Source organism: Oratosquilla oratoria, chromosome 7 (genome assembly GCF_046742065.1).
Source record: "Oratosquilla oratoria isolate Oo_2021 chromosome 7, ASM4674206v1, whole genome shotgun sequence".
Taxonomy (NCBI): domain Eukaryota; kingdom Metazoa; phylum Arthropoda; class Malacostraca; order Stomatopoda; family Squillidae; genus Oratosquilla; species Oratosquilla oratoria.
This window is the reverse complement of record NC_134783.1, coordinates 7,211,149-7,355,327: the sequence shown is the minus strand read 5'-3', so window position 1 is coordinate 7,355,327 and position 144,179 is coordinate 7,211,149. Positions and strand designations below refer to the sequence as shown.

Sequence of the window (144,179 nt, the reverse complement as noted above, 5' to 3'; positions counted from 1 at the left end):
TCCCACTTCCTACTCCATTCTTGTACTTTATTTAGATCTCTCTGTAGTGATTCACAATCTTCTTCAGTTTTCACTCTTTTCAGTAATTTTGCATCATCTGAAAAGAAGCTCATATAGCTTTCAATTCCTTCATCCATATCATTAATATATATAGCAAACATTATTGGGGCCAGAACTGTTCCCTGCGGGACACCGCTTATTACTTCATTCCATTTTGAGTGCTGATCTCTTATCACTACTCTCATTTTTCTTTCTTGCAAAAAGTCTTCAATCCAATTTAGCAATTTACCTTGTATTCCTCCTTCATATTCTAATTTCTTAAGCAACTTCTTATGTGGTACTTTGTCAAAAGCTTTTTTTAGGTCTAGAAATGCACAATCAGCCCATCCATCTCTTTCTTGTATTATATCTATTAGCCTTGAATAGAAACATATTAAATTGGTGACGCATGATCGTCCTTGTCTGAATCCAAATTGCCTTGGATTTAGTACGTTGTTTTTTTCCAAGTATTTTACCCATCTACTTTTGATAATTCTTTCACATATTTTTGCTATTGTACTTGTTAGAGAGACTGGTCTATAGTTGGTAGGTTCTTCTTTATTTCCTCCTTTATATATAGGTACTATATTTGCTTTTTTCCAATCTTCTGGAACTTTTCCTTCTTTTAAGGAACTGCTTATTATGCTATGTATTTTGTCTGCCAGTTCATTCCTGCATTCTTTCAGAATCCAGTTTGCTATTTCATCTGGCCCATGCGATTTTCTGACATCAAAATTACCCAAGTGTGTCAATATTTCATTCTTTGTTACTTCTATTTCTTCCATAGGGGGGACTTTTTCCTTCCACTCAATCTCTTCAGGTTGTATATTTTCCCTTGTAAACACTGATTTAAAATGTTTGTTCATAATTTCTGCCATTTCCATTTCCTCAGTGTATTCAACTCCTCCTTGTCTTAATTTCTCTAAGTCTTGTTTGTTTTTCAGTTTATTGTTTACAAATCTGTAGAATAGTTTTGGTTGATCTTTACACTTTTCTATAACATCTTTTTCATATTTTCTTTTTTCCTCTCTGCACTTTTGTACATATTCATTTCTATAACCAGTATATATTTTCCATTTTTCAGGTCTTCTGTATTTTTTCCATCTGTTCCAGGCTTTGTCTCTTTTGTCCTTTAACTCCCTACAACTTTTGTTGTACCAGCATTTTACATATTCTTTTTCTTGTTTTTGTCTTGGGACATACTTTTCCACTCCTTTTTTGTAAATTTTTGTCAAAATATTCCATTTCTCTTCCACTGTTGTTTCTTCTTTGTATATTTCTTCCCAGTTTTCTTGTTGGAAGAATTCTCTTATTTTATCAAAGTTTGTTTTTTCATACATCATTCTTCCTTTTCTATATTGTTCATTTCTTTTGATATATTTTTCTTCATTAAGTTCCAGTTCAATCAATATGTGGTCACTTTTACCTATTGGTGTTTTATATTCAATCTTGTCCACTATTCTAGGTTCAGATGTAATTATTAAGTCTAGCCTCGATGGTTCTTCTTCATTTCTATACCTAGTGTTCTCTTGTATCCATTGTGTCATTGAATGGTCAGTAATCATCTCAAGTAGAGCATTTCCCCATGAGTCATCACCACTCTTTACTGTCATTTCTTCCCAGGATTTCTTTGCAATTAAAGTCGCCCATCATAACTATTCTTCCTCCGTCTTCCATTATTTTAGTTAATGCTATCTTTGTGTCCTCTAACATACTTTTATGTTCACTCTCCTCCCATGAGGCTGTTTTCGGAGGCACATAATTGATCACAAATTTTCTGCTCTTCTTATCTCGGTCTTCCACTTCTATCATAATCATCTCTACTGTATTCTTTCCATATATGACACCTTTCACGTTTATATCCTTCTTAGTCAGGAACATAACTCCACCCCCTTGTTTTTTCTCTCTGTTTCTAATCCAATAATTGTATGTATCATGTCCTACACTGTTGGGTGGTAGTGGGCCTTTTAATTTTGTTTCTACAATTCCCATTATGTCCGGTTCTTTTTCTTTCAAATAATCATTCAGTTCATTCAATCCTGTTATCAATCCATCTATATTTGTGTAAGACACTCTTAGTTTTCTGCTACTTCCATTGTATTCTCTGTTTCCCTTATGTTTTTCTTTAGTATGTCGAACTGCTTTATTTTCATGTTCACTACTCTCCAATAGAATCTCTCTTTCTCTGACTCCGTTCTTTCCTCGTTTTTTGCCTTAGCTTCAATTCTTTTCTGCTTTTCTGCCTCTCTTTCTTCCTTATTCATTTCTCTTTTTATCCATACCTTTTTATATTGATCATTTGTTGCTAGTTTCCCTGTCTTGGATAGAATTTTCTCTGCTGTTGTTTGTGACCTGAATTTAATCTTAATTGGTCTGGTCTTATCTGTACTATATTTTCCGAGTCTGAATTTTTCCTCAATTTCCTTTATAATTTCTGGTTCATCTTCCTGGACTAATTTTAATAAACTGCTTACTCTTTCATTTTCCTCCTTGATTCTTGCGGTTCTATCTGGGTTATGTTTCTCTTCCATTCCTAATATAATTATACATTTCTTTTTGTCAGCTAATTCTCTTACTATATTTTCCTTCTGTCTCATCACTTTAATAACTGAGTCTTCATTATGTTCTTTCAATTGCTGTTTGACTATGTCAGTGAATGAAACCTTATTCCCTTCTTGAGTTATTCTCCAATTTTTAGCTTCTGTAGCTATTTTCTCTCTGTTTTCATTACTATTCTTCTTCAATTTCTCATTCTCCTCCTTTACATTTCCTAACTGTCTTTTTAGGTCCTCTATTTCTTCAGTTAAGTTTCTGTTAGCCTTCTCTAGTTGTTCCAACCTTTCAATTCTTTGGAAAATGGAGTCTACGTTACCTAACTTACGCTCCAAGTCCTCGATCACCTTATCAACTCTCTCCTCTAGTCTTATCAGTCGGGGGGGGGGGGTTGTGTCCCCCCCACCCTCTTTAAATCCCTGGAACATATTCTCGTCACTTTCTTCTGTATTGCTCCTCTCTATACTTCTAATCTTTACATTTTTATTAGACATTTGATCCTCGCTAAGTCTTTTGTTTACCTTCCGCTTGTCTGGCTGGGCAAAGTCTACTCCCTCCTCATTTCCTTCCATTTCCCTCAGTAATCCCTCCCCTTTTCCTCTTTCCCTACGTTCCCACTACTCCACGAGCAATTTCCCCCCCACCCTGCAAAAACACTAGGCACTTCTCTTTGCGTTGGGATCCACAGACTTCACTTTTCTTCAGAACGTCTTCTAAGCCGTCCATTCGTTGAAGTGTGTGTGTGTGTGTGTGTGTGTGTGTGTGTGTGTGTGTGTGTGTGTGTGTGTGTAAACACTAAGTATCCTTATGGGCCACTAAACTTATTGAAGGCTTCCAACACCTTATGGGCTACCATTCCTCCCCTGTAATGTACCCTAATTTCTGCCATACATAAGAACATAAGAATAAAGGAGACTGCAAGAGAACATAAGGCCTACACTAGGCAGTTCCATGTCCATTACCACCTGTCTAACCGTTTCTTAAAACAACCGATAGTTTCAGCGCTCACTACATGGTTACAAAGTCTATTCCATTTGCTGACCACTAATGGTAAACCAATTCTTGCCTATTTCCTTCTTAGATCTCAATTTGCCCAATTTAAATCCATTACTGCGAGTCCTACCTGTTGTCTTAATATGATGACCTTGTTTTCGTCACCCTTATTAAAGCTTTTGAAAACCTCTATTAGATCACCCCGTACTCTACGTCTTTCCAGAGAGTGAAAGTTAAGGTGCCTAAGCCTCTCTTCGTAAGGTAAATTTCTGAGCCCATGTGTCATTTTGGTCATTCTCCTCTGTACTGATTCTAGTGAATTGATGTCCATTCTATAGGATGGAGACCAAAAATGTACCACATAGTCAAGGATGGGTCTAACACCAGATAGAGTTTGATAATTACCTCTGCACTTCTATTCGTAGCCATCCTAGCAATGAAACATAATGCTTTGTTAGTTTTATTCCTGGTGCTAATGTACTGTTTCTTGGATTAAGGTCAGGACTCATTAGAACTCCCAAGTCTCTCTCGCACTCAGTTTTCTCTAAAAACGTGTTATCTAAGTTATATCTGTTTTCGGGGTTGTGTAGCCCTACGTTTAACACGCTGTACTTTGAGATATTCAGGTCCATTTGCCATTTCACCGACCATGTGAACAATTTGTCAAGATCATCCTGCAGAATCTCAGCGTCGTCTCCTGACCTAATTAGGCGTCCTATTTTAGTGTCGTTCGCAAACTTACTAACATCACTATTAATCCATTCTCCAAGTTGTTTATGTACATAATGAACAATAAGGGACACAAAACCGAGCCCTGGGGGACTCCACAAGAAACACTCCCCCATTCGGATTTTACACCGTTTATGGTGACCCGCTGTTTTCTTTCACTGATCCAAGTTCTAACCCATTCTAACACTTTTCTTCCTATCCCATGGGCTTTGATTTTATTTAGTAGTCACTTGGACAAAATGTAGTAGCACATTTGTAAAAATATAATCACGAAGAACCCACAGTCGGAATAAAAGGAAACTTAAAAGAAAGTATAACTTCTATATTTCGGCTAATAGTTATAGCTCTCTTTTTCTGAAGAGGGCTATAGCTATTAGCTGAAATATAGATGTTATACTTTCTTCTAATTTTCCTTTTAGTCCGACTCTGGGTTCTTCGTGATTATATTATTTAGTAGTCTCTGGTGGGGCACCTTGTCGAACACATCGTAAATATCTTTGTTATCTGACGCCTTATATACTTTAGTGTAAAAGGATACACATGACTTACCCTTGGAGAAACCATGTTGTGAGTCACGAATCAAATTATGTCTCTCGATGTGATCTCTGAGTCTATTAACTATTATTGATTCAAACATTTTACCTATAACTGATGTCAAACTGATTGGCATGTAGCTATATATAGACGATTTATCTCTCTTTTTGAAAACAGGAACAACGTTTACCTGTCCCCCAAACGATAGGTACAAAACTAGTGCCTACCAACTTATTAAATATTTCTGTTAACTGGTCGCATATTTCAAATTTACACTCCTTAAGTATTCTCGGAAAATTTTCGTCTGGACCCGGGGATTTTGTAGCTTTAAGTCTTTCAATCTGCTTGACTACTTCTACTTTACTAATGCTGATATTAGACTACTTTCTTCATCCCCACTGAAAATCTGATCGCATTCAGGTACCTTATCCAATCTCACATTAGTAAACACCGAGAGAAAATATTTGTTAAACTCCTCATTCATTTTTTCTCCGATTCTATCATGACATTTTCATCGTTTTTAATTGGGCCTATTCTTTCTTTATTTTTTGTTCTATAGAGATGAAAGAAACCCTTAGGGTTGGATCTTGCTTGACTGGCAACCTTAATTTCATAATTACGTTTCGCTGTACGTGTATTCTTTTTAACCAGCTTTGCCATTTTGTTATATCTTGATCTAAGATATGCTTCCCCGTGTTTTTTATTTTTACGTAAAGTCCTCTTTTCATTCCGATCTCATGTTTCAGTCTGTCCGACATCCATTTGGGAGTATTACTATTCTTCCGTATTGACTTTAGGGGGATAAATGTATTTTGTGCATTAATAATTAAATCAGTTAGATTGCTATACATTTCATCCAAATCGCTGACCTGTCTGTTGAGCCCCCACCCCCAAGTGACCTGACCCAAGGTATGCATATTACCCTCAGTGACCCGACCCCTGGTCATGACCTGACCCCTGGTCATGTCCCGACACCTGACTGTGTCGACAATGTCCGAAACGTCCGTATGACATTTCATATTCAATTTCAAATAGGTTTTTATATTGTCAAAGTTATTCGTACTTTTTAATTTTTCCCAAATGATATCAAATCTTATTTCTTGATGATCGCTAGAGCCTAAACTATCCCCCACTTTTACGTTACTCATTAGGTGCTCATTATTAGTTAAAGGTAAGTCCAGAGTATTTTCTCCCCTCGTAGGATCGGTAATCCTTTGTTTTAGGAAATTATCCTGTACCACATCTAAGAATTGTTTCGCTTCCTGATCTCCTACTAAAATTTCCCAGTCAGTGTTTCTATAATTAAAATATCCCATGATCACAACGTTTTCGTACTGGAACACTGCGAATTTCATGAATCAAGGGATCAGTCTGCTCAATGCTGAGGTTAGGAGGTCTATACAGGACACCAATAATAATTTTCTTATTCTTGCCTATAATTTCTACCCAAATAAATTCCGTACTGTCCTCTTCCTTAATAGAATTGTTGATAATACAGTTTATTGTATGTTTAACGAAAAGTGCTACACCTCCCCCACTGCTACCAACCCTGTCCTTGTGAAAAAGCTTATATCCTTCTATTTCGATTTCTGGAAGGAAATCTTTATCAGCCATGTTTATCCATGATTCAGTAATAGCTATAATATCAAAATTCTCTACGCATGCTTTCCCTCGCAGCAAATGAATTTTGTTAATTTCGCTTCTGCTGTTTGTAAACTTTAAGTTTATCTTCCCTCCACCTGCTTTGGTGATTCTTTTCACAGTCCCTCTCTAAATTGTTTCTATTGCCTAAACTATATTCTGATCCCCCCCCCCACTCCCACGTAATCTACCCGAAAAAAACTGTAGGATGCCTACTTCTCGCTCAAGGGATTCAGCAAGGAGCCAAAATCCTTTGGGTGAAAAGTGCACACCGTCCCTTGTATATAGATGGTTCTTAACGTAAAAGCTATCCCAGTTGTCGACAAATGCCCACCCATAAGCCTTACAATGTTTTGCCAGCCTGTAGTTCATTGCAATAACCCTGGAATGCCACATGCCTCCAATTCTGTGCCTTTTGAACCCCCTAAAGTCTAAATCCTTCATATTTTGACCTTTTAGCCCCTTTCATATTGAATGCAATTCCTTCCCTGAAGTTAATCTTGAGACACAAGCCAAACATTAACCCGGAATTAACCAGCACTAATAATAACAGCTGCTGCCACAAGCCTCACTATGGAGAAAATCCACAGCCCCATAGTGGCTGGTCCCAGTTGTCGACAAATGCCCATCCATAAGCCTTACAATGTTTTGCCAGCCTGCAATTCATTGCAATAACCCTGGAATGCCACATGCCTCTAGTTCTACGCCTTTTGAAACCCCTAAATTCTAAATTCTTCATATCTTGACCCTTTAGCCCCTTCATATTGAATGCAATTCCTCATCTAAAATTAATCTTTAGACACAAGCCCGCACTAATAATTAACCCGCACTAAAAATAACAGCTGCTGCCACAAGCCTCACGATGGAGAAAATCCACAGCCCCACAGTGGCTGGTCCCAGTTGTCGACAAATGCTCATCCATAAGCCTTACAATGTTTTGCCAGCCTGCAATTCATTGCAATAACCCTGGAAAACCACATGCCTCCAACTCTACGCCTTTTGAAACTGTCGACCCCATCACTTCATTTCAGTTCACTTCGTCTCTATATGAAATTAAATGGTTTAATTCTGTTTACTGTTCCCTTAAATTGTTGTGAATTTCTTCCTTCACTTTCACTTTCTTTTCATCCTTGTCTTAATGTAATTAATGTTTCTTGACGGGGTGAATAAAAAACTGAGGTAAAGTTTTTCTTCTTTTCTTCAATACTTCTCTACAACCTTTTGATCTTAGGTACATGAGAGGACTCCCATCTGGGATTCCCAATCCACTCACTAAGCCATCTCTGTTCCGACCTCACTACTTAATTCATCCAATAATTTTGACCGTTACAAATAAGTGCCCTACCTTAAGGCGTGACTTCTCACCCAATGTACCAATAAATTGTTCTCCTTCTCCACCCTTCTCCAATCAGAAAGACTGTTACACCGTCTCAAGCAATACTGCTTACACAAGCAATCTTGAGCTCGAAGCGGAATGGCTTAATGTTTACATTTCGTCACATCAGCGCAAATATCGGTACCCTAGCTTTTATTTACAAACTTTAGACGCTGAGCGAGATTATGCAACTCCGCAACTCCTTCGCAACTATTGTTTTCAAAACATTTAATTCGTAAAAAAAAAAAATCGCCACCTACCCCTCTATCTACCTACTTCTCTACCTTCATCTACCAGCCTCATTCAATTCATTACAATAACCCTGGAATACCACATGCCTCCAAATCCACCTTTTGAATCCCCTAAAGTCTAAATTCTTTATATCTTGACCTTTTAGCCCCTTTCGTACTGAAAGCAATTCCTCACCTGAAGTTAATCTTTAGACACAAGCCAAACATTAACCCGGAATTAACCCGCACTAATAATAACAGCGGTTGCCACAAGCCTGACTATGGAGAAAATCCACAGCCCCACAGTGGGTGGCAATGGGCTGCTCCCCTCCCCCTACTACTTTCAACAGATGACACAAACAACCGCCCCATACTAAAATAGCACAGAAAACAGCCCTTTTTTTTCAGAGAGGTCTGTGAGAGGGCCTGATGACTACTACCACCCAGTGTGGGGTTGCAGATCAGTTAATCTGTGAAACCCAATGCAACAATTATTATTTTCATTTTAGAGAGAGAAAAAAGGGAGTGAAAGAGGGAGGAAGAGAGAGAAAGCAAGAGAGAGATAGAGATTTCTGACTCTAGTACTTCATATCTCTGCTCTACACAGTGCCTTGTGTACAATCTCTGTAAAAAAAAAATCTCAAAAAATGGCCAAATATAGACTTTAAAATATTCTTAATATATATACTTAGTAAAAGCAGAGTAAATACTGTACCTTTGAAGAGGTGGGACTTTGATTTGTACATAATGCTGCTCCTAATAACTTCAAGTATAGAACATTTGTCGACCTGCACGACCTTAGGTTTCCTCCCCCTTTTGTATACCATCGAGGTTTCGGATGTCTCCTGCTTCTACTGGCCACTTCGGTTCCTGCTAACAAATGGAGGTATTTAGCTGAGGGTGGTAGAGAGGCCTTATTCATGGCAGGAGGAACTGCAATCAAGTTTCAACCTCAATGAAATATTTTCTTTCACATTTATCTCAAGAGCAAAGGAGTCTAGAACTCTAGTCCTGGGGATACAAAATGCCAGAGTCAGAAGAGAAACCGAAAAGAGAACCCTAGAAAAAACACAGCATTATAAGAAACCCATTGTCAATTACCAGAAAGAGGAAGAGGAGCTTATAGTATATATTTCTACCCAGCATTCATAATCTACTAGTTGCCATGCCTAGTAACAATAAAACAGTGAGATATTGATATCTAACATAATTTTGAAAAGAGAATGAGAATCGTTAATACATAATCCCTCTTAGAATAAATGGAAAATAAGTGAATAAGGAGTTTAGGAGATTAGGTAATAAAAAAGAAGTGGGAAACTGATAGGAAATAGAAGATAGGTGATGTAGGAACTGTAACTATGGGATGGGGGAAAGTTTCTGTATCTTATTTTATTTTACTTAATTTTTTATTATTTTCATTTATTTATTTTTTATTTATTTAATTTATTAATTCATTTATTTACTTTATTTGTTTATTTTATATATCTATTTTATTTATTTATTTATTTATTTATTTATTTATTTATTTATTTATTTAATTTATTTATTTATTTATCTATTATTTTATTTTTTTCCCTAAAGGTGGAGAAACAAGGACTTGGACAAACTGAAAAGAATGGGAGGACCATTCACCTCAGCTGCTGCAGTAAATGAGTATGTGGCAGACACTGACAACAACATGTACACAAAGGTAGAACGCCTGTACCTGGAGGTTCGCCATGCTCAAGGCACGTCGCTTTCCCTGCCGAAATCAAGAGACCTATTTCGCCTCATAAAAGGCCACAAAAAGCTTCCAATCAACATCTATGCAGTGAACCTGAAACTGTACCTGAAGAACATTACCTCCAACGCAGAGGTGACAATGGAAGAATTTAATGAGCCCATGGACATAATCCTAGGTCACTGACTGTCTGTTGACAGTATTGGTAAACAATTATACCATCTGGACACCCAAACTGAACACTACGGACACACATTCTGGTCTTGCTGTGCTTGATGTACATTATTATTTGTCTCTAGTAAATCTAATGTCAATAAAACTTTCCTTGATGTATTCCAGGTTTATGATTTGTATTTTCTCGTTCATACTGACCATTTCCATAAGTTAAGGGGGGTATATAAAAAAGTTTATACTAACATCACCCCCTAAGTTCTAAGGCACTGCATATGTGGGACAATTATGAAATGGGAGTTGAAATGTGTGTGGTGAAATTCTGTTGTAAAGCTTTAAACAATGGGGGAAGAGGGGGAGATTTGGACTCTGGGAGGGATATAGCTACATATTCTTCCCCACAGAATGCCTGATGTCTGTGTTGATATGGATAGCCTTAAGGAGGTACAGTGATGGTGGACTGGCTGGTGAGGTTATTTGATTAAGGAGGGTAGAGTGCCGGAGGACTGGAGGTGTGCCTGTTTATTTAAGCTTTACAAGGGGAAAGGGGACAAATATGAGTGTACAGTAGTAGTAGTTTCAGAGGGATTAGTTTGTTGAGTGTAGTTGGGAAAGCTTATGGAAGGGTTTTGACCGAGGATTTGGAGAGGAACGGAGAGAGTAATTGGTGAGGAACAGAGTGGGTTTAAGTAAGGTAGAGGTTGTGTGGATCAGATTTTTGTGGTAAGACATATGTGAGAAAGATTTAGCAAATAGTATGGATGTTTTTGGGGGCATATATGGATCTAAATAAGGCTTATGGCAGGGTAGACAGGAAGGCACTGTGGGAGCTTTTGAAGATATAGGGGATTGGAGGAAAGATGTTAAGCGCAGTCAAGAGTTTTTACGATAGTAGAGCCTATGTTAGAATTAGAAATGGAAGGAGCATGTGGTTTGAGGTAAAGGTGGGGATTCGCCAGGGATGTGTCATGTCGCCATGGTTGTTCAATGTGTACATTCATGGGGTGGTGCGAGAGGTAAATGCAAGGGTTATGGGCCAGGAATTGGAGATGGTCAAAGAAAATGAAGAAAGGTGGGAGGTAAGCCAGTTGTTGTTTGCTGACGACGCTGTGCTTGTAGCAGGATCAGAGGAGTGATTAAGAAAGTTAGTGACGGAGTTTGGGAAGGTGTGCAAGGGGAGAAAGCTGAAGGTAAATGCGGGTGAAAGTAAGGGGATGAGATGCACAAAGGGAGGGAATGGCAGCAATTTAGAAGTGAGTGTTAAAGGAGAGAGACTGGAGGAAGTGGATAGCTTTAGATACTTGAGGTCGCATGTAGCGGAGAAGGTAGTAGTGGATTTGGAGTTAGATTGTAGATTGAGAGAAGCAAGTAAATGCCTTGAGGTATTAAAAAGTGTAATGAGAAATGACATTTGGGGGTGGATACTAAGAGGAGATTGTATGAGGGGTGATTGTGCTGACAGCACTGTATGGGGCAGAAATATGGAATATAAGAGGGAGAGAAGAAGAGTTTAAATGTGTTTGAGATTCCATGTTTAAGAAGTATGGTAGGGGTTACAAAGTTGGACAGCGTGAGGAGCGAGAAGGGCAGGGGTGGAAAAGGGGTTGGGAGATAGGGTTGATGAAAGAGTATTGGGATGGTTTGGACACATAGAATAAATGAGTGAAGAAATATTAGTAAAAGAAGTGTGAAAGGTAAAGGTGGATGGAAAGAACATGAGATGGCGACGAGGATGAGATGGATGGATGGGGTGAAGGGGGCGTTGAGCAAGAGGGGGATGCCTGTTGAAGAAGGAAGGGAGAAGGAAGAAGATAGGGGTGAATGGAGAATGGTTGTGTATGGATGATGCCGTGATGCATGAAAGGGAGTGGGTTTAGGATGGGGTAGGGGTTAGGGAGTCAGTTAATTATATTTTGACGCAGCCCGAAGGGATTTCTCCCCGTCTTCAATGTTTCTGGGTGAGGGGATGGAGAGGAGGGATCACAGATTAAATGAAGCGGCCCTGCTGTGGATGTGCTTTGTTTTGCTGCGTTGCCTCTGACCTAGGTGGAACCAAGATAATAAGGAGGGAGGGGTGGTGAATGGGAGTGGAATGGGTAGGGATGAAATGGGTGGGACTGGATTTATGCCTTTTAACTTTGGCTACCTCCCTTGTAAGGGGAAAAACCCCTTGGTATATGTATGTATGTATGTATGTATGTATGTATGTATGTATGTATGTATGTATGTATGTATGTATGTATGTATGTATGTATGTATGTATACTGCCTTAAGTTTTACTAAATGAAAACCCAAATCTCCAGACCTTAGGTCCTCGCACAGTCCTCTCTTGGAAGTACTGTTGCCTGTTGTATCAGTGTGAATATGTTCTATATTAACGAGGAATAAAAGGAGGAGGAACAAGAGAGAGAGGAAGAAGACAGAGGAGAAAGAGAGTGAAGAGGGGAGAGAAAAGGGGAAATGGGAGGAATGGAAGAAGAAGAGAGGAAGAAGGAAATTATAAAACAAATAAATGAAAGTAAAAGGAGGGTCAACCAAAATGGTTCCAAGCCTAGTAGTGAGATCATGCAAATTAGTGTTGATAAAACTGGCCCTGTCCTCATTGGATAAGCGAGGAATAAGAGGCGACATTCTTGCCGTGTGCAGGACCATGAAAGGAATGGACATCATCATTGACAAGATCTCCCCAAAGAGAGAATTCTGCCACAGTAACGTGCACAGACATTGCAAGAGGCAGGTGCTTTGGGCTGTATTATTCGTGTGTGTATTTACCTAGTTGTATTTACCTAGTTGTATTTTACGGGAAGGGGAGCTATGCTCGTGGTGTCCCGTCTTCATATCTCATTTTATCTAAACTATTTTTAAATTCATGTATTGTTTTTGCACACACCACTTTCTCATCTAACTTGTTCCAACTGTCTATTACTCTGTGAGGAAAGCTGTTCTTTTTCAAATCTCTTCTATAGCTGTCTTTTTTTATTTTCTTTCCGTGTCCTCTTGTATTTCTGTCATCCCATTTTATCAGATTCTCTCTATCAGTAATTTCTATGCCTTTCATGATTCTGTAAATAGCTATCAAATCTCCTCTCTCTCTTCTTTGCTCTAGTGTCTGTAGTTCAAGTTTTGCTAGTCTCTCTTCATATGATAGTTTTGAGAGTGTTGGTGCCAATTTTGTAATTGCTCTTTGTATTCTTTCAAGTTTTTTTTATACATTTTTTTGCACTTGGTGACCATATCGTTGCTGCATATTCCAATCTTGGTCTTATCAGGGTGATTAGAATTTTCTTCACCATTTCTTCATCCAGGTATGTAAATGCAACTTTGATTGTTCTTATTAAATTATAAGTTTCTCCAAAAATCTTATTTATATGTTTCTCAGGTGACATATTATTCATAACAATGACTCCCAGGTCCTTCTCATTTTCTACTTTTTTATTCCTTCTTCTCCCAATTTTATGATCCTGTTATTCTTTTTTTGCTTTTTTCAAATTCCATTATACTACACTTTTTTGTATTGAACTCCATCTCCCACTTCCTACTCCATTCCTGTACTTTATTTAGATCACTCTGTAGTGATTCACAATCTTCTTCCGTGTTCAGTCTTTTCAGTAGTTTTGCATCATCTGAAAAGAAGCTCATATAGCTTTCAATTCCTTCATCCATATCATTAATATATATAGCAAACATTATTGGGGCCAGAACTGTTCCTTGCGGAACACCGCTTATTACTTCATCCCATTTTGAGTGTTTGTCTCTTATCACTACTCTCATTTTCCTTTCTTGCAAAAAGTCTTCAATCCAATTAAGCAGTTTGCCCTGTATTCCTCCTTCAGTTTCTAATTTCTTAAGCAACTTTTTATGTGGTACTATGTCAAAAGCTTTTTTTAGGTCTAGAAATGCACAATCAGCCCATCCATCTCTTTCTTGTATTATATATATTAGTCTTGAATAGAAACATATTAAATTGGTGACGCATGATCGCCCTTGTCTGAATCCAAATTGCCTTGGATTTAACACGTTTTTTTTTTTTCTTCTAAATATTTTACCCATCTACTTTTGACAATTCTTTCACAAATTTTTGCTATTGTACTTGTTAGAGAGACTGGTCTATGGTTGGTAGGGTCTTCTTTATTTCCTCCTTTATATATAGGTACTATATTTGCTTTTTTCCAATCTTCTGGAACTTTTCCTTCTTTCAAAGAACTGTTTAGTATGCTATGTATTTTGTCTGCCAGTTCATTCCTGCATTCTTTCAAAATCCAGTTTGCTATTTCATCTGGTCCATACGATTTTCTGACATCAAGATTACTCAAGTCTTTCAATATTTCGTTCTTTGTTACTTCTATTTCTTTCATGGGAGGGACTTTCTCTTTCCATTCGATCTCTTCAGGTTGTATGTTCTCCCTTGTAAACACTGATTTAAAATGTTTGTTCATAATTTCCACCATTTCAATTTCCTCTGTGTATTCAACTCCTCCTTGTCTTAATTTCTCCAAGTCTTGTTTGTTTTTCAATTTGTTGTTTACAAATCTGTAAAATAGATTTGGTTGATCTTTACACTTTTCTATGACATCTTTTTCATATTTTCTCTTTTCCTCTCTGCACGTTTGTACATATTCATTTCTATAACAAGTATATATATTCCATTTTTCAGGCCTTCTGTCTTTTTTCCATCTGGTCCATGCTTTGTCTCTTTTGTCTTTTAACTCCCTAGAACTTTTATTGTACCAGCATTTTACATATTCTTTTTCTTGTTTTTTTTCTTGGGACATACTTTTCCACTCCTTTTTTGTAAATTTTTGTCAAAATATTCCATTTCTCTTCCACTGTTGTTTCTTCTTTGTATATTTCTTCCCAGTTTTCATTTTGAAAGAATTCTCTTATTTTATCAAAGTTTGTTTTTTCATACATCATTCTTCCTTTTCTATATTGTTCATTTCTTTTCATGTATTTTTCTTCATTTAGTTCCAGTTCAATCAATATGTGGTCACTTTTACTTATCGGTGTTTTATATTCAATCTTGTCCACTATTCTAGGTTCAGATGTAATTATTAGGTCTAGTCTCGATGGTTCTTCCTCATTTCTATACCTAGTGTTCTCCTGTATCCACTGTGTCATTGTATTGTCAGTAATCATCTCAAATAGAGCGTTTCCCCATGAGCCGTCTCCACCCTTCACTGTCATCTCTTCCCAGCAGATTTCTTTGCAATTAAAGTCGCCCATCATAACTATTCTTCCTCCATCTTCCATTATCTTTGTGTCCTCTAACATACTTTTATGTTCACTCTCTTCCCACGAGGCTGTTTTTGGAGGCACATAATTTATCACAAACTTTCTGCTCTTCTTATCTCTGTCTTCCACTTCGATCATAATCATCTCTACTGTATTCTTTCCATATGTAACACACCTCACGTTTATATCCTTCTTAGTCAGGAACATAACTCCACTCCCCTTGCTTTGTCTCTCTGTTTCTAATCCAATAATTATATGCATCATGTCCTACACTGTTGGGTGGTAGTGGACCTTTTAATTTTGTTTCTACAATTCCCATTATGTCCGGTTCTTTTTCCTTCAAATAATCATTCAATCCTGTTATTAATCCATCTATATTTGTGTAAGACACTCTTAGTTTTCTGCCACTTCCATTGTGTTCTCTGTTTCCCTTTTGTTTTTCTCTTGTATGTCGAATTGCCTTAGTTTCATATTCACTACTCTCCAATAGAATCTCTCTTTTTCTGACTCCGTTCTGTTCTCGTTTTTTTCCTTAGCTTCAAATCTTTTCTTTTTTTCTTCCTCTCTTTCCTCTTTATTCATTTCCCTTTTTATCCATACCTTTTTATATTGTTCATTTGTTGCTAGTTTCCCTGTTTTGGATAAGATATTCTCTGCCGTCGTTTGTGACCTGAATTTAATCTTAATTGGTCTGGTCTTATCTGTACTATACTTTCCGAATCTGAACTTCTCTTCGATTTGTTTCATTATTTCTGGTTCATCTTTCTGAACTAATTGTAGTAAACTGCTTACTTTTTCATTTTTCTCCTTGATTCTTGAGGTTCTATCTGGGTTATGTTTCTCTTCCATTCCTAATATAATTATACATTTCTTTTTGTCTGCTAAGTCTCTTACAATATTCTCCTTCTGTCTCATCACTTTGATAACTGAGTTTTCAGTTTGTTCTTTCATTTGCTGTTTAATTATATCAGTAAATGCAACTTTACTATTTTCCTGTATCTTCCTCCACCCCTGTGCCTCTTTTGCTGTTGTTTCTTTATTGTCTTTATTGTTCCTTTTTAATTCTTTATTCTCCTCTTTTACTTCTCTTAACTGTCTTTTTAGTTCTTCTATTTCATCAGTTAAGTTTTTGTTCGCCTTCTCTAGTTCTTCCAATCTTTCAACTTTTTCTGCAAATTTGACATTTTATCGAACCTAATCTCCCAATGTTCAGTCATTTGTTCAAGCCTTTCCTCCAGTTTTGCTAGTCGGGGGAGGTTGGCATCCGCCTCCCCATCTTTAAATCCTTGGAAATTATTATCCTCACCTTCCATTGAATTGTTCTTATCTATGTTTATAATCTTTACATTTTAGACATTTCGTCATCACTAAATTGGTCGGGACCTCTTTTGTTTACATGGCGTCTGCCTGCCTGGGCCAAGTCCTCTCCTTCCTCATTTCCTTCCATTTGCCTCAGTAATCCCTCCCCTTCTCCTTTTTCCTCACCTTCCCACTACACCACGAGCAATTTCCCCCCACCCTGTAAATACAATAGGTACTTCCTTTGCTTTGGGATCCACGAAAATTTCACTTTTTCTTCAGATCGTCCTCTACGCCGTCCGTTCGGTGGAGTGTGTGTATTCACTTGGTCTTTGGATCACGTGTTGGACTCGTGATCGACAGCTATTTCCCTCCTGGAAGAGAGCTCAGAGCTCGTAGGTCCGATCTATGGGTAATGCTATGACCTTGCACACACACACACCTCCAACTCCCCGCCCACGATAGTCAGAGTAACGACCCGAAGCGCAGCGGTACCGAAATAATTTCGGCCCTGGGCAGGATTCGAACCATGAGCTGCGGGCCACTATTGTGGCAGCTCAGTGCTCTACCAAGTACGTGTGTGTGTGTGTGTGTGTGTGTGTGTGTGTGTGTGTGTGTGTGTGTGTGTGTGTGTGTGTGTGTGTGTGTGTGTATGTGTATTCACCTCGGATCTGCTGCAGCCTCTTTTCGAGACAGCCAGACACCACCCTACGGCAGTGAGCTCAGAGCTCATTATTAGCAGATCTCTGGGTAGGTCTGAGACCACTCACACAAAGGATTACAAAGGATTACAAAGGCGGAGCATGCCGACAGGAGACCTTTTGATCCATATCTAGGTCGGATGCAAAAAAAAAAAAAAAAACATATATATACAAGGTCACAACTCCTTGACTAACGTCCCGTACCTACTCGCTGCTAGGTGAACAGGGGCTACACGTGAAAGGAGACAAACCCAACTTATCTCCGCCCGGCCGGGGAATCGAACCCCGGTTCTCCGGCTTGTGAGGCCAGTGCCTTACCAATCCGCCACCGGGCCGTGGTGTGTGTGTGTGTGTGTGTGTGTGTGTGTGTGTGTGTGTGTGTGTGTGTGTGTGTGTGTGTGTGTGTGTGTGTGTGTGTGTGTGTGTGTGTGTGTGTATTTACCTAGTTGTATTTACCTAGTTGTATTTTACGGGAAGGGGAGCTATGCTCGTGGGGTCCCGTCTTCATATCTCATTTTATCTAAACAATTTTTAAATTCATGTATTGTTTTTGCACACACCACTTTCTCATCTAACTTGTTCCAACTGTCTATTACTCTGTGAGGAAAGCTGTTCTTTTTCAAATCTCTTCTATAGCTGTCTTTTTTTATTTTCTTTCCGTGTCCTCTTGTATTTCTGTCATCCCATTTTATCAGATTCTCTCTATCAGTAATTTCTATGCCTTTCATGATTCTGTAAATAGCTATCAAATCTCCTCTCTCTCTTCTTTGCTCTAGTGTCTGTAGTTCAAGTTTTGCTAGTCTCTCTTCATATGATAGTTTTGAGAGTGTTGGTGCCAATTTTGTAATTGCTCTTTGTATTCTTTCAAGTTTTTTTTATACATTTTTTTGCACTTGGTGACCATATCGTTGCTGCATATTCCAATCTTGGTCTTATCAGGGTGATTAGAATTTTCTTCACCATTTCTTCATCCAGGTATGTAAATGCAACTTTGATTGTTCTTATTAAATTATAAGTTTCTCCAAAAATCTTATTTATATGTTTCTCAGGTGACATATTATTCATAACAATGACTCCCAGGTCCTTCTCATTTTCTACTTTTTTTATTCCTTCTTCTCCCAATTTATATGATCCTGTTATTCTGTTTTTGCTTTTTTCAAATTCCATTATACTACACTTTTTTGTATTGAACTCCATCTCCCACTTCCTACTCCATTCCTGTACTTTATTTAGATCACTCTGTAGTGATTCACAATCTTCTTCCGTGTTCAGTCTTTTCAGTAGTTTTGCATCATCTGAAAAGAAGCTCATATAGCTTTCAATTCCTTCATCCATATCATTAATATATATAGCAAACATTATTGGGGCCAGAACTGTTCCTTGCGGAACACCGCTTATTACTTCATCCCATTTTGAGTGTTTGTCTCTTATCACTACTCTCATTTTCCTTTCTTGCAAAAAGTCTTCAATCCAATTAAGCAGTTTGCCCTGTATTCCTCCTTCAGTTTCTAATTTCTTAAGCAACTTTTTATGTGGTACTATGTCAAAAGCTTTTTTTAGGTCTAGAAATGCACAATCAGCCCATCCATCTCTTTCTTGTATTATATATATTAGTCTTGAATAGAAACATATTAAATTGGTGACGCATGATCGCCCTTGTCTGAATCCAAATTGCCTTGGATTTAACACGTTTTTTTTTTTTTTCTTCTAAATATTTTACCCATCTACTTTTGACAATTCTTTCACAAATTTTTGCTATTGTACTTGTTAGAGAGACTGGTCTATGGTTGGTAGGGTCTTCTTTATTTCCTCCTTTATATATAGGTACTATATTTGCTTTTTTCCAATCTTCTGGAACTTTTCCTTCTTTCAAAGAACTGTTTAGTATGCTATGTATTTTGTCTGCCAGTTCATTCCTGCATTCTTTCAAAATCCAGTTTGCTATTTCATCTGGTCCATACGATTTTCTGACATCAAGATTACTCAAGTCTTTCAATATTTCGTTCTTTGTTACTTCTATTTCTTTCATGGGAGGGACTTTCTCTTTCCATTCGATCTCTTCAGGTTGTATGTTCTCCCTTGTAAACACTGATTTAAAATGTTTGTTCATAATTTCCACCATTTCAATTTCCTCTGTGTATTCAACTCCTCCTTGTCTTAATTTCTCCAAGTCTTGTTTGTTTTTCAATTTGTTGTTTACAAATCTGTAAAATAGTTTTGGTTGATCTTTACACTTTTCTATGACATCTTTTTCATATTTTCTCTTTTCCTCTCTGCACGTTTGTACATATTCATTTCTATAACAAGTATATATTTTCCATTTTTCAGGCCTTCTGTCTTTTTTCCATCTGGTCCATGCTTTGTCTCTTTTGTCTTTTAACTCCCTAGAACTTTTATTGTACCAGCATTTTACATATTCTTTTTCTTGTTTTTTTCTTGGGACATACTTTTCCACTCCTTTTTTGTAAATTTTTGTCAAAATATTCCATTTCTCTTCCACTGTTGTTTCTTCTTTGTATATTTCTTCCCAGTTTTCATTTTGAAAGAATTCTCTTATTTTATCAAAGTTTGTTTTTTCATACATCATTCTTCCTTTTCTATATTGTTCATTTCTTTTCATGTATTTTTCTTCATTTAGTCCCAGTTCAATCAATATGTGGTCACTTTTACTTATCGGTGTTTTATATTCAATCTTGTCCACTATTCTAGGTTCAGATGTAATTATTAGGTCTAGTCTCGATGGTTCTTCCTCATTTCTATACCTAGTGTTCTCCTGAATCCACTGTGTCATTGTATTGTCAGTAATCATCTCAAATAGAGCGTTTCCCCATGAGCCGTCTCCACCCTTTACTGTCATCTCTTCCCAGCAGATTTCTTTGCAATTAAAGTCGCCCATCATAACTATTCTTCCTCCATCTTCCATTATCTTTGTGTCCTCTAACATACTTTTATGTTCACTCTCTTCCCACGAGGCTGTTTTTGGAGGCACATAATTTATCACAAACTTTCTGCTCTTCTTATCTCTGTCTTCCACTTCGATCATAATCATCTCTACTGTATTCTTTCCATATGTAACACACCTCACGTTTATATCCTTCTTAGTCAGGAACATAACTCCACTCCCCTTGCTTTGTCTCTCTGTTTCTAATCCAATAATTATATGCATCATGTCCTACACTGTTGGGTGGTAGTGGACCTTTTAATTTTGTTTCTACAATTCCCATTATGTCCGGTTCTTTTTCCTTCAAATAATCATTCAATCCTGTTATTAATCCATCTATATTTGTGTAAGACACTCTTAGTTTTCTGCCACTTCCATTGTGTTCTCTGTTTCCCTTTTGTTTTTCTCTTGTATGTCGAATTGCCTTAGTTTCATATTCACTACTCTCCAATAGAATCTCTTTTTCTGACTCCGTTCTGTTCTCGTTTTTTTCCTTAGCTTCAAGTCTTTTCTTTTTTTCTTCCTCTCTTTCCTCTTTATTCATTTCCCTTTTTATCCATACCTTTTTATATTGTTCATTTGTTGCTAGTTTCCCTGTTTTGGATAAGATATTCTCTGCCGTCGTTTGTGACCTGAATTTAATCTTAATTGGTCTGGTCTTATCTGTACTATACTTTCCGAATCTGAACTTCTCTTCGATTTGTTTCATTATTTCTGGTTCATCTTTCTGAACTAATTGTAGTAAACTGCTTACTTTTTCATTTTTCTCCTTGATTCTTGAGGTTCTATCTGGGTTATGTTTCTCTTCCATTCCTAATATAATTATACATTTCTTTTTGTCTGCTAAGTCTCTTACAATATTCTCCTTCTGTCTCATCACTTTGATAACTGAGTTTTCAGTTTGTTCTTTCATTTGCTGTTTAATTATATCAGTAAATGCAACTTTACTATTTTCCTGTATCTTCCTCCACCCCTGTGCCTCTTTTGCTGTTGTTTCTTTATTGTCTTTATTGTTCCTTTTTAATTCTTTATTCTCCTCTTTTACTTCTCTTAACTGTCTTTTTTAGTTCTTCTATTTCATCAGTTAAGTTTTTGTTCGCCTTCTCTAGTTCTTCCAATCTTTCAACTTTTTCTGCAAATTTGACATTTTACTGAACCTAATCTCCCAATGTTCAGTCATTTGTTCAAGCCTTTCCTCCAGTTTTGCTAGTCGGGGGAGGTTGGTGTCCGCCTCCCCATCTTTAAATCCTTGGAAATTATTATCCTCACCTTCCATTGAATTGTTCTTATCTATGTTTATAATCTTTACATTTTAGACATTTCGTCATCACTAAATTGGTCGGGACCTCTTTTGTTTACATGGCGTCTGCCTGCCTGGGCCAAGTCCTCTCCTTCCTCATTTCCTTCCATTTGCCTCAGTAATCCCTCCCCTTCTCCTTTTTCCTCACCTTCCCACTACACCACGAGCAATTTCCCCCCACCCTGTAAATACAATAGGTACTTCCTTTGCTTTGGGATCCACGAAAATTTCACTTTTTCTTCAGATCGTCCTCTACGCCGTCCGTTCGGTGGAGTGTGTGTATTCACTTGGTCTTTGGATCACGTGTTAGACTCGTGATCGACAGCTATTTCCCTCCTGGAAGAGAGCTCAGAGCTTGTAGGTCCGATCTATGGGTAATGCTATGACCTTGCACACACACACACCTCCAACTCCCCGCCCACGAGAGTCAGAGTAACGACCCGAAGCGCAGCGGTACCGAAATAATTTCGGCCCTGGGCAGGATTCGAACCATGAGCTGCGGGCCACTATTGTGGCAGCTCAGTGCTCTACCAAGTACGTGTGTGTGTGTGTGTGTGTGTGTGTGTGTGTGTGTGTGTGTGTGTGTGTGTGTGTGTGTGTGTGTGTGTGTAAACTCTATGCAACACCATTTTCCGCATTATAATTTCTGAATGGTAAGAAAATGGAAAAAGCCTGTGAGAAATAATTTTTTATTCATTTATCTTTATATATTTTTGGGAAGGGCACTTTTGGGGCACAGGGCAAAGGGACAGGTGCTCGGGCACCCCAACAACCCCGTCTGTACGGGCCTTTTCTACCACAACCGCCACCCCGGGCTGCAAACCCTCGTCCATTTTAATTCAACTTCACTTTTAAGTGTACCTCGCCGATATAATTAAGGTAATTTCATCCAATTGTGTGGGAATCCAGTATTCAAACATACAAACATACAGGACTTCTCTCCTGCACAGGATCGACACATTAGTTCCATATTCATCCCATCTGTTTATTATTTGCTTGATTTTCATTTATTATCATTCATCTGTCAATTTATTATTATTTACTATTTACCTGTTTGTTTATCATTTAACTATACCTGTGCATTTATTTTATTTATTATTATTTATATTATAATTTTATTATCTTTTTTTTATTTATTTATCATTATTATATATTATTTCGCATCCGACCTAGTTATGGACCAAAAGGTCTCCTGTCGGCATGCTCCGCCTTTGTCATCTTTTGTAATCTTTTTTGCAAATTATTATTGCCAACGTGTTTCTAATTGATAATTTCCTTCCAACGGAATTTCCATACCTTCGTTTCATGTTATTTTTTCAGTTGATCGATCGCAATGACTTTATTTTTTGCATAAATGATCGTTGGTGCATGCAACCTCTATTATCCTTCCATTATTTTCCCCTAGTACCGCCTACTTCCGAGTGATAGTCAAGTGAAACATGACGTCACAGTTAATGCGCATGGCCACGCTCGACATCCGGGTTCTGCTTGAGGCCATATAGAAGTGGCATGCCAGTCAAGAAGGAAGATGGTCGATGGTTAGGAATTCAGTCATAATGGTCCACTGCAAGGCAGTCCTCTCCTTTACGAAGTGGGTACCACAAGGGAAAACAAAGGGTCTGTGGCTGGCGATTGCGGATTTAATCAGAAATCAAATCCGTGAGAAATAAATCTCTCCATAATTTCTTCTATGTTATCAAATTTTACCCTCCTGAAGAGGTCCTCTCGTCGTTACAAGGTTAAACTACACCAGCTTTGCTCTCAAAAGATAAACAAAGCAATAAATAAAAGTAAATAAAAAAAGAATACCGAATTAAAATTAAACCTGATTCCACTCGGTTTGAAAATATACTACGCGGTTGGCCTTCAATAATATAGCAGTTACATACTTCGTGGTTAGACTTTGATAATATTGCAGTTACATCGAAATTTACGACTAAAAATCAAGGAAACCTACTCTCCCAGAAATTGCAAAACATTAAAACATGAAAAAGTACATTTCAAACTGCTGTAGCTATGCTTAACATGGATACGCCTTACTTGTTCACAATTTCTGTCACTTTCCTTGGCAGTCCAAGCACACAGGTTACAGGTGACGTGACACTCCTAGTCGCAGCTTAGCACCCTCTGGCGTAACATTATCACTTGTGACGGAATTAACAAAATGTAAAATAGATAAATAAATAAATAAATAAAACACTGGCAACAATTGAGTAAACACTTTGAAATCTGCGACCAGTTAACTGAAATATTTAATAAATCAGTAGACACTAGTTTTGTGCCTACTCCTTGGAGGCAAGCAAACGTTGTTCCTGGTTTTAAGAAGAGAGATAGGTCGTCTAAATGCATCTACAGGCCAATCAGTTTGACATCGGTTATAGGAAAAATGCATGAATCAGTAATAGTAAATAGACTCAAGAGAACACATCGAAAGACAATTTAATTCGTGATTCACAGCGTGGTTTTTCCAAGGGTAAGTCATGTGTGACTAATCTTCTATCCTTTTACACTAAAGTATATAAGGCACCAGTGACTACTAAATAAAATCAAAGCCCATGGCATAGGAAGAAAAGTGTTAGAATGGATTAGAGCTTGGATTAGTAACAGAAAACAGCGGGTCACCATAACTGGAGTAAAATCTAGGAGGAGCAATATTACTAGTGGGGTCCCCCAGGGCTCGGTTTTGGGTCCCTTGTTGTTCATTATGTACATAAACGACTTAGACGACGTGATAAATAGTGATGTTAGTAAGTTTGCGAACGACACTAAAATAGGACGCCTAATTAGGGCAGGAGACGACGCCCAGATTCTGCAGGATGATCTTAACAAATTATTCACATGGTCGGTGAAATGGCAAATGAACTTCAATATCTCTAAGTGTAGCGTGTTAAATGTAGGGCTACACAACCCAAAAATAGATACAGCTTAGATAACACGCTTTTAGAGAAAACTGAGTGCGAGAGAGACTTGGGAGTTCTAGTGAGTCCGGACCTTAAAACCAGGAAACAGTGCATTAGCGCCAGGAATAAAGCTAACAGAGCATTAGGTTTCATTGCTAGGACGGTAACGAATAGAAGTGCAGAGGTAATTATTAAACTCTATCTAGCGATAGTTAGACCCATCCTTGACTATGCGGTACAGTTTTGGTCTACGTCCTACAGAATGGACATCAATTCACTAGAATCAGTACAGAGAAGAATAACCAAAATGATACATGGACTCAGAAATTTGCCTTACAAAGAGAGGCTTAGGCACCTTAACTTACACTCTCTGGAAAGACGCAGAGTGCGGGGTGATCTAATAGAGGTGTTCAAATGGATCAAAGGCTTTAACAAGGGTGATGCAAACAAGGTCATCATATCAAAACAACAGGGCAGGACTCGCAGTAATGGGTATAAACTGGACAAATTTAGATTTAAAAAGGAAATAGGCAAGAATTGGTTTACTAATAGGGTGGTCGACGAATGGAATAAACTTAGGAACCATGTAGTAAGCGCTGAAACTATCAGTTGTTTTAGGAAACGATTAGACAACTTTATGGATGGGGACGACAGGTGGTGATGGATACGGAGCTGCCTAGTGTAGGCTTTATGGTCTCTTGCAGTCTCCTTCATTCTTATGTTCTTATGTTTGTGACACACACACGCAACTGTCCTGCAGGCAGAAGTCAAAGTATGTAGGCAAAAACAAAGAGTGAGTAAAGATGATGTAAAAACATTACGACTAGAACTGCGAAGAAAGGGAAGTCTACCGTTGGTGTGTATTGGTCCAGCTCCCTTGTGTTTTGATGGAGTAGAGGTTTCAGGGTTGGGGGAACACAATTTAGTTTCTTCTTTGCCCGGTGGCAGAGAAGATGAGGAGCCTACGCCATTACAGAGTTCGAATCCCGTCCAGGGCTGAAATAATTTCAGTATCGCTGCGCTGCGAGTCGTCACTCCAACTCTCGTAGGCGGGGAGTTGTGTGTGTGTGTGTGTGTGTGTGTGTGTGTGTGTGTGTGTGTGTGTGTGTGTGTGTGTGTGTGTGTGTGTGCGTGTGTGCGCGCGTGTAAGGTCACAGCATTGCCCATAGATCGGTCATATATGGGCGCTGAGCTCTCTTCCGGGAGGGTAATAGCTGTCGATCACGAGTCCAACACGTGACTCAAGACTATGGTTAGTCACACACCATACACACACAAGAGTCAGGACCTCGAATAGATATAATAGCTTTCTTTCCGAAGAGACTCTCTGCGGGCATTTGATCGATCTTTCCGTAACGCCCGCTCTTTGAAATATCCGATTAAACTAATGAAACATCCCCATACCATGGTAAATAAGTTCTCGATATATTAAGTATTACTACTGCATACTCGTATACAGCAAGGGTAGTAGCAACCTTAGGAGTTGAAAGTTTTAGGGTTAAATAAAATTAGATAATATGATTCCTTCATGTGAGCATGCTCAGAGTTGACATTTACTATCCTGTTCAGTCGATATGACGTCACCCAATGGCCAATGAATCTGCGTCGTAAGCTCAAACAGTAAAAACTGAAACACACTAAACTGTAAGCACGCATACCAGTTCGATTACACTTCAAGCAGGGTGCACAAATCATGAAACCTATGAGGCGACTGAGGTGCGAGTTTTTGAAGAACAAAGTCAGCCATTCCAGAGCCATGACAGACTGCTCTCTCTCGCTTCCGCTTGTGACTCATTGGCTGTTCCTTGATGCATCCGCACGGGAGCGTTCAACTACGCGATGAAAAAGCTGTCCGTGCAACATGTGGGAGGGTGTGGCGATGTGGAAAATAAAGAAGGACCTACCCGGAAAATTCAGATTGAGTCAGACAGCAACGCGAGCCTCGATTTAACATCACAGTATTGTTCAAGAGTCGCAGTTTCGCGCCGAACTCGGCGGTGTTGTACAGTATTTCTATGTCTTCTCAATGGTATCTGTTTATACACAAGCTCTGGCTGTTCCCAGAAAGACCCCCCAACCCCACACGTACACACATATTACATTTATTCATGACTATGATTTTGTTGGGAAATGTATGCCAAACTTAGTTTGCACGAGACATAATATTATCGTTGAGACATTGTAAACACTCTCCGTACCGGGTGTGCACTATTGTTCCTTTAAACCGAGTGGTTTCCTTCATCTCCGTGGAACATACACTCCCCCTCCGGAACCCAAATGGTGTTTAACAATGTCATGACAAATTGGACGCTTTGAACGAAGCCGGAACCTGAGATTACAGGATTCAGCGTTTAAGAGAACTGTACCCTGTTTCGGATACCCCGGATATAACAGACCCTCGCAACGGAAGAGACTAGAGAAATATAACTATCATTGAAATGGGGCACATTTCCCGTTCACACGGCTGCCATTCGCCAGATCATTTCCTTCATCTGCGAAGGGGATGTGGCCCGTCTCGGTTTAGAATTTCCCCTTGCTGCCATGGTCATCCTCTTTAAACGCCGCTCTACACGGGGGTCCCGTGGAGGAAGCCAGGAACAGAACCACCAAGCAACAACACCTACGCTTGCGAGTGCACCACGGAGATAAATAAAATACCCTCCCGACCGTAAAGATATAAATAAAAAGTACCACGCGGTAGGGAAAGGACAGAGAAGCATATTGCTCGAGAAATGGTTTTGTTATCCATCCTCCACCTATAAGTGTTTACGATTCTACTTCACACACCCACCCCGAGCCGAATAATATCGCCAGACGGCAGCCAGAAAAAAAAATATACAGAAAACATTGCTTTCGGCCACGGGTTATTCTAATGATACCTTTCCGGGACCGATAGCCTCAACTTTTGACGGTAGGGGAGAGGAGGAGGGGGTGCTTACCTGAATTGTTATCTGGAGACACCTATAGGAATGAAACATGGCCAATCACCGTTGTAATGGTTACGCAATGTTATGCAAATATGTACATGTGTATATACATTACATTTACACACACACACACACACACACACACACACACACACACACACACACACACACATATATATATATATATATATATATATATATATATATATATATATATATATATATATATATATATATTGCTGAAAAACACAAGGGAAATTATGAACTCTAGGCCGTACGCTTTCGTCTAAATGAGACATCTTCAGGCTACACAGGCATGAGAAACAAGATTACATGTACACAGAGTTGATAGGTGAAAGAACTGATGACAATATGCTCGGACGTTCCTTTCTGGATCTAAGGATTGCGTGATGTCATAGGAGCTTACTGTTGACCTCTGAGAATGCATTTGCAAAGATCAGATTACAGCCTATTACAAGGATGGAAAAGTGCGCTGTCCACACACACACACACACACACGCACACACACACACACACACACACACACACACACAAACACACACATTACACACACACACTACACACATACGCACGCATACACACACAAACACACACATTACACACACACACGCACACTACACACACACGCACACTACACACACGCACACTACATACACACGCACACTACACACACACGTACACTACATACACACGCATACTACACACACATTACACACACACGCGCACACTACACACACACGCACACTACACACACGCACACTACATACACACGCACACTACACACACACGCACACTACATACACACGCACACACACGCACACTACACACACACACTATATACACGCACACTACGCACACACACACACTATACACACACACACACACACACACACACACACACACACACACACACACACACACACACACACCCCGGAGAACCGGGGTTCGATTCCCCGGCCGGGCGGAGACAAGTTGGGTTTGTCTCCTTTCACGTGTAGCCCCTGTTCACCTAGCAGCGAGTGTGTGAATGGTCTCAGACCTACCCAGAGATCGGCTAATAAGGAGCTCTGAGCTCACTGCCGTAGGGTGGTGTCTGGCTGTCTCGAAAAGAGGCTGCAGCAGATCCGAGGTGAATACACACACACACACACACACACACACACGCACGCACGCATACACACCAAAAATATGACAGCTTTATGTTGGCGGGTAGGTTCGAGTATATCAACGACTTCGACTGACTTTGTCAGTTAAAATGGGCATCTCTGCAGGACCACCCATATCTCCCTTCGTCTTTAGCGCATTTTTCCGGGCCGTCTTGTTCACTTCCGTGGCATTCCCGCGGTAGCGACGGGACCTCCTCTTTAAAACGAAATAACCTGTTCCTTCATCCTGGCTAACGCCATGTAATTTTATTTAGCCATGTTATCCCCTTGGTAGAGAAGGGGTTTACATATGCAAAAGTGTTGAGGGAAAGAGACAGGAGGACAGAAATGAGGGAGGGAGGGAGGGAGGGCGTATGTACGCGCATTTATCTGTTGAATTTCAAAGGACGGAGATAAAACTGGCTGTCCTCCCCCATCCCGCAGGTAATTTATTCATAGCCTGAGGTGTGGGTGGCACTCTTCGACCCCAAGACACATGCACACTGACCACACACCACTTCCGCCTGAATATCATTCCACTTAACCTTCTTGTTTCGAGGGGCTCCATTTTACGCATATGAACACAAAAATTGAAAAGACTGCAAGAGACCATAAGGCTTAGAATGGGTAGTTCCATGTCCATTACCACCTATCATCCCTATCCATAAATTTATCTAATCTCTTGAAACAACCAATAATTTCAGCGTCCACTACGTGGTTGCTAAGTCTATTCCTTTCGTTAACCACAATCATTCACTCGTTATCTAGTTTCCTTTTGAGATAGACAGTGATGACCTGTATGAAGCTTATCTTGCATTTGGGGGGCTTCTTTTGTGTTGTTTCCTGACAGCACATTAAATACCTTCTCACTGACAACCAGTGAGTGTCCCCTGTACTTTGAATACGGACAAAAATCTCATTAGGCTTCGTCATTCGTGTTAACGCGATGTGACCTGTACCATTTAAAATATACCTTAATAACACCAATCTATGGTACAAACACCCTAGTCGCCATGGAAATGAAGCTGAAACGGTAGACCATCTCAGCTGTCGGGCTTTGCTGTGATGTGCTGCGTCTTGCTGCATTGTTTCTGACCCAGGCAAAGGGTGGAAAACAAGGATAGTCCTTCATCCACAAAGAGTTTTTTTTTTAATAGGAAACAAATGGAAATTGATGGGTTTGGGATGGGTGCAGGGCGGGTGCATGTCTTGACTGGCTACCTCCCTTATGAGGGTGAAAAAGCCTTTTAATAGATAAACACCCTTTAACTCTTTTTGGAGCAAAGGAACACATTTTCACTCTTTTTGGAGCATTGCAACACCCTTTCACTCCTGGAGCATCAGCTCAATTTTTTGCACGTGAAGTGCCAGCACGCACCAGCCGACTTCATTCGACTTGAAGGGAAACCTCGGGTCTAAGCGAGATTGACATTGACCACGACAGCGTCTCCCTTCTTTCGCCCAGAATCGTCAACCTCTTCATTACAACTCCATGAGATCCGGAACCCTCCGGTAAGGATTCTGGTACCCTCCTGACATGCTCAGTACGTGGTGCGTGATTGCGGTCAAGGACAACATATACAAATTCATACAAGAAATACAAAATTGTGCTAGGGTGTAAAGAACACAATGATAAGTAAACTAAAACGTGGGCAGACGCTATGATTTGCTTTCGACTACGACTACTCCCTCCCATCCACCCCACCCCCCCTAGTAGGGGAGTTGTTGTCGTCACCCAGCCCTTGTCACCTGAGAGAAGTATTTGATATCCTAATCAGACCTGGATGTTCCATAACACATCTTCGGATCTCATCCAAGAACCATGAAAGTACCTGTTAATGACCAGAATAAAATCGCGAGGTGCGTTAGGCAGTTCGCACACCAACGCAACCAGTTGCATGAAATCGATCGCAATAATTCATGAACTGTGAAAGCAGTATTCCCTATGCTGTTTGGACATGAACATATAAACTTCTTTTGTTATTTCAGAAATGCATGACATAATTGCTTTGGGCAAACGTGCAGGGGATACTGCTTTAACAGAGTGCAGGCATCAGTTGCGATCGGTTTCATGCAACTGGTTGCGTCGGTGTTCGGCCTGTCTTACAGGGGTGAGGGGGCCAAACGCGCTACGGAGAATCTGACAAAGACATCTAACGGGAGCATCTCTCCTCTCTCCCCCACGTGACCCGGGGCTTTGTCCACTACAGCGTAGGCTATGTACATTCCGTCATCTTTCCAATGGCTAAACGCCTTTCCAAAACCCGCAACCTGGCACGATTGCAATTTTATTTTAACACTGCGCTGCGCACCTACATTACTCTTCAGCATAATTAACACTAACTTGCTACATACTAATTCTTGGCCATTCTGTTCGTTTTCGCATTTGATGTATCGCATTACACTTCCGATCACCACCACGATTCAAACTAATTTGCTTACGTAGGTAAACAACTGTTTTATCACTGCGGGGTGTGCGTGCGTGCGTGCATGCGTGAAATAACACAAATATACAGTTACATACACACAACTTGGTGGCGCTGTTGGTAAAGTCTCCGACTGTCACAATGGCGGGACGTATTCGAACCCTGCCCTGGGTTGAAATAAATTCAAAATCGCGGCGCTTCGAGGCGTTACTCCAACTCTCGTGGGCGGGGAGTTGCGTGTGTGTGTGCGTGTAGGTCACAGCATTACCCATAGATCAGTCATGCAAGTTATGAGCTCTCTTCCGAGAGGGAAATAGCTGTCGATCACGAGTCCAACACGTGATCCAAAACATCATGGTGAATATACACACACATACACAGCGAGGGAGGTGAGGGAGAAACCTGCGAGATTAATCCTCTTAACCCTCCCACATTCTTCACTGTCCTGTCGCCAGGCGATTTTAATCCGTCTAGAGAAACCAATGCGCGTCAAAAACGTGACCTCCGATATGTTTTAAATCCACTCAAGGCGTAGGTGTAGACACACTTTCCTTTGTCATTATACACATTTTCTACAGCATTGGTTCGAATAATTAGTGTTAAGTTTATCAGCCTCGTATTCTAAGTATAAAAAACGCACCTATTTCTTCAGTTGGAAGTACCCTGGCAATGATGATTTATGGAAAAAGCTAATACCAACTTTCTTTTTATCTGCATCTGTTGTCTAAAACCCATGGCAGAACGTGTCAATTTATACTTTACCATTTGACCGTTAACTATTCCATAAATTATCTAAATATCATAAAGATACACACGAGACTAACTTAGAAAAATTATAAACATGACGAAAAGAAATTAAATTCCGCCCGAGTTGGCAACTAATAATGACGTCATACTCCGTGGACCAATCAGAGGAGAGATACGGAGTAACAACACGACGATTCCTCAAACTGAATAGATGACATCATCACTGTGTAGGAGTAGGAGCGAGTCCACAGCACAATAGTTAGTGTGCGTGCTGCAACGAAAGTAAATACATGAAGTAATCCTCCACAAAATCCCTCAGTGCACCAAGTAAGTTCAATAATTACGTTCAGAATAGAAAACCTGTCTTTAGCATGGAAACCTCCTATCACTACAGAATAGCAAGCTTATATGTTTACACATACTAAAACATCCATTTCCATCAAAGACCAAAGTGAATAGAAGTCCACTTTGAAATCATGTTTTCTCAACTCCATTTTTGTTTGTTTTATGCGTGTGACTTTTTATATGTATGTGTGTGTGTGCGCGCGACGTTCGTTTTTGTGCGTGCAACTTTCGTGTCTTATTACCTAGTTCGCGTGTGTGTGTTTAGTGCATGTGGGATCTTGGCTACTCTCACCATGCCTAGTTTCAATATCATGCATTGTTCCAACTTGGTATACATCCTTATTCTCTGATAGTCATACTCAGATTTGTGTGATTCACCTTGGTCTTGGATCACGTGTTGGACTCGTGATCGACAGCTATTTCCTTCCCGGAAGAGCTCAGAGCTCATATATGACCGATCTATGGGTAATGGGTGTGTGTGTGTATGTATGTATGTAATTCACCATGGTCTTGGATCAGTGTTGGACTCGTGATCGACAGCTATTTCCTTTCCAGAAGTGTGTGTGTTTGTTTGTTTGTTTGTTTGTTATGGATCATCCAGGAAAGACCACCCGCTCGCACAGGATCGGTGTGTGTGTGGGAAGGGAAGAGATGTTTGTAAGAAAGTAAAAAGATAGTAATGTATAAAAATCGGCTATTGCCAATAAGTCGTGAGTGTGTGTTGACACTAATGTGATCTTGCTCGGGAGCAAGGGCGAGCAGCAGAGCATGTAGGTCTTTGGGACAGCAAATCAAGACGCAATACCGGACAATTTTTATCTAATCATTCCCGTTGTCCAAATGTCCAAAGAAACGTGCTATGATCACAGTTCTCTCTCACTAGCCAGTGGAACGAATAAATAAATAGATAAATTAATAATAATGATAATAATAATAACAGTAATATAAACACTGAATTACGAGAACCACTTCTTCATACTGCAGTAACTTTCCCAAAGGTGTTTTTGTCTCATTTACTGAAAAAAAATATATATATTCTCAACAGAACTGTCTCTGTCTCGAACACTGAAACCCGCGCCACTTCATCTTTTTGCTCAGCATCGGATAGAGTCCTTATCAGTCTCGCATCCACCGGGACAGAATTTACGATTACCACTGACCGTTATGAACAACAACCCCGAAACTTCATCCTCGTGTTTACAAGCTTCGACAGCCGGATGTCGAACAGGGGCAGCTTGTACTTATTACTGATAACTTGTGATAACACAAAAGTGGCTGTATGTAAATGCCAACATTCCCTTATTTGAATACAACATTGATTCATGACTCGTGCTTGCTCAAATGTGTGTGGCGTTTGTGTTTTTTACGTACGCGTGAGTACATGCGCGCGCGCGTGTGTGTGTGTGTGTTTCACCATGGTCTTGGATCGCGTGTTGGACTCGTGAGCGACAGCTATTTCCCTCCCGGAAGAGAGCTCGTATATGACCGATCTATGAGTAATGCTGTGACCTTACACGCACACATACACACCTAACTCCCCACCCATGAGAGTTGGAGTGACGACCCGCAGCGCGGCGATACTGAAATTATTTCAGCCCTGGGCGGGATTCGAACCCGGACCTCCGTAGTGGCAGCCGGGAAATCTATCAACTGAGCCACGAGTCGCGCGCGCGCGCGCGTGTGTGTGTGTGTGTGTGTGTGTGTGTGTTTGTTTTACGTGTCTTCACATGTTCATAATTTCAATCTACTAGTATATGAACATCTCCGTAGTGCGTTCCACCTTTCATCTGAAGAAGCTTCGCGTCCAACTAGTCACTTCTACTCTTCGTTGGATGTAACTATCTTTGACAATTAATTCCTTTAAACATTAGTGAGATACTTGAGCCGGGAGGCGCTTAGCTATGACCGACTTGTTATTACGTTTGTACTCCTCGGGCAAGTGTCACAGGTTGATCAAATCACCATGTCTACTATCTTTCAAGGATGGGATTTCCAACCTTTCTTTAGAAGACAGACCTAGAACTGTCCTGGGGAACAAGTTCCCTGACACTTTCAGGTGTAATTTTGGTACCTGGTAAATGTACGTTTTGCTCGGTGTAATTATCGATCAACGATGATCGTTCATGGGTCTGTGATAACCGTCAAACTATTGTCTAGAGCACAAAGGATTACAAAGGCGGAGCATGCCGACAGGAGACCTTTTGGTCCATATGTAGGTCGGATGCGAAAAAATCATAATAATAATAAATTAATAAATGAAAACTATAATAATGTAAATAACAAATAAAATACATAAATAAACAATAAACAAACAGGCAAACAGTAAATAATAATAAATTGACATATAGCTAATAATAAATGAGAATCAAACAGACAAATGATAACAAAACAAAAACAAATTATATAAAATAAATTATAATCATTACAGCATCTTGCTTAGGTGTTTATCTAAATGATTTTTAAAGCTTCGAACTGAACTACATTGCACTGCCTGTGCAGGAAGTTTATTCCATTCATTAACTGCACGGTTGGCAAAGCTGTTTCTACCCACTTCCAAATTGAATCTATTTCCGGACAGTTTGAGACCATTGTCTCTTGTCGGATTCTCATTCAATGTGAACATTTTGTCACTTTTGATGTTGTCAATTCCCTTTAGAATTTTAAAGACCTGTATCGAGTCACCTCTGAGTCTACGCTTTTTTTTTAGGGGAAAAAGATTAATATGTTTTAGTCGATTTTCGTATGATTTATTTTTGATATTTGGAATCAGTTTTGTGGCTCGCCGTTGTACTTTTTCCAGTCTGTCAATGTCTTTAATGAGATTCGGTGACCATACGGAAACAGCATATTCCAAATGTGGACGAACTAACGATTTATATAGCTTGTTAATGAGTGATGGACTTTTGAAGTCAAAAGATCTCGTAATCAGTCCTAGAATCTTATTTGCTTTCTCAGAGGCTGAAATACTCTGCTTGGATGATTTGAGATCGTTACTGATAATAACGCTATTTACTTTTGTTAACGAATTACCAAATAACTTGTAATCGTACTTACTGTTATTTTTACCCATGTGCATTACCTTACATTTACTTGTGTTAAATTTTATTAGCCACTTTTCAGACCATTTCTGTGATTAACTAAATCTTCTTGAATATCTAATTGGTTTAAGTGATCATTTGCCATTCCGCACAGTTTTGTATCATCAGCAAATTTGGAAACAGTAGATTTTAGTCCATGGTCTATATCATTTATATATATTATGGATAGAAGTGGCCCAAGAACGGAACCCTGAAGAACTCCAATTGTAACGTTTTTCCATGTAGAAGTTTTTCCATTTAAAACTCTGTTTTCGATCATTCAACCAATTACTAGTCCAACTTAATTACCACTTATTCCGTGTAAAGCTAATTTAGTAAGTAGTCTTTCGTGTGGGACGGTATCAAAAGCTTTTGCAAAGTCTAGATATATTAAATCTATATTGTTTCTTTTGTCATAATTCGAGATAACTGTGTTGTAGAATTCGAGGAAGTTAGACACGCAAGAACGTTTCCGTCTGAAACCATGCTGGCTATTATTTATCAAATGGTTACTTTCTAAATGATGTTCGATATGATAGTTTCCATTATTTTTCCTACGATTGAAGTCAAACTTATAGGCCTATAGTTATTTGGTTTCTTTTTGTCACCTTTTTTGAATATGGGAGTAACGTTAGTTAGCTTCCATTCTCTTGGGACATCTCCGGATATGATGGATTTCTTGAAAATAATTTCTAATGGAACAACAATCTCATTTTTCATTTCCTTTAAGATTCTTGAATGCCAACCATCAGGCCCTGGTGTTTTATCAACTTTGAGTTTCTCTATACACCTTTTATTTTATTTTTTTTACCGTAGTAAGTTTACCCTAGACTTTTCACAGGTTTCAGTTTGGAATTCACTTTGAGGTGTTTCGTTTACGAATACCGAGCTAAAATAATTGTTTAAAATATTACACATTCCTTCATTTGAATATTCAAGTTGACCGTCAGCAGATAATAGTGGACCAATGTGATTCCTAACAACCTTTTTATCTCTAATGTAACAATAGAATTCTTTGGGATTCTCTTTGGATTTATCAGCGATATTCATTTCGTATTGTCGTTTTCTTCTTTTTTTTTCTTTTTTAAATCTCTCTGTATTGATACATAACTTTCATAGTTATTAGCACTCATTCTTTGTTTTTGAATGATGGAGTTGTTTCGCTTTGAGCTGCAAAGTACGAGGCTCATTATTTAAACCGAACTTACCTAAGCATTTACCTAGATATGATGCCAGGAGGTATGATGTTCATCACTCACCGTAGGCAAAACATAATCGTACCGAGCAAAGTGTTCCTCTTAACTAGAACCTAGTATTGTCGAAGAAATTCATTACGAATAAGCAGTCTTCTTCTGGTACCAAGACAACCACTAACAGACGCTTTTTCAATCATATGCGAGTTTTTATTGCTAATACTTGCTGGTAAAACATTTTTTTTCTTAACTGTATTCCAGGAACCATCAGTTTAGTAAATAGAAACGTGCGAATTCCTTCCCCGCGTACATAAAAAAAATACAATCGGTGCATAACCCCAACAATGATCGACGGATGTGAAATTTTATTGATTTCAGGAATTCGTCCAGTGAGGGACTTTTGGACGCTCGAGTTTCCAAGCATCATATTACTAGATCCCGGTTGTTGCCTGTTCATATTTTAATCTCACTTTAACATCTTGAGAGCCTTTATCATGTTGCTGATGGTGGCTGTTATCACACTTGCCCTCATTACGTATACGTTTTTACTCTGTTGTTTATGTGGTCTACAGGTTCTAGCCTTCAGTTTATTCCTATGCCCTTTTCCTTCATGGTATGTACTTTGACGTGGCCACTCCCATTGAGGATCTGCATCCTGTGCCTGTACAAAAAACATACACACATCTACTTTCTTGTTTTGTTTTTCAAAAATGTACGTTCGTCTTGGTCTAGTTTAACTGCAACAGTTTCTATCGAATTTACTTCCATAATTTCATGAGGTGGGCGACCCTGCTTATACTTTATTCTTCTTCTTTTATTTATTTATTTTTATTTATTTATTTTCCTGTCGTCGATAAACACAGCTTAGGGACAATATCGCTCCAAAGAGGTCGATTCACTGAGGTGGTACGAAACAGGGCAGTAGAGAGGAGGAATAGAAATTAGTGATCACCATTCACTCTCAAGTGGAAATTAGTTTCCAATTATATCAATAAAAATTGCTTTGCAACTCTGGTCCGCGGGGATGTTACTAAAATCCAGAAGATATTGATTGCATAGAATCTAAACAACCCTTACGGGATTATACGGCCCATGTATTGGTTCTCCTTACAAGAAAAGGTGAAGTTAATAGAGATCTTGGGGCCAGTTCTGAGACAGCGTCAGCCCTTCGGGAAGGCACCTGATAAGAGGTACGGAAGTTGACAGGGATGGGTATGGGTGGGGGCAGGAGGGGGGAGATAAAGGTGAGGGACATTGAGAAGGATAAGGGCAGAGGAGGAGGAGGAGGAGAAGGGGGGACTGGTAGGCAGGAAGGAAAGAGTGGGGAAAGGTGTGATAGCGAGGGGAAGGCGTGGTGGGGGCTAGAAGACTCGGAGCGGAAGAGAACACCACAGACTGTAAGAAATTTATTTTGGAATTGAGATGATAAAACAGATTACCTCTATGGTTTTAACGGATATCTTCACGAATTGCATGGGAACCAATATTCTTTGAAAAAGTTTGCGTGCGTGTATTTACCTAGCTGTATCCTACGGGAAGGGGAGCTACGCTCGTGATGTCCCGCCTCTGTATCTCGCCATATCTAATTTGCTCTTAAATTCTTGTATTGTTTTTGGACACACTATTGTTTCGTCTAGTATGTTCCAGACACCCACCACTCTGTGTGGATAGCTGTTCTTTTTCAGGTCTCTTCTATAACTGTCCTTTTTGAGCTTCTTTCCATGTCCTGTTTGTGTTTCTCTAATCTCAATTTAGTAAGTCTTCGCTATCAAGGACTTCTGTACCTCTCATGATTCTGTAGATGGTCAACAAGTCACCTCTTTCTTTTCTTTGTTCCAGAGTCGGTAAATCAAGTTTTGGCCATCTGTCTTCATATGACAGTTTAGTGTTGGGACCGTCTTCGTAGTTGCTCTCTGGATTCTCTCAATTTTCCTTATATTCATTTTAGTACTGGGTGACCATAGTGTCGCTGCGTACTCCAATTTTGGCCTTATCAGTGTGACTAGTATTTTCTTTGCCATTACTTCATCCAAATAAGTGAAAGCTTAACTCGTAGTTTACAGGAAAGGAGCAGCGCTCGTTGGGTCCCGTTACCTACTCTCCAATTACACCTAACCTCAAATTCATGTACGGTGTGTGTGTTAGGCAGCTATTGCCCACCTGGATGATAGTTCAGATCTTGTAAAGTATGTAGCCCGATGTATAGGTAAAGCTATGATTTCTCTCTCTCTCTTTCTCTCTCTCTCTCTCTCTCTCTCACACACACACACACACACACACACACATACACACACACACACACACACACAGAGACAAGAACTCAAATTGGGAAGATATGATAAGTGGAGCCCCACAGGGCTCTGTATTGGCTCCGATAATGTTTGCTATTTATATAAATGATATGGATGGTGTGGAATGTTATATGAACTTTTTTGCAGATGATCCGAAACTACTCAAGAGAGTAAGTATAGAGGAAGACTGCAAATATTTTCAAGAAGGACCTGGACAAAGTCTGGAAATGGAGTCAGAAGTGTGAAGTGAACTTCAATATTAAAAAATGTAGCATAATGGAATTTGGAAAAAGCAAAAATAGAATATCGTGTCAATATAAAATTGGTAAAAAAAAAGAAGTAAAAAAAGAAAATTCGGAAAGGGACCTAGGAGTAACTATCTCAAATGACATGACACCAGACAAACATGTCAACAAATTAGTCGGAGAATCTTTTAACTTTTAAGATCAATAAAAGTAGCCTTTGACTACATGGATGAAAAAATTGTAAAGAAAATACTAGTTACACTGATAAGACCGAAATTAACTAGAAAGAATTCAAAGAGCAACGACAAAGATGGCACCAACACACTCCAATTTGATATACGAACAGAGATTGGATAAACTAAATCTACCAACCCTGGAACAAAGAAGAGAAAGGGGTGATTTGCTAACAATTATGAAAGGGATGGAAATTCTTGATAGAGATGACTTACTAAAGTGGGACAGAAGAAAAACAAGAGGACACGAGAAGAAACTTAGAAGGACAGTTACAGAAGAGATCTGAAAAAGAATAGCTTCCCACACAGTGATTATCTGGAACAAACTGAACGAGGAAACAGTGAGTTCTAAAACAATTCATGACTTTAAGAACAAACTGGATGCGGAAAGATAGCTCTCTTCCCGTAGAATACAACTAGGTAGGTAGATACACGCGCGCGCGCGTGTGGAGTTCCACAAAGTTCAGTGCTTGCACCAATAATGATTCTTGTCCATGTTAATGACATGATGGAACAGCAAGCTATGCCAACATATTTGCAGATGATGCAAAAATCATAAGAGGGAAAAGGAGGAAGACGGTAGAATATTAAAAATATATATATTTAGATACTATTTTTGCATGGAACCAAGAATGGGAAATGAAGTTCAGTACCCAAAAAATGCAAAGTACTGAAAATGGGCAATAGCGGCAAAAGGCAATGCTCAAACTATTCCTTGGGAAGCGAACGTATTACAAAAGTAAAAGAAGAGAAAGACTTGGGTGTGTTGATAAAAGACAACCTGTCATCTGGCAGATATATCAGCTGGATTGTGGGAGAGACATGTGGACTATTGCAGAAGATTAAAGTGACATTCCATTATATGTATGAAGAGATAATAATAATAAAAAAAACTCATCGAAACCCTGATGTAATCAAGACTGGAATATGCATACGTAGTCCCCACACAGTGAAGGATGTAAGCAATATTGAGAGAATACAAAGGGCAGCAATCAAACTGGTCCCCAGTCTGGCAGATAAACCATACGAGGAAAGACTAAAGTACTGGGTCTACCAACTTTGAAAGATCGAAGAGAAAGAGGTGACATGATTACATTGTTCAGGTTACTAAAGAGGATAGATTGCATAGGTAGAAGAGATCTGATTAAAGATGGGAGGGCTTTAAGAGGTCATAGAATTAAATTAAGAAGGACCACATGTCGAAAGAATGTGATTATACAGTTTTCAATATTGATGTATATGTTGAATAACTTTGATATAGCCCAAGGGCAAACACTATATGAGTTCAAACCTAAATACAATAATTGGACATCAAAGATATAGATTAAGTTGGAACCGAACATGAATTTGAGTCAAGGTATGTGAGAGAATTAGAGAATAGAAGACGGGATCCAACGAGCGTAGCTCCTTTCCTGTATACTACAATTAAGTAAATATACACACAAACTTCCTGTCCAGCAGAGCTGGGGGCTGACTTGCATTGTTGTGAAAATTTCAACTTTGGGCAGTGACTCCAACTCATACACCTCGGTCTGCTTCCCAGTGCCGTACCAGAATACCAGCAAACTGGTGTGTGGGCATGCCTACATACAATATACTTAACTGTACTTAAATCATAATATATATTATGTAGACTTGTGTTGTTCAACATTAGTTTGAAGGCGTTGAGATAAAGGCGTCGCTTGGGTTCTCTTTATTAGTAAGTCTTGACAGTAGCGTAGTCAAGCTTCGTTCTGAATTCTGAATTCCTAGGAAAGACCACCCGCTTGCGCGGGATCGGTTTTTGTGGGAGGGGAAGAATGTCTGTAAGAAAATGAAAAGATAGTAGTGTATAAAAGAGGGCTATTGCCACCGGGCGAATTAGCGAGCGATTTGGGGCCGCTGGTTGTCGTGAATCGGGAGAAATGGACTGGGAGCTTGGACGGCGGCGCCGACGCCGGGATTAGGATCACCAACAAAAATTTAGAAAATGGTAGGAGGCGTAGTAGTAGAGAAAGGTGGAAAAACGGGAAAATCTTTAGTGGGAGGTAAACTGAAATGAGATGTAGTGTAAGAGAAACTTAGAAAGGAAGCGAATTTTAGTCGAAGAAAAAGTAAGTGTAGATGTTTGTGCATGTGTCGTGGCTATGTTCGTGAGAGGTGTGTGTGTGTGTATCTTACGGGAAGTGAGTAGAGTTCACTTCCCGCGTGTAGAGCGCGTTCCTGATAAGCCACAGGTGGGGCCTGAGTAGCCTGCTTTTCCCCAGGTTGGGTTTGAGATCCTGTAGAGTTGATTCAGTGGCGGTGCGAGGGGGGGCAGGCGGGCGGTGTAAACCCGCCTGCCGACGTCAACGAAGAGGTCGGCCTGTGCCAGACCGGCAGCAGCAAAGGAGATATATCTCCTCGCCACCACCGGCGAGCGTGTAGAGCGCGTTCCTGATAAGCCACAGGTGGGGTCTGAGTAGCCTGCTTTTCCCTAGGTTGGGTTTGAGATCCTGTAGAGTTGATTGAATGGCGGTGCGAGGGGGGCAGGCGGGCGGGTGTTGTATTATCTCTCTCCTTCCAATCACAACTCTGAAAGCAGAGAATTACGTGATTGGGAATTGTGTGTAAAATGTCAGAATGTAAACTCGCTCGCCAGCGTCAGCGAAGAGGCCAGCGTTAGGTTGCGGAGCGGTTGGACAGAGAGGCGTCCCAATTCCTCTCCGTCGACCAGCCCGCGAGCAGATTAGGGCTCTGTGTGAGAGTTGGGTTGGGCCTCTGCTAAGCCAGCGAGCAAGTGTGCGTGTGCCTCTTTTCTTCCAAGCACTACTCTGAAAACAGAGAATTACGTGACTTGGGAAATGTGTGTATTTGTCTTGGTGTAAACCCGCCTGCCGACGTCAACGAAGAGGTCGGCCTATGCCTGACCGGCAGCAGCAAAGGAGATATATCTCCTCGCCACCACCGGCCGGCTAAGATTCCTGGACGTTTGTTGAGAGAGCTGGAGGGGAGAGACGTCCGACCTCTAGGAGCGCTGAGTTGATTCTCTCGACGCGTATGGCGCGACGAAGAAAATGCGTGACGGTTGCCAACACGGTTATAATTACATAAATCTATTTTTTTTATGATTAAATTTATGTACAGTATAGAAATGTGTGAGCACCCAGTATAATTTGTCGATGCTCATATATACAGAAAAATTATCATATCGACGCTATTAATAAATTGTCTTATGGTAACATTGTATGGCCGACTCCCTGGTCGTGATGAGGTGGCCTTGGTTGAAATCTGAGGTCACGCCAAAGTGACCGATGGTTGGATCAGACAATGGATGGTTCGTTGAAGCTTGCTGATACCAAGATCTGACGTCATGTAGCTAATACATCCTCGTGTGATGAAGCGGAGTGAATTTGAAGAGAGTTCAAGCAACTGACGAGGGGTCATGGTCTGTCGGTGCCTGTTTGGCCACGTGAATGTGATTTACGTTATGATGAGTTGCTGATGGCAATGCAGGGATGAAATAGTTTGCATAAATTATACCATTTTGAGCAGGGTAAATGACTGTTATGTTGCTTCATCAGTTGTAAAACTATGAGGATATCAGCAGAAAAATGAACATCAGCTACGTAGGGAGTAAGTGGAATGGATTGGCACTGATCTTTGAAGCTAATGTCTAGAGAGAATTTACCAACGATCGGGAATGGTACACCATCTACATTGCAAAGGCTGACGTCTGGGGTTTCCAAAATGGTGACACGTTTTCTTGCAGTGCGGAATTTATGGAAACTCTGAATTGACATCATATTGACTGGTGAACCCGTATCGAGAAAGATATTCACTTTGGTGTTAATAGAAGTTGCATCGAATGTTAAGGAATGGGATTATATGTCTGAGATATCCGGGGTATGAACAAGAACATAAGAATAAAGGAGACTGGAAGAGACCATAAGGCCTACACTAGGCAGCTCCGTATCCATCACCACCTGTCATCCCGGGTATGGAGTGACTGGTCTTGATGTGCTATGAATCTTGGTGTTCGTTAGTCATAAAGGAGATGTGTTACGTGAATGTCTTGCAGGAGAGTGATCTGGGGAGTTTGGTCTGTGTTGCCTCCGTGCTAACAGCACACGGCAACGATCACTCGTGTGGAAACATTTTCCATGATAATCATAGTGGCAGTTTGGATGTGAAGGTTGTCTGATAACATGTGTTCGCAAGGTGTCCTGGTTTGTGATAGTATGTACAAACCAGTTGTGTTCTTGATGGAGAGCGTTGGCGTGAACAATGTCGAGTGCGAGATGTATGCCTTGACCCCTTGTTATATGGTGTGGACCGTGTGACCTGGGTTATTGTGTTGATGGGTGCAATGGGTACTGACTGGCTTTGGATATGGGTGATTCCTTTGTCAGTGTCAGAGAATTTCCTCAAGAATTCGCCTAGTGTGATACCTGGTGTGAATGGAATAGTACCAGCTTTCTGGAGTGTGCCTGGATGTAATTGGTATAGTAGTCGAAAATACGCCACGAGTGAGACGTGTTCCAATGAAACTTTGTCGTCTGAGATCCAGATATTATTATTATTATTATTATTATTATTATTATTTCATTTATTTTCATGCTCTCGGTTCGCCTTAAAATGTTGGAGTAAATTTCACAGCTTTCTCTTTGGCGTGGTTTGGACCATGATTGTAAGTCATAGCCAATGAATATAGGGTGGAAAGTGAGCTAAGTTGCTCAAATTATGCAAAGGACTTCTTAAAATGCTCTACGAAACCATGATAAGGCTTAGTTTCAACCAAAAGATCAGACTGAATAACATCGCCAGCTAATGTGTTATTTTTGTCTATTATGGATGTTAGAATGGATATCTTACCTTTGTTGTCTGTGATGTTTCTACGTGTTATTTCTGATTCAACCCCAGAGAGGAAATTGTGTGCAAGAATGTTTTTGTTAAACTAGCTAATGTTGTTTCATCCTTGACAACAGTGATAAGATTCTGTGTTGTCATGGTGTTTTGTGTCGCAGGTGAATTATCCGAAGAGCTGTTAGCAGAAAGGGGGAACAAGTCTGATATTTTGCCATTCAGAGTAGAGCGGCTGCGTGTACAAGGTTCGTATGTCGTGTCAGAAAGAGGTTTGGAAAAAAAAAGTTGCCTCATAAATATGATGCTTGACGCAGCTCAGCGTAGAGTTGGGAAGTGGCTATGTTTGACCGGAGTGTAGATCTCTGATGTATCTTTTCAGTACGTGGAATTCACTTGGGTGCCTCGTAGGAATGTAGTGTTGAAGTTCGAGTACATAACTGCTCCCGCCAGAATGTAGATTTGTGTTGTTCTACATTAGTTTGTAGGCTCTGAGGTAAAGGCGTCCCTTGGGTTCTCTTTATTGGTAAGTCTTGACAGTAGCATAGTCAAGCTTCATCTATGGACTATGGACTACCTAGGAAAGACCACCCGCTCGCGCGGGATCGGTATGTGTGGGAGGGGAAGAGATGTCTGTAAGAAAATGAAAAGATAGTAGTATATAAAAGTCGGCTATTGCCAGTAAGCACAACATCAGATCGATTCACTAAGGGGCGATAATGATCGTGGCGCGTGAGGAATGGGCAGGGAACTTGGACGGCGACGCCGACGCATACATCTAGATACACCAAAAGCTAAGAAAATGGTAGGTGTAGTGGTAGAGGAAGGTTGAAAAACGAAAAAAAAAACTTTAGTTGGAGATAAACTGAATTAGATGTATGAAAGTTAGAAAGGAAGCTAATTTTAGTCGAAGAAAAAGTACATGTAGATGTTTGTGCGTGGGGCATGGTTATGTTCGTGAGGGGTGTGTGTATGTATCATATGAAAAGTGAACAGGATTCGCTTCCCGTTTGTGCTCCCGAAGGAAATTGGCCCCTACCGGAGCTGGGCAGTGATGATTGGCCCCAAGCGAGGCAGAGCGGTGCTGACTGGCCCCAAGCGAGGCAGAGTGGTGCTGATTGATCCCAAGTGAGGCCGAGCAGTGCTGATTGGCCCCAAGCGAGGCAGAACAGTGCTGATTAGCCCCAAACGAGGCAGAGCGGTGCTGATTGGCGCCAAACGAAGCAGATCGGTGCTGGACGATGCTGACGAGTCAGCAACGGGCGGTTGGCATCTAGCGAGGCAACGGGCAATAACTGGAGTGATGTCTAAAGAGTAGATCCGATAGGCAGTGTGATGGGCAAGCGGACGAGTGTAGATTTGTCTCTTTTCTTCCGACCACGACTCTGAAAATAGAGAATTGCGTGACTTGGGAAACGTGTGTATTTGTCTAAAATGTTAGCCCGCTTGCCAGCGTCAACGAAGAGGTCAGGCGTGTGCCGGACCGGTAAGCAGCAGAGGAGAAAAATCTCCTCTGCCACGACCGGCCGGTGAAGAGCGGTGGGTGATGAATGCGAGATTGGAGCTAGGAGCGATGTCTGACCTCTGCAAAGGGCACGATGAAGAAAATGTGTGTCGGTTGCCAACACGGTTATAATTGCATAAATCTATTTTCCTTATGACTAAATTCATGTACAGTATAGAACTGAGTGTGAGCACCCAGTATTATTTATCGATACACATATATACAGAAAGAAACGTTATCCTGTCGATGTAATTAATAACTTGTCTTAAGGTAGCATTGTATGGCCGACTACCTGGTCGTGATGCAGGTGGCCTTGATAGTCGGAATCTGAGGTCACGCCAAAGTGACCGCGGGTCGTGTCAGACAATGGATGGTTCGTTGAAGTTTGCTGATACCACCAAAATCTGACGTCGTGTAGCTAACGCATGCATATGCGCACGTTAGTATAGAATGAATCAATGACACTCAATCTACAGGCATTTCTTGCAACATTGTGTATCAGTCCATTGCCCTAAGTCATGAAGGAGACCCACAGATCCTTGGTAACTGACAACAGCCACAGGACTGGCCCATAAGTCACTCAAGGAAGAAACATTGTCTTGGTGTCTGATTATAGTTAGGGTGGAGCAGTGTAAAACAAGGTGTTTGGTGTCCTCTGTGAGACCGTTGCATCTAATGCAGTTTGTTTTTGTAATCAAGCTTATCCTGTGTTGGTAATATCTCTATGTTGGATGGTGATTACAAAGGATTACAAAGGCGGAGCATGCCGACAGGAGACCTTTTTATTCATATCTAGGTCGGATGCAAAAAAAAATATATATATATATATATATATATATATATATATATATATATATATATATATATATATCATATTACTAATACAATAATAAATAAAAACTATAATAATGTAAATAACAAATAAAATACATAAATAAATGCATAGGTATAGTTAAAATGATGAACAAACAGGTAAATAGTAAATAATAAATTAACATATAACTAATAATAAATTAAAATCAGACAGACAAATGATAACAAAACAAAAACAAATAATATAAGATAAATTATAATCATTACAGCATCTTACTTAAGTATTTATCTAAATGATTCTTAAAGCTTTGAACTGAACTACATTGCACTACCTGTGCAGGAAGTTTATTCCATTCATTAACTACACGGTTGGCAAAGTTGTTTCTACCTACTTCCAAATTGAATCTATTTCCGGACAGTTTGAGACCATTGTTTCTTGTCTGATTCTCATTCAATGTGAACATTTTGTCACTTTTGATGTTGTCAATTCCCTTTAAAATCTTAAAGACCTGTATCAAGTCACCTCTGAGTCTACGCTTTTTTAGGGAAAACAGATTCATGTGCTTTAGTCGATTTTCGTATGATTTATTTTTGATATTTGGAATCAGTTTTGTGGCTCGCCGTTGTACTTTTTCCAGTCTGTCAATGTCTTTAATGAGATTTGGTGACCATACGGAAACAGCATATTCCAAATGTGGACGAACTAACGATTTATATAGCTTGTTAATGAGTGATGGACTTTTGAAATCAAAAGATCGCGCAATCAGTCCTAGAATCTTATTTGCTTTCTCAGAGGCTGAAATACATTGCTTGGATGATTTGAGGTCGTTACTGATAATTACGCCGAGATCTTTTTCACTATCCACTTTTGTTAACGAATTTCCAAATAACTTGTAATCGTACTTACTGTTATTTTTACCTATGTGCATTACCTTGCATTTACTTGTGTTATATTTCATTAGCCACTTTTCAGACCATTGCTGTAATTTATCTAAATCTTCTTGAATATCTAATTGGTTTAAGTGATCATTTGCAAAGCTAGTTTAGTAAGTAGTCTTTCGTGTGGGACGGAATCAAAAGCTTTTGCAAAGTCTAGATATATTAAATCTATATTGTTTCTTTTGTCATAATTCGAGATAACTGTTGTAGAATTCGAGTAAGTTAGTCACGCAAGAACGTTTCCGTCTGAAACCATGCTGGCTATCATTTATCAAACGATTACTTTCTAAATGATGTTCGATAGCATCTCTGATGATAGTTTCCATTATTTTTCCTACGATTGAAGTCAAACTTATAGGCCTATAGTTATTTGGTTTCTTTTTGTCACCTTTTTTGAATATGGGAGTAACGTTAGCTAGCTTCCATTCTCTTGGGACATCTCTGAATGCAAGTGTGCCAGTGTGGTTCTTGCTTCTCTTGGAAAGGATTTTTTTGTTGGGTTGAGTCTTAGGAGGATTACATATACATGTATGTATGTATGAATTTATGTATGTATAAACAAGTGGCCGGACCCAGAATGAATAAAAGAGTAACTGTCAGGAGATAGAAAGTTTGTTGATAACCCCTTTGAATAAGTCTGCTCCTTTGTACATGTGAGTAGTATGGAATAATATGCAATTCTAATTTACATATACATACATCTAGTAATAATAAACTTTTTTTCAGATTTTTGAATATTAGGACCCATGCTGTGCAGAGAAGGAAAGCACTGAAGCTTTACATAATGCATGTGTTTATGAAAGTTTCCATCATTCTTGTCCTTTTCTGCTCATCATGTACATGTGAGCAATCTGAAGATCTTGAATTGGAAGTTGATACTGCTCTTATTGATAGCATTGGTAAGTCCTCATCTCTATTGCCTATTACATATTTCTGTTGACATACCAGAAGTACAGAATCAAGCTGTTGCCTCTAATCTCTCTTGCATAAGACCTGTGACCTTCAGGTAACCAGCAACAACCTCCATCCAGGACCACAAGTCACTTAGGGGTGATGTATTGTGTTGTCTAGAGATTGTTAGTGTGGGTCATTGCAGTATGGGGTGTTCTGTGACATCTGTGTGGTAGTTGCATTTGGGGAAGTTTGAGCATTTGGCCAGGCCTATTTTGTGTTGGCACTGTTGGATGGTGTTCTGAGTGGAGGCATGCCAGTGTGGGAGGACTTTTTTGTGGGGTTCATGTCTGGGGGTCATTGTTGGAGTATTGAGTTTGGCAGTCTGTCTTGAAGGGATTGTTAGTGATCCAGTTGTGTCAAGTACATGAGGTACAATACAAAGCCTTATACATAATAAATTATGGCCCTGAGTTCTACATACATACATACATATACCAAGGCTTTTTCCCCCTTACTAGGGAGGTAGCCAAAAAGGAAAAGGCATAAAATCATTCCCACCCATTTCATCCCTGAAAACACTCCACACCCCTCCACCCTCCCTCCCATCTTAGCACCTCCTAGATGACGGGTCATCCCTGCACCCTGTCCACTGCCCTGGGTCAGAAGCAGTGTCGCAAGACACAGCACATCCACAGCAAGGCCGCTTCATTAAATCGGCGACCCCCCCTCTCCGTCCCCCCCATATAAAGGAGAGGACGGGGAGAAATCCCTTCAGGCTGCGTCAAAATTTTGCTCACACGCACTACCTCAACCCCCATCCCCCCATCCCCCCATCCATTCCACCTCATGCATCACAACATCTTCCATATACAACCATTCTCCATTCACCCCTGTCTTCTGTCCTCTCCCGTCCTTCCTCAACAGACATTCCCCTCTTCCCCAAAGCCCCCTTCACCCCATCCATCCATCTCATCCTAGGACATCCCCTCATGTTCACTCCCTCCACATCTGCCTTCCATACCTCCTTTACTAGTCTTTCTTCACTCATTCTTTCCATGTGTCCAAACCATCCTAATACACTTTCATCAACCCTATCTCCCAACTCCCTTTCCACCCCTGTTCTCCTCCTCACCTCCTCATTTCTCACTCTATCTAGCCTAGTAACCCTGAGTTCTACCAAAGGAAAACCCAGAGCCCTAAAATTGCTAGTTCCTATCCTTAGACCCTTACAGATCTCTCCCAAAAGAAACACTGGACTTCTGTCTATTTTATTTGAGTGGGTCTGTTTGTATTGAACTGGATGGTAGGGGGAAGAGAAAGTGAGCAGTAACCATTAGTCAGTTCTAATGTAACAACGCAGAGGAAAAATAGTCAAAACTAGTAGATTTCTTTGGCCCAATAATCCAACCACTCAAAGCAGACAGATTAAATAAACAAACAGTTGGGGGGAGGAGATTCTCTACTGAACATCTTGCAGGACCACCATGTGCAGGCTACACCAGAGCACCATTGGTTCCCCTATGAATTATAACAGGCTACACCAGAGCACCAGTAAAACATGAACATTCAAAAACCAAACTTACCACCGAAAAGCACATGGTACACAATTATATGCATTGTCCTTGAATCCAAACACATCATACAGGCCGCCCCCCCCCAAAAAAAAATGTAGCTTACTACTTGCCAATTTTCTCAAATATTCCCCAAGCATGCACTCACTGCTCACACTGTACATACACACACACACACACACTTCAGCGAATGGACGGCTTGGATGACGTTCTGAAGAAAACTGAAGTCTGTGGATCCCAACGCAAAGAGAAGTGCCTAGTGTTTTTGCAGGGTGGGGGGGAAATTGCTCGTGGAGTAGTGGGAACGTAGGGAAAGAGGAAAAGGGGAGGGATTACTGAGGGAAATGGAAGGAAATGAGGAGGGAGTAGACTTTGCCCAGCCAGACAAGCGAAAGGTAAACAAAAGACTGAGTGAGGACGACATGTCTAATAAAAATGTAAAGATTAGAAGTATAGAGAGGAGCAATACAGAAGAAAGTGACGAGAATATGTTCCAGGGATTTAAAGCGGGTGGGGGGGACACAACCCCCCCCCCCCCGACTGATAAGACTAGAGGAGAGAGTTGATAAGGTGATCGAGGACTTGGAACGTAAGTTAGGTAATGTAGACTCCATTTTCCAGAGAATTGAAAGGTTGGAACAACTAGAGAAGGCTAACAGAAACTTAACTGAAGAAATAGAGGACCTAAAAAGACAGTTAGGAAATGTAAAGGAGGAGAATGAGAAATTGAAGAAGAATAGTAATGAAAACAGAGAGAAAATAGCTACAGAAGCTAAAAATTGGAGAATAACTCAGGAAGGGAATAAGGTTTCATTCACTGACATAGTCAAACAGCAATTGAAAGAACATAATGAAGACTCAGTTATTAAAGTGATGAGACAGAAGGAGAATATAGTAAGAGAATTAGCTGACAAAAAGAAATGTATAATTATATTAGGAATGGAAGAGAAACATAACCCAGATAGAACCGCAAGAATCAAGGAGGAAAATGAAAGAGTAAGCAGTTTATTAAAATTAGTCCAGGAAGATGAACCAGAAATTATAAAGGAAATTGAGGAAAAATTCAGACTCGGAAAATATAGTACAGATAAGACCAGACCAATTAAGATTAAATTCAGGTCACAAACAACGGCAGAGAAAATTCTATCCAAGACAGGGAAACTAGCAACAAATGATCAATATAAAAAGGTATGGATAAAAAGAGAAATGAATAAGGAGGAAAGAGAGGCAGAAAAGCAGAAAAGAATTGAAGCTAAGGCAAAAAACGAGGAAAGAACGGAGTCAGAGAAAGAGAGATTCTATTGGAGAGTAGTGAACATGAAAATAAAGCAGTTCGACATACTAAAGAAAAACATAAGGGAAACAGAGAACACAATGGAAGTGGCAGAAAACTAAGAGTGTCTTACACAAATATAGATGGATTGATAACAGGATTGAATGAACTGAATGATTATTTGAAAGAAAAAGAACCGGACATAATGGGAATTGTAGAAACAAAATTAAAAGGCCCACTACCACCCAACAGTGTAGGACATGATACATACAATTATTGGATTAGAAACAGAGAGAAAAAACAAGGGGGTGGAGTTATGTTCCTGACTAAGAAGGATATAAACGTGAAAGGTGTCATATATGGAAAGAATACAGTAGAGATGATTATGATAGAAGTGGAAGACCGAGATAAGAAGAGCAGAAAATTTGTGATCAATTATGTGCCTCCGAAAACAGCCTCATGGGAGGAGAGTGAACATAAAAGTATGTTAGAGGACACAAAGATAGCATTAACTAAAATAATGGAAGACGGAGGAAGAATAGTTATGATGGGCGACTTTAATTGCAAAGAAATCTGCTGGGAAGAAATGACAGTAAAGAGTGGTGATGACTCATGGGGAAATGCTCTACTTGAGATGATTACTGACCATTCAATGACACAATGGATACAAGAGAACACTAGGTATAGAAATGAAGAAGAACCATCGAGGCTAGACTTAATAATTACATCTGAACCTAGAATAGTGGACAAGATTGAATATAAAACACCAATAGGTAAAAGTGACCACATATTGATTGAACTGGAACTTAATGAAGAAAAATATATCAAAAGAAATGAACAATATAGAAAAGGAAGAATGATGTATGAAAAAACAAACTTTGATAAAATAAGAGAATTCTTCCAACAAGAAAACTGGGAAGAAATATACAAAGAAGAAACATCAGTGGAAGAGAAATGGAATATTTTGACAAAAATTTACAAAAAGGGAGTGGAAAAGTATGTCCCAAGACAAAAACAAGAAAAAGAATATGTAAAATGCTGGTACAACAAAAGTTGTAGGGAGTTAAAAGACAAAAGAGACAAAGCCTGGACCAGATGGAAAAAAGACAGAAGACCTGAAAAATGGAAAATATATACTGGTTATAGAAATGAATATGTACAAAAGTGCAGAGAGGAAAAAAGAAAATATGAAAAAGATGTTATAGAAAAGTGTAAAGATCAACCAAAACTATTCTACAGATTTGTAAACAATAAACTGAAAAACAAACAAGACTTGGAGAAATTAAGACAAGGAGGAGTTGAATACACTGAGGAAATGGAAATGGCAGAAATTATGAACAAACATTTTAAATCAGTGTTTACAAGGGAAAATATACAACCTGAAGAGATTGAGTGGAAGGAAAAAGTCCCCCTATGGAAGAAATAGAAGTAACAAAGAATGAAATATTGACACACTTGGGTAATTTTGATGTCAGAAAATCGCATGGGCCAGATGAAATAGCAAACTGGATTCTGAAAGAATGCAGGAATGAACTGGCAGACAAAATACATAGCATAATAAGCAGTTCCTTAAAAGAAGGAAAAGTTCCAGAAGATTGGAAAAAAGCAAATATAGTACCTATATATAAAGGAGGAAATAAAGAAGAACCTACCAACTATAGACCAGTCTCTCTAACAAGTACAATAGCAAAAATATGTGAAAGAATTATCAAGAGTAGATGGGTAAAATATTTGGAAAAAAACAACGTACTAAATCCAAGGCAATTTGGATTCAGACAAGGACGATCATGCGTCACCAATTTAATATGTTTCTATTCAAGGCTAATAGATATAATACAAGAAAGAGATGGATGGGCTGATTGTGCATTTCTAGACCTAAAAAAAAGCTTTTGACAAAGTACCACATAAGAAGTTGCTTAAGAAATTAGAATATGAAGGAGGAATACAAGGTAAATTGCTAAATTGGATGGAAGACTTTTTGCAAGAAAGAAAAATGAGAGTAGTGATAAGAGATCAGCACTCAAAATGGAATGAAGTAATAAGCGGTGTCCCGCAGGGAACAGTTCTGGCCCCAATAATGTTTGCTATATATATTAATGATATGGATGAAGGAATTGAAAACTATATGAGCTTCTTTGCAGATGATGCAAAATTACTGAAAAGAGTGAAAACTGAAGAAGATTGTGAATCACTACAGAGAGATCTAAATAAAGTACAAGAATGGAGTAGGAAGTGGGAGATGGAGTTCAATACAAAAAAGTGTAGTATAATGGAATTTGGAAAAAGCAAAAACAGAATAACAGGATCATATAATTTGGGAGAAGAAGGAATAAAAAAAGTAGAAAATGAGAAGGACCTGGGAGTCATTGTTATGAATAATATGTCACCTGAGAAACATATAAATAAGATTTTTGGAGAAACTTATAATTTAATAAGAACAATCAAAGTGGCATTTACATACCTGGATGAAGAAATGGTGAGGAAAATCCTAATCACCCTGATAAGACCAAGATTGGAATATGCAGCAACGATATGGTCACCAAGTACAAAAAAATGTATAAAAAAAACTTGAAAGAATACAAAGAGCAATTACAAAATTGGCAACAACACTCTCAAAACTATCATATGAAGAGAGACTACAAAAACTTAAACTACAGACACTAGAGCAAAGAAGAGAGAGAGGAGATTTGATAGCTATTTACAGAATCATGAAAGGCATAGAAATTACTGATAGAGAGAATCTGATAAAATGGGATGACAGAAATACAAGAGGACACGGAAAGAAAATAAAAAAAGACAGCTATAGAAGAGATTTGAAAAAGAACAGCTTTCCTCACAGAGCAATAGACAGTTGGAACAAGTTAGATGAGAAAGTGGTGTGTGCAAAAACAATACATGAATTTAAAAATAGTTTAGATAAAATGAGATATGAAGACGGGACCCCACGAGCATAGCTCCCCTTCCCGTAAAATACAACTAGGTAAATACAACTAGGTAAATACATAGGGGGTTGAGGGGACCAGAGACACTCATGAGTAATACCAGTCAGTACACATATGACACATAAACATTGTTATAGTTGTGCTAATATTACTGAAATGTTTGTACACATAGGAACATTGAGTCCAAATATTTGAGCACCATCCAAAAGGAACATTGCATTAAGCAAAGGAACAACAAAATAATGTTAAACTGTAACAAAACAGTATGAGTGAGTACTATATCGGAGTAGTACCACTAATAATATACTGCATATTTCTACATCTGTATCAACATGTATGAGTGAGTACTATATCAGAGTAGGACCATTAATGATATACTACAATATTCTACATCTGTAACAACATGTAGTTATAGCGAATCCTACACTGCAGCTAGGGTCACCTATTAATTAAATCTAACATTTTACCTGAATCTCAGGACAGAGTGGGCAATTACTATGAGTAGTACATTATAACCTGAAGCACCAGAGGTAGGGTACAGGGGACCAGTACTCGAATGAGTAAAACAACAAGGAGAATGAGGAAAAAGGTCAGATCATAACTGTTCTCGGAACCTACCTGAGACATATGCCATATTATGACTGGCAAAACAAAGGTGGAAACCAATTTGTAAACATCAATCATTGTTATGCTGAACTAAACTTCTGAAAAAAGGGGGGAGGGGAGGTCAGAAACAGTTATGAGTGAACACAGATATGGATGGTATTACTCATGGAATCAGGTATCCCTCACTAAGCTAGTAGTATACAAAATCAAGGCTGTTCTCTGTCCATAGCTGAGACATATAGTAACCCTTGACTTTTTTCTTGAAGGTAACCTTGCTATTTGTCTTCTTAATGGACACAGGTAGTGAGTTCCATAGTTGAGCACCTGTGAAGTGAAAACTGTTTTTGGTGAAGGGACCTGCATGAGGTACAATAAGAGACTCTTGACTGTTCCGGGTTCGGTTCTCAGCCAATAATGTAAAATTACAGCTCACATATGAGGGAGCAGAATTATGAATGACATTGTAAACCTGGTTTAGTTTCAGCTGCTAGACACGATATTTTACAGGTAACATTCCTACCTTGCTAAATTCTTCAATACCAATATGACTACGTTGAGGTAGGTTTAGTATGAATCTAATTATCTTATTCTGTTAAACAGCGACTTAATATACTAAAGGTAGTGTCTTGCTTCAACTGGGGGGCAGATCATATAACTCTAATAAGGCTTTACCAAACATTGTGCCTTAAAAAAATCGATTATGGATGTCAAATTTATGGATCGGCACATAAAACTTTATTAAAGAAGCTTGATATAGTCCACAATATGGCTTTGCAGATCTGTTCAGGAGCTTATAGAACATCTCCAGTGGATAGCTTGTATGTGGATGCAGGAATTCCTCCCCTCTATATTTGCAGGGAGGAATTAAGCCTTAGATATATATCTCGTGTCTTGACATCAAAACAAAATCCAAACTTCAAATATGTAAAGCAGCCGGTAGACAGAGTTCCAAGAAAAAGTACTCTGCCAAAACCTTTAGAAGTGAGATGTGAAGTTGGGGCAGAGGAGGTAGGACTTGTTCCTATTACAATTGCTGTGATCACGCCTCCCAAATTCCCTCCTTGGAACTGATGCCCCACTGTAATTTGTCCTCTTCAAAACAAGAAAAATAGAACTGCTGTAGAGCTAAAAAGTTAATTTTTAGAACATATATTAGTACATGCTGATTCAGTTTTAAGTTATACAGATGGATCAAAATCCCAAGATGGTGTTGGTTGTGCTGGTGTATCTGATAGCACAGTTTTAAAGAGAAAGTTGCCTCATTTTAGCTCTGTTTTTACTGCTGAACTGCTGGCAGTCAGCAACGCCCTCAAATTTGTTTTTAATTCTGTTCCATCTAATAAGAACGTTGTTATTTTTACAGACTCCATGAGCATTCTATCCTCTCTAAATACATTATTGCCTCTTCACTTTTTAGTCCAAGAAATAGACTGGTCGATTCTTATTAACAACCGAAAGAAAAGAAAAGTAAACTTTTGCTGGGTGCCGTCCCATGTGGTATCAATGGAAATGAACAGGCCGATGCTGCAGCCAAAGCCGCTACTAGGCTCAGCCATATAACAGACCAAAAAATCCCACATACAGACTTCAAACTAGTAATTCATTGTTATGCAATGGAGAAGTGGCAAGAACAATGGACAAGGCTGGACGGTAGTTACAAGTTAAAAGAGAGTCACCCCTTGGTGAACCCTTGGAAGTGTCATTCTATGGACAGTTCAAGTATTGTTTTAACAAGATTAAGAATTGGCCATTCCTACATTACCCATATATTTTTGATGACAAGTGGAGCAGAAAGGCTGGCCCCCCAATGCCCCACTTGCCAAGTAGTTTTTACAATAAAACACATTTTAATTCAGTGCCCTGCATTTTCTAATAAGTGCAGGGCAAACTTTTTAACAAATTTATCTTTAAAAGAAATTTTATGGGAGGAAGCTCATGTGAAGAATGTTATAAAGTTTTTAGAAGACGTCAATTTATTTTATGAAATTTAAAATTTTGTATATGATTGCTTGTGAGTATCTTTTTCTGATGTGTTTTTGTGAGTGCTTATTGTTTTTACTGTTTTACTTGAATTTTTATCTATTTATATAATATGAATATGCACTGAATGGCCTACTGGCTCCAGTGCTTGGCCTTCAAGCCAAAAATTTCATAAATCAACCAAATAGACATTTTGAATTCCAACTGACCGCATGGACATGGAAGATTTTCCCATGAAGCATTTTGACTATTCCCTATACTTGTTTTGTGCCCTCATTTGTTTATGATCCATTTTGCAGGAACTAATGTAAAAAACATATTTGACCCAAGCTACTCGAATGGAATTGACAACATCATCAACATTGTTAAAATTGGTTTAGGCCTTGCTGAGGTGGTTGGCGATATATGGAATCAGGTAGGTCCAAATGAAATGGCACAGCTGTAATGTAAATTTGGTGAAACATGGTCTCTTGTTTGACTTCACATTCCTCTAATATTGAAAAAGAAAGAATTTATGGTATAGCTTTATGTATCTTTGGTGAAATATGTAATCTTATTTAATTTCACATTTCTCTAATACTGAAGAATGTGAAAAAATACAAACTTATTAAGAATACTGTAACAAACTACTTCCCATTCCCAGGTTTTTAAAGGTTCTGAAGTTGAATTGAATTTTGGGTCTTATCATCCTAGTGCAGACAGGCAAGTCCTTGCCCTTTTTGAGGTCGTAACCAATCGTCTGGATCGACTGGAGTATGGGGCAAGTATAAAGTTCAACATCAGGGGCTCTGTCAGATTAACAAGTGCCTAACATCCTCATTTCTCAGATTTTGCTGAAATTTGGTTTATAGGTAGTTTTAGGGCTCTAAACACATTTCTGAAAATTTAAGGTCAATCTAAACAACCGTTCAGAAGATATGACTTCAGATATTTTGAGGTCATATGAGAGAGAACTAAACATTTGGCAACCAATAACTAGGGTAATGAAAGTCATAGTTATATAAATGTATTGGGAAAGAGGGGAATGTCTGTTGAGGAAGGATGGGAGAGACAGAAGATAGGGGTGAATGGAGAAGGGTTGTGTATGGATTATGCTGTGATGCATGAGGGGGAGTGGGTGGGGGATGGTGAGTGAGGGAGTATGTATGAGAAATAAATTGACACAGACTGAAGGTATTTCTCCCCGTCTTCTCATTTTCTACATGAGGGGAGGGAGAGGGGGTGGGGGGTCCACCAAATTAATGAAGTGGCCTTGCTGTGTCTTGCGACATTGTTTCTGACCCAGGGCAGTGGACAGGAGGCAGGGATGACCCATCATCCAGGAGGTGCCAAGATAAGAGTAAGGGAAGAGGGTCGAGGGGAGTGGAGTGTGATTGGGATGGAAGGGGTGGGAGTGGTTTTTTGGCTACCTCCCATGTAAGGGGGAAGAAAGCCTTTGGTATATGTATATATATTTAGAATAAAAAAAAAAGACAAGGAATCCAAATATCAGAGTTTTAGAACTCTAGATTGAAAAATAAAAAATCCCACTTTAGCAAAAATTTGAGATCAAGATTTGACCTCTAGGGTATCAAAATTGAATTTTTTTTTTTATAGAAAATAAAAATATAGGCATAAGTTTTGGCTATTAGAATCTGTAAAAAAAAGTTTATGCTAGTATTTTTCATATAATTAACACATAAGTGAGTGCCATATTTATATGTTGTCTGTCATCAGTACATATTTTTCACACTTAAGCTCCAAATCTAATTATCTTTATTTTAATCAAAAGTAAATAAAAACACATCTCTAGGCTATTATAAACAATCATATTAAGGTTGTTAATCTTGGTATTTTTCATGTAATTAACTTATAAGTGAACACCATGTACTTACAAACTGTCAGTTCATTAATGTTTGTAGATGTTTCTCAGATTGTGATTCAGGTTGTGAAGCCTCACTTTTCACCTTGCTATTAATATGAACACCATAACTGACCTCTAGGCTCTCCATCAAAACATTTTTGGCATCAGATAGCTCTTCACAAGTTTTGCGGTTCTTCTGGCTCAGTGACAACCCTTCTGAAAAGAAATAGAAATTTCATATATTTACATTAACCTCTTCACTCCAGGGCACATTGCATGTCTGGTAGCATTAGCTGCCCGACGTGCGATGTTGCGTCATAATAATTGCATTATAAAAAGTAAAGTCAGTGCTCAATCATTTGTTCTCTTTCACCCGTGAATTTTGATAACCATAAAAAATATGATGAAGCCAGTTTAGAGAGAATGGAGGCATAGGTATGACTACAATAAATATAATCAAGACGCCGACGTCGGCATCATCGCGTACCCACTTGCTCCTCATGACGCCTACGTAGGCATCACCGTATGGAAGTGGTTAATATACAGAGTAAAATTTGATAGAAAAAATTATGTCATAGTTATCATTACAATATATAATTTAATTGTTTAGCATTTATAAAAATGAATGGATAACTCGTGAGGAATATCTATTTCCTCCCTCTTGCGCTCACTCTCTCTCTCTCAATATATGTATATATATATATACAGGTAAACGTCGACTTACGATGGCCGCGACTTACGATTGTTCGACTTTACGATGACGACGACGACGACGATATGATAATTTAACCCCTTCCATACGGTGCCGCACACGTAGGCGTCATGAGGAGCAAGTGGATTCGCGACGCTGCCATATCGGCGTCTTGATTATATTTATTGTAGTCGCCCCTGTGTTTTTACATTCTCTCAAATGTGCCCTAAATCCCATTCTCTGTGGTTTTCAAAATTCGCGGGTGAAAGAGAGAACGATCGATATAAGCGGTGACTATATTTTATGATGCGAGTATTATTACGTCACGTCGTACGGCTGGCATTGGCTGCTGCCCGCGAGATTTAAGTTCCGTACTGAAAATACATATTATAGTGTTTGAATATGGTAAAAAGGATAAAAATAATTAAATAAACTACTGTACATGTTTAATAGGCTATATTCAGTATCTCTGGTGGTTAATATACAGGTAGGCTAGGTACAGTGACCACGGAACAGTGATACACAAATTGGGGATCGACTTACGATGAAATCGTCTTACGATGGCTCTATCGAAACCTAATGCCATCGTAAGTCGACGTTTACCTGTATATATATATACATATATGTATTTAACTAATTGTATTTTACGGGAAGGGGAGCTATGCTTGTGGTGTCCCGTCTTCATATCTCATTTTATCTAGACTTTTTAAATTGATGTATTGTTTTTGCACACACCACTTCTTCATCTAACTTGTTCCAAATATCTATTACTCTGTGGGGAAAGCTGTTCTTTTTCAGATCTCTTCTGTAACTGTCTTTCTTGATTTTCTTTCTGTGTCCTCTTGTATTTCTACTATCCCTTTTTATTAAATCCTCTCCATCAATAGTTTCTATGCCTTTCATTATTCTAAAGTTATCAAATCTCCTCTCTCTCTTCTTTGCTCTAATGTCTGTAGCTCAAGTTTTGCTAGTCTCTCTTCATATGATAGTTCTGAGAGTGTTGGTGCCAATTTTATAATTGCTTTTTGTATTCTTTCAAGTTTTGTTATACATTTTTTTGTATTTGGTGACCACATCGTCGCTGCATATTCCAATCTTGGTCTTATCAAAGTGACTAGTATTTTCTTCACCATTTCTTCATCCAGGTATGTAAATGCCACTTTGATTGTTCTTATTAAATTATAAGTTTCTCAAAAAATTTTATTTACGTTTCTCAGGTGACATATTATTCATAATAATAACTCCCAGGTCCTTCTCCTTTTCTACTTTTCTTAATTTCTTCTCCCAATTTATATGATCCCACTATTCTTTTTTTGCTTCTTCCAAATTCCATTATACTACACTTCTTAACCCCTTCGATATGATGACGCCTACGTAGGCATCATGAGGAGCAAGTGGGTATGCGAGGATGCCGATATCGGTGTCTTGATTATATATATTGTAGTTGTACCTGCGTGACTCCATAATCTGTAAACTGGCTTCATCATATTTTTTATGGTTATCAAAACTCACGGGTGAAAGAGAATGAGCAATACAACGGTAACTTTATTTTTTATAATGCAAGTATTATGGCGCAACATTGCACATCTTGCAGCTAATGCTGCCCGCAAGATTTTGGCCCATATTGAAGGGGTTAATATTGAATTCCATCTCCCGCTTCCTACTCCATTCCCATACTTTATTTAGATTACTCTGTAGCGACTCACAATCTTCTTCAGTGTTCACTTTTTTCAACAATTTTGCATCATCCGCAAAGAAACTGATATAACTTTCAATTTCTTTATCCATATCATTAATATTTATAGCAAACATTATTGGGGCCAAAACTGTTCCTTGTGGAACACCACTTATCACTTCATCCCAATTACAGTGTTTGTCTCTTATCACTACTCTCATTTTTCTTTCATGCAAGAAGTCTTCCATCCACTTCAGCAGTTTGTCCTGTATTCCTCCTGCAGTTTCTAATTTCTTAAGCAACTTCTTATGTGGCACCTTATCAAAAGCTTTTTTTAGGTCTAGAAATGCACAATCAGCTCATCCATCTCTTTCTTGTATTACATCTATTAGCCTTGAATAGAAACACATTAACTTTGTAACACATGAGCGTCCTTGTCTAAATCCAAATTGCCTTGGATTTAGTACATTGTGTTTTTCAAAATTCCTTACCCATCTACTTTTGATAATTCTTTCACAAATTTTTGCTATCGTACTTGTTAGAGAGACTGGTCTATAGTTAGTAAGGTCTTCCTTGTTTCCGCCTTTATATATTGGTACTATATTTGCTCTTTTCCAATCTTTTGGAACTTTTCCTTCTTTCAATCAGCTGTTTATTAGGCTATGTATTTTGTCTGTTAGTTCATTCCTGCATTCTCTCAAAATCCAGTTTGCTATTTCACCTGGTCCATGTGATTTTCTGACATCGAGATTACTAAAGTGTTTTATTATTTCATTCCTTGATACTTCTATCTCTTTCTCCTCCCATTCTATACCTTTAGGTTGCATGTTCTCCCTTGTAAACACCGATTTAAAATGCTTGTTCATAATTTCTGCCATTTCTATTTCCTCTGTGTATTCAACTCCTCCTTGCCGTAGTTTTTCTAATTCTTGTTTGTTTTTCAATTTGTTGTTTACATATCTGTAAAATAGTTTTGGTTGATCTTTACATTTTTCTATGACATCTTTTTCATATTTTCTCTTTTCTTCTCTGCACACTTGCACATATTCATTTCTATAATTAGTATATATTTTCCATTTTTCAGGTCTTTTGTCTTTTTTCCATTGTCTTTTTTCCAAGCTTTATCTCGTTTGTCTTTTAACTCCCTACATCTTTTGTTGTACCAGCACTTTACATATTCTTTTTCTTGCTTTTGTCTTGGGACATACTTTTCCACTCCTTTATAAATTTTTGTCAAAATATTCCATTTCTCTTCTACTGTTGTTTCCTCCTTGTGTATCCTTTCCCAGTCTGCTTTTTGAAATAATTTTTTTAATTTATAAAAAAAAAAAAAAAAAATCATACATCAATCTTCCCTTTCTATATTGTTCATTTTTTTCCATGTATTTTTCCTCATTTAGTTCCAGTTCAACTATATGGTCACTTTTACTTATTGGTGTCTTATATTCAATCTTGTCCACTATTTCAGGTTCTGATGTGATTATTAGGTCCAGTCTCAATGGTTCTTCCTCATTTCTATACCTAGTATTCTCTTGAATCCATTGTGTCATCACATGTTCTATAATCATATCAAGTACATTTGCCCATAGGTCGTCTCCACCCTTTACTGTCATCTCTTTCCAGCAGATTTCTTTACAATCAATGTCACCCATTATAACTATTCTTCCTCCATCTTCCATTATCTCATGTAGTGTTATCCTTGTGTCTTCTAACATACTTTTCTGTTCTCTCTCTTTCCATGAGGCCATTTTAGAAGGCACATAATTTACTACAAACTTTCTGCTCTTCCCATCCCTGTCCTCTGCTTCCATCATAATCATCTCTACTCTATTCTTTCCATGTGTGACATTCCTCACATTTATATCCTTCTTAGTCAGGAACATAACTCCACCCCCTTGTTTTGTCTCTCTGTTTCTAATCCAATAATTATATGCATCATGACCTACACTGTTGGGTGGTAATGGACCTTTGAATTTTGTCTCTACAATTCCCATTATGTCCGGTTCTTTTTCCTTCAGATAATCATTCAGTTCATTCAAGCCTGTTATTAAGCCACCTATATTCGTGTAAGACACTTTTAATTCTCTGTTTCTTTCATTGTGTTTTCTGTTTCCCTTCTGTTTACTCTGCTATGAACCATTTCCTCACTTTCATATTCACTCTCCAATAGAATTTCTCTTTTTCTGTCTCTGTTCTTTTCTCGTCTTTTTCTTTAGCTTCTAGTCTTTTTTTTCTTCTCCTCTCTTTCCTCTTTATTCATTTCTCTTTTTATCCATATCTTTTTATATCGTTCACTGTCTGCTAGTTTCCCTGTTTTTGCTAAGATATTCTCTGCTGTTGTTTGTGACCCGAATTTAAACTTAATTGGTCTAGTCTTATCTGTACTGTATATCCCAACCCTATACATTTCCTCTATTTGTTTCCCTATTTCTGGTTTCCTCTTGAACTACTTCTAATATCTTATTTACTTTTTCCTTTTCCTCCTTTATTCTTGTAGTCCTATTTAGATTATACTTCTCTTCCATCCCTAATATAATTATACATTTCTTTTTATCTGCTAAGTCTCTTACTATATTCTCCTTCTCCCACATCACTTTAATAACTGTGTTTTCAGTTTGTTCTTTTATCTGCTGTTTCACTATACCTCTAAATTCAATTTTATTGTTCTCTTGTACTTTCTTCCAACCACTTACCTCTTTTGCTATGGACTCTTTATTACTCCTCTTTAATTCCTCATTCTCTTCCTTTTCTTCTCTTAACTGTCTTTTTAATTCTACTGTTTCTTTAGTGGGGTTTTGATTCTCCTTCTTTAATTCTTCCATCTTATCAACTCTTTGAGTGATTAACTTTTTTGGGTTGAACTTAGCTTCCCAATTTTCATTCATTTCTTTTAGTTTCTCCTCAAAATTTACTAGTCAGGGGAGGTTGTCATTTCCTCCCTCCTTAAATCCATGGAAATAGTTATCTTCACCTTCCATTGCACTGCTCTTATCAATATTTCTAATCTTTACATTTTTGCTAATCCCTTCGTCTTCATTATCATTCGGCCTCCGTTTGTTGACATGGCGTCAGATATCCTGGACCCAGTCTTCTCCTTCCACATTTCCATCCATTTTCCTCAGTAATCCCTCCCCTTTTCCTTTTTCATCACCTTCCCACTACACCATGAGCTTTCCCCTTTCCTATAAATACAACAAAGATACTTCCTTATCGTTGTGATCCTCAAAATTCTTGGATAACTCCGGAGTCCAAACTTCGCTGCCACTCCGACCGACGTGTATTTACCTAGTTGTATTTTACGGGAAGGGAAGCTATGCTCGTGGTGTCCCGTCTTTATATCTCATTTTATCTAGACTACTTTTAAATTCATGTATTATTTTTGCACACACCACTTTCTCATCTAACTTGTTCCAAATGTCTATCACTCTGTGAGGAAAGTTATTCTTTTTCAGATCTCTTCTATAGCTGTCTTTCTTGATTTTCTTTCCGTGTCCTCTTGTATTTCTTTCATCCCATTTTATTAGATCGTCTCTATCAATAATTTCTATGCCTTTCATGATTCTGTAAATAGTTATCAAATCTCCTCTCTCTCTCTTCTCTGATCTAGTGTCTGTAGCCCAAGTTTTGCTAGTCTCTCATCATATGATAGTTTTGAGAGTGTTGGTGCCAATTTTGTAATTGCTCTTTGTATTCTTTCAAGTTTTGTTATACATTTTTTTTGTATTTGGTGACCACATCGTTGCTGCATATTCCAATCTTGGTCTTATCAAAGTGATTGATATGTTCTTCACCATTTCTTCATCCAGGTATGTAAATGCCACTTTGATTGTTCTTATTAAATTATAAGTTTCTCCAAAAATCTTATCTATATGTTACTCAGGTGACATATTATTCATAATAATGACTCCCAGGTCCTTCTCATTTTCTACTTTTTTTTATTTCTTCTTCTCCCAATTTATATGATCCTTATATTCTTTTTTTACTTTTTCTAAATTCCATTATACTACACTTTTTGGTATTGAACTCCATCTCCCACTTCCTACTCCATTCCTATATTTTATTTAGATCACTCTGTAGTGACTCACAATCTTCTTCCGTGTTCACTTTTTTTAACAGTTTTGCGTCATCTGCAAAGAAGCTCATGTAACTTTCAATTTCTTTATCCATATCATTAACATATATAGCAAACATTATTGGGGCCAAAACTGTTCCTTGTGGAACACCGCTTATTACTTCATCCCAGTTAGATTGTTTGTCTCTTATCACTACTCTCATTTTTCTTTCTTGCAAAAAGTCTTCCATCCATTTAAGCAGTTTGCCCTGTATTCCTCCTTCAGTTTCTAATTTCTTAAGCAACTTCTTATGTGGTACTTTGTCAAAAGCTTTTTTTAGGTCTAGAAATGCACAATCAGCCCATCCATCTCTTTCTTGTATTATATCTATTAGCCTTGAATAGAAACGTATTATATTGGTGACACATGATCGTCCTTGTCTGAATCCAAACTGCCTTGGATTTAGTACATTGTTTTTTCTAAATACTTTACCCATCTACTTTTGATCATTCTTTCACAGATTTTTGCTATTGTACTTGTTAGAGAGACTGGTGTATAGTTTGTAGGGTCCTCTTTATTTCCTCCTTTGTATATAGGTACTATATTTGCTCTTTTCCAATCTTTTGGAACTTTTCCTTCTCTCAAGGAACTGTTTATTATGTTTTATATTTTGTCTGCCAGTTCATTCCTGCATTCTTTCAAAATCCAGTTTGCTATTTCATCTGGTCCATGTGATTTTCTGACATCAAGATTACTCAAGTATTTCATTATTTTGTTGGTTGTTACTTCTATTTCTTTCGTAGGGGGGACTTTCTCTTCCCATTCGATCTCTCCAGGTTGTATGTTCTCCCTTGTAAACACCGATTTAAAATGCTTGTTCATAATTTCAGCCATTTCTATTTCCTCTGTGTATTCAACTCCTCCTTGTCGTAATTTCTCTAAATCTTCTTTGTTTTTCAGTTTGTTGTTTTCATATCTGTAAAATAGTTTTGGTTGATCTTTACATTTTTCTATGACATCTTTTTCATATTTTTTTCACCTCTGCACACTTGTACATATTCATTTCTATAACAAGTATATATTTTCCATTTTTCAGGTCTTTTGTCTTTCTTCCATTTAGTCCAAGCTTTATCTCTTTTGTCTTTCAACTCCTTACAACTTTTGTTGTACCAGCACTTTACATATTCTTTTTCTTGTTTTTGTCATGGGACATACTTTTCCACTCCTTTTTTTTTTTTTTTTTTATAAATTTTTGTCAAAATATTCCATTTTTCTTCTACTGTTGTATCTTCTTTGTGTATTCTTTCCCAGTTTTCATTTTGAAAGAATTCTCTTATTTTATCAAACTTTGTTTTTTCATACATCAATCTTCCTTTTCTATATTGTTCATTTCTGTTCATGTATTTTTCCTCATTTAGTTCTAGTTCTATCTATATGTGGTCACTTTTACTTATTGGTGCCTGGTATTCTATCTTTTCCACTATTTCATGTTCTGATGTGATTATTAGGTCTAGTCTTGATGGTTCTTCTTCATTTCTATACCTAGTGTTCTCTTGAATCCACTGTGTCATTGTGTGGTCAATAATCATCTCAAGTAGAACATTTCCCCATGAGTCTTCTCCACCCTTTACTGTCATCTCTTCCCAGCAGACTTCTTTGCAATTAAAGTCGCCCATCATAACTATTCTCCCTCCATCTTCCATTATCTTGTTTAATGTTATTCTTGTGTCTTCTAACATACTTTTATGTTCACTCTCTTCCCACGAGGCTGTTTTTGGGGGCACGTAGTTTATTAAAAAATTTCTGCTCTTCTTATCTCTGTCTTCTACTTCTATCATAATCATCTCTTCTCTATTCATTCCATATGTGACACTCTTCACGTTTATATCCTTCTTAGTCAGGAACATAACTCCACCCCCTTGTTTTATCTCTGTTTCTAATCCAATAATTATATGCATTGTGTCCTATGCTGTTGGGTGGTAGTGGACCTTTTAATTTTGTCTCTACAATTCCCATTATGTCTGGTTCTTTTTCCTTCAGATACTCGTTTAGTTCATTCAGTCCTCTTATTAATCCATCTATATTTGTGTAGGACACTCTTAACTTTCTGTTATTTCCATTGTATTCTCTGTTTCTTTTTTGTTTCTCTCTGTTATGGTCCATATCCTCACTTTCATATTCACTACTCTCCAGTAGAATTCTTCTTTTTCTGACTCCGTTCTGTTCTCGTTTTTGTCTTTAGCTTCTTTCCTTTTCATTTTTTCTTCCTCTCTTTCCTCTTTATTCATTTCTCTTTTTATCCATACCTTTTTATATTGTTCACTTGCTGCTAGCTTCCCTGTTTTTGCTAAGATATTCTCTGCTGTTGTTTGTGACCTGAATTTAATCTTAATTGGTCTGGTCTTATCTGTAATATATTTTCCGAGCCTAAACATCTCTTCGATTTGTTTCATTTTTTCAGGTTCATCTTCCTGAACTAATTCTAGTAAGCTGCTTACTTTTTCTTTTTCCTCACTGATTCTTGAAGTTCTATCTAGGTTATGTTTCTCTTCCATTCCCAATATAATTATACATTTCTTTTTATCTGCTAAGTCTCTTACTATATTCTCCTTCTGTCTCATCACTTTGATAACTGAGTCTTCAGTTTGTTCTTTCATTTGCTGTTTAATTATGTCAGTAAATACAACTTTACTGTTTTCCTGAATTTTTTTCCAACCGTGTGCTTCTTTTGCTATGGCCTCTTTATTGTCTTTATTATTCCTCTTTAATTCTTCATTCTCCACTTTTACTTCTTTTAACTGTCTTTTTAATTCTTCTATTTCATTAGTTTTTATTTTTGTTCGCCTTCTCTAGTTCTTCCAACTTTTCAACTCTCTGCCCAATTTTGGTTACATCACCGAACCTGTTTTCCCAATGTTCGATCATCTTATCAAGTTTCTCCTCTAGTCTTGTCAATTGGGGGAGGTTGGTATCCCCTCCCACCCTCATTAAATCCCTGGAAATTATTATCCTCACCTTTCATTGTGCTGCTCTTATCTATATTTCTAATGTTTACAATTTTGTTAATACCATCACCAGAATCATTGGTCCTTCGTTTGTTTACAAGACGTCTGGCCTCTTGGACCAAATCCTCCCCTTCCTCATTTCCTTCCCTTTCCCTCAGTAATACCTCCCCTTCTCCTTTTTCCTCACTTTCCCATGACACCACGAGATTATCCCCTTCCCTGTAGATACAATAGGTACTTCCTTTGCATTGAGGTCCACAAAAATTTCACTTTTTCTTCAGAACTCTAATCCTCGCCGTCCATCCGACAAAACTGTGTGTGTGTATATTATATGTATATATGTATATGTATATATGTATATGTATATATATATGTGTGTGTGTATATGTATATGTATTTACCTAGTTGTACCTAGTTGTATTTTACGGGAAGGGGAGCTATGCTCGTGAGGTCCCGTCTTCATATCTCATTTTATCTAAACTATTTTTAAATTCATGTATTGTTTTTGCACACACCACTTTCTCATCTAACTTGTTCCAAATGTCTATTGCTCTGTGAGGAAAGCTGTTCTTTTTCAAATCTCTTCTATAGTTGTCTTTTTTTATTTTCTTTCCGTGTCCTCTTGTATTTCTGTCATCCCATTTTATCAGATTCTCTCTATCAGTAATTTCTATGCCTTTCATGATTCTGTAAATAGCTATCAAATCTCCTCTCTCTCTTCTTTGCTCTAGTGTCTGTAGTTTAAGTTTTTGTAGTCTCTCTTCATATGATAGTTTTGAGAGTGTTGGTGCCAGTTTTGTAATTGCTCTTTGTATTCTTTCAAGTTTTTTTATACATTTTTTTGTACTTGGTGACCATATCGTTGCTGCATATTCCAATCTTGGTCTTATCAGGGTGATTAGGATTTTCCTCACCATTTCTTCATCCAGGTATGTAAATGCCACTTTGATTGTTCTTATTAAATTATAAGTTTCTCCAAAAATCTTATTTATATGTTTCTCAGGTGACATATTATTCATAACAATGACTCCCAGGTCCCTCTCATTTTCTACTTTTTTTATTCCTTCTTCTCCCAAATTATATGATCCTGTTATTCTGTTTTTGCTTTTTCCAAATTCCATTATACTACACTTTTTTGTATTGAACTCCATCTCCCACTTCCTACTCCATTCTTGTACTTTATTTAGATCTCTCTGTAGTGATTCACAATCTTCTTCAGTTTTCACTCTTTTCAGTAATTTTGCATCATCTGCAAAGAAGCTCATATAGCTTTCAATTCCTTCATCCATATCATTAATATATATAGCAAACATTATTGGGGCCAGAACTGTTCCCTGCGGGACACCGCTTATTACTTCATTCCATTTTGAGTGCTGATCTCTTATCACTACTCTCATTTTTCTTTCTTGCAAAAAGTCTTCCATCCAATTTAGCAATTTACCTTGTATTCCTCCTTCATATTCTAATTTCTTAAGCAACTTCTTATGTGGTACTTTGTCAAAAGCTTTTTTTAGGTCTAGAAATGCACAATCAGCCCATCCATCTCTTTCTTGTATTATATCTATTAGCCTTGAATAGAAACATATTAAATTGGTGACGCATGATCGTCCTTGTCTGAATCCAAATTGCCTTGGATTTAGTACGTTGTTTTTTTCCAAATATTTTACCCATCTACTCTTGATAATTCTTTCACATATTTTTGCTATTGTACTTGTTAGAGAGACTGGTCTATAGTTGGTAGGTTCTTCTTTATTTCCTCCTTTATATATAGGTACTATATTTGCTTTTTTCCAATCTTCTGGAACTTTTCCTTCTTTTAAGGAACTGCTTATTATGCTATGTATTTTGTCTGCCAGTTCATTCCTGCATTCTTTCAGAATCCAGTTTGCTATTTCATCTGGCCCATGCGATTTTCTGACATCAAAATTACCCAAGTGTGTCAATATTTCATTCTTTGTTACTTCTATTTTTTCTATAGGGGGGACTTTTTCCTTCCACTCAATCTCTTCAGGTTGTATATTTTCCCTTGTAAACACTGATTTAAAATGTTTGTTCATAATTTCTGCCATTTCCATTTCCTCAGTGTATTCAACTCCTCCTTGTCTTAATTTCTCCAAGTCTTGTTTGTTTTTCAGTTTATTGTTTACAAATCTGTAGAATAGTTTTGGTTGATCTTTACACTTTTCTATAACATCTTTTTCATATTTTCTTTTTTCCTCTCTGCACTTTTGTACATATTCATTTCTATAACCAGTATATATTTTCCATTTTTCAGGTCTTCTGTCTTTTTTCCATCCGGTCCAGGCTTTGTCTCTTTTGTCTTTTAACTCCCTACAACTTTTGTTGTACCAGCATTTTACATATTCTTTTTCTTGTTTTTGTCTTGGGACATACTTTTCCACTCCTTCTTTGTAAATTTTTGTCAAAATATTCCATTTCTCTTCCACTGATGTTTCTTCTTTGTATATTTCTTCCCAGTTTTCTTGTTGGAAGAATTCTCTTATTTTATCAAAGTTTGTTTTTTCATACATCATTCTTCCTTTTCTATATTGTTCATTTCTTTTCATATATTTTTCTTCATTAAGTTCCAGTTCAATCAATATGTGGTCACTTTTACCTATTGGTGTTTTATATTCAATCTTGTCCACTATTCTAGGTTCAGATGTAATTATTAAGTCTAGCCTCGATGGTTCTTCTTCATTTCTATACCTAGTGTTCTCCTGTATCCATTGTGTCATTGTGTGGTCAATAATCATCTCAAGTAGAGCATTTCCCCATGAGTCATCACCACTCTTTACTGTCATTTCTTCCCAGCAGATTTCTTTGCAATTAAAGTCGCCCATCATAACTATTCTTCCTCCGTCTTCCATTATTTTAGTTAATGCTATCTTTGTGTCCTCTAACATACTTTTATGTTCACTCTCCTCCCATGAGGCTGTTTTCGGAGGCACATAATTGATCACAAATTTTCTGCTCTTCTTATCTCTGTCTTCCACTTCTATCATAATCATCTCTACTGTATTCTTTCCATATATGACACCTTTCACGTTTATATCCTTCTTAGTCAGGAACATAACTCCACCCCCTTGTTTTTTCTCTCTGTTTCTAATCCAATAATTGTATGTATCATGTCCTACACTGTTGGGTGGTAGTGGGCCTTTTAATTTTGTTTCTACAATTCCCATTATGTCCGGTTCTTTTTCTTTCAAATAATCATTCAGTTCATTCAATCCTGTTATCAATCCATCTATATTTGTGTAAGACACTCTTAGTTTTCTGCCACTTCCATTGTGTTCTCTGTTTCCCTTATGTTTTTCTTTAGTATGTCGAACTGCTTTATTTTCATGTTCACTACTCTCCAATAGAATCTCTCTTTCTCTGACTCCGTTCTGTCCTCGTTTTTTGCCTTAGCTTCAATTCTTTTCTGCTTTTCTGCCTCTCTTTCCTCCTTATTCATTTCTCTTTTTATCCATACCTTTTTATATTGATCATTTGTTGCTAGTTTCCCTGTCTTGGATAGAATTTTCTCTGCCGTTGTTTGTGACCTGAATTTAATCTTAATTGGTCTGGTCTTATCTGTACTATATTTTCCGAGTCTGAATTTTTCCTCAATTTCCTTTATAATTTCTGGTTCATCTTCCTGGACTAATTTTAATAAACTGCTTACCCTTTCATTTTCCTCCTTGATTCTTGCGGTTCTATCTGGGTTATGTTTCTCTTCCATTCCTAATATAATTATACATTTCTTTTTGTCAGCTAATTCTCTTACTATATTCTCCTTCTGTCTCATCACTTTAATAACTGAGTCTTCATTATGTTCTTTCAATTGCTGTTTGACTATGTCAGTGAATGAAACCTTATTCCCTTCTTGAGTTATTCTCCAATTTTTAACTTCTGTAGCTATTTTCTCACTGTTTTCATTACTATTCTTCTTCAATTTCTCATTCTCCTCCTTTACATTTCCTAACTGTCTTTTTAGGTCCTCTATTTCTTCAGTTAAGTTTCTGTTAGCCTTCTCTAGTTGTTCCAACCTTTCAATTCTCTGGAAAATGGAGTCTACATTACCTAACTTACGTTCCAAGTCCTCGATCATCTTATCAACTCTCTTCTAGTCTTATCAGTCGGGGGGGGGGGGTTGTGTCCCCCCCACCCTCTTTAAATCCCTGGAAAATATTCTCATCACTTTCTTCTGTATTGCTCCTCTCTATACTTCTAATCTTTACATTTTTATTAGACATTTGATCCTCGCTAAGTCTTTTGTTTACCTTCCGCTTGTCTGGCTGGGCAAAGTCTACTCCCTCCTCATTTCCTTCCATTTCCCTCAGTAATCCCTCCCCTTTTCCTCTTTCCCTTACGTTCCCACTACTCCACGAGCAATTTCCCCCCCACCCTGCAAAAACACTAGGCACTTCTCTTTGCGTTGGGATCCACAGACTTCACTTTTCTTCAGAACGTCTTCTAAGCCGTCCATTCGTTGAAGTGTGTGTGTGTGTGTGTGTACATATATATATATATATGTATATATATATATCTATATGTATATATATATGTATTTACCTAGTTGTATTTACCTAGTTGTATTTTACGGGAAGGGGAGCTATGCTCGTGGGGTCCCGTCTTCATATCTCATTTTATCTAAACTATTTTTAAATTCATGTATTGATTTTGCACACACCACTTTCTCATCTAACTTGTTCCAACTGTCTACTCTGTGAGGAAAGCTGTTCATTTTCAAATCTCTTCTATAGCTGCCTTTTTTTATTTTCTTTCCGTGTCCTCTTGTATTTCTGTCATCCCATTTTATCAGATTCTCTCTATCAGTAATTTCTATGCCTTTCATGATTCTGTAAATAGCTATCAAATCTCCTCTCTCTCTTCTTTGCTCTAGTGTCTGTAGTTCAAGTTTTTCTAGTCTCTCTTCATATGATAGTTTTGAGAGTGTTGGTGCCAGTTTTGTAATTGCTCTTTGTATTCTTTCAAGTTTTTTTATACATTTTTTTGTACTTGGTGACCATATCGTTGCTGCATATTCCAATCTTGGTCTTATCAGGATGATTAGGATTTTCTTCACCATTTCTTCATCCAGGTATGTAAATGCAACTTTGATCGTTCTTATTAGATTATAAGTCTCTCCGAAAATCTTATTTATATGTTTCTCAGGTGACATATTATTCATAACAATGACTCCCAGGTCCTTCTCATTTTCTACTTTTTTTATTCCTTCTTCTCCCAATTTATATGCTCCTGTTATTCTGTTTTTGCTTTTTCCAAATTCCATTATACTACACTTTTTTGTATTGAACTCCATCTCCCATTTCCTACTCCATTCTTGTACTTTATTTAGATCTCTCTGTAGTGATTCACAATCCTCTTCAGTTTTCACTCTTTTCAGTAGTTTTGCATCATCTGCAAAGAAGCTCATATAGCTTTCTATTCCTTCATCCATATCATTAATATATATAGCAAACATTATTGGGGCCAGAACTGTTCCCTGCGGAACACCGCTTATTACTTCATCCCATTTTGAGTGCTGGTTTCTTATCACTACTCTCATTTTTCTTTCTTGCAAAAAGTCCTCCATCCAATTTAGTAGCTTGCCCTGTATTCCTCCTTCAGTTTCTAATTTCTTAAGCAACTTCTTATGTGGTACTTTGTCAAAAGCTTTCTTTAGATCTAAAAATGCACAGTCCGCCCATCCATCTCTTTCCTGTATTATATCTATTAGTCTTGAATAGAAACATATTAAATTGGTGACGCATGATCGTCCTTGTCTGAATCCAAATTGCCTTGGATTTAAAACTTTGTTTTTTTCTAAATATTTTACCCATCTACTTTTGATAATTCTTTCACAAAGTTTTGCTATTGTACTTGTTAGAGAGACTGGTCTATAGTTGGTAGGTTCTTCTTTATTTCCTCCTTTGTATATAGGTACTATGTTTGCTTTTTTCCAATCTTCTGGAACTTTTCCTTCTTTCAAGGAACTATTTAGTATGCTATGTATTTTGTCTGCCAGTTCATTCCTGCATTCTTTTAGTATCCAGTTTGCTATTTCATCTGGTCCATGCGATTTTCTGACATCAAGATTACTCAAGTGTGTTAATATTTCATTCTTTGTTACTTTTATTTCTTCCATAGGGGGGACTTTCTCTTTCCATTCGTTCTCTTCAGGTTGTATGTTCTCCCTTGTAAACACTGATTTAAAATGTTTGTTCATAATTTCCGCCATTTCCATTTCCTCAGTGTATTCAACTCCCTCCTGTCTTAATTTCTCCAAGTCTTGTTTGTTTTTCAGTTTATTGTTTACAAATCTGTAGAATAGTTTTGGTTGATCTTTACACTTTTCTATGATATCTTTTTCATATTTTCTCTTTTCTTCTCTGCACATTTGTACATATTCATTTCTATAGCAGGTATATATTTTCCATTTTTCAGGTCTTCTGTATTTTTTCCATCTGGTCCAGGCTTTGTCTCTTTTGTCTTTTAACTCCCTACAGCTTTTGTTGTACCAGCATTTTACATATTCTTTTTCTTGTTTTTGTCTTGGGACATACTTTTCCACTCCTTTTTTGTAAATTTTTGTCAAAATATTCCATTTCTCTTCTACTGTTGTTTCTTCTTTGTATATTTCTTCCCAGTTTTCTTGTTGAAAGAATTCTCTTATTTTATCAAAGTTTGTTTTTTCATACATCATTCTTCCTTTTCTGTATTGTTCGTTTCTTTTCATATATTTTTCTTCATTAAGTTCCAGTTCAATCAATACGTGGTCACTTTTACTTATTGGTGTTTTATATTCAATTTTGTCCACTATTCTAGGTTCGGATGTAATTACTAGGTCTAGTTTCGATGGCTCTTCTTCATTTCTATACCTAGTGTTCTCCTGTATCCATTGTGTCATTGTATGGTCAGTAACCATCTCGAGTAGAGCGTTTCCCCATGAGCCGTCTCCACCCTTTACTGTCATTTCTTCCCAGCAGATTTCTTTGCAATTAAAGTCGCCCATCATAACTATTTTTCCTCCCTCTTCCATTATCTTGTTTAATGTTATCTTTGTGTCCTCTAACATACTTTTATGTTCACTCTCTTCCCATGAGGCTGTTTTTGGGGGCACATAATTTATCACAAACTTTCTGCTCTTCTTATCTCTGTCTTCTACTTCCATCATTATCATTTCTACTGTATTCTTTCCATATGTGACACCCTTCACGTTTATATCCTTCTTAGTCAGGAACATAACTCCACCCCCTTCCTTTTTCACTCTGTTTCTAATCCAATAATTATATGCATCATGTCCTACACTGTTGGGTGGTAGTGGACCTTTTAATTTTGTTTCTACAATTCCCATTATGTCTGGTTCTTTTTCTTTCAAATAATCATTCAGTTCATTCAATCCTGTTATTAATCCATCTATATTTGTGTAAGACACTCTTAGTTTTCTGTCACTTCCATTGTGTTATCTGTTTCCCTTTTGTTTTTCTCTTGTATATCGACTTTCTTCAGTTTCATATTCACTACTCTCCAATAGAATCTCTCTTTTTCTGACTCCGTTCTTATCTCGTTTTTTTCCTTTGCTTCAAGTCTTTTCTGTTTTTCTTCCTCTCTTTCCTCTTTATTCATTTCCCTTTTTATCCATACCTTTTTATATTGTTCACTTGTTGCTAGTTTTCCTGTTTTGGATAAGATATTCTCAGCCGTAGTTTGTGACCTGAATTTAATCTTGATTGGTCTGGTCTTGTCTGTACTATATTTCCCTAGCCTGAATTTCTCTTCGATTTGTTTCATTATTTCTGGTTCATCTTCCTGAACTAATTCTAGTAAATTTCTTACTTTTTCATTTTCCTCTTTGATTCTTGTGGTTCTATCTGGGTTATGTTTCTCTTCCATTCCTAATATAATTATACATTTCTTTTTGTCTGCTAAGTCTCTTACTATATTCTCCTTCTGTCTCATCACTTTAATAACTGAGTTTTCAGTTTGTTCATTCATTTGCTGTCTGATTATGTCAGTGAATGCAACCTTGCTATTTTCATGAATTTTTTTTCCAACCCTCCTTGTTCTCCATATTATTCTCCTTTAAGACTTTATTCTCATCTTTTACTTCTTTTAACTGTTGTTTTAATTCTTCAATTTCCTTAGTTAAGTTTTTGTTCGCCCTCTCTAGTTCTTCCAATTTTTCAATTCTTCGTATCATACTGTCAACATTACCTAACTTACGTTCCAAGTCCTCGATCACCTTATCAACTCTCTCCTCTAGTCTTATCAGTCGGGGGGGTGGGGGGGTGGGGGGGGGTTGTGTCCCCCCACCCTCTTTAAATCCCTGGAACATATTCTCGTCACTTTCTACTGTATTGCTCCTCTCTATACTTCTAATCTTTACATTTTTATTAGACATTTCATCCTCACTCAGTCTTTTGTTTACCTTTCGCTTGTCTGGCTGGGCCAAGTCTACTCCCTCCTCATTTCCTTCCATTTCCCTCAGTAATCCCTCCCCTTTTCCTCTTTCCCTACTTTCCCACTACTCCACGAGCAATTTCCCCCCCACCCTGTAAAAACACTAGGCACTTCTCTTTGCGTTGGGATCCACAGACTTCAGTTTTCTTCAGAACGTCATCCAAGCCGTCCATTCGCTGAAGTGTGTGTGTGTGTATATATATGTATATATATATACAGGGTGGGTCGCGGAAACTTCCCGATTTGGGGATTGAATTATAAAGTGTTTACACTTCACAATTCTTTATTCTACTTTTATGTCTGTCACACAACATGGGAGATTTACTTTTACACAGTTCTAAAAACAATATCTTTTAAATGTCCACTTCCATTGTCAATACACTGATTCAGATGATTTCGGAAGCTTTGGTCTACTCTCTCTAGCATGGTGAGCGGTATATTGGCTATTTGAGTGCGGATGGCATTCTGTAGGTCTTCCAGGGTCTATGGACGGTCGTTATAAACCATGGATTTGAAATAACCCCACAGGAAATAATCATAGGGGCCTAAATCAGGCGAGCACGCTGATTTCCCTGAGAGGCGATTTAAACTAGCCAGCGCGCTCGCCTGATTTAGCCCCCTGTGATTATTTCCTGTGGGATTATATCAAATCCCTGATTTATAACGACCGTCCATAGACCCTGGAAGACCTACATAAGTACTTTTCTAATATAAATCTATCTCCAATGAAAATATAGATAATGGCTGTGGTTAGTACTTTTCTTAAACTGTTGTGTTTCCTAGTTTTTGACAATATTAGGTTTGTATCACTGGATTCAGAAGCATTTTGCAAAGTAAATAATAAGTCACTAGCGGCTGTCCATAACCACAACCTAGGAACACTCGCAAATATCACTCAGCGCACTCTTAACACTGCTGCTAGGTAAGAGATAATTTCTGCTGTCCACCCTAGATCAGAACCAAGTCAGGGCCCAATTTAGAGTTAAAGCTGCCACTGCTGCTACTGCCACTGCTGCGAGTTTGCAACCGAAGTGCAAACTGGCTCACAGGGGACGGTGCACTTGCTTTTATTAGGTCCCATCGCCTCGAGACGATGGTCCTCGTGAAGGGAATTCCTACACACGTGTCCTTAGTGACAGATCTATTGATGTACAAAACACTGTTCAAATTGCAATTTCACAATCAAATACATTTTTTATGTAAATATTATGAATTATCTGAATTAAATATTTGTTTAACAAATTAATCATTGCAATCTAGACATTTTCTGCCCCCTCCCCTTTCCAAAAAGGGGGCCCCAGAAAAGGTCTCGCACCAGCACATTTTTTTCCTCTCAGGGGCCCTGCTTCGGGCTGAACCTGTACTAACTTGTAGATCTAAACTACAACTTTCTGTGCTGATTCTGTACAAGTAGCAACATGTTGTAAAAATTGCCAGATCATTCAGCACTCATATGAATTGACAATTTGTAAATACATGGTGTTCACTTACAACTTAATTGCATGAAAATTACCAAGATAAACAACCTTTATATGATTGTTTATAATAGCCTAGAGATGTGTTTTCGTTTTTTATTAAAACAAAGGTAATTGATTTAATTAGGAGCTTAACCACTTCAGTACGAGTCAAATTCTCATGCACAGCATTGGCTGCCATATGTACTACTTGTCCCAGAATCCCTAGACAGTGGAAGAAGCAAAGGTGTATACCAGTTTGAGAATTTCTCACACATAGGAAATTAGAGAAAGGAGATAGCTACAGTTGGGAACTAAAGTCTTGGAAACTTTGGGGACAAGCCGGGACCATTGAACACCCCTTCAATATGAACATGTAATTTCAAAGGACCAGAGAAGTAATATTTCTCAAAGAGGGAGGGATGTACAGGTAGTTGTCGACTTACAACCGGGTTAGGTTCTGATTGACCAGTCATAAGTCGATTTGGTTGTAAGTCAGTCTTTGTTCTAAATACAGTATATGGGTTGAAATGTTACAATTATCCATCATGCCCCAGAGAAGAACCCCTCACCATAATTCAAGGCATTCATATCCCAGTTGCTGGGATACATAGAGTACAGCTACTTTGGCTTATTTCATTTTAAGGGTCTAAACGACCTCATCTACAGCTTTGACTTCCATTGGGGCATGTAAGGCAGTTATCCTTTACTCATTGCGCTGCAGTTCAATGGCTCCCATTCAGCCAATTGACATGCACAACGCGAGCTCAGCCAGGATGAGCTAGGCTGCTTACCTGAAAGTAGCAACCATGAGTTATGGGTCAGAGCAACAACAACAACAACAACCAATGCACAGGATGCGAGCTGGCTTGGCTGTCTTGAGCCATCTCACTGGTAAGGCCCAACAAAACCTGTCAAAAGCACAGGTCGCCTCGGAACCCAACGAACATCATCACTTCCAGAAGCCGTGTCCCTCGCTACCCACAAAGCCACAGTCATTATCTTAGAACCTCTCCTAGCTGCCCGGTGCATGGGCAGTGACCTCAATCATCGTCTATCTTTGTGCACATGGAGCCAGAACTCACTCCCCACCCGGCGCCAAACACCTTACGAATCGCTACAGTCAAGCCATGGTCCCGTGGGCCGTGCCTTGAGAAAGAAATAAAGTGAAACCCCACTCTTCCCTGTAGATAAAACACACGATCTTCCAATGTCTACCCTCTGGACAGCCCATACCCAGCATCCATCGATCCTGACAAAGACTGATTTGGTGCGCCACATGAGTGTGGGGTCGTAATTAGTGGTGGGAAACATTTTTTTTTTGTGAGTGGTATTATGCCATGCCATTGGAACTAGTTCATTTTTTTAAGTGCATGATAACAACTCGGACAAACTGGTTGTAAATCGATGACTATCTGTACATGTTGAGCAACCATGATGACATTACACAACCCTAGTGCAGCCCCACCTTCATTTCAAACTTCCTTTCCTACCCTAATACAAGACCACCCTGAACAGCCTCCCCCCCTATTCCATACATGTACATACATAAACTAGAGGTGATACAGAGGAAAACTATGCTGATTCCTTGCATGAGAAATTGATTTTTGAAGAAAGACTAAACAAAATTAATCTGACCACACTGGAAGAGAGATGGGTGTGTGGGAGATTTGATCATGATGTACATATAAGTGAGGAGTTTCATAAGAAAAATATCTTACCAAGGGATGAGAGACATGGTTACAAAATAAAGGAGACAACATGTAACTGAGAGAAATAAAGTTTTCAGTGTAGGTGTATGGAGCCTTGGAATGGCTTGTGATAAAACTATGTTCAACAAAACTAAGTACAGTATACTTTTTTACAGTTTGGCAAGCGAGAGTAATGCCTGCTGACCAGATGGTCATAAAGTTGATCAGTCATAAGTCACATAGGTCATAAGTCAACTACTACCTGTACTATGTAAAACATGAAATGAAAAAGTGTAAATATCTGTGTGAATTGTTCACAATGTGAAGCACAGACCCTAACTTAATTTTTGGACCTTAAATGAGCAGAGCTCACAATACACATAGAAGTATTATACAGTATTTGAGATTTTTTTTTTTTTTGTAGAAAGAAAGTCAACAAATATTTGAAATGCTTTCAAACATTTATTGTAATTGAGGTGTCTCCACAAATGAAATATTGAAGTAACATGATCAATTGGGAAAATTTTCCCACAAGCACTTGTTGTCTTAATAAATTGGCAATAATTTCTAAACCCATGATGATATACATATACATAATTGGAGACATCCGTCCTAAACTGACCCTGCACACTCTAATACCGTATTTTCCGGCTTAAAATGCACATCGGGTTATAATGCGCACCCATGCACTTCGTTATCTCAGTACACAGATAGCGCGCACCGACGTATAACGCGCATGCCCGATCGCATTTGTCTATAACGCAGTTTTACCTCGGTATTTATATCATGTGAATGAGGTTACATGGAGAAGTATTTTTCATTGGCTAGAGCCACCGCTGGGAAATCTGTTGATTTGTCACTAAATTAAGTGTCAGTTTAGGCATCAATCAGGACACAACTAAGAAAAAGTCGGAACTACATGTACCGGTATATGACTCATGTTGTGCGTTGGTCCCTTATTACTTTGTAGCTTAAATAGTTTGTTGGACATATGATCTAAAAAAGTTTATTGAAAGTAAAATATACAGAAAAAATTTGGGATTTTTACAGAAAATTTTCATTTTATATCTTGAGGAAATAATTCGTCTTTACCATTTTTTTTTATTTAATACTGAAACAAACTACAGACTGTTTCGTTTTAGCTTTGAACCTGCAACGACAGTGGTGTAATAGGACAGTCTCTCATCGAGGTGCCGTTTAGTTAATATAACTCCCGAAAGAGGGTGTTGTAGTCAGGTGTTTGACACGAGTTTATGAACGGCTGCAACGGAATTTGTACCATACCTAAAGTGAAGCAACAAAGCCAACATAAAAATTCAAACTAAGATGTTGTGAACATGGGCAAATATCATGAATATTGATCATGTTTCATGGTGTTTAGGCCTATTTAAACATGAAAAATAAGATTCGATAGATACCTACCTATACCAAATATTTATATACGGTAGCCCATGCTGGCGTATTCTTTCATGTCACCATGGCTGTTCTTCTTGTTCTCACTGAACGTCACGGAGAAATGTGCCTCCCGACTTTGTGACGGCCAACATCGTCACGTTGTGAAAAAAATTACACAGCCGCAGAATTTTTATCGTAGGCCGTAGATAATGCGCACCCCCCATTTTTAGGCCCTTCCAACGGAAAAAAGTCGCGCACTATACGCCGGAAAATACAATCCCTAAAACTAGAATGATACATCTACTTCATCAACATTTCTTTATTCCTCCTGGTGATGTCGCACTGGTTTGGTAGAATCTTCTGAACTGGATGCTGTTAACATTCATGGATTTGAAGACTGCTTCATCTAGGGTGGAGGGACCCAAGCTATAACCCTCAGGTACTACATTGAAATTCAGGCAGGGTTTTTGGAGATCATCATTTCACTCATTCAACAGTTTATCCATATATTGTGTACACTTTTTAGAAGCAAATTTCCTGGGCACACGGGCCCCACTACACTGAGTCACTGGTGTATGATTAACAATGGCCAGTGACTAGATCCTCATGTTAGTCTCTTAGATAATTCACGGAGTTCACATTATATCAACAGGTAGATCCTCAGGGGATGTGTCTCGCTTGAAGGTTAAGTGGCTACTAACTGATGCAATGATGGGCATAGTGCCACCACAGCGTGATGTGGTGTTTTTTCATGTGCAAATTCTCCCATTGTTAATTTGCTTGAGGAATGTAATATGATATCGGGGCAGGAGTCGATACATTTTAGGAGTCTTGTGAGATAATTACTATTTATAAGAAAGGGACAGATGACCCTAAATAACCTAATTTGAGTTAGATAAAAATAAGAAGTGGCAAGTGCACAGGTGTATAAAATGTAGCAGGCTCTCCAACAAGAACAATAAAGATTAAAACATATAGTGATACATAGGCAAAAAAGCATTAAATGTAAAACAGAAAATGTAAAGACACAATAATAATAACATAGTGAATAAACTGAAGTCAATAAATTGAGACCTTTTAAAACCATAGGACTTGATGACTCTCAGTACAAGTGGCTTGCAAAGACAAAACTTCAAGTATGAGTGGTTGTTTGTGAAGACAAACTTTGTATGACAAGGTGAGAGGATTCCTGACTGAAATCAAGGATACTTAGACTCAGTAAGACACTGTCGACCAATTGGCACAAAATTCTGAAAACAAAATGCTGTGGGGAATGGGACTCATGAACTTTTAACTTGCTTAAGAAGGGAACAAAAGTATAAGGAAGTAATCACTGGATGCTTTAAGACTTCCAATGAGAGAAGGAAAAAGTGATAGCTGAAGGGCCACCTTCAGGGCCAAAAAGAAAGGGGTGCTTACTAGACTGCATATGAAGGAGAGGTCAAAGCCCTAAAAGAAAATGGGAAAACACTAGGTAGTGTGTCATAACACTGAAGTTTTAACACTCCTCGCATTATAAAATATAAAATCACTTCTGTATTACTTGTTCTCTTTTACTCTGAGTAATAATAAACACATAAAATGTGATCAAACCAGTTCACAGAATCTGGGGGTAACTCGTGTACAACTACAAAAAATATATATAATCAAGACATTGATGCCAGCATCCTTATGTACCCACTCACACCTCATGATACCTATGTAGGTGTCATTGTACCGAAGTGGTTAAGCATAAAAAATGTGTGCAGTTGACGGATATATAAATATGGCACTCATGTGTTATTTATATGAAAAATACAAGCATAAGCAAATTTTTTTTACTGATTCAAATAGCCAAAGCCTGTGCTTTCATTTGTCTCATCTATTTATATATATATATATATATATATATATATATTATATATATATATATATTTTACTTTTTTTTTTTTTACTTTTTTATTATTATTATTATTATTAATATTATTATTATTATTATTATTATTATTATTACTATTATTATCATTATTATTATTTATGTCCCAGGGGTCTAATCTTGATCTCAAATGTTTACTAAAGTGGGATTTTTTTGTTTTGTTTTTTAACCTAGAGTTCTAAAATTCTGATATTTGGGTTCCTTGTCTTTTTCTGATTTTAAATATATATATATTTATAAAACTATGACTTTTATCACCCTAGTTATTGGTGGCCAAATGCTAGTCACCTCTATTTTTGAAGTCATATCTCCTAAATGGTTGTTTGGATTGACCTTAAAATCTAAGGAATATGTTTAAGGCCCTAAAACTACCTATAAACCAAATTTCAGCAAAATCAGAGAGATAAGGGTATTGATTTGAATTTTTTGTGATGCCAAGTACTTCTGATCTGTATCATCAATAAATGAACACTTTTTAAATATGAAAATTAAAATTTCAGATACATGGCCTTGAGTCATCCTTTAAGCAGATGAGCCAAGTTCTTCCTGCTGTGGTGCGCTGGGAAATTGCATTAGATACACTGGAGCAGTATATGCAACCGATCCATACACTCTACCACCGTTTGAAGATTTACCAAGAGAGAAGGGATGAGGTAATTTTACTTTAATTCTTTTTATCGAATCAACTCCTAAAGGTTCTGGAAAACATATTAAAGACTCATTGACAGGTTAACTCAAATAATGTGGTAATTATCTTTTTTTTCTGGTAACTTAGTAATTTTATTCAAATAAGTAAGTCCTGCATTTTTTTAACCTCTTCAATATGAGTCAAATATTTGTGTACACATCAGGTTGCCTGATGTATGATGATGCATCACAATATGTGCATTACATGATATGAAGTTACTACTGTTATACTCATTCTCTTTCACCCTGAATAAATATAACATCACAGAAAATATGATCAACCCTATTCACAGAATATGGGAGTCACTCAGTTACAACTATAAAATAAATATAATCAAGAAGCCAATGCCAGCACCTCTGTATACTCCACTCACAGCTCATAACACATACCGTATTTTTCGGACCATAAGGCGCGGGCAAAATCCTTAAAATCGGCCAAAATCGGGTGGTGCGCCTTATCGTGCGGTGCGCCTTATGTGTGGCTTCAGTGCAAAAAAAAAAATGCCTCGGATAGTGACGTACTATTTTGACACGTTTCGTAGCTAGCCTGACGACGGCGACAGTGCATAGGCTTAACAAAAGTTACAACCAAGTTATAACCAAGGTGCATGTATCTTGACAAGAAAATTGCAAAAACTTCGACAGTTTTCGGGTCCATGCCACCGCATTCATTCACGCTCTCATGGCTATGACATGATAGCGTCCACAACACAGACAGCCATTTTGCATTGGTCTAGTCTCACTTCACTCAGACTGTAGTCATTTGGGTATTTTTATAGTTTCGATCATGGGCGCAATATAGCAATATAAGATTAATTATTAATTTTGTAAATTAAAATGTATCAACGTAATATGCTAATGAAAGAAGTCGGTAGCATAGGATCGGGACGCCAACGTCGCTCACGACGACGTCAACGAGGACGAGCCGGATGACATTTAATTTGCAGGTAATTATTTATTAAACACAGGTTAGATTAGGTTAGACGAATTTATCACCCTTTCATTTCTTCGACGTCGGCATCTATCATAACAAACATGGCGTACCATTCGTCCGACACGACTTCGTTACTTACGGAATCCGTTTCAGCATTTTTTTTTTATTATTATTTCCGCTCACAAAATTGCATATTACGTTCATACATTATAATTTACAAAATTAATAATTAATTTTCTATTGCTATATTGCGCCCATGGTCGAAACTAAAAATTTACCTTCATTTGTAATCTTGTGTTTTTAAGTGAATAGAGAATTCCAGGAATAAACTGCTACTGTTGGTTTTATTCCCCACAATTCCCGTAACATGTTTGTTGTTTTATAGGGGTATTGGCAGGGCAGACCGTCCATGGAGGTGGTCTGATTTCACTGACCAAAATAAAAAAATATATCATTTATTTTTGTAATTTTGCTAAATCCCAACCGATTTTTCTCATTCAACAACGAAAATGTTCAGTTCTGAATGCACTCACATTTGCATGATTATCCGATGACGAGACAAGGTTAGCTAGGTCAACATGAAAATGGAATTCCTGATATTTGAGCTGAAGTAGTTCTCATGGGATGCAGGAAGTCGCTATGAGTACAATGGAATTTGAATTATCCATCTAGCTGTCCTAGTTCTCTAGATATTGCATTTTGAAGGGAAAATCGGGCCGAAACGTGCGGACTGACTAATCGCCGATCAAACGTAAACAATGACGGTTTTTACCGACAGGCACAATTTTATATAAGAATTTAGCATATGGTTGCATTATTTGACCTATTTTCTTTAGAATGTGTTTTTTCCATGTAATTTAATCAAAGAATTACGTTTTTATCCTATGTAAAATTACCCACCACAGCTACGAATACCGTCAAATTACATGAAAATCACACAATTTAAAGAAAATAGTTTGAATAATTCAACTATATGCAATCTATTACACTAGTAACACAACAGTAACAAACTTAATAGTGTAGCTTGATCCATACCACCAATGATCATAGATAGCGGGCAGGACGAATCGTAGCTGTGGTCCGTAATATTACGGAGGATAAAAACGTAACTTCTCTTTGATCATATTACATGAAAATCACACATTTTAAAGAAAATAGTTCAAATAATTCAACTATAAGTCTATTACACTAATAACATAATAGTAAGAAACTTAATAGAGTGCAGTTTGATTCATACCACCAGTGATCATAGATAAGATGGCGGGATGGACGTTGATGTTGTTGTTATCCGATAATCCGACCCGATAGAAAAAAAAAATAATAATAATAATAATAATTAGTACCACCGATTTCTCAGCTCTTCCGTAACACGCTGCCTTTATTTTGGTATTAGAATAATCCGCGAGACTAGTAGTTTTCGTTCATTTTGGTCAGTTGCCAATACACTGAATTTATTTAGCTCATTTTTTACACTGAAACATAAACCAATTTTCGATTTACTGCTGAATGCAAGCCGCCATGTTTAACTTATGTTTTTATGTACCGACATGTAACTGATGATGTAATTGTTTGAAATTTACTACGATCGTAGTAAATACATTCGCATAACATTTGCATGAATGAAATTTCCCGCGGTATTTAAATTTGGCCGTTTGCATGGCTTGCGCATAAAATGACGCGCTATTGTGCTCGTCATCGACGGTGGCGCCTCTGGTGGTGTTTGACCTACCTAACCAGGTGCGCCTTATGGTCAGGTGCGCCTTATGTAAGGACGGGGAATAGCAAATTACAGGTGTGCCTTATGGTACGAAGCGCCTTATAGTCCGAAAAATACGGTACATAGGTGTCATCATATTCAAGAGGTTAATGGTCAAAAGTCACCTAATTTAACCCGCAATTTCATTCACTGGCAGCAAATATTTTCTTTAACACTAAACAAACCATCAAACATCTAGATACATGCAACATTTCATAACACTTCCCTCAACTCTAGTCACACCTTGTTACATTATATGAGCACAACCCACTGAAAAAACAACATACTACTCATAATCAAACCTACCACCTTCATTATAATATGTACACATAAAAACGTCCATACCTAATCACATGACAAGTTCTTCAAGACAAACCATCAAACTCAATACTCCATAAATACCCCCTATCAGTCCCACATAAAAAAAATCCTAAACAGAAAGAACCACACTGGCATGATTGTATTCAGTATTAGCAAAGAATAGGCCTCACCAATGAACCAAACTGCCTTAAATCCAAAGATCACTGCCCCACACTATCCCAAGACAACATTATTTCTTCCTTGAATAACCTATGGGCCTGTCCTATGGCCATTCCCAGTTACCTTGTAGTCATGCATTTACCTAATTGTAGTATACAGGAAAAGGAGCAATGCTCATTGGGTCCCATCTCCAGTTCTCTAATTATTTATCCTACCTAGCCTCAAGTTCATGTATGGCTCTAGCCTTGATTTCCAATTATATTTAGATTGCATGTGTCCCCATGCAGGAGAGACTTGGGGTAATATTGATTGATGAATATTTGTTTAACAAACAAATACATACATACATACATACATATACCAAGGTTTTTTTCCCCCTTACAAGGGAGGTAGCCAAAAAGAAAAAGGCATAAAATCATTCCCAACCATTCCATCCCTAAATACACTCCACTCCCCTCCACCCTCCCTCTTATCTTAGCACCTCCTTCATATACAAGAACTTCTTATAAATACGTACTAAGTAATAATATGGTATATTGTTTATGAGAGTCAGTTGCTCAAAGGATAGTATGGAAAAATTAATGCACCCTGCCTCTTCTGACAAGATGCACATACATATAGGCCACAACTCTTACAAGGGGTGGCCATATCAAAGCACACATCTCCACCCAAAGACACTCACTCATCATTTCCCCATAGCCATACAATAGCCAGCAACAGTTTTCATGCCCTTCCAGTGATCTCTCTGGGAGGGCATGTTACAATAGTGGTCCATTTCTGTGTCACTGGATAGGTGGAAGGGAGCAGTCACTAGTTGTCAACTCTTACATGAAGAAGTACGTACAGACATATACCAAAGGTTTTTTCCCTTACAAGGGAGGAAGCCAAAGTCAAAGGCATAAATCCACTCCCACCCATTTCATCACCACATACTCCACTCCAATTCACTACCCCTCCCTCCCTCTTTTCTTGGCTCCTCCTGGATAACAGGTCATCCCTGCATCTCACCACAGCAAGGCCACTTCATTTGATCAGCAACCCCCCTCTCCATCCCCTCATGAAGAAAAAGAGAAGATGGGGAGAAATTCCTTTGGGCTGCATCAAAATATTATTCACACAAACTCCTTAACCCTCCCCATCCCTGACCCACTCCTTTCCATGCATCACAGCATCATCCATACACAACCACCCTCCACTCACCTCTATCTTCTGTCTTCTCCTTTCCTTCCTCAACAGACATCCCCCTCTTTCCCAATGCCCCTTTTACCCCATCCATCCATCTCAGCCTTGGTCACCCCCTCATGTTCACTCCTTCCAACTTTGCCTTTCACACTTCTTTTATTATTCTGTCTTCACTTATTCTTTCCATGTGTCCAAACCATCCCAATACTCTTTCATCAAGTTCAAGTTGATTATAGGTATCCATCTGTTACTTCTTGTTACCTCCTGCAGGAGACCCATATCCCCCAGGAAACTAGACATGGCCACTTGTACAGTCCATTAGCCATTCAATAAATAGATTCTGAACTGATGTTTGGAGTGAGTGAGTGATAGGTAATGTAGTATTAGGTGCTATGTTCATTCAGCATGGTAGTTTTATCTAAAGGTAGTAATAGAAAGGGATTAGTTACCAGTTGTCAGCCCTCATTGTGATTAAGGTGTAGGAAAAATTGTCAAAGCTGACAGTGATCTTGAGCCCAGTACTAAGACAGAGTATCAACCACTCAGAGTTGCACCTCCTAATTGAAGTGAAGATGAGCAGTAGGGAAAACTTTGGTACCCATCTTGCTAGACCAACTCGTGCATGAATCCATCATCACTATTCCTACACTATAATCTGAAATGACAAGTTAAATTTTCATTATTCCTACATATTGCACAAATAGCTCATATACCAACAACAATCACAACTTACCTATGATTTAAATGTCAAGATACTGTATGCAAAAAAAGTAATTATAATAGTATTTAATTTTCCTTCTTTATTTTCTACTGCAGGTTGAAGATCATACATTAATGGATTTTGCAGAAAACATTGTTTCTCATAATCCAGACTCAATACAATCTCTTATGGCCAAAATACATCATATGGTCACACCTCAATCTATATTCCAATTGCATGTACCAGTAAGTATTTTGGTTGGTAATACAATTAAATATTTTATTAGTATGTATGTGTGTATGTATTTTGTGTGAATGCATGTGTATTTACCCCCGTCTGAGGTATTGGCTGCATGTTATTGTGGCAAAGTAGCATGCAGTTGATACTTTAGGGTCTATATGGGGTGCCCCTACATACCAGAGCCACATCATTTCATCTATGATAGAGGACTCTGTTCACAGAGAAATGATGACACTTTTATTATACTGCAACTGTCCCTCCATTATGCTGCCCCCAACCCCTTGTTACTGTCCTGTACCATTTCTCTGAATATTTATTTCCTTTTTTTTGCCTACCCTCTGGTGGGGGGGGATACAATGCTGCCACCAAGTCTTCCCACTTGAATCATAAGAGGTGAGAAAAACGGAACGGGGATTAGGACTAGGCATCCTTCTCCCTGTAGCCCCACAGGGGACATTCCTAAAAAAAAAAAACCTAAAGGCATAAGAGGGTCTAGGAGTTTTCCAACCAGTACCCTAAGGTTTGGGTCTTTTAATCTGCGTGGATGTAGTACAGATGATAGTAAAAGGGAAGAGATAGGTAGTATGTTTGTGAGAAGAAAGATGGATGTGTTGGCTTTGAGTGAAACTAAGTTGAGAGAGAGGGGTGAGTGTGAGTGTGGGAGTATAGTTGGGAGGTACTCAGGAGTGAAGAGATGGTGAGGGAGAGAAGGGGTGGCTATACTAGTAAGTGAAGAAATAGGTAAGCATGTATTGGAGTGGAAAGAGGTTTCTTCAAGGTTAATGTGGATGAAGGTGAAGCTGGGAAAGGAGATGTGGGTTTTTGTAAGTGCATATGGGCCTGGTAGTGAGAAGAGTGTAGAAGAAAGGAAGGCTTTTTGGATAGATTTAAATGAGTGCATAGAGGGATTAGGGAGAAATGTCAATGTAATACTATTGAAAGACCTTAATGCTAGGGTAGGAAATGAACCAATAAACGGAGTGGTTGGGAGATGTGGAGTTCCAGGAAAGAATTGTAGTGGGGAATTGATAATGGAAATGTGTCTAGAGAGTTGATGATAGCAAATACAGTGTTTAGGAAGAAAGTCAAGTATAAGTACACATGGGAGAGGGTGGTGGATGGAAGGGTGGTAGATAGAACATTAATGGACTATGTAGTGGTAGATAGGAGTATAATAGGAAGAGTTAAGGATGTACATGTTCTAAGGGGAGAGAATGGGGGAATATCAGATCATTTTCTGGTGGAAGGTAAGTTGAGAGTGGAGGATAGATGGAGAAAGAGGAAAAATACAAAAGGTAGGGAGGTGCTTAGAGTGAACTGCTTAAATGAGAAAGAAAAGGAGAAGGAGTACAAGAAGCTGAGTGAGTGACTCATCTTTATATCTCTCAGCATCTAGTTTGTTCTTAAATTCTTGTATGGTTTTTGCACATACTATTTTTTCATCCAATTTGTTCCAGACATCTATCACTCTGTGTAAAAAATACTCTTTTTCAGATCTCTTCTATAACTATCTTTTTTGAGTTTCTTTTGATGTCCTCTTGTTTTTCTTCTGTCCCACTTTAATAAATCTTCTCTGTCAAGGACTTCCATACCTTAAATTATTCTGTAAATGACCAGTAGATCTCCTCTTTCTCTTTGTTCCAGGGTTCTTAGTTCCAATTTGGAAATCTTTGTTTGTATGTCAATTTTGAAAGTGTTAGTGCCATCTTTGTCATTGCTCTTTGGATTCTTTGTACATACATATACCAGAGACCCTTTCCCCCTTACATGGGAGGTAGCCAAAAAACAAAGGCATAGAAACCACTCCCATCCATTCCATCCCTTACATACTCCACTCCCCTCTACCCTCTTCCCTCCCTCTTATCTTGGCACCTCCTGGATGATGAGTTATCCCTGCATCTTCTCCACTGCCCTGGGTCAGAAGCAGTGTCACAAGACACAGCTTCATTAAATCGGCGACCCCCCTCTCCATCCCCTCATGCAGAAAAGATGATGGAGAGAAATCCCTTCGGCCTGCATCAATTTATTTCTCACACATACTCCCTCACCCCCCATCCCCCACCCACTCCCCCTCATGCATTACAGCATCATCCATACACAACCATTCTCCATTCACCCCTATCTTCTGTCTCTCCCATCCTTCCTCAACAGACATTCCACTCTTTCCCAAAGCCCCTTTTACCCCATCCATCCATCTCACCCTAGGTCAACCCCTCATGTTCACTTCTTCCACCTCTGCCTCCATACCTCTTTTACTAATCTTTCTTCACTCATTATTTCCATGTGTCCAAACCATCCCAATACTCTTTCATCAACCCTATCTCCCAACTTCCTTTCCACCCCAGTTCTCCTCCTCACCTCCTCATTTCTCCCCTATCATACTTGTCAGGCATTTCATCTCAAACACATTCAAACTTCTCTTCCTTTCTTATGTTCCATGTTTCTGTCTCATACAGTGATGTCAGCACAATCACTCATACAATCTCATCTTAGCATTCATTCCCAAATATCTATTTCTCGTTACACTTTTTAATCCACCAAGGCATTTACTCACTTCTCTCAATCTACATTCTACCTCCACCCCCACTCCTCCCTTTCCTGCCACATTCACACCCAAATATCTAAAACTATCCATTTCCTCCAGTCTCTCTCCCTTAATACTCACTTTCAATCTTCTGCCAATTTCTCCCCTTGTACATCTCATCACCTTACTTTTACCCACATTTATCTTCAACTTCCTTCTTTCACACACCTTCCCAAATTCTGCCACTAACTTCCTCAATCCCTCCTCTGATCCTGCTACAATTGCAGTGTCATCAGCAAACAACAACTGGCTTATCTCCCACTTTTCTCCATTTTCTTTAACCATCTCCAATCCCTGACCCACTACCCTTGCATTCACCTCTTGCACCACCCCATCCATGTATAAATTGAACAGCCAGGGTGACATAACACATCCCTGATGAAGTCCCACCTTTATCTCAAACCACTCACTCTCTCCATTTCAAGCTCTACTACTCTCGTAAAAACTCATGATTGCTCCTAACAGCTTTCCTCCTATCCCATATATCTACAATACCTCCCACAATGCCTTCCTGTCTTCCCCGTCATAAGCCTTTTCCAAATCTATAAAAGCCCAAAAAATCCTTACCTTTTCCTATACCTTTTTCCCATATTTCTTACCACAAAAATTTGATCTCCAGAAACCTACCTGTCCTAAACCCACACTCTTCCTCACCAATTACTCCTTCTGTTCCTCTCCAAATCCTCTTAATCAAGACCCTCCCATAAGCTTTCCCAACTACACTTAACAAGCTGATCCCTCTGAAACTACTACACTCACACTTGACCCCTTTTCCCTTGTAAAGTGGAACTATACAGGCACTCCTCCAGTCCTCTGGCACTTTACCCTCTCTTAAACAAACATTAAATAACCTCACTAGCCAGTCCACCATCCAACCCAGTTGCCTTACCTGCTCTCATCATCTTAACAACTGCCTTCAATTCATCCTTCCTTATTTCTCCTCCATTTTCCTCACTGCTCATGGTCATTTTCTTAGCATTTCCCACTGCAACTACCTTTCCCTCCCTATCCTCCTTCACATTTAGCAACTCCCTAAAATATTCTGCCCACTTTCCTCTCACTGCCTTCTCTTCCATTATCATCTCTCCATCTGCACCTTTTACCATTTCTTCTCTACTTGATTCGTCTCCTCTTCCTCTCTTAATTTCTTTCCAAACATCTTTTTATTACTTTCAAAATCTTCTGTCATACTCTTACCCCATTTCTCATCTGCTCTCCTCTTTGCCTCCTTTATCTTATGCTTTACTTCTCTTCTCTTTACTTTGTACCTCTCATATGATTCCCTTGTCCTAATTTTTAACCAATCTTTGAAAGCCTGCTTCTTCTCTTCTATCCCCTTCTTTGCTTCCTCATCCCACCACTCACTACCCTTCCTTCTATTTCCTTCCATCCTCCTTGTTGCATACACCATCTTTGCACACGTTATGACTCCTTCCTTGAACCATCCCCATTCCTCCTCTACTCCTAGTTCTACTCTATCCTTCAATCCCTCCCACTCCTCTCTCAGCTTCTTCTTATGCTCCTCCTTTTCTTTCTCATTTAAGCAGTTCATTCTAAGTACCTCCCTACCTTCTGCCCTTTTCCTCTTTCTCCATCTATCCTCTACTCTCAACTTACCTTCCACCAGAAAATGATCTGATATTCCCCCACTCTCTCTCCTTAGAACAGCATTTCTTAACCTGGGGTGCTAGCACCCCCAGGGGGTGCTGAAATCAATTTCAGAGGGTGCTGGGGAAGGTCACATACATCTTTACTCTATCTTTATAGTAACCAGGTGTTAGCCAATGGTAGGGGGTGCTGGACTGTTTAGGCCTGACCAAAAGGGGTGCTGAGGTCAAAAAAGTTTAAGAAATGCTGCCTTAGAACATGTACATCTTTAACTTTTCCTACCATAATCCAGGTTACCACTATATAATCCATTAATGTTCTATCTATCACCCTTCCATCCACCACCCTCTCCCATGTGTACTTATGTTTAACTTTCTTCCTGAACACTGTATTTGCTATCATCAATTCTCTTTCAAGACACAATTTCACCATGAACTCTCCACTTTAATTTTTTCCTGGCACCCCATACTTCCCAATCACTCCATCTATTGGTTCATTTTCTCTCCTAGCATTAACCACTTCCATACGGTGATGCCTACGTAGGTGGCATGAGGAGCAAGTGGGTACTCGATGATGCCGACGTCGCCATCTTGATTATATTTATTGTAGTCGTACCTACGTAATTTTCATTCTCTCTAAACTGGCTTCATCAATTTTCTATGGTTATCAAAATACACGGGTGAAAGAGAACGGAAAATTGAGCACTGACTTTATTTTTTATAATGCAATTATTATGACGCAACATTGCACGTCGGGCAGCTAATGCTGCCAGACATGCGATGTGCCCCGGAGTGAGGAGGTTAAGGTCCCCCAATACAACTACATTGACATTTCTCCCTAATCCCTCTATGCACTCAATTAAATCCAACCAAAAAAGCATACCTTTCTTCTACACTCTTCTCACTACCAGGCCCATATGCACTTACAAAAACCCATATCTTCCTTCCCAGCTTCACCTTCATCCACATTAACCCTGAAGAAACCTCCTTCCACTCCACTACACACTTACCTATCTCTTCACGCCTGAGAACCTCCCAACTACACTCCCAAACTCACACTCGCCCCCTCCCTTTCAACTTAGTTTCACTCAAAGCCAACACATCCATCTTTCTTCTCACAAACATACTACCTATCTTTTCCCATTTACTCTCATCTGTACCACATCCACACACATTAAAAGACCCAAACCTTAGGGTGCTGGTTGGAAAACTAAACCCTCTTATGCCTTTACTTTTTGTAGGAATGTCCCTTATGGAGCTACAGGTAGCAGGATTTTTAGTCCTATCCTTGTCCCATTTTTTGTCACCTCATACAACTCAAGTGGGAATACTTGGTAGCAGCATTCTTTTCCCCCACCACAAGGTTAGGCAAAAAAAGGAAATGAATATCAGAGAAATGGTACAGGACAGTAACAAGGGGTCAGGGGACAGCATAATGGAGGGACAGTCGCAATATAATAAAAGTGTCATCATTTCTCCGTGAAAAGAGACTTCCACTATTACAGACAAAATGATGTGTGGCTCTGGTCTGTAGGGGCACCCCATATAGACCATAAAGTATCAACTGCATGCTACTTTGCCACAATAACATGCAGCCAATACCCCAGATGGGATTCTTTCTAATTTCTTTATATTCTTTTTTGTGTTGGGTGCCCATAGTGTTGCAGCACACTCCAGTCTTGGTTTTAGTGTGACTAATATTTTCATTACCATTTCCCCATCCATATAGTTAAAGGCCACCTTTATTATTCTTAGTAAATTGTAGGTTTCTCTGATTATATTGTTTATATGCTTGTCTGGTGACATGTCTTTGCTAATAATTACTCCTAGGTCCTATACCGAGCTAACTTTTTTTACTTCTTTAGTATCAACCTTATATTGCCCTAATATTTTATTTTTACTTTTTCCAAACTCCATTATACTACATTTCTTGATATTGAAGTTCACTTCCCACTTCTGGCTCCATTTCCAGATTTTGTCAAGATCTCTCTGAAGTGCTTCACAGTCTTTCTCTGTACTTATTTTCTTTAGTAGTTTGGCATCATCTGCAAAGAAGTTTATATAACATTCAACACCTTCATCCATGTCATTTATATATATGGCAAACATTATCGGAGCTAGTACAGAACGTTGCGGGACTCCACTTATCATTTCTTCCCAGGTTGAGTTTTACTACCCTTATTTTTCTCTCATTCAAGAAATCTTCCATCCATTTCATTAATTTTCCTTGTACACCTCCTGTTGTTTCAAGTTTTCGTATTAGTATTTTGTGTGGTACTTAATCAAATGCCTTTTGTAAATCTAGAAAAGCACAATCCACCCATCCATCCCTTTCTTGTATTATGTCTATTAGCCTTGAATAAAAACAAACCAAGTCGGTGGCACAAGATCTTTCTTGTCTAAAGCCAAATTGTTTTGGCTTCAGTATCTTATTTTCTTTCAGATGTTTAATCAATCTACTTTTGATAACTTTTTGATATATTTTAGCTATTGTGCTTGTAAGGGAGACTGACCTATAGTTTGTTGGGTGTTCCGTATCTCCTCCTTTATATATTGGTATAATATTGGCATTTCTCCAATCTTGCAATACTCTTCCTTCCTTGAGTGAGCAAACTATTATTTTATATATCTTATCCTCTAGCTCATCTATAGATTCTTTTAGTATCCAAGTTGCAATTGTGTCCAGACCATATTATTTTCTGACATCAAGATTTATTATTTGGTCCCTTATTTCTTTTTGTGTTACATTTATTTCTTTCATGGGGGGGATCTTTCTACCTTTTCTTTTTCCCAGTTATGTATTTACCCAGTTGTATTTACTTAGTTGTATTATACAGGAAGGGAGCTATGCTCGTGGTAACCCATCTTTGTATCTCTCAGCATCAAGTTTTTTCTTAAAATCTTGAATAGTGTTTGCACACACTGTCTCTTTGTCCAATTTGTTCTAAGTATCTATCACTCCATATGGGAAGCTATTTTTTTTCAGATCTCTTCTGTAATTATCTTTTTTTTTGTGTGTGTCCTCTTGTTTTTCCATTGGCCCATTTCAATAAGTCATTCTTATCTAAGATTTCCATTCCCTTCATAATTCTATAGATAGTAAATCTCCTCTTTCCCTTCTTTGTTACAGAGTTGGTATTTGGACACTCTTTGTTCATATGTCATTTTGGAAAGAGTTGGTGCCAGCTTTGTTGTTGCTCTTTCTATTCTTTCTACATACATATACCAAGGCTTTTTCCCCCTTACAAGGGAGGTAGCCAAAAAGGAAAAGGCATAAAATCATTCCCACCCATTACATCCCTGAATACACTCCACACCCCTCCACCCTCCCTCACCTCCTGGATGACGGGTCATCCCTGCACCTTGTCCACTGCCCTGGGTCAGAAGCACCATCACAAGACACAGCACATCCACAGCAAGGCCGCTTCATTAAATTGGCGACCCCCCCTCTCCGTCCCCCCATGCATAAAAGGAGAAGACATGGAGAAATCCCTTCAGGCTGCGTCAAATTTTGCTCACACATACTACCTCACCCCCCATCCCCCCACCCATTCCACCTCATGCATCACAACAACATCCATATACAATCATTCTCCATTCACCCCTGTCTTCTGTCCTCTCCCATACTTCCTCAACAGACATTCCCTTCTTCCCCAACGCCCCCTTCACCCCATCCATCCACCTCATCCTAGGACGTCCCCTCATGTTCACTCCCTCCACGTCTGCCTTCCATACCTCTTTTACTAATCTTTCTTCACTCATTCTTTCCATGTGTCCAAACCATCCTAATACTCTTACATCAACCCTATCTCCCAACTCCCTTTCCACCCCCATTCTTCTCCTCACCTCCTCATTTCTCACTCTATCTAGCATAGTAACCCCCATCATACTTCTCAGACACCTCATCTCAAACACATTCAAACTCCTTCTCTCTTCCTCTCTTATGTTCCATGTTTCTGCCCCATACAGTGCTGTTGGCACAATCACTCCTTCATACAGTCTCCTCTTAACATCCATTCCCAAATGTCTATTCCTCATTACACTCTTCAATCCACCAAGGCATTTACTCGCTTCTCTCAATCTACATTCTACCTCCACCTTCACTCCACCTTTTCCTACCACATTTGCACCCAAGTATCTAAAACTATCCACTTCCTCCAGTCGCTCTCCCTTAATGCTCACTTCCAGTCTACTGCCACTTTCACCCCTTGTACATCTCATCACCTTACTTTTACCCATATTTATCTTTAGCTTTCTTCTATCACATACTCTCCCAAACTCTGTCACCAACTTCCTCAATCCCTCCTCCAATCCTGCCACAAGCGCAGTGTCGTCCACAAACAACAGCTGGCTCACCTCCCACTTTTCTCCATTTTCTTTAACCATCTCCAATCCCTGACCCACTACCCTTGCATTTACCTCTCGCACTACCCCATCCATGTATAAGTTGAACAGCCAGGGCGACATAACGCATCCTTGACGAAGTCCCACCTTTACCTCGAACCACTCACTCTCTCCATTTCTAATCCTGACACAAGCTCTACTACTCTCATAAAAACTCTTGACAGCTCCTAGAAGCTTTCCTCCTATCCCATATATCTGCATAACCTCCCACAGTGCCTTTCTGTCTACCCTATTATAAGCCTTTTCCAGATCCATAAAAACCTCCTTGGGGATCGGTGCCATCTGCGTAGAGCTGATGGCCAGGGGTGGTTGCTGCTGATTGGCCCCCAACTCTTGGGGTTGGGGGGTGTAACACTTCACCCCATACCATACAACACATAATGGAAGACTGCATTATACACAATCATGCACGCAAACAACACAACATACACTCTATAAAGGATTTGTGGGAAAACACAGTTTCGGCTGTGGCCTTCCTTGGGGAGACGGGACTGCTCGGACAGACAGTCTAGGGAACGACAACAACAACAACAATCCATAAAAACCCAAAAAACATCCTTCCCCTTTCCTATAGCTTTCTCACATATTTGTCTTACCACAAAGGTCTGATCTACACAACCTCTACCCATCCTAAAACCACACTGTTCCCCACCAATTACTCCCTCTGTTCCTCTCCTAATCCTCTCAATCAAGATCCTCCCATAAGCCTTCCCAACTACACTTAACAAGCTAATCCCTCTGAAACTACTACATTCACACTTGTCCTCTTTTCCCTTGTAAAGTGGAACTATACAGGCACTCCTCCAGTCCTCCGGCACTCTACCCTCTCTCCAGCAAACATTAAATATCCTCACCAGCCAGTCCACCATCACTGTACCTCCTTTTTTTAGACATTCTGCATGGCATCCATCCAGACCAGGTACCTTACCTGCTTTCATCATCTTAACAACTGCCTTCACTTCATCCTTCCTTATTTCTCCTCCATTTTCCTCACTCATCACTGTCATTTTCTTAGCATTTCCCACTGCAACTATCTTTCCCTCCCTATCCTCCTTCACATCTAGCAACTCCCTAAAATATTCTGCCCATCTTCCCCTTACTGCCTTCTCTTCCATTATCATCTCTCCATCTGCACCTTATATCTTTTCTTCTCTACTTGATTCACCTCCTCTTCCTCTCTTAATTTCTTTCTAAAACATCTTTTTATTACTTTCAAAATTTTCTGTCATACTTCTTTATATTCTTTTTGGTACTGGGTGTCCATAGTGTTGCTGTGTACTCGAGTTTTGGTCATTTTCTATTATGAATACAGACTTAAAATGTTCATAACCTCTACCATTTCTACATCTTCTATATATTCCTTATTTCCTTGATGCAGTTTTACTATTTCTTGTTTATTTTTCAATTTACCATTCACATACCTATAGAATAATCTAGGTTGATCCTTACATTTATCTATTATGTCTTTTTCATAGTTTTGTTTTTCTTCCCTGCGTATTTTCACATATTCATCTCTGAATTTGTTATATATTTGCCACTTACCCATTTTTTTTTCTTTTTTCATCTTTTCCAAGCTTTCTTCTATCTTTCGCGTCACTACATTTTTTTTATACCAGCACTTAATGTATATCCTTTCCTGCTTCTGCTTTGGTATGTATTTATCTATTCCTTCTTTATAAATTTCTTTAAATATATTCCATTTCTCTTCCATCTTTGTTTCTTCATTAAAGAAGTTTTCCCATTTCACTTTATGAAAGAATTTTCTGAGTTTCTCAAAATCCATTTTGTTGTATATTACTTTACCTTTTCTGTGTTTCTCATTTCTTCTCAAATCAGTTTCCTCTTTTAGTTCAAACTCAATATATATGTGGTAACTCCTCCCAATTGGTGTCTTGTATTCCATTTTATCCACAACTTCAGGCTCTGTTGTAAATATTAAGTCCAGTCTCGATGGTTCTTCATTGTTTCTATATCTGGTATTCTCCTTTAGCCACTGAGTCATTGTATATTCAATGGTCATATCCAGTAGTATATTTCCCCAAAAGTCCTCTCCACATTTCACTGTCATCTCTTTCCAACATATTTCTTTTGAGTTAAAGTCACCCATGATTACTATGTTTCCTCCTTTTAGTATTTCATTTTACCTAGTTGTATTTACCTAGTTGTAATATACGGAAGGGGAGCTATGCTCATGGTGACCCATCTTTGTATCTCTCCGCATCAAGTTTTATCTTAAAATCTTGTATAGTGTTTGCACATACTGTTTTGTTGTCTAATTTGTTCCATGTATTTATCGCTCTGTGTGGGAAACTGTTCCTTTTCAAGTTTTTTCTATAACTATCTTTTTTCAGTTTTTTTCCATGTCCTCTCGTTTTACCGTTGTCCCACACTACCAGGTCGTTCCTGTCTAAAACTTCCATTCCTTTCATTATTCTGTAGATAGTCAGCAAATCTCCTCTTTCTCTTCTTTGTTCCAGAGTTGGTAGGTTTAATTTGGATAGTCTTTGCTCATATGTTAGTTCAGCGAGAGTCGGTGCTAGTTTGGTTGTCGCTCTTTGTAATCTTTCTAGTTTCTTAATATTCTTTTTGGTACTGGGTGTCCAAGGTGATGCTGCGTACTCAAGTTTTGCATGCTTTGTGTCTTCCAGCATTTTGAAGGGGTCACCCTCAGTCCATATATTACTGCAAATTTTCTACTTTTCATGTCACTGTTTTCAACCTTTATCATAATCAATTCCACATTATTATCTCCTGTTATCTTTGTCACCTTTAAACCTTTTTTAGTCAAAAACATGACTCCTTCACCCCGTATCTCCTTTCTAATTTTTATCTAGTAATTATATAGACCTTGTCCCACAGTATTAGGTGGTAGTGGACCTTTTAATTTTGTCTCTACAATTCCCATTATATGCAGTTTCTCTTCTTCCAGATAGTCATTTAATTAATTTAATTCTGAAATCATGCCATCTGTGTTAGTGTATGTTATTTTTAAATTTTTCCTTTCATTTTTTTTATTTTTTATTTTTATATATACCATTTTCTCAGCCTTAGGTCCAGTACTCTCTCCCAAGAACTGTTCTTTTCTCTCTCTCTTTTTATTTATTATTTTTTTTTTTTTGCCTCGGTGTCTTTTCCTTCTCTTTTTCCTCATCATTCATTTTTCTTTATCCATACATTTTTTTGTAATTTTCACTTTTTCCCAATTTTGCTGTTTTAGATAGTACTGCTATCATTTGAGATCTTAGTTTAATTTTTAGTGTTTTAATGAATATGTATGCAAATGGTAAGTAGCCAGAGTACTGCAATTTATTTTTAGTTTCCAACAGTTTTGGCCTTTAGTCAACCAAGATTCTTGTTCTTCTATCCAAGAAGGATTTGCATGGACCATGATAACTTTTTCTGCATGAAATTCAGCTCGTCCTTCATTCTCACTACCAAAAACTTTCAGCATTGCTGCATGTCAATGTCTTCAAAAGAATTTCCATTTCAATACTTACAACTGATGATGCCTCAAAAATTCATTGCAATCCCTAGTACAATTCTAAGACTAACATACAATATATCCTACATTTCATTCCATCTATGCTAAAAAATATTACTGATAAAAATTCTAAAAACATTAATTTTAAGTAAAGTGCTCTTTCTTTTATCATTATATCCACACTGACTTTCAAAAGTAAAAGCAAGGGAAGGGACCAATTACACATAACCACATTAGGGAATAGTTTCCTTGCTGCCTATCTTCAAAACCTGTCAGTAGACTCACATCTATATGGAGGTACAACCCTGAGGGCCTAACACTATCTCCAGACTAGCCCCAAGATCTATATCAATTTCAACTGTACTTACTCCACTTTTTCACACAAGCAAAGATGATAATCAGCAACTGCTCTCTTCCCACTACTATTAAATAATGACTTTTGAAAGTCTCACAAACAAGAGTCCATTTCTTATCAGAGATATCTATAGGAGGGTTTTGAGACCACTGGCAGCCACTGTGAGGCTGGAGGTTTCCAGTTAGTCAAACTCTAGAACAATTAAAAGAAGAGTACTGTGCTAAGTTTATCACAAATCTTAATTACTGCACCCTACAGTTGTTGTTGTTGTTGTTGTCGTTCCCTAGACTGTCTGTCCGAGCAGTCCCGTCTCCCCAAGGAAGGCCACAGCCGAAACTGGGTTTTCCCACAAATCCATTATAGAGTGTATGTTGTGTTGTTTGCGTGCATGAATGTGTATAATGCAGTCTTCCATTATGTGTTGTATGGTATGGGGTGAAGTGTTACATCCTGGGCAGCTGTTCACAACACGGTCGTCCAGCCTCTTCTGGTAGCTTAGAAGTGCTGGGTGGTGACCGCATCGCAGTCTGGCCAAGTGGACTCTGTCCTTTCGTGGGAGAGAGGATTCAGAAGGGTGGATATCAGGGGGTCTGGCATGCAGCAGTGTGTTGTCTTTCAGTGTGTTAATGGAGCGGTGAGTGATATGATTATGAATATGTTTCCGGAGGCTGGTATTTGGTGGTTGTGGAGGAAGAGAAGAGAGTATCTGTGCGTAATAAAGGTCTTTGGGTGTAGTTTTAATGTTTCTTGGTGTGTGTGGGTGTTCTGCTATGTAGTGTAGCGGGTGTGATGTGTTTGTGGTGGCTGCAGCAAGTGTTTGTGTGCCTCTCATGTCGAGGTGGTCCTTGACTTTGAGGACTTTTGTTTCATGGTGTAAATGGTCTGTAGGTGATGTATTTGTGCAGCCTGTAATTGTTTTTAGGGCTTTGTTTTGTATGATTTGAAGGGTGTTGTGGTGTGTCTCACTGAGATTAGGAGCCCATGCAGGACTCGCATAATTCATCACTGAGCGTATGCATTGTTTGTATATTGTTATATTAGTTTCTTTGTTTTGTCCAAATGTTGTTCCAGTGATTGACTTAAGTGCGTTAAGTCTAGGTGTGCATTTGTTTTTTATGTTTGTGATGAGTTGTTTGAAAGACATGGATGTATCGTATGTTACACCAAGAATTTTCGGTGTGTTTGTGTGTGGTATTAGAGTGTTGTTGATGTAGAGATGAGGTATGTACTTGTGTTCTTTTGTCCAGTTGGTGAGAAGTGTTGCTGTAGATTTGGTTGGAGCTATTTTGAGTCTGTTTGTGATGAACCATGTGTTGAGTGTGTCAAGGTAAGGCTGGATTATTTCTGCAGCTTTGTCTGTGTTACGATGTGTGCATGTGATTGTTATGTCGTCTGCGTAGGAAGAGATTTGTATTTCTGAGGTGTCTGGCGTGGGTAAGTCATGCATGTATAGATTAAATAATGTGGGGGATAGAACTGAGCCCTGTGGTACTCCGTTCTTAATGTTTCTGATGTGCGATGATTGGCCATTATATGACACATGAGCATTCCTGCCTGCCAGATAATTGGCCAGCCATCTTTTGGTGTTATTGTGCATGTCTGTGTTATATATTTTATTTGTTAGGTTGTGGCGGGGGATAGCATCAAAAGCTTTACTAATGTCCAATGTTATAAGAAGTGTTCTGTGGTGGGGCCTATCTGAATTGATGCCATCTAAAATTCTTTGTGTGAGGTTTGTCAGAAGAGTGTTTGTGGAGTGTAGTGGCCTAAAACCGTGTTGTGAGTCAGCAAGGGGAATATATGGTGTGACAAGTTTAAGTATTAGGCGTTCAATGACTTTAGAGGGGGTGCAGAGAAGTGTGATTGGGCGGTGCGATGTTGGGATTGTTGGGTCTTTGTTCGGTTTTGGAATGGTGATTATTTTACCATGCTTCCAGATGTCGGGTATAGTGTTGTGTGAATAGCTGTAGTTTGCAATGTTTGTGAGTGCATGTATACCTTGTGGTCCAATGTGTTTTAGGTGGATGTTGCTTATGTTATCAGGGCCACAGGCAGATGAGTGCTTGAGATTATGCATTATGAGTTTTGTCTGACTGTCTATGAAGGGTGTATAGTCTGAGTCTGTGGGGAAGTCTTTCTTACGTCGAATGGTGCGTCGGTCGTCAGGGTGAGATGTAAGATGGCTCGTCTGTGCAAAATGACGTATGAGTGCGTTTGCTTGTTGTCTGTTTGAGGGTAGATTATCTGTTGTTGTGATTATTGCTGCGTGAGAGCGTGTAGTGTTAGTGTTGGATAGTGTGATGCTGTTGAGTGTTTTGTACAATTTGCTGGTGTTTGTTTTGTGATCAAGTGTATTGATAAAGTTTTGCCAATTTTGTGTTTTTTGTTCATGTATTTTATTGGCAATCACAGTGTTTAGTGTTTGTATTTGGTCTGCTATGTTTTGAGGGATAGGTGTGGGGGTATCGTGTTTAAGTGTGTCACGTTGTCTGATGAGGCCTTGGATTTCTGGTGTGAAGTTGGGGTTGTGTGATTTTCTGTTGCCTCTAGGGATGTGTCTCTTGTCTGCGTTTTGTATGATTGTATTAAAAGCGTGCACAGCATTGTTTATGTTTGTGATTGGTGTACTGTTAAGTGTTTCAAAATGTTGTTCTGTCTCTTCAGTAAAGGCTTCCCAGTTAGCTCTCTTGTAATTGGTGTAAGTGTGTCTGTGGCCAGCTGGGGTGCATCTTGTTTTGGTGGTGATGATGATTGGAAGGTGGTCAGAGCCAAGGGCTCCGACCACTCTCCATGATGTTGTTGGGGTTAGGCAGGGGGAGCAAAAGGTGATATCAGGAGAGGAGGGAGTGTAGAGGGCTTGGTATGGGATATGTGTATGATTATGTGTGTTGTTCATGATAGTCAATGAGTCGAATTGAGTCTGTATATCAAGCCCTCTGTCTGTGTCAGGGTTGTCGACAAACCAGGCAGACGACTTGGCGTTGAAGTCACCACCCATGATCAGGTTGGGGATTGAGGTTAGTTGGCTGAGTTGAGGTCTGAAGGTGTTTGGAACTGTGGGGGATGATTGGGGGGGAATGTACATGTTAACTATTGCTAGTGTTGAATTGTTGCCTGTGCGGATACGAATGGATTGGGTTTCTGTTGTGTTATCTGTGGTAGGGAGGAGAATTTTGGTTGTGGCACTTGTGTCCACAAAACAGATGGAATGGTGGATCAGGGTGATGAGTCCACCGCCATTGCCGTCAGTCCGGTCTTGTCTGATGGTGGTGTAATTATGAAATGATGGTGTTTTGTGTGAGTGTCTTAATTTTGTTTCTTGTAAAATTGCAATGTGTATGTTGCGTTGTTTAAGAAAGTGTTCAAGTTCATGTTTTTTAGTGTTAATACCGTCAATGTTGTGTTGTAATATGTTGATGTTGTGTGTTTTGTATGTGTTGTATGTTGCCGTTTGGGGTTGAGGTTGGGGTGGTAGTGGGGAAGGTGTAGGATCTGGGTCAGAGGGGGGGAAAGGAGAGATCGGGGACAAAGGAAGGGGAGTACTAATCGGGGATAAGGGCAAAGGGAAATTGGGAGTGGGTAAGGGTGTTGGCTGTGGTTGGGGAGGTGGGATTGGGGTTACTGGAGGGCAGGTAGAACATGTCCAAGTGTTTGTGTATTGGTTTGTGTCAGCAAGTGTTGTACAAGTGAGGTGGGCCCAGTTTTTGCACATATTGCACTGAACTGAGCCCTTTGTCTGTCTGCTCGAAGTAATGGGTTTAGAGCATGTTGGGCATGTGTATTTTGTGGTGGGCCCAGGATTGCTCTCTACATCTCCGGCTAAAAGTAGAAGAAGAGGGGTGATCGCCGGAAAATGACCCCTCAGTGCAGAAAAAACGTAACATTGTGTGTTGGAAAAAAAGGATTGTGGTACTCCCCCAGGTAGGCGTAGCTCCTCCTTGGGGATCGGTGCCATCTGCGTAGAGCTGATGGCCAGGGGTGGTTGCTGCTGATTGGCCCCCAACTCTTGGCGTTGGGGGGTGGTCCCACGACGTAGACGTTGCAGCTCCAGGACCGTAGACGTTGCAGCTACAGTTGTCTACAACCATTTACTTGGGAGTCACCCCCTCCCATTCTCTTCATCAATTATTCCACTCTTTTACTCTGAAGTCTGAATACATTTACTTTTTGCCAAACACACAGTCACTATGCATCTATTTGTCCAGTATATTTCCCATCCATTTTCTTATGATTTCAGCTCTCACACTTTTCACTCATTCCATCCTCTCTTTTTACTTAAACTCTCAATATACCCATTTCATCTTTCTACCCTTACTAGCCTTCAACAGTGTCCTTTAATTCTATCATTTGCTTTAACAATTTTCCATCATCCACAAAAACTGTTCAGTATCTCTTCTTTCATTTTATTTTCCATCCATATATAAATGACCAACTCCACAAATTTTTCTAGTGACTAAGCTTTTGCTTGCAACAATGCTTCATCCCCAACTTCAAATCCTTCTTAAAGACCTTACTATCATTTTTTATTATGCTAATCAAATTACTTTTTGTATATGATCCTATTTACAAAATAATGAATGTACGCTTCCTCAAATAGACCTTTCCTAATTTATTATTCACACTCTTCCTTAGTCTAAATAAACAAATTTCACTTCTTGACACCCATCTTTCTCTCCCAACCCTTTTCAACAACAACTGCCATCCCTGTTCTCTGCCTCACCTTCACACTTCCCACCACAATCTTACTATTCCCCACATTTCTCAACTTTCTCCTCTAACACACACTTTCCATCCGTGGCATCTGAATACACTTTTCGTAATTAAAGCTTACTTTGTAAATACTTATCCTTTAAAGAAACCTCCCATCATTTCTAAATTTCTACTAAGTAGAGTGCCGAGTACAATTTAAACTTTAATGACTGTTCATGAATGGCTTGTAAACAAATGTTTAAGTAAAATGTTTTTCTTAAAGACTTTTGGTTGACAAGGCTCCAATGATCAATTTTAAAATATTGTAGCTTCTTAACACTATATTAAACTTCTAAAAGGTGCTTCTGTTGTTAGGGAAGCACATGGAACAATTATGGCAACAATTATGATGCCCTAAAATCCAAAAGCGGACGCTACTACAGCAGAATTCACCCAAATTTGCCTTTCCAGCAAGAAAAACGTGACGACAATGAAGAACAATATACGGAAAAACTTTCTTTCCGACCTAGTATCTTTGAACTGCTCTACAAAGTTACCAAGGTAAGGATGGTGTACATTTTCAGTGGATAATAACAAATAAAAATATTACATCACCAAAAACAACATATATCATGCTTTCAGGTATATGATCATTGTGAAATGCATCAGTCACCCCAGCAGTTGGTTCATGGCCTCTACTCAATGATTGCACTTACTGAAGCCCAAGGATATGCAATGCTCAATTTTGCATGGATTCTACTACGGATTTATAATGAAGGTCTGTCAATCTCCTGTATTAGGTCTAGGATTTCAGTGTACTTTGTTAGGAAAAGTTTCCAAATTTTCTAAAGTTTTTAACTTCAGAAACTTTTCCTAACAAGTACATTAACCTAACAATTCACTTGCAAATTCACAAGGCATATCAGTCAGTCTGTTGACCTGGTTCTCTCTTGCAGGAGCCCTACAGCCTTCAGGAAACTGACTGTAGTCACCAGTTTATCCCATAAATCAATTAAGAGATTTTGTGATACTGTCTAGACCCTTCATCCAGTGCAGTAGCATACACATCTGACAGCCACTGAGGGAGGTCAAACATGAGGGTTTGAATCCTAGTCATGGTTAGGAAGGGTATGATCCACTCAGAGTAATGATCTCTAATTACCTGAACCAAAATCCTTTTGTCAGGCATCATCTTAGTTCTGAATGAGGGGGTTCATAGTGGATGCATAATTTAGTTTTTGAGTTATTTATATACTTATCCTTTTCTGCTATTCAATTCATGTGCCTGATACAGTTCTCAACATGTTCAGTTTCTAATATATGTTCACTGAAATATTTTGTATGTGGAATGGTAATATGTGTATCAAATGTGAAAAAGTATTTCAGGGTTATTGTCAAGTGGGAAAAATTTACCAATTAATCTGACTACAGACTACTTCTTGGGACCATAGTTGTCTGAGTAAACAACATCAATCTTTTGTGGAGATGTAATCTTCTGTTGTGTCAGCCATAGTTTCAACTTATTCTGTGATGTCCTACCCAAAAGCTTTCTATTCTATTCATAGAGCTAGTCATATCTCATAAAGCTTGACATCTGCAATTGCAAATAAACTTCTATAAGGTAAAATATAAAAGTATAGCGAATCAATTTCAATAATGACATTTATCTTACAATACCAATTCAAATATTTAGATTATTTCAACTCTACTGTAGTTTCCTGGCAACAGAAATCAACTATTGTATCAATGAATATGGTTCTCATCAACAAGCAATTATTTCAGCATAATTATACCCACATATACATATACCAAAGCTTTTTCCCCCTTATAAGGGAGGTAGCCAAATTCAAAGGCATAAATGAACTTCCACCCATTTCATCCCCACATACTCCACTCCCATTCACCACCTCTCCCTCCCTTTTTTCTTGGATCTTCATGAATGACAGGTCATCCTTTCATCTTGCCCACTGCCCTGGGTCAAAAGCAATGCAGAAAGACATAGTACATCCATAGCAAGGCTGCTTCATTTAATCAATGATAACCCCCTCCATCCCCTCAAGCAGAAAAAGAGAGGATGGGGAGGGGGGGGATCCCTTCGGGCTGTGTCAAAATATCATTCACACATACTCCCTCACCCCCCATCCCCCACCTACTCCCTTCCATGCATCACATCATCATCCATACACAACCCTTCTCCATTCACCTCTATCTTCTGTCTTCTCCCTTCCTTCCTCAATAGACCTTCCCTTCTTTCCCAATGCCCCTTTTACCCTATCCATCTATCTCATCCTTGGTTGCCCCCTTATGTTCACTTCTCCCACCTCTGCCTTCCACACCTCTTTTACCAATCTTTCTTCACTCATTATTTCCATGTGTCCAAACCATCCCAATACTCTTTCATCAACTCTATATCCCAACTCACTTTCCACCCCCACTCTCCTCCTCACCTCATTTCTCACTTTATCCAGCCTAGTAAACCCTACCGAACTTCTCAGGCATTTCATCTCACATTTAAACTCTTACTCTCTTTCATATGTTCCATGTTTCTGTCAGCACAATCACCCCTTCATATTACCACAATCTGGAATGGACATCTAGAATGAACACTGGAGTGCAGTGCTTTTTCGATAAGTTGAAGGAAACACTTAGTTGGCATCGTATTGGGATAGGGAAGCTTTGTTTATCAAGTGACCGAAATGATAAAATAGAGTAAATTCACTTACTGGTTAAAATATAAAATGGAGGGTGATGAAGAAGATAGACAAAAATATAGTGAACCAATTAAGAGAAGGATAGATGTAAGCAGGGTTGAATTACTTTTAGGTGTCATCCCAAAAAAGATTTGCAACATGGAAATGCCAAAGAGGAATCAAAGTATGAAAATATAGCATTTTCAGGGTTTGCAAAAGGAAGTGGAATACTATGTAGAGCTATAGATTTGGAAAGGACAAGGTATAAAAATATTCTCTAAGAAATCAGGAGATTAGAACTAATAAATAAAATTATAGACCTGAAAGCTAAATACAGGGCAATGTATGAAGAAGTAAATGAGTTGAAAAAACGAAATGCTAAAACAAACAGGGAGTTTAATTATCTAAAAAAGGAATTAAACATAGTTAAAATTGAGAATGAAAGAATGGAAAATGAAGATACTAATAAAAATAAAGTCAAAATTGAGAATGAAAGAATGAAAAATGAAGATACTAATAAAAATGAGGCTTTGAAAAAAAAAGTGAAAGAATAAATACAAGCGGTGACTGAGAAAGTTGGAGAAACCATAAAAGAGATAGATCTTCAAGAAATAAAAAATCAATGGAGAGTGGAATAAGAAAACTAAAAATAACTTTTAAAGAAATTGTACAACAAATGGAAGAAAATGCAAAATAGTCATTAAAGTAATTAAAGAGAAAGACCACTAGGTCAGAGACACAGTTGATAAAAGTGTATAGTTTATGGTATTAAAGAAAAAGAATGTAACTAGAGGAAAAAGAAATAGCAAAAGAAATTCTGAAAGAGATACAAGAGGCGCAAGAAATTGGAAAAAAAAATAGAGGAAGTGCATAGGATGGGACTGTACTCAAAAAAAAAAAAAAAAAAAAAAAAAAAAAAAAAAAAAAATAGACCACTAAAATTAAACTAAGGTCTCAAATGATAGCAGAGTGGTAGATATCTGGAAGAAATTGAATGAGGAAACAGTGAGTGCAAAAACTATACAAGAATTTAAGATCAAACTGGATGCTGAAACAACCTCACCAGCCAGTCCACCATCACTGTACCTCCCTTTTTTAGACATTCCATATGACAACCATCTAACCCAGGTGCCTTGCCTGCTCTCATAATTTTAAGAATTGCTTTCACCTCATCTTTTCTTATTTCTCCTCCATTTTCTTCACTCATCACTGTCATTTTCTTAGTGCTTCTCACTGCAACTACATTTCCCTCCCTATCCTTCACATTTAGCAACTCCCTAAAATACTCATCCATCTTCCTCTTCCTGCCATCTCTTCCATTATCATCTCTCCATTTGCATCATTTACCTTTTCCTCTCAACTTGATTTACCTCCTCCCTTAATTTCTTTCCAATATATATATATATATATATATATATATACATATATATATGTATACATATATACATATATACATATATATATATATATATATACAGTATATATATATATGTATATGTATATATATATATATGTATATATATATGTTTGCATGTATATATATATATATATATATATATATATATATGTATGTATGTGTATATATATATATATACATATATATATACATATATATATACATATATATATATATACATATATATATATATATACATATATATATATACAGTGGCCGCGAAAAGTTTGGGCGCAAAATTATAGGCAGCCAAACTTTCCGCTAAACTCAAAACATGCAAAAAATACAACTTTCCGCCCAAACTTTTCGCTATTTTTCAATGCTAGCGTTTGTACCCGTATTTAGCCGAGACAATACGCACTACTTGGCAACTCTGTTTAGGCGCACTCGATGTCACATGGAGTCAGTTTCTAAACATCTCTCACGGGGAGTAGTCTTTTTTTTGCGGTGGTCTCTGTTTTTGTGCCTTGATATCTCCGTAATGGGAAGTGGTAAAGAGTTGGAAAGAGACACAGTTGTTACAATCATAACCCTCTATAAGGAGGGTTATAAGTGTAAAGATATTGCTACTCGTGTGGGAATTGGAGTGCGTCAAGTGCAAAAGTGGACCAAGAAATTTCGAGACGGAGGAAGTGACATCATTCCTACTCCAAAGCATCGCTCTGGTCGGCCAAGGAAGATATCAAATCGTACTTCTACGGTTATTAGGAGGCAGTTAGATAAAGATCCAACGCTCACAGCTCAAAAACTGAAAGAAAATAACCCTGCACTGCTGCATGATGTGTCTGTAAGATGTATTTCTGATCATTTAGCCAAAGATTTACAATACCGTAGTCGCTGTGTTAAAGTTCTTCCCCTCCTAAGTGCAAAAAACATACGTGATCGCATAGCATTTTGCAAGAAATATAAGGACTGGTTCTTAGAAGACTGGGAACAAGTATTGTGGAGTGATGAGTCAACGTTTGTGGTGTCGTCGGGCTGCAGGTCGAAGCGTGTGAGGCGCCCCTGGGGGTCTGACCCTAATGACCCTCGCTATACAGCTAAAGTGGTGAAACATGCTGCAAGTGTTATGGTGTGGGGATGCTTTGCATTTGGTGGAGTTGGCAATTTAGTGTTTCTTGCACAAAATGAGAGTGTAAATCAGCACACTTATTTCGAGTTATTGTGTGATAACCTGCCTGAAAGTTTTGAAAAGTGCAATGCTAGTTGGTTTATGCAGGACGGAGCTCCTGCTCACACAGCTCGGTCTGTTACCCAATGGTTAGAAGACTGTGGTGTTGATTACTTCAAAAAATGGCCTGGAAATTATCCAGACCTAAATCCCATTGAGCACGTATGGCATATAATTAAAAAACAGCTTCAAGATCGTGACGTCTCCACTGTAGCTAAGCTAAAAACAGAAATACAGGATATTTGGGATAATATTATTCCTCAACACGTACAAAACCTGGCAAGATGCATCCCGGCACGTTTGGAGAAGGTCATAAAGCTTAAAGGAAAATTGCTTGGTAAATAAGATATGTAATAAGCCATTTATAGGTCTTTAAATGATTATTTAAATGTCACAAGTGTTTATATTTGTGTCTCATTAATTACGCGGCCAAACTTTTCGCGGCCACTGTATATATATATATATATATATATATATATATATATATATATATATATATATATATATATATATATATATATATATATATTTTTTTTTCTTCAAATTTTTCTGTCATATCCTTACCCCATTTCACATCTGCTCTCCTCTTAGCCTCTTTTATCTAATGCTTTACTTCTCTTTTCTTTGTATCTCTCCTATGATTCTCTCATCCTATTTTACAATCAAACTGTGAATGCTCATTTTTTTCTCTTCTACAACCTGGCTGAGCGGGTTAGGGCATAGTTACTTGCGGCGAAGGTCGAGGGGATGGCGGTTCGAATCCTGCCACTAGCTAAGTTGAACCAAGGGCATGGTTCATTAAATTCCACGCTACAAAGCCCTCTGTGAGGGGCACCGTCCTAGTCTTCCGATAGGGGGGAGTTTGTGACGTTAAACCATATCATCATCATCACAACCTTCTTTGCTTCATCATTCCACCACTCACTACCCTTCCATTTCCTCCCATCCTCCTTGTTTCACACACCATCTTTGCACACCTTGTGACTCTCTCCTTGAAACATCCCCATTCCTCCACTCCTAGTTCTACTCTATCCTTCACTCCCTTCCACTCCCACTCTTCTTTCAGCTTCTTATACTTCCTTTTCTTTCTCATTTAAGCAGTTCAGTCTAAGTACCTCCATACCTTCTGTTCTTTTCCTCTTTCTTCATCTATCCTCCACTTTCAACATTCCAAAAGTGATCTGATATTCCCTCACTCTCTCCCCTAAGAACATGTACATCCAAAATTCTTCCTACTCTTCTCCTGGTTACCACTGTATAGTCCATTAAAGTCCTATCTACCACCCTTCCATCCACCACCCTCTTCCCTGTGTACTTATGCTTGACTTTCCTCCTAAACACTGTTTGCTATAATCAACTCTCTAGATATTGCTCCATCAGTAACTCTCCACTACAACTTTTTTCCTGGAACTCCACACTTCCCAACCATTCCATCAATTGGATCATCTCCTATCCTAGCATCTCCTAATACAACTACATTGACATTTCTCCCTAAACCCTCTGTACACATCTAAATCTCTCCAAAAAGCCTCCCTCTCCTTTCCACTTTTCTCACTACCAGGCCCATATGCACTTACAAAGACCCACATCTCCCTTCCCAGTTTCACCTTCATCCACATTAACATTGAAGAAACCTCCTTCCACTCCACATGCTTACCTGTCTCTTCACTTACTGCTATAACCACCCCTTCACTCCTGACACCCTCCTAACTACACTCCCAGACTCAAACTCACCTCTTCCTTTCAACTTAGTTTCACTCAATGCCAACACATCCATCTTTCTTCCCTTTTATTCTCATCTGTACCACATCCACACACATTGAGAGACCCAAACGTTAGGGTTCTGGTTGGAAAACTCCCCCTAGACCCTGTTATACTTTTTTTTTTTTTTTACTTTTCTTTTCTTTTTAAGTAATGTCCCCTTTGGGGCTACAGAGAGTAGAATGCCTAGTCCTATCCCTGTCCATTTTGTTGTTGTCTTTTATGACTCAAGTGGGAACACTTGGTGGTAATATTCTTTCTCCCCTACTGATCTGGTGAAAAAGGAAATATATATTCAGAGAAGTGGTATAGGACATTATTAAAAGTGGGGGACAGCATAACAGAGGGACAGTCGCACTATAGTATAATAGCATCATTTCTCTATGAATAGAGATTTCCTCTCTCACAGACAAAATGATGTGTGGCTCTGGTCTGTAGGGGCTCCCCATATAGACCCAGACAGGGTATGAATGCCAATCCTAACCTTTAGCAAATGTGTACTACTTGGCTGAACAGGGCGCCACCTCTGGAGCTGACCAACCGGAAGTGATTTGAACCCCAAGTCAGGATTTGGTACTATGAAGAGCATACAGTCTACTCCAAGGTTCAACCTAGTCCATGTATGCCTCATGATCATGATCAGATTTAACTTTTTTCCTTATTTACCTGCATGTAATACTGTATTACACATAAAATTTATGTATTTCAGGTAATTTTACAATGGAGCAACAACTATCAAAGGATCTCTACCTAAAGTATTCACAAGATATTCTCCAAGAATCCAAGACTACAATTACAAAGCTAGAAAACAGTTTTATGCGATGTGATCCTCCCAAACATGCTGAAGGTGAAACCTATATTCAAGTAACTGAGCTTTTGCAAGGATATATTGAGAATGAAGTGGATATGAATGAAGGAGGTTCTTGTCAAAATAAATGTAGTTTCTACGAACATACTAAGTCATATGGATGTTACCGAGGTGATGTACAGTACTGTGGACAACAACCTTCATGTGAAGGAAATATTCACGAGTGCAGTTTCATTGACTCAGATTTCTGGGTTTGCCCATCAGTCTCGAGAGAGAGGAGATATGATTGGGTCAAATATGAGAATCAGGTTGTTTTGGGAAGAACTAATGATTGCAAGAATAAGAAAACAAAGGTAGACTCCTGGTGGAGGTGGTTTGTGCACTGTTCTTACTGCTTCTGCCTCTGTGATGGTAATTCTTCACCTAACACAGACAGATACTTCAGTCTTCTTCCAGTTATTAGTAACACCAAAGAAAATAGGGTAAGGAGCTGCTTTGCATTTAAATATTTGAAACACTCAAGTTTGGTTTTTTATTAAATAAACCATGTATTCCAATACAATTTCACTTCATTTTATTAGGTAGTAACTGGGATAAAATTTACCAAATACAACCGAGTTATACACATGCAAATCCAAGAAGGACAAACTATGCCACAAGGTCAAGTCAACAGCTCTACTCTCCAATGGTCGCCAGTGAAACCTATCAGTATAATCAGGTAAGAGCAAAACATCCAAATAATACTGATACTTCCAAGTACCTTCTTTATTCATATATAACCTATAGAATTACATGAAAATAAAACATTCTGTAATACCATACAAGTTCCACATCTTAACAATTACCCATTGAGTCTAAACCTAACACATAAAAGCATTCTCCATTGCTGCTAATCACACCCAAGACATACATACATACATATAACAAAGGCTTTTTCCCCCTTATAAGAGAGGTAGCCAAAAAACAAAGGCATAAAAACCACTCCCACCCATTCCATCCCTATCACACTCCACTCCCCTCCACCCAAGACAACACCACAACACCACAAATGTAAGAATAATAAGAAGGTGACTCACATTACACAAAAGACAAAGCACACCCTCTTTTACTGACCTAATACAGTGCTGTGTCTATAAAGGGAACAAAAATGTAAAGTAACAGGAAGTCTTACATTGAACATGACAGTGCAGTTTTGACAATCAATTGTTGTCAAAGTTGGAGCTGCCCAATATTTTAACGCTTCTATGTATAAGGTTGTACAAATCCTTACAAGGGAGGTAAGAACATAAGAATGAAGAAGACTGCAAAAGACCATAAGGCCTACACTAGGCAGTTCCATGTCCATTACTAAATGTTGTCCCCATCCATAAAGTTGTCTAACCATTTCTTAAAAAACAATAGTTGGAGCACTCAATGTATGGTTACTAAGTCTATTCCATTTGTGAACCACCCTATTAATAAACCAGTTCTTGCCTATTTCCTTCTTAAATCTAAATGTGCCCAATTTAAATCCATTACTGCATGTCCTGCCCTGTTGTCTTGATATGTTAAAGCCTTTGATCAACTTGAATATCTCTATTAAATCACCCTGCAATCTGCATCTTTTCCAGATTTATAGTCGGGACTCACTAGAACTCCCAAGTCTCTCTTGCACTCAGTTTTTCTAAAAATGTGTTATCTAAGCTATACCTGCTTTCAGGGTTGTGTAGTCCTATATTTAACATGCAGCACTTTGAGATATTAAAGTTTATTTGCCATTTCACCTACCATGTGAACAATTTGGTAAGAGCTTGGAGAATCTCAGCATCTTCTCCTGACCTATTTAGGTGTCCTAATTGTGTCATCCATAAGCTTACTAACATCACTATTAACCTCATTGTCCAAGTCATTTATATACATAATGAACAATAAGGGATCCAAAACTGAGCCCAGGGGAACTCCACTATAAACAATCCCCATTTAGATTTTACATCATTTATGGTGACCTGCTGTTTTCTGTCACTGATCCAACCTCTAATCCATTCAAACATTTTTCCCCCTATGCCATGGGCTTTGACTTTATTTAATCTTTGGTGTGGCACCTTGTCGAATGCTTTGCTAAAGTCAAGATGGATAACATCATAAGTATCATTATTTGATACCTAGTATACTTTAGTGTAAAAAGATAGAAGATTAGTCGCACATAACTTACCCATGGAAAACCATGCTGTGAGTCACAGATCAAATTATATCTCTCAATGTGATCTCTGATTCTATTAGCTATTATTGATTCAAGTATTTTACCTATAACTGATGTCAAACTGATTGTCCTGTAGTTGCACATAGATGATTTATCTCCATTTTTGAAAACAGGAATAGATTTTAAATTTACTCTCTTTAAGCACTCGGAAAAATTTCATCTGGAAACTGGGATTTTGTAGCTTTAATCTTTCAATCTGTTTGACTACTACCTTACTAATGCTGATATTAGTCTACTTTCTTCATCCCCACTGAAAATTGGATCGCAGTTAGGTACTATATATAACCTCTTTGTAAACCTGAGAGAAAATATGTATTAAACGCCTCACTCATTTTCTCCTCTGATTCTACCATGACATCTGTTGTTTTTAATTGGGCCTATCCTTTCCTTATTTTTATTACTGTAGAGATGAAAGCCCTTTGGGTTGGATCTCGCTTGTCTGGCAACCTTAATTTCATAGTTATGTTTTGTTGTGTGCATATTCTTTTTAACCAGTCTAGCCATATCATTTTATTTAGGTCTAAGGTGTGTTTTCCCATTTTTTATTCTGGTGTAAAGTCCTCTTTTTATTCCAATCTCACTTTTCAGCCTGTCCATCATCCATTTGGGAGTACAGTATTACTAATTTTCCAAATTGACTTGAGGGGAATAGATTTATTTTGTGCATTTAGAATTAAAGCTGTTAGATTACTGTATATTTCATCCAGATTGCTGACCAGGCTGTCGACCTTGCGCTTTTAAGTGACCTGACCCAAGGTACACACATTACCCTCCATGACCTGACACCTGACTGTACTAATGACATCCAGGGTGACTGTGTATCTTACCCCATCACAGCCCCCTGGGTCAGTCTTGTAAGTGACCAATTGTCCTAAATACTTTCTCATCTTATCAAAATTGGCTCACCTGAAGTCAGGTACTAGAGTGTTATTTGTACTATTAACCACTTCACTCCGGGCCAAAATCTCGCAGGCAGCATTAGCTGCCAGACGTACGATGTTGCGTCATAATACTCGCATCATAAAAAATAGTCACCATTTATATTGATCGTTCTCTCTTTCACGCATGAATTTTTATAACCATAGAAAATGTGATGAAGCCAGTTTAGAGTATGTCAGTTACGCCAGGAAAACTACAATAAATATAATCAAGACACCGATATGGCAGCCTCGCGTATCCACTTGCTCCTCATGCCGCCTAGGTAGGCGGCACCGTATGGAAGAGGTTAATTCCTCCCATGTAATATTAAATCATATTTCTTGATGATTGCTAGAGCCTAGACTATCTCCCAAAGTCAAGAGAACCCACTCCCACCCATTTCATCCCCACATACTCCACTCCCTTTCACCACCCCTCCCTCCCTCTTTTCTTGGCTCCTCCTGGATGACAGGTCATCCTTGTATTTTGTCCACTGCCCTGGGTCAGAAGCAATGCACCAAGACAGCACATCCACAGCAAGGCCACTTCATCCAATCGGCAACCCCCCTCTGTCCCCTCATGCAGGAATTTATATAGAAATTTTAAATACCATTCCTTCATTAATTTTCTGTATATAAGATTAATAAATTATTCTCTGTGCAGTACTGAATACCATGAAGGTGAGCACTATAAGAAACTCTCCTATGAAGAACGAGGCATTGACCTGGATCGACTTGTTGCTCCATCTAATCATGTTATCACAGGTGTTCGTTTCCAAATGCTGGGATCTCATCTCAACCTTGAGGTATTTATCCTTCATGTATGATGCTTCTATTAAAACAATGTTATTGTCAACCCTTAGTATTAATTCAAAGAATATAAATTCGCATGTATAGACCAATGGCCTCTTCCCTTTAACAAGTGGGGGTGGCCCAGTCAAAGCATGCTTTCAAGTATTTTAAGATATTAACCAAATATTAATTAAAATATTAATGCATAGAACAGTTCAACATTGAAATAACCCCAGATCTATTATCTTTCAAATAATTTTCTTTAAATGTACAATCTATAAAAATATGAATTTCATTAAGCTATCATGACTTTTTAAGAAAAATTTTTTTTATATATGAAACTTGTTTCACATGTGTGCCAATCTGACTTACATTTGTTACATTAAATTACTCAGGTGCAGATAACTCCAGTGGACTTTAGTACTGGAGAATTAAATCCTTACAAGAGTTATTGGATTAACAATCACAACACTCCTGTAATGGCAGTTAATCCACGTAAATGCCTAAAGCTCTACGACCCTGATGTACCAACATTGTCTCCTGCAAAGTCTATTATAGACAGTCAACCGGACTCATACATTCAATTCCAGCCTACATCAAGAGATATGGACCTTTCTCAATTAACTGTCCCATTTTTGGATGCTCAAAATGTTGCTCCAACCCCTGCCTACTGGCTATCTGGCCTTGAACTCTATCATAAGGGGCACAAAGGATATGGTGGTTTCCTTGGTTTCAAGGTCTTTACTTACAATGTTACTCTTCACTATGAAGAGCCAAATTCAAAACCATACTTGTAAAATCATCAATACCATCATGTGACAGATGAGAAAAAATCTGAATCTATCATCCAAATGATAATTTTTAAAAGGGAAGAATTATAAGCAGAGGGGTGGTCACCAATTAAATGAAGTGGCCTTACTGTGGATGTGCTGTGTCTTGCTGGATTGCTTCTAACCCAGGGCAGTGGGCAAGATGAAGGGCTGACCCGTCATCCAGGAGGAGCCAAGAAATGGGGGAGGGAGGGGTGGATGGGAGTGGAATGGGTGGGAGTGGAATCATGCTTTTTGACTTTGGCTACCTCCCTGGTAAGGGGGAAACAGCCCTTGGTATATGTAAGAATTATAAGAATACTGAACCTGATGTACTTAAAGTTATTGGAATAAATTACTTTAGTAATAGTAGTTGTAGCATTTATAGTAGTGGTAGTACCAGTGGTGGTGGTAATAATAAAAATACTGTATTAGCCAGCATACAGGACAATTCAAATTTCATTTTGGTCCATCTTACTGGACTTTTGCAATCTTCAGGTAACTGGCTCTGGCCACCAGTTTCTTCTAGAGATCCAGTAACAAATGAAAACAGGCTCAGTCATCACTAGATTATGATCCCCTAAAGTACAATTTCAGTGGCTCAGGAACTCCAGAATAATACCACCCAGAGAGGGGTCAACATCGAATTCCTGCAAGTAGTGGCCCTGCAAGATGAACATCAGAGAATCCTCTCCATGCTGCTTTTCCTCAAAACTTGTCAACAAGCTCACATTATGAAAGACTGGATTGTACACAATCATGCATGCCAACAACACAATACTCTACTGGGGATTTGTGGGAAAACCCCATTCAAGCCATGGTGTTCCTCAGAGAGATGGGACTGCTCAGCCAGACAGTCCAGGGAACAACAACAACAACAAAGCAACCAACAACAACAACTCTATCTGGATGTATGGCCTTGAGGGTCTGACCCTGTTGTCAGACTGGGCCCAACATCTCTCAATTTTATATTCACTTCTTTTTTTCAGAACACAACAAGCAACTGCTCCTTACTATTATATACTGGTGACAAGTCATATATTAATATAATAAAGTCTTTGATCCAACATTTTTTTTTGACAGATCTATGGTATGGGTTAATGACCACTGCCAGTTGCTGTGGGGTTCCAGGTTTCCAATAGGTAAAACTCAAGGCAACAGTTATCAATTATTACCCTTACAGTATACAGTGACCCCAAAAAAATGGGCCCTAACTTTTGATAGGCCTCATTTCTTAATTTTCTGCAAGAATTTAATGAAACTTTGATGATAACTAGTTTATTGTGTTTAAAACATCATATCAAAACATGAGTCTGTGGACTTTTCTTCTTTATTCTAGAGCATGTGTTTGAGGTGCTCAGATGAGAGGAAGGGTGGGAGGGGTGTGGAGTGTATTTAGGGATGAAATGGGTGGGAGTGTTTTTATGCCTTTCCCTTTTTGGCTACCTCCCTTGGAAGGGGGGAAAAGCCTTGGTATATGTATGTATGTATGTATGTGTTTGAGATGACCTTCATTTAGCTCTGTGCATTTCTTGAGGTACAGCACAAAGTTGTCCATGATGTCCTTACAAAGCAACCAAAGAATGGCTCTGATCTCCTCCCTGATGGTTTCCTTAAGTTCCATGATGGTCATGGGTCTCCCTGCATACATTGTCTTTAAGGTAACCCCAGAGAAAGAAATCCGGGGAGTTAAAGTCTGGGCTGAGATGCCCACTCAAAAACAGTCTTGAGACTGATCACACAGCCACCAAAGTTCTCTTTCAGCCAATCTCGAGACAGGTTTGAGGTGTGAGAGCTTGTTCCAATTTGCTGGAACCAGAACTTCCCCATAAATGATGGGTACAGGGTTCTGCAGCTTAGTCTTGAAGGTTTTGAGGACCTCAACATACCACTCCTTGGTGACTGTCACTGTCAGGCCAGATTCCTCATTGAAGAATGGTCTGATGATGCCTTTGGCTGAGATTGCAATCCATACTGTCCACTTAGGAGAGTGTTGGGGCTTCATTGCTACCTCATTGGGTCTGGAGGTTCCCCAGAAGACATTTGTCTTTGAGTTTATCTTTCCTTCAAGATGGAGGTGAGCTTCATCTGAGGTCCAAAGAAGGTTAAGGAAAGGTGGGGTCTCCTGGATCTTTTCCAGTATCTTAACTACAACAGCCTTTCTCTGCTCCTTGTTTGAGGCTGTAAGGGTCTGCAAATCTCATGAGATATATTGAGGGACTGATTTCACTTTTGCACATCCTGGGGCATCCTGAATGGCTTGGACGGTTGTCAATGGCTGCATTGAGGTTCTCCACTATCTCATAGTTCTCGAAGTGGTCCACCCAGTCCTGAATTCTGCTTTTGAAGGGGGCTTATTCACATTCAAATTGATGCATGAAAGTGTTCTGCTTTTCTGGAATGAGCCTGTCTTGTAGTAATATTTGACACAGTATATTCTTTGCTGGAGCTCCTATTGAGATCTAGTTGTGTTCACAGGAGTTGTTTGTCATGTCCTGAAAAATAAGGGTGATTAGTGAATGAATGAAGGATATATCACAAAGTGTGTGCAGGGCCCTTTTTTGTGTGTGGGGGGGGGGTCACCCTTTATCATCAATTATCATCAAAATATAAAAACAACAACAACTCTGGGCTGTATCAAAATATAATTTATACACAACCATTCTTTACTCACCCTTACCCTTTGCTTTTTCCTTTCCTTGCTCAGCAGACATTACCCTCTTGCTCAAAGCTCTTTTCACCACATCCATCTCATCCTCAAATGTCCCCTCAAGTTCACTCCATCCACCTCTGCTTTCCACACCACTTTTACTAATCTTTCTTAACTTGTTCTTTCCATGTGTCCAAACCATCCCAATAATCTCCAGTATCCAAACCATCCCTATAATCTTTCATCGTCCCTATCTGCCAGATCCTTTTTCACCCCCACTCTCCTCCTCACCTCCTCATTTCTCACACTATCCTGCCTCGTAAACCCTACCATACTTCTCTGACACTTCATCTCAAACACATTCAAACTTCTCTTTTCTGTGTTTTCTTAAATTCCAAGTCTCCACCCTCTTAGGTGTGCAACAGAATAGGGGACGTTCGGAATCTTTATTGTGACGTTAAGCGTACATGGAGTGAGAGAGCGTCGGATGCTCTCTGTAAGACAGACTGCTATAGACTAACCTGGGGGCAACGTCGTACTCCTTACGCAGAAGGAAGACGATGCCACGCCCTACATGTTCAACCAATGAGGGCCTTTTGCCCGTAACAAAGAGTCCTTGTAACTCTATGGTGCCCTGCTCGTGTCGAATGCCAGGGCCCCTCATAGCACTATACCACACCTCCCCATCCTCTGCACTCGCACGACCATGGCGAGGGGAATGCTTACCCGCAAGCCAGGGTGAGCGGCAGAGGCGGAATTGGGTGGATCCGCGCATGAGGACGGCAGGTCCTCCACCGAAGGATGGGACGCGACGGGGCGGCGTCTCCGGAGGCCGGTGGTCGCTCCCGTAGATGGCGGGGCGGCAATGCGCTGGTTGGACAGCGCCAATCCTCGTCGGCGGAAAGGGCGTTTCGGAGCTTCCAATACGTTGGGTGGGGCGCAGTAGTCGGACGGGAGCCCGGAGGTCACGCAGGAGCGGGTGACCGTAGGCGGGGTTTATCCGTGCCGCGGCCCGTAGTCTCCAGAGCGTTCCGTCGGCGTCGGGCGACGGGTCGTAACCGTGAAGCGCCAGTATTGCCTGTGACGGCGCTCCCTACGCCAGAAGGGGGACGAGCGGACGAAGGTCCGTCATCCACGAGAGGCGAGGCCATCCAAACGGGCATGACTTGCATTTGGATGCGGTCCAGGTGGCAGCAAGCATTTCCAGTGGTAGTGGCGTGTAGAGTTTCGGCGTCCATAGGAAACTGTGGGCCCCACGGGACGAGGCGGAAGTGCCCGGTATTTCAGTCCTGCATGCACACCGAGTCGGAGGTGGAATCAAAGGGGGTCCGCGCACGAGGACAGCAGGTCCTCCACCGAGCGGAGAGGGCGGCCAGGTGCTCGTAGGGCCCCAGCACAGGCGCCAACACGGGCGCCGGCGACAGAGCTCGCCTTATGACAGGCGTGACGATGCCGTGCTGCACCATTGAGTCAAGGTCTTCCTTCGCTTGAACCTGAAATGCGAACGGTATCGGCCTGGGCGTGCGGGCGGCGAGGGGCATTGCGTCGACTTGCAGATGGGTTCTCACGAGGGGAGAAGAACCGTCGTCTTCCCTAGGGGGACGGTGCTGGGGTCGTCTTTGGAGACCAGCACGTCACTAAGTCCCGTAGGAAGTAGTCGCGAGCGGCGGCCGGTGAGCTGTCAATGGGCAATGTGAGATATGTCGGCCGCGTCGTCTGCGCCGAGAGCAGCGGCTGTAGAGCTCTCGATATCTCCGACATGCCTAGAGATGCTGAGAGCATATCCCCGTGATGTAAGGTAGCGCGTTGCAGGTGCTGACAAGTGGTGGAGGGCGATGGGCCGGAAGGCACTATGACAGCAGGTGCCAGCCTTCCTGGGAGAAGGGGCGGTGGGTGCGTGTATGGTATGTGGTCCGAATGGCTAGGCTATTGACTTAAACACATAGAATGTGTTGGCTCTTTTATTATGTAGCACAGATAGTGAAATGTGTGACGGAGGCTAAATGGGGGAGAGAACTATCGCCACAAATAGAATACCACACTTACTCTTTGTCCTGTAACCACCATCTGTTTGACTTACGTCCGTCTACCAGCGTTGTCAGAGAGAATCTCCCTTTGTCTGCCGAGGCTAGGCGCATCCAGCGGTCGGCCAATCAGCTGCTAGCACCCGCGTCACGTGTTACGCGTAGCCACATAAATAGTCACCTCCAGATCGCGTCCGAGTGACGCTGGCCTATTGCGAGACGCTATGAGCGCACGTGACCTACGCTGACCCATCGCGGGACGCTATGAGCGCACGTGACCTAGCGTGAACGCTCACACAAATAGTAACGCCAATCTCGGCGTTGCTTTCACTCATGCGACATCCCTCCCCCCGCCAACAAAAAGTCAGCGACGGCCTACCGAAACACAACACTTCAGCGTGAGGGAAAAACCGATGTGTACGACGTCAAGAGGTGGCCCACCACGATGGGTCCCCTAGTGACGTCAATCACTACGATGAAAAAACCCTCCGCGGCAAAATGCCAACGAACAAAATAAAAATGGGAAATAAAGATACAAGGGCTCCCGCCCCTCTGCCGGCGATGGTGGTGTCATGAGAAGGGGCTGGTGCTTAGCCCTCTTGTCATCTGAGAGGTGTTCTACGTCCCTCGTCCGGCAGAAACGGGGAACCTGTAAAAGGCAACAACAGCAGAATCTTGTCCCAGAGGGGGGGGGTTGGGTTGCTGTCATGCAACTGAGGTAGGTTGTGAAGGAATTATATTGATACTGTCACAAATGAGGAATGTGAGCACAACTGAAAAGGGTAAGAAAAAAATGGACATGACAAGTAATAGTAGTATCATAACTACTGGAAGGGATAGGTTCCAACTCACGTGTATGTCGTACACGGAGAGGTCACATGGCTTTGTCTAATCCATTGTCCTCCCGTCAACCTGGTGCGTTTGCGTGCAAGTGCTGGTTCACCCGGTCAACGCGCTGCGGAGCTCCAACCGCTCCATGCCACAAGGCATTTAGCTGCCCGCTACAGTCTTATGCTTTGCAGAGCTGTAAAAATGAGCAGCGGCAGAAACTTTGCACAGAAGAGGGGGGTTTACGAGTTGATCACACTCCTAAGGAATATATATACAACAAACATTATTATCATGAAATATCAGACACTAGGGGAATAATGCCATGCAAGGAAACTAATATGTACCTGATCGCTGCCAAATGACGGCAGGTGCGACGAGAAAGTCTCTACCCTGATGGTAGGTTTTAATTCCTTCACACGAGTGGTGTCACTCGGAGGGGTCGGACTCGCTACTCAGGATTAGTGCAACAATCACTATCCTGTAGTAGGTCTGTAACCTCTTGCTCATGTGTGGGGAACGCGCAACGTACGTTCTTATTCTCAGACACAGAGAGATTGCCTTCGAGTTTGATCCGGTCCGTGTGGACACAGAACTCACGTCCCGACCGTAAATGTTTGATGGCATAAATGACATCGCTCACCTATTTGATTACTCTATAGGGGCCTTGGTACAATGGCTGAAGTTTCTTTGACACCCCATGCCTAGGTTTGGTGGTTACGTATACTCTGTCACCAAGGGCGAGCTGCTTTACTCTAGCCCTGGGCCGTTTCGTGTGCCTCTCAATAGTGGCAGCCTCTATGAACATTTGGCACCTGTCGAAACATGCGTTTGCTAACGCCATTGTTTCGGCTGCTAGGTTATCTGTGTTGTACCAAGGGGCACATGGCCTGGTGAACTCAGTTATAGGTAGGACGGGGTCTCTGTGAAAAAGGAGGAAATGAGGGGAATCCCTGAGGACTCTATGGTACGCGGAATTGTACGCCAACACCACCAGAGGAAGCATCTGGTCCCAGCCGGTTTGATTATCCTGGACTAGGGACCGTAAGATCTTTATAATTGTACCATTTACCCTTTCAACTATGCCATTACTCGAGGGGTGATATGGCGTTATCTTATGATGGCCAATGTTCGCCATTTTCATTACCTCTTTGAACGTTTCGTTCATAAATTCACCACCGCCATCTGAGATCACCTGCCTTGGAGCGCCATGTATGGCCAGGACGTAGTTTAAAAAAGCTCGGGCTACTGTCCTCGCTTCCTTTGAATTAATAGGTACAGCGACCAGGAAGCGGGTTAATACATCGACTACGGTCAGGATGTATTTCGCACCATTTAGCGTGGTGGTTAGTGGACCAACGATATCAACGTGCACCCTCTCAAATGGAACTTTTACGTCAGGAAACTGTCCAAGTGGAGCTGGGAGGTCATAGGAAGGTTTGCAAGTAATGCATTTTTTTTTTTTTTTTTTTTTTTTTTTTTTTTTTTTTTTATAAAATCCTTCACATCCTCCGACATCTTAGGCCAAAAGGCAAACTTCTGTAGGCGTTCCAGAGTAACTTGGATTCCGCCATGGCCCGCCATCGGAAGGCAATGGGCGAAACGTAACGCTGCCGCCTTTGCTCCATCAGGGCATACCAGGCGAAGCTCTTCCAACTGGTAAGCATTCCTACGCGCATGATATAGGAGTCCGTCGGGGAGGAGTCGGAACTCCCCGATTGGCACTCTTAGGCGCGGGATCTTTGGCACTTCTGACGTCACTCCTTTGAGGTACTGTTTCACTCGACCCCAATCAGGGTGTGCATCCTGATCTTTTCGGATCTCAACCTCGTTCCAAGCGATGGTATCCTCATCAGTATTTGTGCATGAGTTCCCCCGGCTACCCGTGGTTACGGCCGAAACTATGAAGTCATTTATAGGGTGGTCAGCCCCCCCGTATTCGTGAGAGAGCGTCAGCGACAATGTTCAGCCGCCCGGGTATGTAATCGACCTCGATGTCGAAGTTGGCGATGGCCATTTGCCACCGGAGGATCCGAGTGTTCGTGCCCTTAACAGTGAAGAGCCAGACCAATGGCCTGTGATCACTCACCAACCGGACAGGATAGCCCATGATTAGTGGGCGGTTAACCGTGAGACCGTACACTGCCGCTAACGCTTCCCTCTCGACGGTGCTATACCGTCTCTCATGCGTGTTCAGCGTGCGACTGAAGTACGAGAGTGGGCGTCTCGCACCTCCTTCGCCCTCCTGCTGAAGCACGCCCCCGATAGCCGAGGCACTAGCGTCGGTGGTGAGTAAGAACGGTTTTGCAAAGTTGGGGTATGGAAGGACCACCGTTGATGACAAATGATGTTTGAGGGACTCAAACGCATGCAACTGAGGAGGTGTCCACGTACCAAGCACACGATTGTTGTGCTTCCCTGCGACGTCACCCTTTGTCATATCTACCAGGGGCAACGAAATGGCCGCGAAATTTGGAATAAACTTTCGGTAATATCCCGCCAATCCCAAAAAGGAAAGCAACTCTTTCCGACGCGTTGGCCGGGGGAAAGTTTTGATGGCTTGGACTTTATCTGGCTGGGGCTTTATCCCTTCCTGGGATATTACATGACCTAGGTACGCGACCTCCTTCTGGAAGAAATGACATTTTCCAGCCTCAATGAGAGGTTTGCCTCCTGCAACCTCCTAAGGACATCCTCAAGATTCTTGAGGTGGTTGTCCCAATATGTCCCCAGCACAATGATGTCCATGTACACCATCGCACTAACCCCCAGTAGCCCCGACAGCACCTGATTCACCACCCTTTGAAAACAGGATGGAGCGTCTTTCAACCCGAAGGGTAGAATTGTGAACTCATAATGCCCTTCTGGCGTCGAGAATGCCGTTTTCTCGCAGCTGCTCTCCATTAGTGGGATCTGGAGATACCCTTGCTTAAGGTCCAGCAGTGAGAATAAGACGCTGAGCCGAGAGTTCATAGCATCGAATCAATATGGGGAAGAGGGAACCTATCATCAACCACGTGTCTATTTAGAGCACGAAAATCAAGACAAAGACGAAGGGTTTTATCCTTCTTCACAACTGGAACGATAGGAGCATTGTAAGGAGAGCGAGATGGACGAATGATTCCCTTACGGAGCATATCTCCTACGAGCTCTCGTACCTCTCCCCTGTACTTCTCAGGAATAGGGTAGGATTTGCGGTATACGGGCGGACCACTGGTCCTAATCTCGTGCAGGAAGTGAGGCGTTACGGTCAGAGGATCCCCTGGTAAGGCGAAAACATCGCCATACTTGACCACCAATGAGGCCAGAGCTACCCCTTCCTTGGAATGGGGATTAGGGAAAAATTTCCCTACTTCCACTCGTAACCTGTGTTCACGAGAGCCATCCACTACCTTAGACGCCTGCACCATTCCCACCGAGACATTAGTTCCACCTTCTACCAACACAATCTCCCCTAGAAGCGTGAGGTCACCAACCACTAGGTCTTTACGAATCTCATGGGTGTCTGGGCCCAAGTTCAGGAATGGAACTTTACACCATGCCTTGCCATCTTCCATCCTGATCAGCTCTACTACTCCGTGGCCTAGTAGGCTGGCGCCTTCAGCATATGGGCGTGCTGTAAACAGCGCCGAGAAAGCCTGACCTGCGGGAGCGAGCTTGTCTGCCCTCTCGAGAATCAATCCTACGGTTCCTCCTGAGAACCCAGGTACCCAATGATGTGCGATGGACTTAACTGGGAACGTGGTAGTTTCACTTTCCCCCTGAAAACTATGACGCTCCTCGCACACGGCGATGAATGGCGGTGAATGCTGAGCCGTCCCTGCAAGGATTACGGGAATATCCTCGCCTTCAACTTTGAATGTTAAAGGACGGAACGTCAACGTCACTTTGTGCGCCGCGAGGAAATCAAACCCTAGGATAATTTTAGCCGGCAGACCTTCAGCAGGGATTACAAAGAAAGGATGGTGGAACGAAAAACCAGCTAGATCAAACCGAACAGAGACTTTGCCAAGATTGGGCATCTCTGAACCATCGGCCACTATGATTCTAGTGGCACCTACCTGGGAGCCTTCCAATGTAGCAGGCAAAATGCTCTTATGTATAAGAGACACCGCCGATCCCGTGTCCAAGAGAGCACAAACAGGCCGATTAGCGTGTGACTCTAACAAGGTAACTGCGACCATGGCTAAGCTTCCACTCGGCGTACGGGAGCTAGCCAAATCGACGTGAACAATTTCCACTGCCGACTGCTGCTCAACCATCACCTTGGATTGTGGACACCCCTGCGCTGGCCGTTTTTTGACGAGCCACTCGCCGTGAGACCCCTCTGAGCCTCATGACCGACACTAGACTCAGTCTCCCTAATCCGCCCTGCACCCCCGCAAGTCTTGCAACACGTGGTAAATCGACCACGTTCTCTATAATAACACGCATCAGTCGCGTGTCCTGCTTTCTTGCAATGGGTGCAGTATGGACGCCACCTATTTCGATTACCACGGCCCCGGGGACGCTTCCACGTGTTCCTTTGTCCCCCATGTCTGTGAGTAGAGTGTATGGCTTCCTCGTGAGGCCGCGTTGCAATCTCTCGCTCCTGGCGAGGGCGCACCTCCACCTCTTGCAAATAGCGAGAGGGTGTCTCGGACTCCCGCAGATTGCGAGGAGAGGAAGAGCCTGGGACTCTGTGTACAGTGGAAATGTTATATGATTGTGAAGTTGTGTGGGAAAAGGCGTCTGTGGCCGGGAATTGGTGGTTCACGGCTGGTGCGGCCGGGTACAAAGCCATGGGTGAATCTGCACCACCTGCGTATACCGTCTTGACGGGACAACTATGCCGATGGGCATAGTCAATGGCCGCATGGAGAATAGCAACGATGGACGCTTGCTGTTCTGGGGTGAGGGTGGTGGCGAATTGAGAGGGCATAGCCCGTTTAATTCGGGTCACTGCGGTAAAATTAGCCCAATCATCGCACTCCGGGTGGTACACCGTATAGGCCGAGACCATGTCGGCCAGGCGTAGCGCGAAGTTAGCGTCTCAGCGGGGTGCATGGTTGCCTCTGCCAAGCAATCAGCTATAGCGTCAGCCGACGCGGGCGCATAGAAAAAAATGCGGAATGCTAGTTTGAAAGCGTTCCAATCATTGGGATGCCTGCTTTTGGCTAAGCGAGCAGCAATCGCGGCATCACCGGCAGTTTTCTGCTGAGTGACCGCAATCTTATCCGCATCAGGGATCTCTGGGGACCACCTTTCATCTAACAGGGCGAGCCATGATTGCGCATCCGTGCAAGCAGGCAGATTGGTAGTGGGATGATGGTTGATCCCAGAGGAAATAAAGATGGGGACGTCTGCAGTCGCCTGCAGCGCCTTTGCCTATTGGCTGACGGGTACGCTACTACGCCGCGACATGGCAATTGATAACCGGCCTAGCTCTAGCTAGCACTCCTGTGTGTTCACTGAGTATTGGGAGAGTGTGGACTTTGTAATTTGTATGTATGTTCACTGAGTAATAGGAATGGGTATGTGTACACGAGTTAGTCAAACTCTAACCACCGCTTGCCACCACTATGGTATGTGGTCCGAATAGCTAGGCTATTGACTAAAACACATAGAATGTGTTGGCTCTTTTATTATGTAGCACAGATAGTGAAATGTGTGACGGAGGCTAAATGGGGGAGAGAACTATCGCCACAAATAGAATACCACACTTACTCTTTGTCCTGTAACCACCATCTGCTTGACTTACGTCCGTCTACCAGCGTTGTCAGAGAGAATCTCCCTTTGTCTGCCGAGGCTAGGCGCATCCAGCGGTCGGCCAAACACATCTGCCAATCAGCTGCTAGCACCCGCGTCACGTGTTACGCGTAGCCACATAAATAGTCACCTCCAGATCGCGTCCGAGTCACGCTGACCTATAGCGAGACGCTATGAGCGCACGTGACCTACGCTGACCCATCGCGGGACGCTATGAGCGCACGTGACCTAGCGTGAACGCTCACACAAATAGTAACGCCAATCTCGGCGTTGCTTTCACTCATGCGACACGTGCGTTTGGCGGGGGACCCTTTACATGGCGAAACGGCGCATGCGTGCAGGTCCTACTGGGTGTCCGAGACGGTCATCATCAATGCCACCTCCTGCGGTGACGTAATTGCAGCGAAGGAGCAGAGGCGGTGATACGGGCCTGTACGAGTCAGCTGGGCTCCGCGCGGGTGGCATTCGCGGCGAACGGGGCGAATGGGGACAAAGGCCTCCTTGTTCGCACGGCTTGCGTAAGTGGCCTGGGCCCCGTGCAGGGTAACGTTCGCAGCGAGTAGGACGAAGCAGTGGGATAAAGGCCTCTTTGTTCGCCCCACTACGTGCGCGAAGGTGTGCCACTATCACTATCACACGATTTTGCACGGTCCCTGCATGCTCACTGTAATCGGTACTGCACTCACGGTCCAGCGTGTTCACTGTCGCCTATCGGTCTAGTTCTGTCATGTACGCACCACTGATTCATGTATCGTCCCATGTTTCACTGTTGCACGTTGCAAGCAATTGCAAGCAGTATCCTACTCACTGCACCATCTTATGTGTACAACAGAAACGCGGGGAGACGTTCGGAATCTTTATTGTGACGTTAAGCGTACATGGAGTGAGAGAACGTCGGATGCTTTCTGTAAGACAGACGGCTATAGACTGACGTGGGGGCAATGTCGTACTCCTTATGCTGAGGGAAGACGATCCCACGTCCTACATATTCAATCACTGAGGGCCTTTTGCCCGTAACAAAAAGTCCTTGTAATCCTATGGTGCCCTGCTCGTGTCGAATGCCAGAACCCCTCATAGCACTATACCACACACCCTATAAAGTGTTATGGGCATGATCACCCCTTCATATAATCTTCCTTTTGCATCCATTACCATATGCCTATTTCTCATATCACTTTCAATCCCCCAAGTCAAGAGTGGGGTGGGGTGTAATTGAAATGGCCATGCTACAGGTGTGCAGCATCTTGTTGCATTGTTTCAGACCCGAGCAGTGGGCGGGAGACAGGGATGGTCCTTCACCCATTTGGAGCTAAGATAAGAGGGAACCAAGAGTGGTTAATGGGAGTGGGATGGGTGGGAGTGGGTGTATGTATTTGACTTGGCTACCTCACTTCTCAGGGAGAAGCCCTTGATTCATAGATACATATCATAAAAAAAAAACTAATTTACCCTTGCTTGGAATACTGCAGTGGTGTAGTTGCCACACAAAAAGAATTATAGTTGAAAATTTTCAAAGAGCATTAACTAAATTGCTTACAGTCCTTGTTGATAGGTCATAGGTAGAGAAAGTGAATACTCTGAGGTTGCTATTGATAAAGGAAAGAAGAGAGGTGATCTAATAGCAATGTCTTGAGCCATGAAAGATTTATTTACCTAGGTGTATTGTACGGGAAGGGAGCTATGCTCGTGGTAACCTCAAAGTGTGGGAGCAAAGGAAAACCAGAGGTCATGATATGGGGAAATAATGTCTCCTATGCAGGATTATTGATTCATGGAATGATTTGGATGAATAGCAATGTCACATAATAGGGGATAATTTCATGACAGAGTTGATCAGTGGGAATATAGACATACAAAGTACCGGAAATGTGCAATAGCTGCAAAAGACCACCTTTAAATCATTTTTTGGGAAATTAATCCATTACCAAAGCAAAAAAGGAGAGAGATTTGGGAGTGTTGATAAAAGACAAATTGTCACCTGACAGACATATCAGCAGGATTGTGGGAGAGATGTACAGACTGCTGCAGAAGATTTAAGTGGCTTTATACTCTACGGATGAAAAGATGATGAAAATTCTCATCAGTACCTTGATCTGTCCAAGACTGGAATACGTGTCAGTGGTATGGGTCCCCACACAAAGTGAAGGATATAGGAGAGATTGAGAGAATATAAAGGGCAGCAACCAGCCTGCCAGATAAAATATACAAGGAAAGACTAGAAGTACTGGGTCTGTCAATTTTGAAAGATAAAAAAAAAAGTGATATGATTACAGTATTTAGGTCACTACAGGGGATACACTACAATGAGAGAAAAGATCTCTTGATTAAGGATAGGAGGGCTTTAAGAGGTCATTAGAACTAATTAAAATGACTACATGTGTAGAGGATGTGAATAGTTTTCCTTATCTATCTATATACCAAGAGCTTTTTCCCCTTTATAAGGGAGGTAGTCATTCCACTCCCATCCACCACCCCTTCCCCCCTCCCATCTTAGCTACTCATGGATGATGGGTCATCCCTGTATCCTGCCCACTGCCCTGGGTCAGAAGCAATGTAGAAACACTACATCCACAGCAAGGCTGCTTCCCTTAATCAGCAATCCCTTTGGGCTGCTTCAAAATATCATTCACACATAAGCACCCCTTACATTATATCCCCCACCCGCTCCCTTCCTTGCATAACAGTATCATCTATACTCAGACACTCTCCATTCGTCCCCATCTCCTGCGTTCTCCCTTCCTTGCTCAACACATTCCCCTCTTACTCAATGCCCCCTTCACCCCATCCATCCATTTTATCCGCGCTAAATGGCCTACCGGCTCCGGCGCTTGGCCTTCAAGCCAAAAAATTCATAAATCAATCAATCAATCAATCATCCATTTTATCCTCAGTTGTCCATATAGTTTTCCATATAGATGTATTAATACTCACAACAGCTTAGGTGATATTGCCCAAGTTAGAACAATATACAAATTCAAATCTAGATATGATAATTGGTAATCAAGAATATAGACCAATTCATACATCCACTTTAAGAGGCATACATATACCAACAGGCCTTTTCCCCCATATAAAGGGGTTGGCTAAGGAAACGTATATCCACAATACACCCACCCCATGCCCATCCAGAACCCAGAGCAGACTTTCCCCAATCCCGTACATCTGCAACACCCTCATGATCCTGACATGTGCCTTCTCCAAATCCATGAAAAACCAAAAGACTATGACCTATATAAAATGAATAAATAAGAATGATGCATATAAGAATAATACATATACCAAGGGCTTTTTCCCACTTACAAGGGAGGCAGCCAAAGTCAAGGGTATAAATCCAATCCCACCAATTTCATCCCCACATACTCCACTCCCATTCACCATCCCTCCCTCTTTTCTTGGCTCCTCGTGGATGATGGGTCATCCTTGCATTTCACCCACTGTCCTAGGTCAGAAGTAATGCAAGATACAGCAAGGCTGCTCCATTTAATCAGCAACCCCCCTCTTTGTCTCCTCGTGCAAAAAAAGAGAAGATGGGGAGAAATCCCTTTGGGATGCGTCAAAATATTCACACATACTCCCTCACCTCACCAATCGCCCACTCACTCCCTTCCATGCATCGCAGCTTCATCCATACATAACTATTCTTTATTTGCCCCTATATTCTGTCTTCTCCCTTCCTTCCCCAACAGACATTCCACTCTTTCTCAGTGCCCCTTTTACCCCATACATCCATCTCATCCTTGGTTGCCCCCTCATGTTCACTTCCTCCACCTCTGCCTTCCACACCTCTTTTACTAATCTTTCTTCACTTATTCTTTCCATGTGTTCAAACCATCCTAATTAATGCTCCTTCATCAACCCTATCTCCCAACTCCTTTTCCACCCACACTCCTCCTCACCTCATTTCTCGCTCTATCCAGCCTAGTAACCCCTACCATACTTCTCAAACACATTTAAACACTCCCCCTCTCTTTTGTTCCATATTTCTGCCTCGTACAGTGCTGTCAGCACAATCACTCCTTCATACAATCTCCTCTTAGCATCCATTCCCAAAAGTCTATTTCTCGTTACACTTTTTAATCACCCAAGGCATTTACTTGTTTCTCTCAATCTACATATTACCTCCATCACAACTCTTCCCCTTCCCGCCATATTCGCCCCCAAGTATCCACTGCCTCCAGTCTTTCTCCCTTAATACTCACTTCCAATTTGCTGCCATCCTCTCGCCTTGTACATCTCATCACCTTACTTTTATTCACACTTATCTTCAACTTCCTTCTTTCACACACCTTCCCAAACTTTGTCACTAACTTCCTTAATCTCTCCTCTGATCCTGCCACTAGCACAGTGTCATCAGCAAACAACTGGCTTATCTCCCATTTTTCTCTTTAACCATCTCCAATCCCCAGCCCATTACTATTGCATTTACCTCTTGCACCACCCTATCCATGTATAAGTTGAACAGCCAAGGTGATATGACATATCCCTGGTGTAGTCCCACCTTTAACTCAAACCACTTGCTCTCTCCATTTCTTATTCTAACACAGGCACTACTACTCTCATAAATACTCTTGACTGCTCTTAACAGCTTTCCTCCTATCCCATATATCTGCAATACCTCTCGCAGTGCCTTCCTGTCTACCCTGTCATAAACATTTCCAAATCCATAATGGCAAAAAAAAAAAAAAAAAAAAAAAAAAAACATCCTTACCTTTCCCTAAAGCTTTCTCACATATCTGCCTTAATACACAAACCACAGGGTGGAATAGACATCTAGAAATGAGCTCTGAAGTGCAGCGCTTTTTCAATAAGTTTAAAGGAAATGCCTAGTTCTGTATTTGTATTTCGGGATAGGGAACTGTGTTTATCAAGTGACCAAAATTATAAAATAGAGTAATTTCACATTAGTGGTCTATACACAAAATGGAGAATGATGGATAAAGACAAAAATATAGTGAACCAACGAAGAGAAGACTGGTTGTAAGCAGGGTGGAATCACCATTGGGGGTCATACCTAAGAAGACTTGCAATATAGAAACCCCAAAATTGACTCAAAGGTTTGAAAATAATGTTTTTTTCAGGATTTATAAAAGAAAGTGGAATACTAGGTAGAGGTTTAGAATTGAAAAGAGAATCAAGGTATAAAAACATCCTAAGAAATCAGGAGATTACGGAATTGATAAATGAAATTGTAAGAGGCCGGTAGATGTACGAATGCTAATCAGGTTAGGAAATACATGGGTATTGAAATGCTGAGTCAGCGAGTCAGACTCGCGTTAGCTCGGCACCCACTGTTTTATAACAAAGGTTTGAGGCGCCGTTCTGTCTGTATAAACACGGCCGGTGACTGTTGGTAATAATCGCTGATGTAATCAAAACACTCTGTGAGCGGCAGACCACTTGCGCAATGACGTCATGCTTATGCTTATGCAGCAATATTACTGGAAGGACTGTAACAGCCTCTCGGATTGGAGGTAAATGTCCGAAGGGAAAAAGACACGCCCTTAAGGTGTGTCACTTGTTTTGAAAAGTAAAAGACTATTGGACGAATAAAAAGTGACGTCTGAACGAAGGTGGTCTGGCGTATAGGAGAGGGATCTCGGGGGCAGTCGAGAGAGAGAGATCCTGAGTGTAACCCATACAGTGTAATTATAGTGGAAAGAAAAGAAAAACTAATAAATTTTCCTTAACCTCAGGACTTATCTGAATTACATGAGACATATACTGCATAAGAAGAACTTGAAAAGTTATTGAACTGACGTAACGAAGGCAAGGGGCCTTGTGAGTGGAATTACGAACTTATAAAAGTGTAAACGGTCGAGGACCGATAGTGGTGGTGACAGTCGTGACAGTGGTGACAGAGGAGTTGAAAAAATTATAGATCTGAAAGCTGAATACAGGGCATTATACAGAGAGGTGAACCAGCTGAAAAGACTGAATGCTGAAACTAACTGAGAATTTAATTATCTAAAAAGAAATTAAACATAGTCAAAAATGAAAATGAAAGAAAGAAAAATGAAGGTACAAACAAAAATGGGGCTTTGAAAAAAATAAATAAAAGAAATACAAGCGGTGACCGAGAAAGTTGGAGAAACAATAAAAGATCTCAAAGAAATAAAAAATCAATAGAAAGTGGAACAAGAAAGCCAAAAAATAACCTTTAAAGAAATAGTACGGCAACAAGTGGAAGAAAATTTTATAGAAACAACAATTAAAGTAATTAAGGAGAAAGATAATTGAGTCAGAGAGACAGTAGATAAAAAAAAAGTGCATAGTAGTTTATGGTATTAAAGAAAAACATAATGTAGCTAGATACCTAAGAGAAAAAGAAAAAGAAATTGCACAAGAAATCCTGAAAGAGATACAAGAGGAGGGACAAGTAATGGAAAAAGAAATAGAAGTACATAGAATGAGACAATTCTCTAAAGAAAAAGAAAAAAAAAAAAAAAAAAAAAAAAAAAGTCCCAGATGATAGAAGTACAGTACTATACAAAAAAAGTTGGCAAAAAGTGAAAATTACAAAAATGTATGGATAAAAAAGTGATGAGGAAAAAGAAAAGGAAAAGACACTGAGAAGTGGAAAAAAAGAGAGAGAGAGAGAGAAGAACAGAGACTGAAAAGATGATATTTTTTAAGAGTACTAGCCCTGATGCTAAAAAAAAAATTGTATATAAAAAAGGAAACCCTCTAAACGAAAATGGTGAAAGGAAAAAATTAAAGATAATATATACCAACATGGATGTCATGATTTCAGGACTAGACGAATTAAATGTCTATCTAGCAGAAGAGAAACCGGACATAATGGGAATCGTGGAGACGAAATTAAAAGGTCTACTTCCACCTAATACTGTGACAAGTTCTATACATCCATTGGATGAAAAGTAGAAGGGAGAAACAGGGTGGAGGAGTCATGTTTTTGACTAAGAAAGGCTTAAATGTTACACAGATAACAAATGAAAAAAATAATGTGGAATTGATTATGATAAAAGTTGAAAACAGTGACATGAAAAGTAGAAAAATTGTAGTAATATATGTGCATCCAAAAATACATTCTTAGAGAGTTATTCCAAAATGTTGGAAGACACAAATCATGCATTAAATGAATTGCTGAAAGGAGGAAACAGTAATTATGGGTGACTTTAATTCTAAAGAAATATGTTGGGAAGAGATAACAGTGAAAGGTGGAGAAGACCTTTGGGGAAATATACTACTGGATATGATAATTGAATACACAATGACTCAATGGGTAAAGGTAAATAACAGATATAGAAACAATGAAGAACCACCAAGACTGGACTTAATGTTAACGTCAGAGCCTGAAATTATGGATAAAATGGAATACAAGACACCAATTGGGAAGAGTGACCACATACTAATAGAGTTCAAACTAAAAGAAGAAATTGAATTGGGAAGAAATGAGAAACACAGAAAGGAAGACTAATATACAATAAAATGGATTTTGTAAATATGTACCAAAGCAGAAGCAAGAAAGGGTGTACATTAAGTGCTGGTACAACAAAAAATATAGTGAGGTTAAAGATAGAAGGGTCAAAGCTTAGAAAAGATGGAAAAAAGAAAAAAAATGGGAAAGTGGCAAATATATATCAAACTAAGAAATGAATATGTAAAAATATGCAGGGAAGGTAGAGAGGAGTGGAGTATGTAGGGGAGGCAATTGGTGGGAGTGGTTTCTATGCCCTTGTTTTCTTGCCTACCTCTCGTGTGAGGAGGAAGAAAGCCTTTGGTATATGTATTTACCTAGTTGTATTATACGGGAAGGGGCGCTATGCTCGTGGTGATCCGTTTTTGTGTCTTGCAAGATCAAGTTTGTTTTTAAATTCTTGTATTGTGTTTGCACACACTATTTCTTCGTCCAATTTGTTCCATATATCTATCACTCTGTGTGGGAAGCTGTTCTTTTTCAGGTCTCTTCTGTAGTTATCCTTTTTGAGTTTCATTGCATGTCCTCTTGTTTTTCCTCTGTCCCACTTTAATAAGTCCTCTCTATCAAGGCATTCTTTTCTTTTCATAATTCTGTAGATGGTTAGTAGGTCCCCTCGTTTTCTTCTTTGTTCCAGGGTTGGCAATTCCAGTTCAGCCAGTCTTTATTCATATGTCAGGTTTGAAAGAGTTACAAAGGATTACAAAGGCGGAGCATGCCGACAGGAGACCTTTTGGTCCATATCTAGGTCAGATGCGAAAAAATCATAATAATAAATTAATAAATAAAAACTATAATATAATGTAAATAACAGATAAAATACATAAATAAATGCATAGGTATAGTTAAATAATAAACAAACAGGAAAATAGTAAATGATTAAATGACATATAACTAATAATAAATGAAAATCAGACAGACAAATGATAACAAAACAAAAACAAATAATATAAAATAAATTATAATCATTACAGCATTTAGCTTAGGTATTTATCTAAATGATTTTTAAAGCTTCGAACTAAACTACATTGCACTACCTGTGCAGGAAGTTTATTCTATTCATTAACTACACGGTTGATGAATTTGTTTCTATCTACTTAGAAATTGAATCTATTTCCGGACAGTTTGAGACCATTGTTTCTTGTCTGATTCTCATTTAATGTGAAAATTTTGTCACTTTTGATGTCAATTTCCTTTAGAATTTTAAAGACCTGCATCAAGTCACCTCTGAGTCTACGCTTTTTTAGGGAAAACAGATTCATATGTTTTAGTCGATTTTCGTATGATTTATTTTTTATATTTGGAATCAGTTTTGTGGCTCGCCGTTGTACTTTTTCCAGTCTGTCAATGTCTTTAATGAGATTCGGTGACCATACGGAAACAGCATATTCCAAATGTAGACGAACTAACGATTTATATAGCTTGTTAATGAGTGATGGACTTTTGAAATCAAAAGATCGCGCAATCAGTCCTAGAAACTTATTTGCTTTCTCAGAGGCTGAAATATACTGCTTGGATGATTTGAGATCGTTACTGATAATTACGCCGAAATCCCTCTCACTATCCACTTTTGTTAACGAATTTCCAAATAACTTGTAATCGTACTTACTGTTATTTTACCTATGTGCATTGCCTTGCATTTACTTGTTTTAAAATTTCATTAGCCACTTTTCAGACCATTGCTGTAATTTATGTAAATCTTCTTGAATATCTAATTGGTTTAAGTGATCATTTGCCATTCCGTATAGTTTTGTATCATCAGCAAATTTGGAAACAGTAGATTTTAGTCCATTTATATATACTTTGAATAGAAGTGGCCCAAGAACGGAACCATGAGGAACTCCACTTGTAGCATTTTTCTATCTAGAAGGTTTTCCATTTAAAACAACTCTCTGTTTTCGATTATTCAACCAATTACTAGTCCAACTTAATAGGCTACCTTGCGAAGCTAATTTAGTAAGTAGTCTTTCGTGTGGGACGGTATCAAAAGCTTTTGCAAAGTCTAGATATATTAAATCTATATTGTTTCTTTTGTCATAATTCGAGATAACTGTGTTGTAGAATTCGAGGAAGTTAGTCACGCAAGAACGTTTCCGTCTGAAACCATGCTGGCTATCATTTATCAAACGGTTACTTTCTAAATGATGTTCGATAGCATCTCTGATGATAGTTTCCATTATTTTTCCTACGATTGAAGTCAAACTTATAGGCCTATAGTTATTTGGTTTCTTTTTGTCACCTTTTTTGAATATGGGAGTAACGTTAGCTAGCTTCCATTCTCTTGTGACATCTCCGGATATGATGGATTTCTTGAAAATAATTTCTAATGGAACAACAATCTCATTTTTCATTTCCTTTAAGATTCTTGAATGCCAACCGTCAGGCCCTGGTGTTTTATTAAATTTGAGTTTATACACCTTTTATTTTTTTCTTTTGTTGTATTTACCGTAGTGAGTAAGTTTGCCCTAGACTTTTCACAGGTTTCAGTTTGGAGGTCACTTTGAGGTGTTTCGTTTACAAAAACAGAGCTAAAATAATTGTTTAAAATATTACACATTCCTTCATTTGAATATTCAAGTTGACCCTTAGCAGATAATAGTGGACCAATGTGATTCCCAACAACATTTTTATCTCTAATGTAACTATAGAATTCTTTGGGATTCTCTTTGGATTTATCAGCGATGTTCATTTCGTATTGTCGTTTTCTTTTCTTTTTTTATCTTTTTCAAATCTCTCTGTATTGATACATAAGTTTCATAGTCATTAGATGCACCTGAGCACTTATATTTCTTTTAAGCCTGTCTTTTTTTTTTAGCAATACTTTTATCAGTTTCTTTGTCGAGCCACTTTGGGCGAGCCTGATTTGGGGGACGTCTGTCCCTAAAGGGAATGTAAGTATGAATCATCTTAGTGAGCGTGTTTTGAAATATTTCCCACATCTGATCTACAGGTCTTTCGCTTAATTTTGCCTCCCAATCTGTGAGCTGAAGCTCCTGACGTAGTCCTGTGAACTGAGCTTTACTGAAATCGGGTATTTTAGAAACACAAGTATCTATTCTAATTTTTTTTAGGAGTTTGTATCTAAGTTGTGATCGCTATTTGCAACAGTTTCGCCGATTTCTACATCAGTAACCATGCTTTCGCGGCTAGTGATCAATAGATCGAGTAAGTTTCCATATCTTGTGGGCTCTTTTACATGCTGAATTAAGTAATTGTCACCAAGAAAACCAATCAAGTGACTACCTATATGGCCATGTTCAAGGGTCCTCCAATCAATGTCAGTAAAATTGAAATCACCCATTATCAATAAATGCCGGTTGCAAAAACTAGACACTTCTTGAAATAACAGTTTATCGTCTGCTAATGATAATGTCTTTGGCCTGTATATTACACCTACATTCATTTTTTGTCCATTTGTTTGGGTTAACTCAACCCACAAACTATCATATGCACCTGTTTCACTTTCTCTAAAACACGAGCATGAACATTGTTGTTCATTATGTACATAAACGGCTTACACGACGGGATAAATAGTGATGTTAGTAAGTTTGCGGACGACACTAAAATAGGACGCATAATTAGACGACGCAGAGATTCTGCAGGATGATCTTAACAAATTGTTAACATGTTCGGTGAAATGGCAAATGAATTTCAATATCTCTAAGTGTAGTGTGTTAAATGTAGACTACACAACCCCGAAAATAGATACAACTTAGATAACACGCTTTTAGAGAAAACTGAGTGCGAGAGAGACTTGGGAGTTCTAGTAAGTCCGGACCTTAAAACCAGGAAACCGTGCATTAGCGCCAAGAATAAAGCTAACAGAGCATTAGGTTTCATTGATAGGACGGTCACGTATAGAAGTGCAGAGGTAATTATTAAACTCTATCTAGCGATAGTTAGACCCATCTTTGACTATGCGGTACAGTTTTGGTCTCCGTCCTACAGAATGGACATCAATTCACTAGAATCAGTACAGTACAAAGAAGAATGACCAAAATGATACATGGACTCAGAAATTTGCCTTACGAAGAGAGGCTTAGGCACCTTAACTTACACTCTCTGGAAAGACGCAGAGTGCGGGGTGATCTAATAGAGGTGTTCAAGTGGATCAAAGACTTTAATAAGGGTGATGCAAACAAGGTAATCATATTAAGACAACAGGACAGGACTCGCAGTAATGGTTATAAACTGGACAAATTTAGATTTAAAAAGGAAATAGGCAAGAATTGATTTACTAATAGGGTGGTCGACGAATGGAATAAACTTAGTAACCATGTAGTAAGCGCTGAAACTATCAGTTGTTTTAAGAAATGATTAGACAACTTTATGGATGGGGATGACAGGTGGTGATGGATACGGAGCTGCCTAGTGTAGGCCTTATGGTCTCTTACAGTCTCCTTCATTCTTATGTTCAATTTATTTCTCATACATACTCTCTCACCCCCCATCTCCCACCTACTCCCCCTCATGCATCACAGCATCGCCCATATACAACCATTCTCCATTCACCCCTACCTTCTGTCCTCTCCTGTCCTTCTTCAACAGACATTCCCCTCTTTCCCAATGCCCCTTTTACCCCATCCATCCATCTCATCCTAGGTCGACCCCTCATGTTCACTCCTTCCACCTCTGCCTTCCACACTTCTTTTACTAGTCTTTCTTCACTCATTCTTTCCATGTGTCCAAACCATCCCAATACGCTTTCATCAACCCTATCTCCCAACTCCCTTTCCACCCCTGTTCTCCTCCTCACCTCCTCATTTCTCACTCTATCCAGCCTAGTAACCCCTATCATACTTCTCTGACACCTCATCTCAAACACATGGAAAAACACAAGGTGGGAAAACAATGTATTTTCAGGTTTTCAAAGGAATTCAAGCAAAATAGGAAGAAGTTTTGATATAGATAAAGTAGGTATAGCAATGCACTAAGAAATCGGGAAATAAGCGAACTAATGGAAGAAATCATAGACTTGAAATTCGATTACCGAGCTGTTCACAAGGAACTGATTACACTACGAAAAAACAATGAGCAAACTATCAAAGAATTGAGTGACCTAAAAAGTGAAATAGAAAGTCTTAAGAGAGAAAACGAAAGACTGAAAAATGAGGATAAAAATAAAAATGACGAACTAAAAAAGGAGGTAAATGAACAGTTGCAAGTAGTGACCGGTAAAGTAGCAGAATCAATTAAAGAAACAGACCTCATTGAAATAAAGAATCAATGGAAGAAAGAACAGGAAAATCAAGAAATATCATTTAGAAAAATATTAAAAGAGCAGATGGAAGAAAATACAAAAGAAGCAGTTACAAAAGTAATCAAAGAGAAGGAAAATTTTGTGAGAGACACAGTTGACAATGGCAAGTGCATTGTGGTCCATGGTATACAGGAAAAGCATGATATGTATACATACATACATATACCAAGGCTTTTTCCCCCTTACAAGGGAGGTAGCCAAAAAGGAAAAGGCATAAAAACATTCCCACCCACTCCATCCCTGAATACATTCCATACCCCTCCACCCTCCCTCTTATCTTAGCACCTCCTGGATGACGGGTCATCCCTGCACCTTGTCCACTGCCCTGGGTCAGAAGCAGTGTCGCAAGACACAGCACATCCACAGCAAGGCCGCTTCATTAAATCGGCGACCCCCCCTCTCCGTCCCCCCATGCATAAAAGGAGAAGATGGGGAGAAATCCTTTCAGGCTGCGTCAAATTTTGCTCACACATACTACCTTACACATCCCCGCCCATTCCATCTCATGCATCACAACATCATCTATATACAACCATTCTCCATTCACCCCTGTCTTCTGTCCTCTCCCGTCCTTCCTCAACAGACATTCCCCTCTTCCCCAAAGCCCCCTTCACCCCATCCATCCACCTCATCCTAGGACGTCCCCTCATGTTCACTCCCTCCACATCTGCCTTCCACACCTCTTTTACTAGTCTTTCTTCACTCATTCTTTCCATGTGTCCAAACCATCCTAATACGCTTTCATTCACCCTATCTCCCAACTCCCTTTCCACCTCCGTTCTTCTCCTCACCTCCTCATTTCTCACTCTATCTAGCCTAGTAACCCCCATCATACTTCTCAGACACCTCATCTCAAACACATTCAAACTCCTTCTCTCTTCCTCTCTTATGTTCCATGTTTCTGCCCCATACATTGCTGTTGGCACAATCACTCCTTCATACAGTCTCCTCTTAGCATCCATTCCCAAATGTCTATTCCTCATTACACTCTTCAATCCACCAAGGCATTTACTTGCTTCTCTCAATCTACATTCTACCTCCACCTTTTCCTGCCACATTTGCACCCAAGTATCTAAAACTATCCACTTCCTCCAGTCGCTCTCCCTTAATGCTCACTTCCAGTCTACTGCCACTTTCACCCCTTGTACATCTCATCACCTTACTTTTACCCACATTTATCTTTAGCTTTCTTCTATCACATACTCTCCCAATCTCTGCCACCAACTTCCTCAGTCCCTCCTCCAATCCTGCCACAAGCGCAGTGTATTCAGCAAACAACCTCCCACTCCCACTTTTCTCCATTTTCTTTAACCCCTTCCATACGGTGCCGCACACGTAGGCGTCATGAGGAGCAAGTGGATTCGCGACGCAGCCATATCGGCGTCTTGATTATATTTATTGTAGTCGCCCCTGTGTTTTTACATTCTCTCAAATGTGCCCTGAATCCCATTCTCTGTGGTTTTCAAAATTCGCGGGTGAAAGAGAGAACGATCGATATAAGCGGTGACTATATTTTATGATGCGAGTATTATTACGACACGTCGTACGGCTGGCATTGGCTGCTGCCCGCGAGATTTAAGTTCTGTACTGAAGTGGTACCATCTCCAATCCCTGACCCACTACCCTTGCATTTAACTCTCGCACTACCCCATCCATGTATAAGTTGAACAGCCAGGGTGACATAACGCATCCTTGACGAAGTCCCACCTTTACCTCGAACCACTCACTCTCTCCATTTCCAATCCTGACACAAGCTCTACTACTCTCATAAAAACTCTAGACAGCTCCTAGAAGCTTTCCTCCTATCCCATAAATCTGCATAACCTCCCACAGTGCCTTTCTGTCTACCCTATCATAAGCATTTTCCAGATCCATAAAAGCCCCAAAAACATTCTTCTCCTTTCCTATAGCTTTCTCACATATTTGTCTTACCACAAAGATCTGATCTACACAACCTCTACCCGTCCTA

The 144,179-nt window shown here is 39.5% G+C and overlaps 1 protein-coding gene across 2 annotated transcripts; it reads left to right on the top strand.

The window, feature by feature from the left end:
* The first annotated feature begins 31,816 nt into the window (after nt 1–31,816).
* LOC143026977 (uncharacterized) lies at nt 31,817–118,631 on the top strand. 2 transcript variants are annotated; one of them, XM_076187776.1, is made up of 12 exons: nt 31,817–31,951; nt 47,812–47,984; nt 56,651–56,766; nt 56,995–57,111; nt 83,021–83,173; nt 88,376–88,504; nt 106,091–106,180; nt 106,262–106,397; nt 113,407–113,987; nt 114,087–114,223; nt 117,326–117,467; nt 117,849–118,631. In XM_076187776.1, exons 2-12 carry the CDS (start codon nt 47,870–47,872, stop codon nt 118,248–118,250), a joined length of 2,118 nt encoding a protein of 705 aa, XP_076043891.1. In that variant the 5' UTR covers nt 31,817–31,951; nt 47,812–47,869; the 3' UTR covers nt 118,251–118,631. The 2 variants fall into 2 exon arrangements, with proteins under 2 accessions (XP_076043891.1, XP_076043890.1); XM_076187775.1 differs by having other exon boundaries at nt 105,995–106,180.
* Nucleotides 118,632–144,179: the final 25,548 nt, after the last annotated feature.

Bases quoted from the DNA above. Each gene is read 5' to 3' on its own strand.
- LOC143026977 (XM_076187775.1), top strand. From the start codon at position 47,870: ATGCATGTGTTTATGAAAGTTTCCATCATTCTTGTCCTTTTCTGCTCA. The intron at 83,174-88,375 runs GTAATTTTACTT...TTTCTACTGCAG, and splicing joins ACCAAGAGAGAAGGGATGAG to GTTGAAGATCATACATTAAT. The intron at 113,988-114,086 runs GTAAGGAGCTGC...TCATTTTATTAG, and splicing joins GTAACACCAAAGAAAATAGG to GTAGTAACTGGGATAAAATT.